The following is a 133209-nucleotide window of genomic DNA, read 5'->3' as shown; positions in this document are numbered from 1 at the left end:
TAACCTAATTAAAAACTAATTAAATCAAAAAATAAAAACTACTAATTTAAAAAATAATTAATAAAATTAAAATCTTTTTGAAATAATTTTTGAATAATCATAAAAGTAATAATTAAAGATATAATTATATAGAAATATGTATAATTTCGAGGGAAATAAAATACATACTAATTTGAACACTATTTTTTGAGATGATTTTCTAAAAAATTGTAAAACTTTGAAAACCGTACATATATATATATATATATATATATATATATGCATATTTCTTTCTGAAATAACAAAACTACTTAGAAAGTGATTAAAATACTTTTGGATTTTTTCACGATGATTATTTTAAAATGTTCGAAATGGAAGAAGCTGATAATTAATTCATGTTATGGAGGATCAAAATTGCGTGTCAACAAATATCATATTATTTTGTTATAGTCATTGACATATCTACTATTTTTTGTTGCTTCTCTTATTTCTTATACTTCTTTTTACTTTTACTTTTTTAACTCTTTTAGATTAACAAAAAATCTCTCGAGTCTACTAAAAACAACAAATCTATATTTGAGGTAAAAATAAAATCTACATACATTTTATTCACTCACTTTGTAGGATTATATAACTAAAAGTGATGTGAGATTTAATTTCACTACTTTTAACCTAAATGTCTCTAATTTCAACTTTCAAAAAATACAAAGCCCATCATCTATATCCATCTGCCTCCCAACAATAATAAATACTCCTCCCCTCCAACCTCCAACCCCTCCCATTTCATCTACAGTTTTAGCTCACAAAAATAATCTCAAAATAATTATTCATATCATTTTAGTACTTCAAGATTAAAATTAAAAATTATTTTTAATTATACCCAACATTAAAGGAGTAGTTCTTCTTTATATTGCTTAATTCTCAAAAATAAGTACTCCGTGATATTAAAAAAGGAATAAACTAACTAAGAGCCCGTTTGGATTGGCTTTAAGTTGGTCAACCAACTTAAAATTCCTTTTCAGCTTTTGGACGTGTTTGTCTAATGCTAACTTTAAGCCATAAAGTTCTTAAAGTCAGTCAAAAATGAAAAGTTAGGATTCCTAACTTTTTTTTTTTAAGTGCTTAAAGTCATTTTTTTTTTACCATGAAAATTACTTTTATATCCCTTATATTTTAACTAAATTTACAAACTACCCTTTTTATTTTTTTAACCCTAAAATTCACATAATTTTCCTCATTTAAGCACTTTTATCCAAACACTCAACTGCTTATTTATAAAAATAACTTTCAGCACTTTAAAGTTCTAAAAGCACTTTATACATAAAAGTTACTTTTTTTAAGCCCATCCAAACGGGCTCTAAGTAAAATAAAAAAGTTTAATAAGGTCGCATCGATCCACATGTTATATCGTAATTCTCTTCACCAAATTAAAATCAATCTTAATTTCATGAGTGCATATACTCAAATTTGGTCAATATCAGCTAACTACCGATTATTGTTTCAATTGAAAATATTTCTCATATGAAGACTGAAGACATCAGTATTATTAGTGTTAGAAATAGTAGCTGCAAATGCCAAGCTTTCATCTCACTTTATTACCATATTGTTTTGTTTAATTATCAGTTTGTCACCCACGTATAGAAACATGCTTCGTTAATTTAGAGCATATGTATTGTAAATAAAATTTATAGGTATATAATGTCTACGTGTTTTATGATTTACTCCTCAGAAGACATTATTGATAAAGTTAAACACCAAATTAAAATTATTTCTCTCGTTGTGAATAACTAATTAATATTTTTTCATCCATTTTTACTTATTCAATATTAAGTTGGCATACTCTTAAGCAGGGGTGGAGCCACGTTGTGGCTAGGGGATTAATCAGAACCCCCTTCGACGAAGAATTATACTATTTATACATGATTAAAATAATCTTTTATGTATAAATAGTAGATGTCGAACCCCATTCGGCTAGTTCGTGTGTCTACTTTTTCAGATTTTGAACTCTCTTATTGAAAATTCTCGCTCCGTCATTATTCTTAAGCAATAATAAATAAAATGATAATTTTACTACGTATCACTCTTTGCATAAGTATAAAAATCGAATTTTCCATAGATATATAGATTTGAACAAAAGGCAATCACCACACGAGCGGAGTAAAAGGAGTATTTATTTACTTTTAGGTTATGAGTTTCATTATTTTTTTTTACAAAAAAGGGCCTAAAATGCCTTTGGATTATTAAAAATGCCCCTCATCCATTTATTGGACCTAAAATGTCCTCGACATCCATCTTTAGGTTCAAAAATGACATTTTCTTTAACGGAAAAGGGCATTTTTGGCCTAATAGATGGATGAGGGACATTTTCGTATCATTTCTAATAGTTCGAAGGCATTTTAGGCCCTTTCAACAGAATTTTAATTAAATAATTTATATATTTTTTAAAACACGTGGCGGCCATCTATTGGTTACAATTTAAGTATTTAAAATTAATTATAAATCAAAATTTATTTAACAAAATTTTAATTAAATAATTTGAATATTTTTTTTAAACTCGTGATGGTCATCTATTGGTTACAATTTAATTATTTAAAATTAATTATAAATCAAAATTTATTTAACAGAATTTTAATTAAATAATTTGAATAATTTTTTTAAACACGTGGCGTCCATCTATTGGTTACAAATTAATAATTTAAAATTAATTATAAATTAAAATTTATTTAACTGAATTTTAATTAAATAATTTTTTTAAACACGTGGCGGCGATTTATTGGTTACAATCTAATTATTTTAAATTAATTATAAATCAAGATTTATTTAACAAAATTTTAATTAAATAATTTAAATAATTTTTTTAAACACGTGTCTACTATTTATTGATTACAATTTAATTATTTAAAATTAATTATAAATCAAAATTTATTTAACATAATTTTAATTATAGAAAAGGGCCTAAAATGCCCTTTTCATTAAAGAAAAGGTCATTTTTCGGACCTAAATATGAATGTCAAGAACATTTTAGGCCTAATAGATGGATGAGAGATATTTTTGTACCATTTTCAATAGTTTTAGGCCCTTTTTTTTTTTTAATGTCATAGTTGAAAAGCAAAAAAAAATGATGCCTAGTTTCTTGGGCCATTGACATCTCAAATTTCTGGGTTCCTTCTGTTTATTTTTTTTTTAATGTCATAGTGGAAAAGCAAAAAAAATGATGCCTAATTTGCTTGGGCCATTGACATCTCAAATTTCTGGGTTCCTTTGGGCCATTGACATATCAAATTACTGGTTCCACCTAAGATTTCCAGACTCTTGAAATTGACAGCCACTAGTTAGGCGACGAAAATATTCCTAGAGAACATACGTCTATTATTTAATTATGCATGCAATACAAGCCTATTTTTTTTAAAGGGAGCACACTATTATTTTACTGTATATGTTAGCAACTAATTGCTAGCTTCTACCAATTGTGGTATTGAATAATTCGATACATAATTAATTTATTTTTACTGAGATTTGAACCATGGTTCCATTAATTATCACGCACCTTTAGTTGATTTTTTATGTAATCACTGTTACTATTGTTATATAGTCAGAAACTTTCCGTCTGTCCTTGATAAAATATCACTTCGTTGTGCTGCTTTATGATGTCTCCACAGCTGGTTATCCATCTAATATGTTCACATTAAATAAATACTAAATATTCAAGCAACTGATTTCTTAAGGATCCTTTATTTTCCGAAACCTACTTCTTATTAATCATATTAGGCTTTGATTGTTATAGCTCTCCTAGTATATTATTTAATTTCAATGATAGATTTGTTCCCACAGATCTAGCTCTCTTGATGAAGCATTTTTTTTCCCCCAACTATAAGCAGCACGCGCACATGGAAATGTGAATCGCTGTAGGAATTTTCTATATAATTTCCCTCTTTATTGATATTAGAAAAAGGAAATTGGGATTGTGCTAAGTATACCTACCAGCCTATTCAATTAATTAAACAATATATTTACTTAATTGCCCTCTATGACTATGACCACCTCAACCCTCTCCCCCCCCCCCCCCCCCCCGCAAAATTCTGAAGCTTAATTAATTAAATTATGATCAAGATTTGTACACAAAGCCATGTTAATGATTTAAGGTGTCAAGTTCATTTGTCTTTTTCAGTGAGAAATAAAGTGATGTAACGTCCGAACTAAATTGAAAATGGTGAATTATATTTGGCCATATTTTCAATAGTTTGATCACTACTAAATGAGAAGTTTTTTACGTGTGTTAATCAACCGTAACATCCGAATGATTTAATAAGAAGAGCAACATAACATAGTGAGAAATCGCAATCTTCGATGGGGTAGTTAAGGGTTAGCAATTTAAATAAATATGTATAGGAAGGAATTGTGATATATAGTGGACCCCCTAATGCATGACTATTAAATTAATAAACCTGATTTTCAAGTGTGGATCATAATTTTTAAGTTTATAGATTTTAAATTTTAAGACATGACAATTTATTGGGTTTTGAGATAGATTATTTATACATAATAATAAGTGAAATTATTGATAGAAATACATTATAATATTGTAATTTGTATGTATCAAAATTATTGAATTCTGTCCAACTTATAAATTACAAGTATTTATTACCCATCTTCCCTGAGGATCATCCTCTTCTTCCAAATAGAAGAGTTTTTTGGTCTCCTCTGGGCTGTGACGTGATAGATTTTGACTACGTACAGCTTTTGTGACATTTCATGGACTTCCATAGCTTATGACACGAGCCATATATAAGTGCTGTGAATACTACATACCTGCTCTTCCTATGTCCTACAAATCTAACCAACTCACTGCTCTCCTTTACTCTGTGGATAAATACGTGTTAGAGACATGTAGATTTTCCATCAGTAGGCTGGCTAAAATATAATATAGATGGGGCTTTGGGAGAAAATTCAGGTATAAGCTCCTATGCCATTTGTTTGAGGAATGAAAGAGGGATTTACTGTATGCAGATGGCTAAATGTACGACAAAATAATATTATTACCAATAATGTATATATACAATTTTATTTCTATAGTTCTTACGTAAATATATTACAACTTATGGTTATGTTTATGAAATATACTGTTTTAGGAGCCAATTGGATCCCGACTACGTTGTATTTTTTAATTACTTTTTGTTTTTGGCTTATTAATTAAAAATAAAAACACGAAAAAGCTATGTTCTCCTATGTCGTTTGCAGACGCCGTGAAATTATCTTTCAACGTAACATATAGAAAAAACACGGCAGAACAAATTAAAGCATATCGCGACTTTAATTTCATCATTTGCATGTAGTGGCAGGCAAAACAAACCATTTTTCATCCCGTCGTTTTGAAATGGTTGCCAGCTTTTATATTTGTCAAGTTACTAACGGATTGAAAATTTTAATGAACGGTTATATTCTTAAGTAAGTTAATTTTGCAAATAATTTGGCATTATTAATTAAACAAACTCAACTTATTTTAGTACGTCTTAAATATTATTGTACGAGGGGTAAATTAACTTTTGGGCTCGATTTTAGGGTCCTTTTTTTAGGCCAATTACTAGGAGATGTTGTCAATTGGATCAATGTTTGAATGTATTTGGTTTGAAAAGTAACCGTTAGTGCTAATTTTAAACAAAGGCAATTACTAATCGCCTTAAGATATTTAATTTACCAAAAATATAAATGTTTGAAGTACTCGGAGAGTATTAAAAAACTGAGCACGTGGATTCGTGTCCGTGAATACATTGATCCGACGAGTTGTAGAAACAAAATTGTTATTACAAATTATAATAGGTGAGTGATGTTGAACTTTTGATCCCCGTGAAGATTTTTAAATTGTCAAAAAATTAATTTTGATTTTTGATTTTGTAAGTTTGCCTCACAGATAAGGGGGTGTTCAAAAATTGAAAGACCACCAATTTTCAAGGTGATTAGGTATAATTTTCTTGTTGGACTCTAATAATATCATATTACGAAGTAATTTTTGACTCTAACAGAACCGAAAAATCATTGTTGGACAAATTGAGCGTAAACAATATAAAACTAAAACTATTGGGTACTATAGATGATTTTGTTATTGTGCTTGTGCCAACCAAGATTAATCCAAAACCAACTCAGCAATATCATTGATCCATCGATTCAATTACTACCTAATATCTTTGTCTAACAATGAAATGATTCAGACTAGTTCCTTATCCTTTGGTCTTCAACAAATCATAATGAATTGATGGAAATTTGTAAGATACTCTTCCTTATCCAAAAGCTATTCCTTTTTACTGTACTTTTTTTTTTTGGGGCTATCTTTCCTTATTCATTCTTTCACAGTTGTGATCAGAAAACAAATGAAAAGGGAAAATGTAACTGCATCTCCCTTGCACACATGGGATTTGTTTTAGGAAGCCTTTTACTTTGATTTGAGAACTTTGCTTTATTCCAATCCGATCAACAGTAAAGTATTCCCTATGACCCCATTAAATTAAATTAAATGAAAGGTGATGCTCCCTTTGTATAACTTTAGTCTACTATATCTCATACAACTTTTATTTGGTTCCCACAACCTTTTTAGTTATAGGGTATCTATCACATTTAGCTAGTCATCTTTTTCTTCCAAGGCTAATGACAAGATTAATCCTTTGCTTAACTCCATTACAAGTTTTTAATTATGATCCTTCAGACATAACAAAATCGGGTTCCACTAATGTAAGTAAGAGTAGGATGTGTTAGCACTCTTGAAATTGACAGGCACTATCGATCGAGATTTAGTTTGAAAATCTTTTCTGTAATTATCATTAGCTAATATTGTTATAATATATTTAGGAACTTTTCTTCTTAATTAATTCCTTTACTTAATAATACCTTACTAATCTAGGTTGGTATCCTATATATCTAGTATGCTTTCCCAATAAATAAATACGTAATCATTTGCTTTCTGGAGGATCATCTTATATGTAAGCCTTTCGTATTGTTGAGGTTTGTTACTTTTCTAATTAAAAAATCAAGGGCAATCCATATTTTCCGTAAAACGACTTCTGTTTAGTCTTTTAAGGACCCATTATTCCTACTGATCTAGTATATTAGCTTTAAATTTTCTATTGAAATAGTTGTTTCTGTTGAACCTATGGGACTACTATTCGTGATTAACCAATTAGATTTTGTTGAGCGGCTGATTAGAGTTAGGTAGAAATTAGTTATGAAGGTATCTACGTATTATTTTATATATATATTAATCAATAAAGTTCAATTATCATATATATAAGTTATTTCACCTTTATACTCCATAAACTAATATACAAATTCTCTTATAAATTATACATATATTAATTAATTAATTAATTTAATAATTGTAAGACGGTTGAAGATGCACATGCCAGGCTGAATCTATTTAGGATCTTTTTAATTATTAATTTTTTAGTCTATATTGACGATAAGAAATATTGCAAGTGTGTTAGGGTCCACCATATAACATGATTCTACTCGTCTACAAGTGTGACCATCTCTACTCGGTTATGTATTATTATTGCAAATTTCTTTTTAAAAATGAGTTGCAACGAAATTTGGATCTTAGCTTCTTTGGCAATATGTTGAACGTACTGTTTAATCATGTCATTTGTTAATTAGCTTCAAACCTATTTAGATTCGTTGGTTAAAAATAGATGATAAGCATAGTTACCTGTACATTTGGATAAAGGGGACAATGATATTGAAATTGATAATATACAATTAATGTGTTTGGTATAAACACGTTGATAATCATTTTTATATTAAAATGATTGAAATTTCCTTTAAATTATTTACAAAAATATAAATTTAAAAGTATTATATAAAAAAGTTTAATTACGGAAATTAAATAAACAAATAACTAAAAGTTAAGGGCAGTGTGCAGTGTACTAATCCGAGGCCTTACGGGTTAAATCACAGCCAAATTTTCATGTGAAAGGTTTAAAAAAGTGATGGCATTAAATACATCTGCCTTTTCCTCTAAGAAAGTGATAACTAAATGGACCAGGGTGACACAAATTTGACAATAATTTCAAATCATTCAATAATGAAATGCTCTTTTAAGTGTGAGTTAATCAATATATTGGTATCTCATAAACTTGAAAAGCATCATAACATTGTGAAAAATCACAATCGTTGTACCTAAGAAGAAAGGCAAAAATGAATGAAGTGATAGAATACTAGTCAAAGGTTAAGGGGAACAAATATGTATAGATTTTTGGAGGACAAGAGGAAGCAATGGCTCCCACTATTGTTCCAAAATCAAATAATGTAATGGACCCCTATGGAAATTCATGGCCATGTAAACACTAGAGTTTTATCCTCTTCTTCCAAATTCTTTGCAAAGGGTTTTGTCTTGTCTCCTTTGGGTTGTAGATCTCCACTACAACTTGAAATTTTTTCATTGGTTTTTAATAGTTCCTAGTAGTATAAGGGTTGTCGAATATTGCTTCCTACTTCTGTCATACAAATCTAGCAAACTTACTGCTCTTGTGCTGCTTTATTTGGCTAAGTGGTATTCGTGTAAGACAAGTTATATTTTAAGCAAGCACTTAGATAGACATATAGTGTTTGTTGTGGTTTTGAAATCCAATGAGTTAGCTAAATTATATGAACTCGATCATCTATATGGTTTATGATTGAGACATATGATAATTAAGTGCTTCCTCTCAACAGTTTAAATTTTAAACTTTTAAATGTGATGATTACGCAATTCAATATGGTGTCTGAGAAGGCTAGAGGTCTTTAGTTTAAATCTTACCACCATCCAATAAGCAAACAATACTTCATATGTCTGGTTATACAAAAGAAGAATCAAGCCGGCCCACACGTAAGGGTGTATATAGGAGTAATAAATTAGCTAGTTAAATGTGCTCTCTCATAAGCTCATCCGGTCCCTCAGGTCAATCTTTGGAGTTAAAATAAAGGGAAAACTACGTAATTACACATACTTTACTATCATATTTACTATTATTACTTATATACTTTCAAAATATTACATATCTCACTACTACTTAAGAGTTTTCTACCATATATTAAGGAATATATACTTAGATACATGTATTTTTGCTACAAGATACACTAAAATAGGGAGAGAGGTGAGCGAGATGAGGAGGGAGGCGAACGAGATTCGTATGTATCTCAGATACATGTGAATCACACTAGATATATGTATTTATATGTATTTGGCATGATTTGCATGTATTTGAGATACCAGATACATGTGAGAATGTCGAGCAAGATGGGAGAGAGGCAAGTGAGGCGAGCGAGATTTGTTATGTATTCCATATAAATGCGAATTCACTTTGATACAATGTATCTAGAATATATTATACCTAATTTTGACCCATGTATCCAGAATATCTGGACGTATTTGGATGCATCGAACGCACAAAAATATGATAAAATACGTAATATTGCAAACTAGAATGTAACCAAGTAATTAGCTCCAAAACTAGTGAGATCTAAGCAACTTAATAAATTACTCTAGTGCAAGTTTCAATTTAATTAGTTAAGGTTGGAAAATCAGCTTAATTTTAGGTATATATGAAGAAACGTTGTGCAAAAATCTAGTTGACTTTTATTTACGTGCTTATCGACCACCACATGATTGTGGTACCCAAAATTGAACTTAAGCAATAGTACGAATGATTCAAGACAAAAAGTATACTCATATAATATTTAAAGGAATTACTAAATATTGTCAAACAACTAAATTTATTAAGGTCAAAGCGATCCACATGTTATGTCGTAATTCTCCACCAAAATCAAGCTTAATTTCATGAGTACATATATTCAAATTTGGTCCAGACCAGCTAGCTACCAATTATGGTTTTCCATTGAAAATATTGCTCATATGAAGACTAAAGACATTAGCGAAAGAAATAGTAGCTGCAAATTAATACCAAGTTTTCACCTCTTTTTATTACATATGGTTTTGTTTATCAGTTTGTCACCCATTCCTAGAAACATGCTTGGTTAATCTAGCTAGAGCATGTGTCTTGTACACAAAATTTATACGTATATAATGTCTACGTGTTATATGATTTACCCTTGAGAAGACATCATTGATAAATTTAAGTAACACCAAATTAACATCTTTCTCTAGTTGTGAATAACTAATCAATAGTATTTAATTATTCTTTTCGTACCCTTTGGTTTTTGCATCTTCTCTAAAGCTAATTAAAGAGGCTGATAGAAATTTTCGAATAAGTATAGTCTTTAATTTCTTACCCAAAAGTTCTCTTTTTTTTTTCTTTATTATTTTATCATTGTAGGTACCTTTTCTTCATCATTAATTCTTTCACAGTTGTGATCGATCGAAAAGAAAGGGAACATGTAATATGATCTCCCGTGCAAACACGAGATCTATTTTGATCAAAACTTTACTTTGATGAAATGAAAACTTTGCTTTATTCCAATCCGATCAAAAGCACGGCATCCCATTAAATGAAATGAAAGGGATATATGCCTATTTGTCAACTTTAATCTTCTATTCTCATACAACTTTTTACTTATAGGTTTTGTACCTATCTTTACTTAGGTAAGACATCTAGCTAGATAAAACTTTCAATAGATTAGAACAAAAGGCAATCACCACACGAGCGGAGAAAAAGGAGTACCACTTGTATTTATTTACTTTTAGTTTATAAGTTCCAATTTTTTTTAATGTCATAGTGGAAAAGCAAAAAAATGATGCCTACTTTGCTTAAGTCCATCACAAGTTATCAGTTTGGGCCATTCATATATCAAATTACTGGGTTCCACCTACAACGCTCTACGATATATTTTCATACTTTTGAAATTGACAGCCACTAGCTAGGCTAAGAATATATTCTTAGTAATATTTTTTATAATTGTGACTTCATTTTTATTAATATATATATATATATATATATATATATATATATATATATATATGAGTTAATACATGTTTGAAAGTTGAAATGGTGACAGTCATATTTAAAAGTTTAAGATGTTAGTCAGAGAGAATATATTTTTATTAATTTAATCATATATTCAATATGTTTCTTTGTGAAGGCCTAATTCTTTAAGAGAGCAAACTTTTTTTGAATTATATATATCTTTAACAACTTCATTGCACACTTTCACCAATCGTGATATTGAATAAGTTGACTTGCAATATTTTGTAACCATGATCCCACTGATTATAACCTACTTCACTGGCCATTGGACGCACCCTTAATAGATCTTTCATGTAATCATTGTTATTAATTAGTGTTATATATATTTAGAAACTTTGCGTCTATCGTTGATTAAACATCATTTCATTGTGACGTTGCTTTATGATGCCCCTATTAATCTAGGCTAGTTATTTATCTAATAATATGTTCACATTTAATAAATATTATTCAAGCAAGTGCTTTCTTAAGGATCCTCAGATTTATGCATTTTTATAATCGAAATGGTGTGATTTTCTAATAAATAAATGAAGTAATGAATCCCAATCCTTATTTTCCGAAACCGACGTCTGAATTATATATGTATAGATTTGCAATGATAGATTTGTTCCCACAGAGCCTAGCTCTCTTGATGAAGCAATTTTTTAAAAAAAATTATAAGCAGCGCATGGAAATGTGAATCTCTGGAGGAATTTTCTATATAATTTCCCTCTTTATTGATATTAAAAAAGAAGTTTGGGATTGTGTTAAGTATACCTACCAAATGATTCATTATTGTACAAATGCGACTATCATTAAAACCATCTATATAATAATAATAATAATAATTATCATTACTGAAGAATAAATTAAGTCCATTGGATTCAATTAATAAACAAAATCTATACTTAATTATCCTCCGTGACCACCTCAAACGAACCCCTTCAAGACTGATTCTTAATTAAATTAAGATCAACATTGTACACAAAGCCATATGTTAATGATTATAAGTTGTCCAATTAATAAGTTCATTTGTCTTTTTCCAGTGAGAAAGTGATGTTTTCCTGCGAACTAAGTTGACAAGAGTGAATTATTTTTTACCATATTTCCAATTATTGATCACTACTAATCAATAGGAGTATCCAAATAAATGATTAATTTAATTTTAAAAAAGCAACGTAACATATATTGAGAAATCGCCATCTTCAATGGGGGTAGTTATTAAGGGTCAGCAATTTAAAGGGCTCCCAATGAGGCAAGTCAAATAAATAAATGAAGCAATTGTGACTAATCACAAGTTAAGGGAACAGTGAGACAAGAAAGCAATGGCTCTCCATTACGGTTGTACAAACTCACAAAAAAACAAAATTAAGGTGATATTCTTAGTGGACCCTCTAATGCATGGCCATATATCACAAGGATTTTCAGGAGTGGATCTCAATTTTTTAAGTTCATAGATTCAGGATTCTAGGATATGATAATTTATTGGGTTTGAGATAGATTATTTATACGTGGACTCCTCAATACAAATACGTTATATGCACATATTAAAGCTGTGTTGAATTCTATCGGACCTATAAATTATAGTACTTGTTATTCATCCACCCTGAGGGTTCATCCTCTTCTTCCAAATAAAAGTGTGTTTTTTGTCCCCTTTGTGTTATAGATTTTGACTATGACTTTTGAGCCATCTAAGGTCGAGGGAGTTTATCCGAATCAGCTCCTTCGCTAGAAAATTATAATTTTTATATATGTGTAATTACTTTTTATTTATATATAATAGATGTTGAACTCTTTTTATTAGCTAAAAATTCAAATGTAGCACAAAATAATATAATTTAGCTAATATTTCTGAAATCTAAAGTTCAAACCAATAGGACCTCCAAATTTTTTACAACTACCTTTTGTCAATATTACCTAGCGCAACCTATAAACGTTGACTTATATTTACCTGCTTACTGACCAAATCAATTGGGCCAGATAGTGTATAACTAAATCAAGCCGATTTTTTTACTATTAGGTATGAATGGCCAATTATATATATATTTAAATTAAAGATTTCTTAGTGAAACAGTTAGTAAATGTTATGTCTCACCTCCACATGCAATTGCTTCATTATCTCGATCACTGCATAGTATGGGAAAACAAAATACTCCAGCTTCTATTTGCAACGACGACAGCCAGTATATATTTATCTTTCAACTATACAATACATGGCAAAAGCAACTTAATTCCGATTTGAATGCATTGCAACTGGCGAGGTAAATTTTGAATCTCCTAAATCATTTAGCCAACTTCTATAATTTTGTTTTTAGGAGATACTAAAAATAAAAATAATTTTTTTTATATATATAATGTAATTTTATAATCGAAGAGTTGGGTAAACATCCTCGCTCCCTCGTCCCTCCTAGATCCGCCCCTACTTGCATGTAGTGCGCAGGCAAAACAAACCATTTGTCGTTCCATCATTTTGAAATGGTGGTTAGCAGTCTTTATGTACAGTTAAATTCTTAAGTAAGTTAATGAATCGAGTAAATATAATTAAACAAACTCACCTATTTTTCTTTTTAATAACTAAAAGGTTCCATTCGGTATAAATTAGTACTACTAAAATATTACTGTTGTAGATGGGTAAATTCACTTTCCGGCCTGATTTACGTCCTTTTTTTTCCGCCTACCAGGAGATGTTGTCAATTGGTTTGAAAAGTAACCGTTAGTGCTAGTTTTTATTTTAAATTAATAAATGTAAGTACTAATCATCTTATTAATAGATCTAGTTTGCTGGTAAATAAATGTTTGAAGTACTACTCGAAGATTATTAAAGAATTGAACACGTGAATTTCTGTCAGACAAAACCTTTGATCGAATTACTTGTAGAAATAAAATTGTTATATATTTTGAAAGTAAATGAAGTTATTATAAAGGGCGGTGGTTAGGTGATTAGAGAATGGCTAATACTTCATGGTAGTCTCGTGCCACCAAATAATCACTTTACTTCATGTGATTTTTTTCCAAAAGCGACTCTACAAATTATACCCACCGGTATACCTATATACCCCACCAATCAAAATATTTCTCTTTATAGTGAATTTTAGTAGTTCAGTCAAAAAAATCTTTAGTGTATGAAATTTTTGCACTCTCTCGCACATGCTAGATATTTGAAATATAGCATGTAATAGAAACAAAAATAGTAGTGAACTGTAAATAATGGGTGGACCCCTCCCTTTTTTATGAAATACAAAAATCTTTTTTTTTTTTTTTAAAAAAAGACTTCAATTTAAAAAAAAAAGATATTTGAAATATAAACGATATAGTATAAGAATTCAATAACGAGTAAATCAAATATTCAAATGAATTTGATTCGGATAATATATATGAATTTTTTTGAGCTGATGAGTAGGTGATTTTAAATTTTTGATTCCATTGGTTCAAGTGCAAAACATTAAACCTATAATTTTGACTTTTGATCTTGAATATTTTTTCAAAGAGAAGTGTAGTAAAATTCAAGATCATCAATTTTCAAGGCCAATAGGTGTTATTTTCTTAATGGATTCTAGTGTCATATTAAGAAATAGTTTTTTAGCCTAAGTGATCTCAAAAAACAGCTTTTGTATCTTGAGCGTAAACAAAATAACACGAGAATCCAATATTAAGTAAATTTATAAGTGAAATGAATTTGACTCTATAACGTGTTATACTTTCGGCCTACCTCAATTCAAATACTAATAATTGTGATTTAGTTAAATTAGATGTCCATTTGTTAAAATATCTACCTATATTCCGCGTTGCAAACTAAGATATATATATATCCAAATTTTATAGAACAAACACTTCACACTGCAAGTGGGTCTCAAGTAATTTGAAATACATTTGCATATAATCAATTTGACATTTTTTCTTTCATTGGTTTTGTCCGTTACACACTTCTTCTGTTCACTTTATCTTGGATAGGAAGCAGATTTGGAAGGAAAAAAGAAAAAAAGGTTAGGCTTTATGCCTTTAATATTACATTTAGTCAACTATTTTATTTTCTTTATTCATCTTGAGGGATTTAAAGTAAGTGAATTCCTTTTTTTAACTTTACCCCTTACAGATAATACGAAGTTTCTATAGAGAGGAAAATCCACTACTTAGAATCTATCGCGTCAAGAATAGATATAATTCATTTATGTATACTTAGAAATACTTAGTGAAATTGTAAGTTTGTGATACATTTCCTTAATCAATAGTAGTTTTGTTTTTTATTCATTTGTCCCAATTTAGAATCCCATTTGTCCAAACTGTAAATAGAGATAACTTCAATAATAGAATGTTGAAAAAGGAACGAATTGTTACATTAACTTATTTTTCACTGGGAAATTAAAATAACATGATTTTTGGACAATTCAAATTTAAAATGAGTAACAAAAATATATTTAAACTATCTTCGTTTTTGAGTAATCTATTGAAAGTGTGAGAAACGCACGTAAACTATGACCATATTTTAAAATTAATTTTTCTTGATATTTTTTAAAGTCTTATCAAAAGGGTAATTACATAACTGAATAGTTTGGCTTTTCTAATGTAACTTCCTCTTTATTCAACTTAATAAAAATTACAAATTTCAACATATATATTCATCCGCCTCCCAACAAATATAAGTACTCCCCGCCCCATTTCAACTATGAAGTATGTAAATGTTCTTTTGTTTAACAAATAAAGTCAATATACTCTGCGGTGAATCTTAATTGCAGAGGATAAAAACAAAAAGGTTTTAAAATAAAAAAGAAAATTAATTCTTTTAAATATTTTTTTAAGAAAATAAAATTCCAAGTGGACTGCAAAATAGGTCCTCTTCAACAAGACAACATGCCGTTCCTCTTAAAAGCGGCTATGTTACGTTTCTTATTTATTGACCTCAATGCTACGTTTTACTTCTCCCACTAGCTACCTGTTTGTTACATAGTGTGGACTTAAATACTCCAATTTTCTAATTAAATTGTTTAGGTTTTAATAGAGTTAATATATAATATTTCATCTACATATTTGTACTGTAAAATATAATCTAGCAAAGCAAAAATATAAAATAATTTAAGAAAAATAAAAAGAGGAACCCAATGATCTGTGTACAGTAAATCATTTTTTCATATGTGCCAAATTAATTATTTAGCCATATTTTAGGCTGTTCCAAAAACTTATTTTCCTTCTACTCTTTCTTTTTCTTTTAATAAAAGTAAATCATTTTCCAAATGTTCACCATTTCAGATTCTTTTGGTATAGATAATAGGTAATTGCACACCAAAACTTAAGAATATAACAATTTTTTTTTTAAAAAAAGTCTCTGTTTGGAATTGAATTCAGACATGCTTTCATTTTCTTCCCATTTATATGTATCCTTGTAGTCGGGTTCTTTCCCGAATTCTGCGCATAGCGAAAGTTTTAATGCACCGAATTGTCCTTTTTATATATACCTTTGATAAATATATTTACAAAGAGGATATTTTGAGATTTGCTTTTATTCCAAATATAAAAATAACTTTATTTGCATATATCTTTTATTCACATACCATAATATTTAAGCATTTGAATAATCATACCTAAATCAACAATTTGAGGAAAGGTATTAAAGTTTTTCTTAAACAATTGGACAATGTTTAATTTAGAAGTTAGAAAGGATCAAGAAAAATAAAAATTTAAGAGGACTACTATTTTTAACTTATGAGTACTTTCTTTAATTGCTACTGTACCCCCAAATTTATAGAATGTAAAGTCTAACTAGTATCAATTAAATTGAAGGAGTAATTAAAATTATGCTGTCATTTCCATAATACAGTATATAGGGAGAAAAAGAGGTCTATTTCCAAAATCTTTAAAGTGGGACACCACTCGAGAAACTTGCTATAAATATCCTTAACTTTCTTTTAGATCCAAAAATCTCAACTTCTCCTTTTCCCCAATTTCACTTCTCTACCGTTCCCACACAGTCGCTTTTGCTCCATTTCGCCGTTTCTGCTAAACGAATACCGTTTATCGTTGTGATCGGTTATTCTTGCTCTCTTTTCCGATCGGGTACTTGAATTCACAATGGTCGATGTAGACCGGAGGATGACTGGGCTGAATCCGGCTCACTTAGCCGGACTCCGCCGTCTCTCTGCAAGAGCCGCCGCTTCTTCTCCTTCAACTCCGGTGCCTCCTCGGAATAGTCTCCTTTCGTTCTCCTCTCTAGCTGATAAAGTTATATCTCACCTCAAGAGCTCTAGTATCAAGGTCCAAGCCGGGTTGTCCGATGTGGAGTTCGCTAGAGCTGAAGCTGAGTTTGGGTTTGCTTTTCCACCTGACTTAAAAGCCGTTCTCTCCGCTGGTTTACCCATCGGACCCGGTTTTCCTGACTGGCGCTCTACTGGTCCGGCCCGGTTTCAGCTTCGCGCTTCTATTGACTTACCCATCGCTGCAATTTCATTTCATATAGCTCGTAATGCTCTGTGGTCTAAGTCATGGGGTCCTAGGCCATGTGACCCAGAAAGGGCAATTAAAATAGCAAGAAATGCACTCAAAAGAGCTCCACTTCTGATACCAATTTTCAACCATTGTTACATTCCTTGTAATCCTTGTTTAGCTGGTAACCCAATTTTCTACGTGGACGAGAATCGAATTTTCTGTTGCGGATTTGATCTATCCGACTTCTTTGATCGTGAATCATCTTTGTTCCAAAGTTCAGATCCTCAGATTCTCTCAAAGCAACGTTCTTTGAGCGAAAAATCAGCTGGTTCATCATCCACCTTCTCAAGGAGGAGCCTCGATACGTTCTCCGGTGGTCGGACGCCGCGTTGGGTGGAGTTCTGGAGCGATGCTGCCGTAGATCGAAGGCGGAGGAACTCAAATTCGTCCTCGTCATGTTCAACCTCACCGGAAAGGTACTTCGAAATGCCCAAGTCCAAAATGCCTAATTGGGTCGACGAGTACGTAGATAATATCGGGTCGGTTTTGAAAGAAGGCGGGTGGGCTGAATCGGATGTGAAGGAGATTGTACAAGTATCAGCATCTGGATTCTTCGAAGGTGAAATGATATTGTTGGATAATCAAGCGGTTTTGGATGCTCTCCTTGTGAAATCGGATCGGTTTTCGGATTCGCTCCGTAAAGCCGGGTGGAGCTCCGAAGAAGTTTCTTACGCACTTGGGTTTGATTATCGACCGGAAAAGGAAAAGAAACCGGCTAAGAAGCTGTCACCGGAGTTGGCGGAGAGAATCGGGAAATTGGCTGAGTCGGTAACCCGTTCACGGTCATCATCATAGAATCGGTTTACAGGCTACCGGCAAACATCGAGATTCCTTTTTTCATGTTTTTTTTTAGATTTTCGAAACCTCGGGTTTGGTACAATGCCTCTTTTTTGGGTACAATTGATATTCAGAGGCAAAAAAGAAAAAAAAAAGAAATACGCGTTGATGTATTATTAAAAAGTACAAAGAAATTGAAAGGTGGAAAAAATAGGAGAAAGTGTATTAAGTTCTCTGTTTTTCCGTATTGAAATATAAAGACTTGTTGGTAAAAATGTTCAATGTTAGACAGCTGCAAGTGTTCTGGTAAAAACTTATAATAATGTTGTACCCTTATTAATAATGTATAGTGGTAAGGATTAAGGTGGCACAGGTTTCGAATAGGGGGAATGCACGTGTGTGCCTTTCGGAGGAAAAAGAGACGTTGCTTAAGGGTCCCTCACGGAAACTTAACACTCTTTTGTCTCAAATTATTTATCGTGTAATTGTTCTTATCTCAAAACAGTCTTTAATAAGATTGTGTACATTTACCATCTTTAAAATAATACCCTCTTTATTTTATATTTAACTGAATTTCTAGAAATATTTTTATTATTTAAAATAATTTATTTATTTAAAGTTTAAGATAATTTTTTTAATTTTTTTTTCATGTTTATCCTTTTTCTGAATGAAATTTTGTAATTTCTAGAAGTTAAATTATACTACTTATAAAATTATACTATAATAAACGATTATTTTTATTATGATTTCACATTTAATCATCTTTACGAGGATATTAAACAAAAGAATAATTGAGGAAAATATAGTTTAAATTTTATATTTAAATACTTTTTTTAATATGTGTAATTTTTTTAGAAATTCAGCGAAAACATACAAAGATAATGAGGTCTCCATCGCTTAGATTTAGGTCGATAGGGAGAATATGTATTTTACTTGTTATTATTCGATGTTTATTTTATACTATTTATAATAACTAGTCCATTAAAAGTAAATCAGGAAATATGAAATAATTTGAGAGTAAGAACATAAGAATAAAATGAACGGCATGTGATAGGGGTTCGAGTTTTCAGCAGTAGGGGGTGGGGCGTGGGACAGTGTCATTGCTTTCGAGGTAAGCGATAGCCAGCCCACGGCGTCGTTTCTATAATTGTCAGTGTAATAAATGAGTATGCTCGTGCTGTTTGGCCAATTGTGAAGAGAAATATGTATATCTGTTTGGTTTTGGCAGGAAATTCAGTAAAGAAATTTCTGCTTTTATTTCAGTTTTTGGGGATGCGCAAAAGCCTATACATAAATTTGGAATTTCAAATAAGTAGATGTCAAACATCCCTCATTTGTTTTTGTAACTATACAAGTGTCGAGTTGGTGTAATGATGGTGCAATTGTTCGATGAGAATTAATTCAAGTACTGTCGCTATAAAAATTAATACGAGGGCTAAGATGTGGAATTTATCGATAGGGAGGAAGGAAATAGCAAGAGAAAGGGAATGAGTATTCTTTTGAGGATAGGCAGTGTCTTTTGAGTTTAGAGACCTGGGAAAGGGATAGATAGCAATGTGTACAATGCTACTTTATATTTTCCTACTTTGGAATTTGGGAAGGGTTTGTATGAATTGAATTGAATATAATAGGGGCGGAGGAAGGCTGACACTTGAAAAAAATCTCCTAGTTTGGCTTTTGAGAGACACAACAACAAGGTGCTACTTTGCTTTTGAAACCTTCAATTATTCCGGCTTTCTCTCTCCCCCTATTTCCCCCTTTCTTTCCCTTTTTTCTATTGATTTTGTTTTGTTTGCTTTCTTCATTCCTAGTTGTAGTGTTGGAAGGTCTCTCTTTGTTCCCACTCTTCGAATCAGCAAATACTTGTACTAAAATTAAATTTAATCTTGTCTACACTTTGTCTTTTTTTCACTTAACTCATTATACAAGTCAAAGTGATGAGATCTTGCTTGCTTGACTTTCACGGACTAATTAGTCAACTTGTCTTTTAATTAAATGGGATTATAGGAATTATGTCCCCCCACCATCTTTCCCAAGAGATTGGATATTGAATTAATAGTTTTTGCTCTATTGCATGTTGTTTGACAAACTTTTTTTGATATGCGTCATAAAATAAAATGACTTCTCTTAAATTTTAAAAGTCTATCAATTTATAAGGTAGATTGGATATGATGTGACATCTTTATGCTATTTTTTTTATCTTCCAACAACTATTTAAATATTATTGTCACCACTAAAATCTATTCATTTCTTTCTCCGTCCCCTTAGAGTTGCTCAATAATATTGGAAGTGAACCTAGAACAAAGTTAGTGACTCATTGACACATATATAGAGTAGAACTGACATTTTTGACTCCAGCAAGTTCAAATTTGCATTGGTATGATAATATTTCACATTTTATTACCAAAACAAGGTCCAAATTTAATTCCCTTCCGAATTTGCTTAATTTCCTATATAAATGTTCTTGATTGGCATTTACGGATGGTTAACCCTTCGTAGTTGCTCAACAAAATCAGTGTTGACTGTTTGATGTTTTGATGATCGGCAAAAAACTATAATTTGTTAAATAAATTTGAGTAACTGATTTAGAATCGAGATTGAAGTTATGAAGATTTAGTGGTTGCTCTTTTTTCCCCTTCCTTTGTGCAGTTGGGAGTGGTTTAGCAATAAGCAGAGACCATGTCAAAAAGAACTTTGCAAAAATTGATTTTGAAACTATGTAAAAAGAATTTGAATTTTCAAACTTTAAAAATTTAAAGACAATAATGTAAAGAGTATTTCAAGAAAGAAATGTAGAAGACAAGCAAATTCAGTTAAAAAAGGAGCTGCACATGAGTTGGCTTGTAAGATTGATATAATAGGACTAACCGTAGGCTAGAATGGATAGTTTATATATGTGGTTGTGGTGGGGGAAACACTAATGGTGCCTACTGGTAGGGACTTATTTCACGTTGTACATTTTGTACGATTTTGTTAGTATTTCTTCAAATTCAAAATGGTAAATTTGTGAAGGTAATGTATTTTATTACAGTTTCAGTGTAACACGATTTCATTTTTTTGTGTTTCTATCTTATTGAAGTTGGGCACCGTCTACCCGTTGGCTGTTTACCTTGGTACGTTTGCCTTGTAATGTCAAGATATTTAACAAAAAACAAAAGAAGAATAATTATATAGTACTGGTACTAGACAAAATAATTGTCTTTGTCAGCTGTTACGATCATATATATGATACATAGAGACAATAATTTGGTAGTGATAACAGTAAATTGGTATAATCTCGTTTCTATGCAAAAATATCTTTTATAAGACATTCCAATTAGAGGCTACAAAACATATTAATTTCCTTCATTTGTTGAGTTTTTGCTATACTTAGCAAGGTAAAAACAAATACTCGGTATTAAGTTAATTGTTGGGTAGACACATTTCTTAAGAAAAATATTGTAGGACACAAATTAAAAGTTATTTCGAACAACGAATCAATTGAACTTCAACTAATACACTTATTTTAAACTATGATTTTTTTTAAAACTTAATATGAACTAGCTATGTACTACCTTAATAAAGCTACTTAATATGACAAATTCTGATTTTGGTAAGAACATATTACAAGAGGATTTGTCTAAATTATCTTTTGGGAAATCAACAGTTTTAGTCCTTTTTAAATGTTGACTAATTTTGATTTTGATCCTTTCGTGATTTTTGATCTGGCACGTTTAGTCTTCAGTTAATTTATTTGTGCAATTTTATCCCTGAAACTATGAATTATCACAACTATAACGAATTATTAAGTACTAAACCATTCAATTGTCAATGTAGTATATTAAATTTGTTTATTTACTCCTTATTAAAAAGTATATTAATTCAAAATAGTATAAGAATCACATAGCTTCTACATCAAAATTCATCAATAACCTTAACCAAAAAAAAAAATTCATCAATAATTGAGAATCAAAGTACAATTATCCCTTAAAACTTTTATTTCTCTTTTTAAACATTTTACTTAATGAACACTCCTTTATTTGTAGCAGTAAAGATGAATTTGAAAAAACAACAACAATAAATGTTAATTATTTTTCTACAAAATCAAATATTTTCAAATAAATTGCTCTTGAACGGTCTCCTCTATGGGGGTCCGTCTCACTGGTTGAAGAAGGTTTTTGGAGCGAAATCTATTTTTATATGGTGGTAAAATGTGAAATGAGGTCAAGTCTTACTCTCGAAGCTTTAGTTGGCGCAATTCTTTTTGAAATCTGTCAAATGAGAGTAACCTCTCGTTTGGTCATATATTTTGAAGTTGAGATTTAAAAATTCACTTAAAAAAATTAAATATGAGAATTAGCTAGCTACGAATTTTGTTGGCAATTCGTAGCTAATCCGTCAATAAAATGCTTCTAACTAATTGAATTTTCTTATAGTCCATAGCTAAATAGAAGTAGCATAGTATTTTTTATCTTTACCTATGAAATTTTGTCCGTCATTTCTTCATTTTTTAGTAGTGATTTGAATTTTTGAAATTTGAAGTTGCGGTTGGATATGCATTTTACTAGGAAAAAATTTAAAGATTTGTGAGTGGACGCCCTAACCCCCAACCCTCCCACCCCCAAACGAGCCAGTTTATGGAAATTTGGAAATATTTGAAAATTAAATTTTCATATTGAAACAAATATTTAAGAATAAACTTTTAAAATGTGATCTAAATTGTATTGTGCAACGCAAGGTGATAGTCTAGATTGGACGGAATAAAACATAGTACCAATAGAAACTAGAAAAAGGATGATCAGGAAGGATGAAGGGTGAGAGGGACATGGCTTTTTGAAAAGTTTAAACATGACATCTTAAAATGTATAGCTAAGTGTTTCCTTTTTTTTTCTCCTCCAACATTTGTAGCTAAGCTTTGATAAAGGAAAGTAAGAGGTACTCAATGCTAAGCTGAACAAAATTCAAGGAACGGCTAATCCTCACCAAAGCATGAAGATTGTAGTACTTAGCTAGTAGGGGCCACTTTCCACTTTGAAGCATCCAATATTAGACATACTATATTATTGCATTTGGTACTTTATTATCAATCACACCATATAACGGCATTCTTTTAGGGAGCGCATTAAACATTTGCTAATAGTAGGCTTATCTCTACGTTTTCTCCCTTGAAATTACTGTTGTTTTATTTCAAGGTCATTCAAGATGTAATCATCATATATTTATTTTTTTACGCCTCGTTAAAAGTTTTACTTTCTTGCTTCTGACTCAAATTCACAATCTCATGATTAAAAGCGCAGGGTATTTATTATACGGACAATCAGGCCGTGAAGTCAAGGGTTTTATCAGAATTCCTTTCGAGAAAAAAATTATACTATTTATACATAATTAAAATTATTTTTGTGTATATATATTATAGATATCGAACCTCATTTAACTATTTTATTTATTTATTACAAATTTTAAATATGTTTTGCGAAAATTTTGACTCGCCACTCGAACAACACCTCCTTGTCAAATGTAATCATCATACAAGTTAATACAACCCCCTTTTTTTTTTTTTTCTAAATGTCTCGATAAGCTTTTGTTTTACAAGTGTCATCATCATTCATTCCTAGGGAAAATGGGCACTCTTTGTTTTCAGGAAGAATTATCTCTGCTGTCATTTTGTCACGACAAAAAATTAAAGTACTGATCATTTATTTGCTTCGAGAGGAAGCCTATGCCAAAAGGCTCCTCATAATCATTTCTTATATCATGTCATAAAAGAAAAAAAGGAGAAGTTAGATTATAACTTAGAAAAAATCCTCTAAACGATGAAAATTAATTACAATAGCTTTGGGAGTCATATATAATAATGTGAGGGCAGGTAATAACTATTTTGTACTTGACTAAATTTCAAATTGACTGGTCTTCTAGCCAAACAAAGGAATCCTTTCAAAGGATATAATTAAACGATGAAGAAAAAATCTAAGGAAATAAATGAAGAGCCAAGTGGGGTAGGAGCAGTTGGAGGGGGGTATTTTCACATGCAGATATATAGACCTGGTTGACCGTAAATGTGGATCCCTATTTACAATAATTGACTCAAATTATTATATTCACACAAAGTTTACCTCTACTGTTAAATAGAAATTTTAAGTAAAAGGTAATTTGAACCCACTAACTTTAATTTTTGAAAGTATTTAAGATATTTATATAGCATGAATTATATAATTGTTGTAGTATTTAATTTTTAATTACCCTTATCAGAAGAGAAATGTAAATTCAAATCGTAAGTATTACGACATTTGTCAAAATTCTTAGCTTTGCCAACTGTTAGGATATATGTGTCCTGTCTTATTTCCAAGGCACCAATTGAGATATCATTAATTATATTACATAAGTAAATATTTTTTAATTATATAATATATAGCAATATTGAATTTACTTGTTATTATTTAAGAAATATTTTTGGCAAATAATTAAAGTTACCAAATATTAGAAAAAAAATTAGTACTTGGGCCAAATTCTAGTATTTAATTTTTTTTAACAATTTAAAAATTATTCCAAATTTTTATATTTTATAAAAACACTATCATATATTAATCCAAACTAATATCTATCTGTCAACCAACTCAGTTAATATGTTTACTGAAAGAGAAAAAAAAAAGTTAGTTCTCTTTTTGTCTTGTTTGGGTTATAATTCATCATGAATCATTTTCTTAACATATTTGAATATGTGCTTAATGTATTACTCTTGCTAATATTGTTGTTGATTGTTAATAAATATGTTATAAGATTCTTTTTAACGTAACATCATTATAAAATTAGAATACAAACTAATAAATACTTTAAATATTTTTTAAAACTTATGAATAAAATCCTATTTCTTAAATCTATGATTAAACACATGATAAAATTTTTCTCAAAAATGACTTACAAAAAATATTTAAAATTTTATAAGCAAAATAGTAGCTAAGTTTAGGATGAATAAAGTTGGTAAATCTTTTATGAGGAGTAAATGGTGCAACGGTAACCAACCGAATCTGAAACGACCGTTGATTCAATCACATGTCGATTCACCGCCATAGGCTCGTGATCATCATGTGCCCCCTATGATGACGTGTCTCTCCCCTATTTAATTCTGGAGATACAATTAATGAACCTCAGCCTCATCAGTTGTTAATTAGTGTTTGCAGGTTTTCCTCTTTTGACCAGGGGAAGAAATTAGTGCGATAATTAAATAATTGTTATCACTACTGGTAGTAATTCGATTATATGATGGGCCTCGATCTATCTTCCTATTGTTTTTCTGGGATAAAATATGACGGTTAGGAGGGGGGGGGGGGGGGAATGGAGCATTAAATGAAATTTGTCTTGTTGTCTGAAGAAGCTGGCCTCAGTTTGTCTTCTGGTCCGTGAAATGTTGCAAAAATACTTACTTTTCTTACAAAGTTAGTTATGTTCATAGCTGAATAGTACAATACTAATTAAGGCCAAGTGACGCCATTTTCCCCAATTGCCATGTGAAGTTGTTGAAAGGTTAGGAACTTATCACTTCTCAGGTTTAACTAAAACAAAGAAAATCGAAATGATATTGTTTTTGGGTGTACGTAAGATCAATAAGACAAGACTACACACTAGGCGCGGTTAAACTCTTTTTTTGTTTGTAAATATAATTGGAATAAATGGCATAAATTTCTATAATACCATATTGGACGCAAATATATAATCTTAGGCATGAAATTTTTTTCTAAATATAATGTATAAGCAAAAAATATATATATGAAAATATAGATTAGAAAAATAAATATTGTATATCATGTGGAATTTTTTTTTAAAAAAATAAAACTATATTCCTATGGCAATAAGCTACAGCCTATATGGCCAATTTCTAAAAAGCTTATTTAGTTTGAAAAATGTTTTTTTTTTCAAAAGTGTTTATTCGAATAAAATATTGGAGAGTAGTAATTTGTGTTTTAGCCTATCAATATAAAAGATATTTTAATAATATTAGATCATCAATTTGTGTTTGACCAATATTTTAAAAATGTTTCTGAATTTCATTATTATTATTAGCCTCTAAAAAATGACGTTTGCTACTATTCAAACCCACTATTTATTTCTTAAAAAGTTTAATCAAACACTTCAACTTTTAAATAAATATATAATTCTATCGTTTAGAAGCTTGATCAAACAGACTATAACATTTTCGTTTGGCAAGTATTTCTTCAAATAGTCATATTTAGCTGTCATAAGTGTACCTTAACTCTATTGTCTGTCTAACTTTTTGTGTTTTTAGTGGCCTATGTCTTCATGTATGCATAATTCCCTACACTAAACTAAACAAAATGTCGAAAAGAGTTTGTTCATAGTTTAGCTTTCATTATTAAATTGTTTGCCTTTTATTTTCTATTGAATTCAAGTAACTAATAAGGTTTTGGTCATTTTCCATGTCTCAATTAACGATAGACAAATGCCAAAGAAGGCCTAATATGAAATTAATTCAGGTCAAGTGATTGACTTATTTAAACCTTTTTTATTTATTTATTTGTTTATTTATAAAATGTGGAGATTCGAGTAAAGAAAAGAGGGAAAAAGATATTATAGCATAAGTCGTTTAATCGTTGATACTTTGCTTTTTTTTTAGAATTCAGTTATATTGTATATTCATGTAGAAAATAGTGGGGCAATCGCTACATCATATGTGCAGGTTGCTACTTCTACTACAAGCAATTTCACTTTTGTAAGGATCACATTTCACACCTCGCATGTCGCTACTTATGAGATGAGGTATGTCGCTTTCATAAAGATCGCACTTTACAACTTTCTTAATGAATATATACCATGCGAATTAGAATTAATCGACAACATGTTAATATTCCGATGATTATGCCTGATAGAAGATATTACTATTGCTCAAACGTATCAACATTTAGAATTAATTTTTTCAGTGCTAACTTATGCACCTAATCTTTTTAATTAACATGATTAATCAAAATATATTAAAAGGCAAAAAAAATGATAAAAAATAATAACCGGGTTTCTACTGTCATTTTCCCCCTCTTAAAGAAACATACAGTCACCTCTTTTCGTAAATGAGGTGGCTTTTGAATATTTAAACATATGACTTAAATCAAAAAAATTATGGAGAAAAAATATAAATATGAATCCTGACTTGAGAGAGTGCCACATCATCGGGTTGAGGATTCTCTTTTATATATATATGCAAAGATTAATTAATCCGAGGAAGTGGGGAAGGAACGTTATATATTGTTAGGAACATTAGAGGTTTCAATTGACTTAGGTCTTCTTCATAAAGTTAATTAGGTATTCATCGCCTCCTGGATAGGAACATTTTCATTCGATGGTGAGTTGAATTATTTTTCGTAATACATAAAAAATTATATGAATTAAAAATTAAAAACGTTTCCGGTACTGACTAATAAGGCAACAACACTACTAAAACAATTAAATATTAGACAATAAATATGGTTTGGCAATAGGAAAAAGATGAGGGACAACAGATCAGAGCCCCAATTTTCTTGGACTTTTAGTATTGGGCCCAAAGGGCCAAAAAAAGTGCTGGTAACAACGTTTCGACTTTTGATGACTAGTTAACGTGACCATTCTGTTCGAAATTTGTTTCATATAAATAAATATTTTACTAAAGATTAACAATAACAAAAGCAACTTGAAGTGTGTTTAAATGAAATTTTTAAGTACAAGGATTAATAATAAAATTTAAATATTAGTTAGGATCTATGAAAATGACTTACTAATAGAAAAAAAAAATAATATCTGTCATATGGAACCTCCTATATATCTATCATATAAATTTGTGCTATTGGAGGTTGACCATCAATTTACCCTAGATCCTAATTTATATTGTCACCAGTTATGACATATTGTGATCATTAAAAAAGAAAGAAGGTATAAACAGTCTTGTATATTTTCCTTCATACCAAAAACACCCTATGTATTGTATGCACCTCAACTACTAACCTAAACATTGGAATTGAATTAACAATAATAAGTCCGGGGTGGGTGGTGGGTGAGGGGGGAATATAATTATTATTTTTATAAAAAAAATAGCAGTTAAATTTTAAAAGTTGAAGACTTGTTATTAGGAAAGTATATGAAACAAATTTATGAAGCTGGATACTGGACTATAATTGTATATACATAGAGAGCTCGTTTATTTTTAGCAGTGGTAGAATAATAAACAATGACCATGACTTTCCCGAGGTTTCTTTAGGAGAAAGCCAAAATATCTGTGTATTTGGTTGTTCGTTGGGTTCTATACAATTTTAATGATTGACAAAGTATCATGAAACATATTAGTCAACGTGGTTCATAGATATACTGTTTCAAAGAGCTGAATCCGTAGCAAGATCTCTAAAACAAGTGTGCAGAAATCAACGAATAGATAATGCTAACTTCGCGATAAAACTCAAGGAAACAAATATGTGATGAATTGAAGAGTTGGGAGTTTGTTGACAACACGAAAAAACTCAATGAACTTGATTTGAAGAACGAGTCTAAAGAGGCAAGGAATTTGAGTTGAAGAAGGAGTTTCACTTGAAGTAGAACTCTTCAAGTGAGTACTGAATTGAAGAGTTGGAGTTACAATAAAAAAGAATCAAGGAGTTTGATTTGAAGAAGAGTCGAAAGAGGCAAGGAGTTTGAATTGAAGAAGGAGTCTCACCTGGAGTAGAACTCTAATTGAAGAGAGTTCGAGTCAATGTGCAGTTTGAACTGAAGAATAACTCCATCAAGAGTTGTGCTTAAATAGAGGTAAGTTATCCGGAATATTTATGCACTTATAGAGCAAAAAAGGCAATTGAATAACCAGGTCTTATTACAGAGTTTATGTTCTAGAAATTTTTCTTTGTATTTGATTTTTGATGAATCCTTAGTTTCAGTGAGATATAAATTGAATTAGGATTTTAATTTCAAGTTGGGGAAACTCGGAGACTTAGGAACACATACCTTGGGATGTTTGTGTTGTTAGGAATTAGAGTTTATAATTTATTTGGTTACATAGGTTTGTAATCTTTTGTTGGAAGGCTCATTGTGGTTTAGTAAAGTTGGGAGTAAATCATATAGAGGTATAGGTTATGGTTTTTTCCACTTTGTTAGCGGGGGTCTTTGCACGTAAAAACAGTGTGTTCTTTACGTGTTGTTTTTACTTCATTGAAACATGTTAGGCGACATGTTTCACTCGTAGGCTAATTTAGCATTTAAAACCCTTAGGCACTGTTTCACTCGTAGGCTAAATTAACGTTAATCACTAGGTCATGTGGAATATCAATGATGCTTTGTTTATCAATGTTATAAAACCTACCGTATACAAAATTAGCTAGGCTTTAATTGCTCAATGTCTGATGTTTGCTATAAAATGCTGTATAATTTCTCCTTTATATCAGGTCAAGCTTTACGCTGCCCTCACTGCTTCGCGCTCTTCCTTCCTTCCAGCAGGAAATTTCATTGCCTTTACACGAAATGCTGCCTGCACAGTGCACATCATGAACAAACAGATTAAATGAATAATGCTAACGCCAATGCTTTGTGTAAAGCAGATCAGGGAAGATTTCTTGATGAATCTCACTTTATGTGAACCAAATTCGATAACATCTGATGGATGAAAACGTGTAGGGAAATTTGGGGACACCCGATATCTTCTGCCTTCACTACTACATAACGCAGAACAATGGTTATTTTTGTCTTTCATAAAGTGCGATATCTAATAGTGGAGTTGTATACAGGAACACATGGAACTTACTCTGTAACCCATGTACCATGTTCACTTCGTAAATCAGTTACAAAAAATGCTCCGTCTTTGCAGGATATCCGGACGTGCATTTCAGACACCTGAGATTAAAAAGAAATTTGACAATTCAATCAATATGCATTCACCAGCAGAATGTCCATGATACTTTGCTATAGAATCATATGACAATCACCTGTGGCAAAGGTACTACTATTGATTTTCCAAGAATGTTTGTGTGTGTGACAGACCTGAAACCAAAATTTCGTCAGTGGCTCTTACAATGAAACAATTTCACATTATAAATTCTCCCTTTATAGCCAAGTGACATTCATTTCCTGTATGTTTCGCAGTTTTGATAGTATGCACATGGATTGGATATGTTAATTAGAGGAGATTGATGGTGAGATATTTGCAATTGATGCACCATAATGCATTATTTTTGAATAATTATGCATACATGGAGAGCTAAGTAATAAGAGTTCAGATTAAGAAAGAGAAATCTCGTGTTAGCTTTAGACTCTGCCTTAAATCCTCATTTCCAATAAAATGACTTGAACCATTTAAATGTTGTAAATCTTTAGAAGTAGTGAACCATTTTGCTTATATAAACCAAACAATAACGAAAATTACTCTGCGCCAAAGACGCAACAGCCAGCTATGAACAATCTTAGATCCAATAAACCATAACCTAAAAGCATACCCGATAGTGCAAGGGATATCCTCATATCTGCTTAAAACAATAGCATCTAAAGCAGAAGTACCATTCCCCGGAGGTAACAGTAACCACCTGATAGATAAAAAGTAAGCATCAAAGTTACCAAGCAAACTAGAAAAACAGGATATACGTAAAAATGAAATTTGTAAATGTTATGCTTGTCAAACTCACTATGCATCAATAGCATGCTCTAAAGAATCATCATTTTCAAACCATTTTCTGAATTGATCATTTGCCTTCATCACCACAATACAGTAAATTATGCTACATACTTTCTCAGATAGCCTGCAATGTTGTATTCTGCCTTCAAGCTTGTCACTGAAAGAAAAAAAGCCGTGTGAAACGACGTAGTATATCAACATCCAAGGTATTTCTTTTGTCCCTGAAAAGATGAGGAAAAGCTCAACTACTAATTCCCTCCTCCTCTCCCCCCTACCCACACCAAACACCCACCCCCCTCCTATCCACCCCCACCAAAAAAAAAAGAAAGATTAATTTGAAGCTTTAAATATTTGGCTTTGCAATTTTACTTTCCAGCTATTGGCTGAACACATAAGGAATCCAAGATCATGTTTAAGAAATTGAAGCAAGAAAGGCTTTCATATGCCTACCCTTTGCCTCCTATAACCCAACTTAATATGAGAGGCATTCCCAAGTCAATAAATACTTTTGCACCAACTATTCCAGGATGTGGTATCCTATATTTGGTCAAAAACTGCTCAGACAAATTAGCTACTCATATTTCTAGAATAGACAAATTTCCATACTGATAATGGACCAAGTCCGATGCCAAGATAAGCCTTGTAAGCAGATGCCATGATTGCAGCCATTCTAGTCAGTCCGTGGATAACTCCATCTCGAAGTTTTCTAGCACATTCATATCTGTGGATAAGGGAAATCATAAAAGGATCAGCTAACTGCAGAAACAATAGTTGTTCAAATCAATCCATCTTCAGTTGAGGCATTTAAAGCAGGCTTTCTGGGCTGGTGGTAGGGTGAAGTTAAGATTTTAGCCAATTTCAAATGACTTTTCAATTATCATGAAGTTGCAACGTGTACTTGACCAACCACTATACAACACTTGAGCCAACAAATAATGAATTACCTCCTTAAAGATGAGATGATATCCACTGGGCTTCCCGACTCAGAACTTCGGGTCCATGCTTTGTCAAGTTCCAGTGCGAGTTGATAGCTATCCTGTAGTCGTATGAGAAAAAGTTTAGTGGTGTACACAACCTTTCAATAATATGTGTATTTGACAAAGACGATACACAGAGAACACTAGATGATCCAGTTTAAACTTCATGATTCTTACTCACATGAACAAATGTAACCCAATTTTTTTCCAAATATGTTATCCATATTTACAGAAACAATGTGAAGTACAGGTTGATGGAGACAAACATATAAATGTCTTGTTATGATAAAGGTCTAGATAAACTTTATAACATCGCAGAGGTATCTCCATAACCATTGACTAAGTTTGTACTTTTAGGTTCTCAACTTTTGCTTTACGCTAAAAATGTTTAGTTTCTGCATGTCAACTACACTCTCCCTAAACATGACCACATAAGAATTGTGGCCTGCATGATTTTATAGCCCTGCTTCTTAGTTCTTAACAAGAGGAAATTAAGGGATACAATCGACCAATAATGCCATATTAATTAAGTGAAGTCTCAAAGGCTAATATAAAGAGTGTACCTCTCTATGGCCATGCATCCCCCTTGACCCAAATTAGGCTGCATAGCATGGACAGAGTCCCCAAGCAATGTAACACGACCTCTTCCCCAATTAAAAGTTGGCGGTCTATCATAGATGTCACGACGAAGAATTCCAACTTCATCTGTGGCAACTAATAGGTCTATAACATTGTCGCACCATACCCCAAATATTTTAAGCATTTTTTCCTTCTTACCTGCAGATGAACGGATAAAATATTGAACAGACAGTGTAATGACCGGATGACTACAAATATTTCCCAACCTCTTGAGCATCATAGTGGCAATTTAAATTGTCATGATAACATACACATCTCATGCAGCGCTAACCCCCAAAAGTTTGTGATTCTTCTATCCAAACTGGTACTACTACAACGATATAATAAGACATGCCTTTCACCTACAAGTTAATAACAATTTCTGTGGTGAAGTAAGGACCTCACATATATAAGTAGATACAAACAATTGTGGTGGCATCATTCTCTGAAACTCTTCAGATATTAAGTAGATTCTGGACTTCAATTCAAAACTTTCCAACTCATAATTCATTGAATCTATCTTATTCGAATTTTGAGTTCTTCTTTACCTTATTGCAACATTATAATCAGGTCTCAACAATAAAAAATCCTCAAGAAACCCCTTAAGTTAAATTGACGTTACTTAATAAGTAAAGCATTCAAAAACGTCTTCTAGTAAGTTCGCCTATATCCTGAACTATAATAAATAGTTTTAAGCAGCCTAAAATTTTACCGTTTGGAGCATCCACACCACCAGCTGGTTCATTGAGAAATGCATACCACTGTATCTTGCCTACCCCCACATCTGAAGAAACAAAGTAATGCTTGTGGCCCAAAAAGACTCGGAACCTTGAGAAAAGAAATCTCCATTTAACCTTTAATATGAAAACATAGCGTGAGCATAAGGGGACCAGCAGAGATAAGGATATGAAGAGGGAAAAAACAATCCGATAAGTAATAATATCATACCCAACTATCTCAATATCAGCAGGAACAAAATCTGTAACTCCAGTATAGAAAGTGTAGCCAGAGTAAGTAGCTTCACTGGGTCCGAACAAATTAGTCCGTACCTATAATAAAACGCCAATGTTTGAGATCTTCTAAACTAAGTAGAATTAACCAACACTTTCACAGCACAATACAGAGTCATATTTCTTTTAACCTGGGCCAAAATCTCAAAGTAACATATGAACAAGTTACTCTATCTTTGTAATTAACCAAAGTAGAAGGAAATAGAATGAGACTGATTTTGAATACCTTAGACCTTATGCCATCAGCACCAACCAGAAGATCACCTGTATATCGTTGTCCATTCTCAAGAACCACAGTAACCTGATTTCACACAAACATGAGAAGCTATAATGAAAATTGATTAGTAAGACACAACAATTAGCTACTGTTGGCACTAATCGACACAATTTTAAATGAATCTAACATTCTTGATATGTTGAGAATAGCATATACCTTCTCTCCATCGTCCTCAAAGTCTACAACATTACTTCCATTCATAATTATATCCTCCCCAACAGCACGTGCAAGGATCTTTTGCAAAGTCATGCGGCTGATGACTCTTGTCCCACTGCTGGAGTGAACGTATCAAATTTGCAAAACCTGATATCCAATTATTGTCACTGTGTGCAATTCAAGAACTAAACAAACTCTTCTGCTCATATAATAAAGACACCCATTCATCAATCTGATTCAAGATAAAGACGGGTTGGACAACTATGAGTCAATAAATTTTTGACTAGATGAATTATTTTCCCTCTACTAATTTCAATATAATTTTTCAATTCATTAATTTCTTCAATTATCACAAGTAAAAACTTATTTATAATCGTTACCATTAAATAACACTAAGAGTCTCTCTACGGACAAGAATATAATTACAACAACATATCAATTTGGTCGGGGGAGGATGGTGTGATTAAATAATGTTTTTGTCTGTATCGATCAAGAATTGGTTTTCAATCAGTGGGGCTTCTGGGTCAAGTTTCGATGGTCCCGACTCCCGTCCGATCGCACGAAGCTGAAAGCTCCATTGTCTTTTTTTTTTTTTTTTGCCTTCACAGTCCCTACTTTACAGAGAAATTGAAATTGAGATGCCTAACTAAGAGAAGGGAAAAAGAGGCAGAAAGTTGAGGATGAAAAATAAAACGCAGAGGAGGGGTTTAATAAACGAGAATAATTAAGGGAAAAAGGGTAAAATAAAAAAGCCACTATTATATTTTTAGCGGATCAGGTGAAGTGCGTAGGTCATTAATAATTTAAATGATTTTTTTATTTCTTAAATTTTAGTTTTAAATAAGAAATTATTTAATACCAATAAATTTTATTGAAAAAATTAATTAAATAGGTTGAGTGACTTTATCAATAAAACATTTATAGTTGAATAACTTTCTAAGAAGAACCGATGAAAATTAGATCAAGTCATCCATGTGAGTCAATCCAGATTCATATTAATAAATAACTAATATATAATTATTATTTATTTATTTATTAATTAAAAGAAAGAGACACGACTATTTAAAAAGTTATGTCCTTTTAGAATTATAAAATGGAAAAGACACAACATATTTTTTCATCACAAAAACAGAAAGAAAAAGAACTGTCTTCCTTCTTCCTTTTCTAATTCCTCGATTCTTGTAAAGATTTTTTCTTCAAATATCGAACAAACTTCTACAATAGGTACGCAATTATAGCAGTGACATAGCCACATATAAGTCAGGGTGGCCAATTGGACACGGTTCGTCGAAAAATTATATTATGTATATAGAAAATTGTACGAAATATATAGAACAAAAAATATTTTTCATACATATATATTAGATCTTTGACATCCTTAGTGAAATTTCTGACTTCGTCACTGAATTATAAATTGTGGCTTTATATGATGTAATACGTCTTTGTATGTAATTACACTTTTTGACTAATAAAATAAATTCAATAATCTTGCAAATTGTGTGTTTGAATTAGATTCTTCGAATATGTATAATTGAGTGCCTTTTAAATTAAAAATCAAAATTTAAAATTGAATAAATTTCTATAAAAAGAGCTGTGAAGATATTATCTCAAAGAAAATTAAATACAGAAGTGAAAAAGCGAGACAAGCACTTAATTAGCACAAGGAAATGAGAGTGATGTGAATTTACCAGTTACCAGAAATACCATGAACCAAGCGACTAATCCTTTGACCAGTGATGCAAGCAGCATTCATGATGTCTTCAGCAACATCCATATCAATTGCTTCCAAAGCAGCCAATGCATTGCTCTGTAACTGAATTGGACTTCTATATTGCCCATCTCCTCTGATGGCACTTAAAAATCCTTCTCAAATACCAACATATCAAACTCCTTTTTCTTTGCTGCCAAAGCATAAACTAACCCTCCAATCCCACCTCCCGCCACAACTACTTTCAACTTCTTCTTCAAGTCACCATTGACCCCAGACCCGGCCCTACTCTTCTCTGTAGGAGCTTCATCTAGTCTACCTTTTACTCCTTTGGCCTTCTTGATATGTCCATTTTTCAAGCTCCTGCAAGGTAAAGAATGATACAACTCTTGCAGGAAAGTCCTTGGAAATCAGTAAAGGCAGCTGCTTTCTTGAAAAACCTGAACTGTATGAATACATCTCAGTTCAAGAAATGACTAGTTGGGTTTCTCTTCCAATGCATGATTCAGTGAAGAAAATTGTTAATTAGCCCAAAGTAAGTGAGGGTGTTGGTGGGACAAGAAAGTTGAATTTACTGCTAATTTATATCAACTGTTGTGATGGTAGAAATTTGTTTATTTGTTAATAGTAAATTAGTTTGTTTGATTCGTTTTTCTTTTGCATGGTTGTTAGCCATTGTATTTGTATTTTTCAACAACTTGAGCGTCTTAATTAAGAATATCGTACTTTATTGCTGCATGAAACGTACTCTTTTTGCTGATGAACCAGCTCATGTTACTTGGGCCCTATTTGTATCACTTGGGTTTCTCATCTCTCACTGCATTTATTTGTTACTTAGCTTTTTTCTTACCTTGTGGGTTCTACTAGTAGCCATTTTAATTACACGTTCGTTCGACTCATGTTGTTTCTATTTTAATTTATTAGATTTTTTTAAGCCATTCAAAAGTATACTTTTTGCTGATATTTTTTGACAATTGAAATATTATTTTATTTCCTAATAATACATGAATCGGAAACAGCCGTCCTACATTGGTAGGAGTCAGGTCTGCGTACACTCTACCCTCCCCAGACCCCACAGTGTGGGATTTCACTGGGTTGTTGTTGTTGTTGTTGTTCCTAATAATACATGAAAAGAAAGAATGTGTTAGTTGTAACAAAAAAGGAAGTAAAGAGGACAAATTATCTCATATATGGATGGAGTACGAAAATATTCCTCCAACTTTTGATAATATGCATATGGACATACTTACGTTATACTATACAGTTTGTGTGATTATCATAAATAAAAATAAATGATAATTCTCTTTAAAAATTATAGATATTCACTTTGAAGATCAACTATAGAAATTTATATTTCAAGATTTTAAAATTAATTATATATATTTTTATGTGGATAATGATGAAAGATTTGATTGAAAAATAATGTAAGTTAAGACTGAAAATTGTTCAAACACCCACCGTATTAGTGATTGAAGCATTTTTATTATGTGGATAATGATGAAAGATTTGATTGGAAAATAATGTAAGTTAAGACTAAAAATTGTTCAAACTCCCACCGTATAATTAGTGATTCAAGCATTTTTACGTGGATAATGATGAAAGATTTGATTGGAAAGTAATGTAAGTTAAAGATTAAAAAATGTCCAAACACCCACCATATTAGTAATTCAAGCATTTTAAATAAATATTTTCGACAAAAAATTAAAATTATTTAGTCAACACAACTTGAAAAATAACTTTGTGAATAAATATTATGTCTGTGCATAACAATTTTTTTTGTCACTAATTTTTTAATATCAAACGGGTAACTTTCTTTACCTCAGCCATACGAAACACTCCAATGTATCTATCATAAATTTGTGTAATTACAGGTTGACCATCAAATTACCATAGATTTTACTCATATTTCGATTCGACATACTAATTAAAAAATAATTATAACATGATTATTTTATCACATTATACTTATTAATTAATGTTTATTATTGGATTTTGAAAAGTCATATAGGAAATAAATAATTAATAATAAGAATAAAATATGAAAAATATTTATCATTTCTTGATATGTTAAAATTGATAAATAAAAATAAAATTTTCTTTTTAAATAATGAATGAGTAAAAAAAAAGGGAGAGTGAGTAATTTATAGGAGAATTTTCGCATATAGCCACTCAAAAGTATCTTAATTATACTCCATAGCTAGTTTGCTAATTATAATTCGTAGCTATAGTTATAGCAGCGTTTGTATAATTCATGCAGCACTTGTATACATTTGTATAATCCGCTATACAATATGCAGTTTTTGTATATCGTTTGTATATTTCACTATACAATTCATGCACAATATTTGTATAATTCGCTATATAATTTGTAGTATTTTTTGTATTTCGCATTACAATTCAATTCGTGCATAGCGTTTGTATAAATCGCGCGAATTATACAAAACTCAAATGTATAATCGCGCGAAATATACAAACTCAAACTATAATTACAGCTAGATATTTACTGCAAGCCATAATTAATTTAAACTATAGCAATATTAACTTAATATACATTTACTTATCCGCATCATTTTTCCTAATTTATATGGTCACCATATTGTTATCACAACCCCCTTCCAAAAAAAGAAAAGGTTTAAAAGAGTCCGCATCTATAAATATGTTGAGAAAGGACATATCGTTGGATTTGACTGTCGGTGTCACTTCCCTTATTACCTACAACTAGATATAGGAGTTCGTATTAGTTTTTTCCTGTCTTATTTTATGTGATAAAAATTAAATTTAGAGATTTAAATATTTTAAATTATTAATTATTATAATTTAATTTTTTATGTAATTTTTAATAATATATATTATTTTATTTATTTGAATTTATGTGATATAAATATAATTTCAAGAGTCAATCAATTTTTTTATATGTTTTGAATTTAGAGAGTCGTATTAGTTTTAATATTTTAAGTTATTAATTATTATAATTTATAATACATTTTACTAATTTTCAAATAATAAATATTACTCTCTTTGTCCCAATTTATGTGGCACAAATAAAATTTCAAGAGTAAACCAATTGTTTTTACATGTCTTTTAAATATTTTAATTTGTTAATTATCGTGATTTATAATATTTTTTACCTAATTTTTAAATATATAAAAAACTAAAAAAATAATATAAACTAATTAAAATGAAGAAATCACAGAAAATTGACCAAAGTGTCCTTAGATGCCAAAACAGATATGATTAAAGATTAAGTAATTAATATTAAGAGCAAAAGATTAAAAAAAATATGTTTTTTATGGAAATGTTAAAAATAATTAGCAAAAATAAAAATTTAATTTTAAAATAGTAGACAAATAAAAGTGAACAAGTATAAGAAAGTTGTGGGCAATCTACGCAAAGGGCAAACTAGTGAAGGACACAAAAATCTTTATGACAGCTACAATAATGTACTTCTTCAGCCTATAGTCTAATTTAGCACATTTTACCAAAATACTAATGGCAAACGATTTGTTATTCCCAATCCACAACAAAATACTTCAATAATGTACTTCTTCAGCCAATAGTCTATTTTACCACAATAGGTAGGCCATGTGGGAAAAGATATGTTTGTCATTCAAAATCCACAACAAAATACTTAAGCCCAGAGAAAGCCAAAAATGCACAAAAGTTAGTAAAAATGGACCAAAATGCCCTTGATTAACCTGGTGCCTGCTTTTGACACTTCAAAGTTCAAACTCCCTCGAGTAAAAAAATTATGCAGTTCTGATATGAAAAATGGAAAATTGGACATGTGGGAAAATTGAGCTGTTTGTGTAGTCTCGTAGAAGGAACTTGTATTTGGGGTGAGGACCGTCCTTCTGATGGGTATAGCAAATAGCCGGTCATATATATCTTGTATATTTTCCTTCGTACCAAAGACACCCCCCCATCTCAAGATATACAGCTCAACTGCTAACATAAACTTTGGGATTGGAGTATAACTATGATACAAGTCCCAGGGAGAGAAAAATTAAAATAGCAGCCAAATCTTAAAATTGAATTACGAAATATATAAAAGAAATTTATGATGTAGGATAATTGTATTTACTTTAATTATATAAAAGGCTTTAAAGGGATTGTATTTCAATGCTTTATGTGTACCTTCTTTTCCCTGGACATAAAAAAACAACACGTCGATTGTTTTTGACCTATTTTCTCGCTGATTATGCTTACATGTGGGTTATCTTTTTTTTTTTTTGTTTTTTCTTCACATTTGTGTGAGTTTGCTTTAACATTTATGGGTCCTTTAATTCGTTATTAATTTTGTTCATAAATTATTTTTATATTTAATGTTTTATATTTTAAATATTATCTGTTGATACATAAAAATTCTAATTAATGTATCTAAATTATCATATTTTTCAGAAATTTTTGTAAATTAAAAAAAAGATTAAAAAAATGATAATTAACACGAATTCCCCAAAAAATCTACTTTACTTTTTGGCAGGTCATGTTTCGAAATATTAATTACTAATTCATTAATTAATATTTAATCGTAAAACATAATAGAGAAGTGATTTGGTCGTCTCTACTTTTATCTATTTTAATTTATTTATTTTATTTTTATCCAATCTGTTATATATTTAAAATTACGTAAAAATATAATAATTAGCAATTTTAAATATTTAAAAAGATATATAAAAAATTCGATTAACAACAAAGGAAAGTAACATTTAAAATGACTAAAAAAATTATAAATCACAATAATTAACATATTATTTGAAATGTCACATAAATTGAGATAAAAAGAGTAATATATCTTATTTGAAAATGACATAAAGTATTATAAAGTCAACAACTTAGAATATTTAAAAGACAAAAAAAATTAATTGACTCTCAAACCTCTATCATGCCACATATATTGGGACAACAAGAGTAATATAGTATCATCTAAAAATGTATTATAAATCACAATAATCAATAATGAGTAACATATATTGGTCCTAATGTCTACATAGAGAGCAGCATATTTTTAGCACTGGTAGAGAGAAACAATGAACATGACTTTCTCCTGAGAAAGCCAAATAATCCGTGTATTTTTTTGCATGGTTTTTTGTTTATCAATCTTCTAAAACCTACAATATACAAAATGAGCTACGCTTAAATGTTGCTATAAAATGCTGTACATTTCCCGTTTATATCAGCTCAAGCCCTTCGCTGCCCCCACTGCTTTGCGCTCTTCCTTCCTTTCAGTAGTTTTTGGAGGAAATTTCATTGCCTTCACACGAAATGCTGCCTGCACAATATAAAGAAACAGATTTAAATGAATAATGCTAACGCCAACGCTTCGTGTAAAGCATATCATGGAAGGTTTGTTTGATGAATCTCACCTTATCAGAACCAAATTCGATAACATCTGATGGATGAAAACGTGTAGGGAAGTTTGGAGACACCTGGTATCTTCTGCCTTCATTACTACATAAACGCAGAACAATCGTTATTTTTTGTCCTTCATAAAGTGTGATATCTAATAGTAGAGTTGCATACAGAAACATATGGAGCTTACTCTGTAACCCAGGTGCCATGTTCACTTCGTAAATCAGTTACAAAAAATGCTCCGTCTTTGCAGGATATCCGGGCGTGCATTTCAGACACCTGAGATTAAAAAAGAAATTTGACCATCTAATCATGCATTCACCAGTAGAATGTCTGCTTAGCTATAGAATCATATGGCAATCACCTGTGGCAAAGGTACAACTATTGATTTTCCAGGAATGTTTGTATGTGAGACGGACCTGAAACCAAAAGGCCGTCAGTGGCTCTTACAATGAAACAATACAGCATAATACATTCTCCATTTACAGCCAAGTGACATTCATTTCCTGACTGCTTCGCAGTTTTGATAGTATGCACATGGATTGGATACAATGTTAATTAGATGAGATTGATGGTGGGATATTTGCAATTGATGCACCATAAAGCATGATCTTTGAATAATTATGCATATGTCGAGAGATTTGAGTAATAAGAGTTCACATAAACAAAGAGAAATCTCGCGTTAGCTTTAAGACTCTGCGCCTTAAATGTTCATTTCCAATAAAATGAATTGAACCAATTAAATGTTGTAAATCTTTAGAAGTAGAGAACCATTTTGCTCATATAATCAAAAACAATTACGAAGATTACTCTGTGCCGTAACAGCCAGCTATGAACAATCTTAAAATCAATAAGCCATAACCTAAAGCATACCCGATAGTGCAAGGGATATCCTCGTCTCTGCTTAAAACAATAGCTTCTAAAGCAGAAGTGCCATTCCCCGGAGGTAACAGTAACCACCTGAAAGATAAAAAGTAAGCACCAAATTTAGCAAGCAAACTAGCAAAACAGGAAATGCCGTAAAACTGAAATTTGTAAATATTATGCTCCTCAAACTCACTCTGCATCAGTAGCACGCTCTAAAGCATCATCATCTTCAAACCATTTTCTCAATTGGTCATTTGCCTTCATCACAACAATACAGTATATTAATACTCCCATAAAATTCATACTTGTAAATTATGTAACAATGGAAACCACAATTTTTTTATGTGCTCGTGTGCTGGGTGAATAATTCCTTATGCTACATACTTTCTCAGATAGCCTGCAATGTTGTATTCTGCCTTCAAGCTTGTCGCTGCAAGAAAAAGAAGGCCAAGTCAAACGACATAGTATATCAACTTCCAAGAATCCAATAAACTCATTATAGATTCAAATTCACATTCTGACACTTTCTTTCTTTTTCTTTTTTTGAGAAAGGATTCGCAGGATGGCACTTTGACTTCACGGTAACTAAGGTCTTCAAGGGTTTAGTGCCAGATACTGAAAAATACAGCAAATCAATTGCTAGACAATTGACAATGCCCTAACAATAGAAAGGGTCAATTTCTAATATTTCTTGTCTCCCCTGATAGGATGACGAGAAGTTCAACTTCCAGTAAAAGTTCTGACTAAACAGAATCAACAGAACAATCATGAACTATTGAACTGTAATGAAAGGCAGGGTTCACCGCAAGAAGCATCAGAAGCAAAAATAAATATTTGGCTTTACAATTTTACTCTCCAGCTATTGGTTGATCACATAAGGAAACCACGATCATGTTTAAAATATTGACGAAAGAAAAGGTTTGCATATTCCTACCCGTTGCCTCCTAGAACCCAGCTTAACATCAGAGGCATTCCCAAGTCGATAAACACTCTTCCACCAACTCTTCCAGGATGTGGTATCCTATATTTGGTCAAAAACTGCAAAAAATAACAGATATCCATATCTATAAGAAGAGATCTGCTAAATCAGACAAATTAGCTACTCATAAATTCAAGTATAAACAGATTTCCATACAGATAATGGACCAAGTCCGACGCCAAGATAAGCCTTGTAAGTAGATGCCATGATTGCAGCCATTCTAGCCAGTCCATGGATAACTCCAACTCGAAGTTTTCTAGCACTTTCATAGCTGTGGACAACGGAAATCATAAAAGGATCAGCTAACTGGCAGAAACAACAGCTGTTCAAATCAATCCATCTTCAGTTGAGGCATTTAAAGCAGACTTTCAGGGCTGGTGGTAGGGTGAAGTTAAAGACTTCAGCCAATTCCAATTGACTTTTCAATTATCATGAAGTTGCAACCTGTCCTCGACCAACCACTATACAGCACTTGAGCCGATAAATAATGGATTACCTCCTTAAAGATGAGATGATATCCACAGGGCTTCCTGACTCAGCACTTCGGCTCCATGCTTTGTCAAGTTCCAGCGCTAGTTGATAGCTATCCTGTAGTTGTAAAAGGAAAAGTTCAATGGCGTACACAACATAACAACACTGCGTGTATTTGACAAAGACGATACACAGAGATCACTAGTAGATCCAGTTTACAGTTCATGGTGCTTACTTACATGGACATATTCAACCCAATTTTTTCCAAATATGTTGCCCCAATATAACAACAGAAACAATGTAAAGTACAGGTAGATGAAGAGAAATATAGAAATGTCTTCTCATGATAAAGGTCTAGAAAAATTTCATAACATTCCAGAGGTATCCACATAACCATTGAGCAAGTTTACTTTTAGGTTCTCAACTTTTACTTTACACTAAAAACTTTTAGGCTCTCTCAACTATACTCTCCCTAAACATGTCTAAGAACTGTGGCCTACATGATTTTATCCTCAGTAGCCATGTTCTTAGTTCTTAGCAAGAAGGGACTAAGGGATACAATCGACCAATAAGGCCATATTAATTTAGTGAGAGCACAAAGGCTAATATAAAGAGTGTACCTCTATGGCCATGCACCCCCCTTGACCCAAATTAGGCTGCATAGCATGGACAGAGTCCCCAAGCAATGTAACATGACCTCTTCCCCAACTAAAAGTTGGCGGTCTATCATAGATATCACGACGAAGAATTGCATCTTCATCTGTGGCAACTAATAGGTCAATAACATTGTCGCACCATCCCCCAAAAATTTTAAGCAATCTTTCCTTTTTACCTGCAACATGGACAGAAAATATTTAACAACCAATGTAATGACAAAACGACTATAAATATTAACATGCCTTTCCCTCTATAATGGTTGCAGGCAAGGGAGGGGGACAAGAGCAAGAGAAGACTCAATTCTTCAAAACATATGGCAAAGAGTGAAAAAGGAATATTGGAGGTCTAATAGGTAAAAATCTAATGACCCTATTCTTCTTTACACTGACATAAGGGACTACAAAAAATGCTGTGCAAGTATTGATGTTACTTGAATCCTTACCAGTTTTGACTTTGTTTTTCACACTACACGATCAGATGTCCTCTCTAATAAATTATACGTTAACATCAATCTTTTAGTTTCATCTACAAGTTAATAAACAATTTCGGTGGTGAAGTAAGGACCTCACATCTATGAGTAGATACAATGAATTGTGGTGCATCATTCTCTAAAACTCCTCAGAAATTAAGTAGATGAGTTAGAGTGCAACTGCTTACAAAACTTTAGTTTCTACACGAATCAGCACTTTGAATCTATCTCATTCTAATCTTGAGTTCTTCTTTACCTTATTGCAACACTATAATCAGGTCTCAACAAGGAAAAATCCTTACGAAACCCCTTGGGTTAAATTGATGCTACTTAACAAGTCAAGCTTTCAAAAACGTCTTCTATATCCTGAACTATTATAAATAGTTTTAAGCGGGCTAAAACTTTTACCATTTGGAGCATCCACACCACCAGCTGGTTCATTGTGAAATGCATACCACTGCATCTTGCCTCCACCCACATCTGAAGAAACAAAGTACTGTTTGTGGCCCAAAAACACTCGGTACCTTCAGAAAAGAAATTTCAATTTAACCTCTACTATGAAAACATGGCGTGAGCATAATGGGATCAGCAGTGATAAGGACATGAAGAGGGAAAACACAATCCAATAAAAAAGAATATCATACCCAACTGTCTCAATATCAGCAGGAACAAAATCTGCAATTCCAGTATAACAAGTGTAGCCAGAGTAAGTAACTTCACTGGGTCCGAACAAATTAGTTCGTACCTACAATAAAACACCAATGTTTGAGATCTTCTAGACCAAATAGAATTAACCAACGAAGGCTCACTGTACAATACAGACTCATATGTTTTAACCTGGAGCACAATCTCAAAATAACATATGAACTAGTTACTCTATCCTTGTAATTAACCAAAGTAGCAATAATAGAAGGAAATAGAATAACACTAATTTTGAATACCTTAGACCTTATGCCATCAGCACCAACCAGAAGATCACCTGTATATCGTTGTCCATTCTCAAGAACCACGGTAACCTGATTTCACACAAACATGAGAAGCTATAATGAACATTGATGAATAACACACAACAATTGGCTACCGTTGACACTGATCGACACAATCTTAAATGAAACTAACAAAAGTTATAATCTTTCTTGATATTTTGAGAATAGCAGATACCTTCTCCCCATCATCCTCAAAGTCTACAACATTACTTTCATTCATAATTGTATCCTCCCCAACAGCACGTGCAAGGATTTGCTGCAAAGTCATGCGGCTGATGACTCTTGTCACAGGGAGTCCACGTTCCACTGCTGGAGTGAACGTATCAAACTTGCAATACCTGATACCCAACTATAGTCACTGTGTGCAGTTCAAGAGCTAAAGGAACTGTTCTAACAATAAAGCTGATCGTACAATAATGAGACCAATTTATCAATCTGATTGAAGGTAAAGATGGATCCTTTTCCGGAATAAGTTTGTCAACTATGCTCAACAAACTTTTGACTAAAATGAATTATTTTCCCTCTACTAATTTCAGTATAATTTTCTGAAAGACTAAATATTTCAAAATTTTCATTATCTTCTTTGATTATCCTAAGTAAAGCTTATGTATGATTGTTACTGTTAAATAACAGGAAGAGTTTCTCTTCAGACAAGCACTTAATTACAACAACTTATAAGTGTAATCACACAAGTGGGGTTTGGGGAGGATGGTGTGTTTGCAGACCTTATCCCTGACTTGTGATGTCGACTCAAGTAAAACATATCAGAGTAAACCATACACAGAGCAATCGGCTCAAGTAAAACATAACATAGCAGGTTTAGAAAGAAAATACGATAGTGAAAAAGTCCCACAAGCACCTAATTAGCACAAAGAAATCAGGGTGATGCGAATTTACCAGTTTCCAGAAATACCATCAACCAAGCCATTAATCCTTTGACCAGTGATGCAGCCAGCATTCATGATGTCTTCAGCAACATCCATATCAATTGCTTCCAAAGCAGCTAATGCATTGCTCTGTATCTGAATCGGACCTCTATATTGCCCCTCTCCTCTGATGGCACTTAAATCCCTCTCAAACACCAACACATCAAACCCCTTTTTCTTTGCTGCCAAAGCAAAAACTAATCCTCCAATCCCACCACCCGCCACAAGTACTTTCAACTTCTTCTGTGGAACCTTCAAGTCACCGTTAACCCCAGAGCCACTCTTCTCTGTATTAGTAACCGGAGCTTCAGCTAGTGTGGCTTTTACTCCTTTGACCTTCTTGATATGCCCATTTTCCAAGCTCCTGCGAGGTAAAGAATGATACAACTCTGCAGGAAAGTCCTTGGAAATCAATAAAGGCAGCTGCTTTCTTGAAAAAACTGAAGTGGAAGGATGAACTGAAGAGTAAAACACAGCTGAATACATGTTTTACTTGAACCCAGTTCAAGAAAAGACTTGGGTTCGTCTTCCAATGTATGATTCAGTGAAAAGAAGAAGTGAAGAAGATTTATGGGAAATTGTTAATTAGGCCAAAGGAAGTGGGAATTGTGGGACGTAGTGAGAGTGGTGGTGGGGCAAGGAAGATTGACAACCAAACAACTAATGAATGATTTTCAGGGAGATGATTTATGGAAATTTTTAATTAAGCCAAAGTTTGTTAGTGAGGCGTCTGAAAAAGGAAGTGAAAATTTGTGGGTGATAGTGAGGGGGGTGGTGGTGGGGCAGAGGAAGATTGAGAACCAATCCATGGTCCATGAAGCAGCACCAATGATGCAGATTCTATGGCCAGGTGGCTTGTCATTGTTGCTAAGCTGAGGCAGATGTTTGACAATTTTATTTTTTTGGTCACAAGGAAGTAGTTATATTAAGATAACGCCGGGAGGGGGGGGGGGGGGGGGGGGGGGGGGGGGCGGGCGGATGAGTTAGTTATTAGTTTGGGCCACAGGCTCTGGAATAAAATGTTTCTAATTTTAATTGTTTTATTAAAAATAGTTTCTATAATGTCTGTCTAATAAGCTTCATTCGCACACATTGAGGGAACTTCAAAAAATGTTGGAACATCAAAAACTTCCATCTGCAGTCCTTTCTTAGCCAAGGCATCAGCTACCCAATTTTGGTCCCTATACACATGCACCATCCTTGGATTGTTCGGTTTCCAAAATCGCATTTTCAAAAAGCAAGTGTCTATTAGTAAGCATATTGATGATTTCTGTTGAATCAGTGTTCACTATGGTTAGGGTGAGGTTCTTTTCTATGCTTAGCATTTTTTATTTTTTTTTAATGGGAACAGACCTTACACGAGGCTCCCACCTCTCGTGCGCGGCCAAGGGTTGAGCCGCTCACCCCCAAGCTGTATTATACATAAAAAAACAGAAAAATACACGGAGGGGGACATAGACCTAACCTCCAATCCTATGGTGGTTCATAAGCCGACCATCCTACTAAGGGCAGCCAACTCATCCCCGATACAAGCACATGAAAAGAAAACCTAGAAACTATGCACCTAAAGAAAATGACTCCTCTCGATACAAAGAAACTAGGAAAGCATAAATTAGAGAGACTCTCCCTTTACATAAAATAAAGGAAAAATCTAAATAAAAATGGGGATGAATCCTCATAAATGCTATATATACAACAAAATTAGCATAGACGATGAACATCAAATAACATGGCTAAGATATAACATGGAAAATCACAAACACTGCAATTGGGTGCTCAATTCAAGGATGCAACACTAAATAGTAGATCATGAAGGCTTTTTAATCCGTTTGGTCTTTCTCCGTCTGAAGCTGGGCAGACCGACTCTATCTAGCATATAGTAACCTCGAGTACCACGAGGTAGCTGCTGAAGGGTGGTGTAGTGGCCTGGAGTGGTAAGAGTGTGACTGTGCTTGGAGAGAGCATCCGCAGTGTAGTTTGCCTCCCTGTATACATGCCTGCAAGAAAAGCGAACAAATAATTTGGAAATACCAACAAGGTCCTGAGTTACCTGGTGAAGGCTCCACGGAGGTTTAGTCTGATGATTGATCCATTTAGTGAGCAACTCCGAGTCAACTTCTAAGATAACGTGCTGAAAACCCTGTTGAATGCACCATTTAAGCCCATAAACTGCCGCCTCTAGTTCAGCTTGATTGTTGGTTCCCTCCCCTAATGGTATGGCGTAGGCGAAGATGAATTTACCCATGTGATCTCTTACAATGCCACCCCCTCAATTGCCCCCGGATTACCCAACGCGCTGTCGTCAGTGTTCAGCTTGACGAAATCGAGTTGTGGCTTAATCCACGAGACTTGGGTGATCTTCATCTCATGAGTACACTTATCTATGTAGGAGATGGTGTGGCTCCAATTCGAGGGCCAATGGATATAGGGATACGCGACTCTAAGAAGATTTGAGATGTCCTTGAAAACTGCAAATTTCACTCTCGCCAAGCTAGAACTCTTCCCCCCGTATTTGCTCGCGCACCTATTCTTCCACAAATTCCAACATATAAATATTGGGGTGGAATGGAGGATAAGTTTGTGAGCTTCTGTGCGGTACTTGCGAAGCCACCAGCTCATAACAAGAGGTTTGAGGGGTGTGGCTTCATGCCTTATGCCTAGGGAATTTGAGAAGTAGTGCCAAATATTCCTAGCGAAATGGCCAGTGCTGAAAATGTGCTCTATGGTGTCCGGACCTGGACTGTGGCAGCAATAGCATGGTGTGGAACCATAGCCAAATGAAGTGATCTTTTCCTCTGTTGGCAGCTTGCCTCTAAAAGCCCTCCACAACAAAAAAGAGCATTTAAAGGGGATGTTTTTGTGCCAAGTGTAATGGTCGGAAAGTGTCTTGGTCCGGTGTTCCCTCACAAGCTGCCATGCCGAGGAACATGTGAAGTTCCCATTGGTATTCAGCTTCCAAATGGCCTGATCCGGTGTGTTTCCTTGCAGCTGAAGTGTGGAAGAAGTAATGAGAGGAACGAGTTGCGCTGGTGCCAACTGATTTAGCATATCGATGTTCCATTGGCCATCTATACGAAAATCAGCCACCCTCGCATTGTTTGCTCTTCCCAACTCCTGCCTATAGTTGGCTAAGGGTCCGATACCTAGCCAATCGTCCCACCAAAAACAGCACGAACCCGAGTGAAGCCTCCATTGAATGTGAGGTTCGGCAATATGTTTGTTGTGCATCATGTGTTTCCACACAAGCGACTGGCCAGTATGGAATTTTTTGATGATGGGATTCGCTCTTTGACAGTATTTGGCTCTAAGGAAATCACCCCACAATGTTGGTTTAGCTCTAAAGATCCACCATTACTTTAACTGGAGAGATTTGCACACATCTGTAGTTCTCCTCAACCCAATACCTCCTTCGTCATAAGGGTAACAAAGTTTCTTCCATGAAGCCCAATGGTATTTTTTCTTGTTATCCTTCCACCCCCAGAAAAAATCAGCGGTGACTCTCTCAATCTGTTTGAGAGTAGTACGGGGGGGAGTAATGGCCGAAAAAAGGTGAATTGGGAGCGACTGAAGTACGTATTTCACGAGTGTAGCTCTACCGCCGTAGCTGAGGATTTTGGAGTGCCACCCTCTAATTCTGTTGACAACCTTAGAGACCATGTCCGTGTAGTACATGACTCTCTGCCTGCCAATGTACAAAGGGCATCCTAAGTAGGTGATGGGACTATGCTTCTGAGTGAAACCCATAACCTGTTTCACCGTTTCCACATTGTCTTGGAGTGCATTGGGATGCATCATGAAGTGGCTCTTATTCTTGTTTATAAGCTGCCCTGATGTCTTTTCATACAGAGTCAAGGTCTTCATAATAATCTGGAGAATTTCCTTCCTTCCGGAGGAAAAGATAATAACATCATCCGCAAAACTCAAATGATTAATCTGTGGGCCTCTTTTCTCCATATGAAAACCATGGTAGAAGTGGTAATTATGAAGACTATTCAACATTCTGGACAGCACCTCCTCTCCCAAAATGAATAAAGCGGGAGAAAGAGGATCACCTTGTTTGAGCCCTTTGGTGGAGTGGAAAAAACCATGTCTAGCTCCATTAACGATAACGGAGTACCAATTGTTAGACATGATTCGCCAAATCATATCAATAAAGGTCTCACCGAAGCCCATCCTTCTCAGTACTAGACAAGTATAGGACCAGGAGACTCTATCATATGCTTTGGCCATGTCTAACTTGATAACCACGTTTTTGCCAATAACAGGCTTTCGGATATCGTGGATAATCTCCTGTGCTAGCATGATATTTTTGGAGATGCTTCTTCCTTTTACAAACCTGGACTGATTGAGAGAAATAAGACCGGGGAGAATTGGAGCAAGCCTGAGGCAAATGAGTTTTGATATGATCTTATTGGTGAAGTTACTGAGACTAATGGGTCTATAGTCAGAGAGTGTGTTGGGGTGATCTACCTTTGGGAGCAAGACCAAACAAGCATGAGAAAAGAACTTAGGCATAGCATACCCTCCGAAGAAAGAAGTAACCACTGCTAGTAGGTCCTCCGAAATAATCTCCCAGCAAGCTTGGAAGAATTTTCCATTCATACCGTTCGGACCAGCTGCAGAGTTAGGATTCATAGAGAAGACTACCTGTTTCAACTCTTCAATGGTAGGCGTGGCTTGAAGGCTTTCATTCTGAGCATCTGTGATCATTCTAGGAACGTAATTCAAGATGTTCTCCGGAATCCGAGATTCATCACTTGTGAATATTTTCTGAAAATGATCGCATGCTGCTCTAGCAATGTGTTCGTCGCCTTGAATACAATCCCCTTCTTCGTTGGTAACCTTGTGAATGAACAATCTCCTTCTCCTACCACGGACTAAAGCATGGAAATACTTGGTGTTAGCATCTCCATCCTTGAACCAATGTAGTTGAGTTTTTTGTTTGAGAATGTTCTCTTCAATTTTAAGAAATCTGATGTATTCGGCGTTGAGAGCATGCAATTGCATCCTGTTCTCTTCATTATTGGACACTAACATATTTTCTTCGGCACTTTTCACCAATTCTTCATATTTCTTAACCTTGGCAAAAATGTCGCCAAATTCCACTCGCGACCATTTGCTAAGGGTGGAGGAAAGCCTTTTCATTTTTTGGTGGAAGGACCACATTGGATTCCCAGTCAGGGGTCTGTCCCAACAGGACTCTACAGTTTCGAGAAAAGTAGGGTTATCCACCCAACAATTCAAGAATTTAAAATATTTAATAGCGGAATCCTGCCTAGCATTCATCTCTATTAGTAAAGGGTTATGGTCAGAACCAGTAGAGGGGAGATGGGTGACTGAAGTGTGAGGCATAGCGGCTAACCAATTATCGGACACTATAGCTCTATCGAGTCGCTTCCATATTCTTTTATGCATATCTCGTTGATTACACCAAGTGTAGTCTGAGCCATGATACCCCAAATCCGTTAGGCCACATGCTTCAATAACGCTTATAAATTCAAAGCTTTTTTGCATGTTGTAAGGGATTCCACCTAGTTTCTCAGTAATGGAGGTGATGACATTGAAGTCCCCAACTGTGCACCAAGGAAGGTTAGTGGAAGCGTGGTGCAGGAGCCTATCCCAAAGCGGTCTTCTAAGAGTATCTTTGCATTTTCCATAAACAAAAGTCGTGAGAAATGCATTTTGATGCTCTACGTGTTTTATCTCGCAAGTGACCTGTTGGTCGTCAACATCAATAACTTTACAATCAACATCTTGAGTCCAGAAGATCCAAATCTTGCCATTAGGATTGCAAACGGACTTATCCATACCAAGGTTGATTCTAAAGGTTTGGAGATGAGCATTGTTGGAAAAAGGTTCTAGGATGGAAATGATGGACGTTTGATGGATATGTTTGAGTGACTTTAGTCTGTCTATGACTCCTTTGGTATTGATACCTCTAGCATTCCAAACAATCTTTGGTATTGATACCTCTAGCATTCCAAACAATTGTGTTAATCATTGATGGGATCTAAGGTTGTGGAGCCTAGTGTTTGGTCTGCTAATAGGAGCATGAATAGTTGTAAATTTTGGATTGTGATAAATGCCTCTAGGTGATAGGCCTTGCTTATTAGCTAGCTGGTTCATCTCATCATTCGTGACCTTAGTAGTGGTCTTGAATAGTGCAGCTATACTATTAGACTGTTCATCAGTCTCTTCTTCATTCTCAAGTTCAACCTCACCTTGAAAGTCTTGGTCATATTCATCCTCCGAATGAATAACCCCATATTCATCATCACTATCAGGAGTTGAAGTTTGAGCGTCATTGTTAGTGCAAAGGATGTTGGTGGCATTTTCAGGTTGCGTAAAAGGAGCTGGCTGAATATTCAAAGGGGTAAGATTAAGAGGGTCTTCACAACTAAAATTAGGGCTCCTTATTGGTGTGCTTTGATCTAAGAGTACATATTGTGAGCAAGAGTTTGAAAACACCTCACCATTGTTATCTTTTCCACCTGTATCAGCAGTGGTTGGAGGGGTAGGGGTTGCATCTTCTTGCTTCTTTTCTTGTTTCTTCTTTCTAGTTCTCTTTTTCCGTAGTGTTTTAGAGGTAGCTTGCTGGTTATAGGGACTAGGACTAGCTGAGAATTCTATACCACTAATGGTTGCATTGTCTTTTTGTTTGGAGTTAGAATGTTGCACTTGGTGGGAACTAAGACTAGAGGTTTGATCACTTGAAGTAATGCTGAAACTGCAACCATAATGTTGGTCATTTTCAACATTTTCAGTGTGATCTACACCTTGACTGTTGTGCTGAAATGATATTAGTTTAGGGGCCACAACTTGCACACTCTTTTCCTTCAAAGTAAAAGCTGAAATAGGGCCAAAACCATGCAAATTTTGCTCCAAACCTGCAGCTGCAGGTCTTGATCCCTGCATCTGGGTAGCCTTATTGTGCACCCTATTTTCCTGGGAGTTTTGAGGCTGATAGGGGGCTGCAGTATTGGTCATTTTCTTGGTGGGAATAGGAGCATCTGCAGGTCTTTGTTTCTGCATCTGAGTGGCCCTATTGTGCACCCTATTTTCTTCCATAGTAGCAGCTGAAGTAGCATCCAGGACATGCATAGCTTCCCTCAAGCCAACAGTTGCAGAACCTCCCAAGACTTGCAGGTTCTGAGCAACCTGTTGAGTCATTTTTTGGCTCTGGTTTGCCCCTACATCTACACTCTTGAACTGCTGCTGCTCAGTTCTCAAAGAAGGACTTGAAAGCCTTCCAGAATCAACTGTGGTCTCACATCCAATGGTCACAGCAGGGGGCAGTTTGGAGGCCATTTTTTGAGCATCAACTGAATCTCTTTTATTAACATGCTGGGAAGAAGAATGCTGAATATGTGAAGTGGTAGCAGGAGCTCTAAAGTCATTCCTAGGGTCAACCATAAGGTTCTCATGCAAAACATGAGACACAACCCCCCCTCTGGATACCCCTTCCTACAGGTTAGTTGGCTTCTCCTGAATCCCACCATCCTCACCTCCGTTAACTACTTCAGCAGCAGCAGTTAAAACATTCAATACATTAAAACTACTAGGGGAGCCATGGGGGATTGGGAGCATTGAGTCAATACCTGGTTGATGCTCGTGCTGTCCATTTTGAATTGCATCAGTCATAGCAACAATATTACAATCAATACCTGTATTCATGGCTTGAGTGGGTTTATATACCTGTTGAGTGTTGCCTTGTATCGTTTGGGTGTTTTGCACAGTTTGAGTCTTACCTTTGAAGTTTCTTCGTTTTTGGGTTTCCCATTGGTTGTTTGAGATTTGATTCCTGTTTTGGTTGGTTGAGTCCTCCTGTGCTTTGCGACTTCCTTCCTGATTTGTGGTGGTGGTTTCTTCTAGTGGTACCTGTTGCCTGAAACTTATAGCATTAGTTAAGACAATAGGAGTAGAGATCATATATGTGTTTTTTGGCGACGCATCTTTCTTTGGCTCTTCTTCCTTGTCTTTGGCCTTGTTGCATTCTGTATCTCTTCTGCTGACGGGGCAAGCAAGAGGAGTATGACCTTGGTGTTTGCAGTAAGTACAGTAAATGGGGACATCTTCATATTCGATGTCCTGCCATCTTCCTTCTCCATTTGGATCATCATTTTCATCGAATCCAATCCATACACTTTGGATTCTAGGCTTGGTGATGTCCATTTGGACTTTTGCTTTTGCCACGCTCCCCCTCGTCTTTTGCATGAAGGCCATGTCCAAGTGCAACACTTGTCCCACGTCCGCAAGCAGGAGCGTAACAAATTCTTTATGGAAACAATGCAATGGGAGCTCCGGGAGTATGACCCACACAGGGAGAATGGGGGTTTCATAGTTTGGATCGAAAGTAGGGGTCCAAACTTGAAATCTCATAAAGACACCATCAATATACATTCGCTTGCTATCTAGTACAGTAGTTCTATCGTGTTCATTATCAAGGTCAATATATATATGTCTAGAATTAAAATGGGTAATCTTGACCTTGCCTCGAAGTTCAGTTTGACTAATGAACTTCTTTCGAATTACCTCCATCTTGGGCATTGGACTGTAGAACTTGCCTATGAGAGTATACTTACATGATTCAGCCATCTTAACCATGTAGTCTTCTCTCTTAAACATGATAGCTGGACAACCTTGTTTTGTCACCCTTTTTGGAGGTGTTAGGCCAATTCTGGTTGTATGCTCGGCTTGTTTAGCTCTTAGTCTTGTGGCCATGGATTGCTTTGCTATAGGGGGTGGAGGATGATTTGTGGTGGTGGGTTGGTTGTTAGGGGACTTAGTCTTAGGAGGTAGCGCACTGGGGTAAAGGACACTATCGGATTTTTAGAGTTTTTTGGGTCAAATTTTTGGAAATTGGATGAGATAGGGGGAAAGTCTGAAACGGGAGGGTGGTTGGTATGTTTAGGATTAGTGGAGGTGCTAGGATTGCCCAAGGTGGTGATACGATCAACCAAAACAGCTTCGGGCACGAAAAGACTGTTTTCGCCCCTAGTGACACAAGTTGGAATTTTAGAATTTGAGTTGGAGGTGCCTAAAAATTGTGTTGTTTGGTTTATTTCGTTCCTAAGAGTATGAGGGTTACTTTTACTTTGAGACTTATTTTGGGCGTTCACCGGAAAGATGGTTCCAGTGGTTTTTTCTTTAGGATCAAGACTAGAATCGACGTTTGAATTGTTGGAGGGATCTTTTTTGGAAAAATTTTGTTCTTGTGGGTTAGTTTGATGCTGGGGATTAAAATTCAATTCAAAAATATTTTTTCCGGTCGCCGGAGATCCGGCGCCACCACTGGTGTCAGTACTAGACAAATTGGAAACCCTAAAAGTCAAATTCGAATTGAAATGAGGCATACCTGATGGGGCTTTTTGCATTGGTGGACTCCCCTCATTGTGTTGAGCAGTTTGGCATTGCCAATTTTGAGTTTGGGGCTCCGCCGCTGCGCCGCCTCCGGCAGGTGGTGGTGCAACCCTAATTTCCAAATTCAAAGTGTTAGGAGTTGTGGATGATGGGGCTTTTTGGTTAATGGTGTTCCTTGTATGATCATCCACAAAACCCACTGACAATTTCGAGTTTTCACCATCACATGTGGCGGCGGCGCCACTGCCTGAAATCGCCTCACCGCCGGAATTATTCGAATTGATATTCGACAAGTTTGACTTAGAGGATGGTGGCGATTTTTGTATGATTGTACTCGTATTGAGCTCCTCTACAAGATGGCATTAGTCTGGAAGCTCGAATGTCGCCGGAACTCCGACGTCGGAATTCGACAGCGTAGCACCGGCGCCACCGTTGTCCAATGGAGTTGGGCTTTTAGTATGAGGGGCGACTCGAGGTGGGTTACAAAACCCAGGTGGTGCGCCATCTCGAATGTCGCCGTAAGATGTCCAAATCGCAGTCCGATTGGCTGGCGATTCGCCAGAATTTCCCTGAACAGTCGCAGCTTCGTTTCTCTTAATTGCCACGGTGAAATCACTTGAATTTCTGATATGTTGTAGATTAGATGTTTCTCTAACATCCCCAATTGGTGTTTTTTCAAAACAAATCACAGAATTTGAATTAAAATCGATTTCTCGATCAACGGTAGCATGTTCTTGGAGAAGATGAACAGTCATCGCGGCTGTTTTTTCAACATTCCCGGAGCTTCGAATGTCGGATTGAGACGATTCCTTTTGCGTTGGATTCGTCTCATCGATATCTACCACTCCATCTTTTGAAGGAAATTTTTAGAGGTCCGGAGGTGGATCCGGCTCCATAGCAGCCATAAGCTAAAAATCGTAATCTATATAGAAATGAAAGTTATGCGCTTTGAGAGAGAGAGAGCCTGTTTTGAGGGCCTGTTTGGTGAGAGGTGTTTTTTTTTGTGAATCCAATTATCCAGTTACCACTATGGTCCCTAATCACTCCTCTCAGCCCTCTTATTCCAGGATTTACTATAGTTGAGCCATCAATGTTCAGTTTATAGTTATCCATGGGTGGTGATTCCTACTTGACCTGGATCACTAATTTGGTGGTTCTTTTCTCTTCATGCCCTACCACCATTAGCCGGTATTTTGTGGCTCTACTAATGAAGTTGGTAGCACAGATCTTATCCTTCTTATTATTGAAAAGATTGTTGTTTCTGGTAAGCTGGATGTTCCACAAGCAAAAGGGGATCAGAGTTCCCCAAGGAGGAAGGGGGGGAAGGATTGAACTGTTTGGTGTGGATATTATTCCACAAGGTGGTTTAAGTTTTTTGAATTGATAGAGTTGAGGTCAAAAGATGGAGAGTTTTAGGAGTGTTGAAAAACTTCTGTCCAGAAGGCCAGTGTATTTCTACACTTGAAGAAGATGTGATTGGTATCCTCTCTAGGGTGATCACAGTAATGGCAGGATGGAGGGTTTTTTAGCCTTCTATTGTTAAGAGAAAAGGTGGTGGGGAGCCTATTGTGGTGGAAGAGCCAGAGGAAGGTTTTGATTTTGTTTGGAGTTCTGATTTTCCAAATCCAGTCAAGCTTCTTATCATTATAAATACACCTCTTCATGGCTTGGAGTGAGATGTGATTGTAGGCTGGTCTGGTGGAGAAGACTCCATTATGGGTGAGATTCCAAATAATGGAGTCAGATTGAGTACTGGTGGAGAGAAAGAGGAATTCTCTGATCATGTGTTCGATAATATCAGGGAGCTGGAGGGAGAGGCTGGCCAGATTTCAGAATCCATTTTGGTACAGGTCAAAAATCATGACATTTTCTTCCTGAGTCCGGAGAGGGCCATGGATCATGCTTCTGATAGAGCTGGAGAGTGGGAGCCATCTGTCATGAAAGAACTTTACCTTGTGGCCTGTGTAGACAGACTATCTAGTTACTTCTCTACATTCTATCCAACCATCTTGGATGTTCTTCCAGATTTTTGAGATGATTTTTTAGGGTCTGTTAGGAGAGTTGTGGGTGAGATATTTAGTATTAAGCATCTTACTACAAGTGTTGTTGGGATTTTTGAGGGTTTTCCAAGTTAGGCCTGCAAGAAGGGCTCTATTCTTGATCTCACTTTTGTGAAGGCCCAATCCTCATTCATCCTTACATTTGGTAATGGTATCCTAGTTTATGAGGTGGATTTTTCTTTTCTCAGCAGTGGTACCCCAGATGAAGTCCCTTTGGATCTTATTAATGGTGTTGGTAGTCCTAGTAAGGAGATTAATATACTGCATGACATGAGAGGGGATACTACTTAGGGTATCTTCGGCTAGGATAGTGTGGCCAACTATGTTTAGCATCTTTATTTTCCAACCTACAAGCCTACTATTTATGTTATCAATGATGTATTGAAAGTCACTTGAAGTAGGTCTTTTGTGAAAAATAGGAAATCCAAGGTATTTACCAAAATAATTGGTGTGTTGGATCTCGAGAAGATGAGAGCACATTATTTTATTAGTAGTGGTACAGTTATTGGAGAAAAGGATTCTAGATTTTCCAAAGTTGATTCTCTGGCTAGACAATGCATTAAAGTTAGTGAGGGTCCTATTAATGGTCATGTAGTTTTTCTGATCAGCCTTTGAGAAAAGGGAAAGGTCATCTGCAAAGAACGAGTGCGAAATGCTAGGACTACTGGTAGTAGTTTTAATGGGGATCCAATTCATTGAATTGACTTTCAGGTCAATGTTTCTAGAAAGTCTCTCCATCCAAAGGATAAACAAGTAGGGTGATATAGGGTCACCCTGTCTGATACCTCTAGAGGAGTTAAACCATTTAGACTTGCCTCCATTGATGAAGATGGAGATTGAGTTGGTGTAGACACATGACATGATGAGATTGGTTAGTTTATGAGGGAAATTGAAGAAGAGGAGAGTGTCCTTGATGTAGAACCATTTAATTTTGTCAAATGCCTTTTCCAAATCCACTTTAAGGATCATGTTAGGGTGGATTCCTTTCATTTTCCTGAAGTGGGAGATGTATTCCTGGATAATAATAGCATTGTCAGAAGTCCTTCTTTTAGAGAGAAAGTTGGATTGACTTGGGCCAATAATGGTGGAGAGGAAGGGTTGAATGCTATTGACAATAATTTTGGTGACAAGCTTGTAGATAGTGTTGCACAACTCAATAGGTCTAAAATTATTCAAGTTAGAGGCATTGTGACATTTAGGAATGAGGCATAAAAGAGTGGTGTTTATATTGGTAGGCATAGTGGAGTTGGCAAAGATTTCCTTGCAGAATTCTTTTGTTTTTCCTCCAACAATGTCCCAATATTTCTGGTAGAAAAGAGGATGGAGACCATCAGGGCCAGGGGCCTTAAGAGGCTTGAAGGATTTCAAAGCCAGCAGGACTTTAGAATCCCTCGGGGGGGTGTCAATAGCATCTCTCATGGTGTTGGACAGGCCATCTGAAGGGCTGTTAGGGATAGTGTTTTTGAGGGTGGAGAAGAGGTGGTAAGTTGTATACAAACTTGTGAAAAAGGAGGTGATGTGGAAATTGATAGATTTTTAATCCTCATAGGTATTGCCTATGTCATTTTTTAAGAAGGTGATTTTATTCCTCCTCTTTCTATTCAGGATTGAGGTATGGAAGAATTTGGTGTTAAAATCTCCCTCACTAAGCCAGTTGATTCTGGACTTAACCTTTCAAAGGTTCTCCTCAAATTTAAGAAGGTCTTCACAGTCCCTCAGGAGATCAGATTTCAGGTTCTAGAGGAAGCTGGAATGAGGGTAGTGGAGGGACTTCTGGATATCATCTATTCTAGCAAGAGTTCTTCTCATTTTTTGGAATATGTTTCCAAAAGTTAATTATTCCAAGTGATGGCCTCTTGTTGGAATAATGAGATGGCCTAGAGAAGGGTATCATATTGGGTAAAAGAGTCCTTGACAATACTGGTGAAAGGTGGGTGCTCACACCACATGGATTCCATTCTAAATGGTTTAGAAAGGGCATTTTTATAGCATTTTTTAGGCAAATGAGAAGGGGGAAATGGTCAGACTTGGTTCTAGGTAGATGGGTTACAGTGATTTCAGGGTATTTCTTTATCCAAGAGTCATTTGTCACACACCTATCTAATCTTTCAAGAATGAGTTATCCTCTATTCCTATACCTTTTATTGGTCCAAGTAAACTTACAACCTTTAAATCCTAGGTCGACAATTTTGCATCTATTAAGACAGTCTCAAAATAACCTAGCCCTAGTATGATTGATGTTAATCCAACCTAATTTTCTCTTGCTCTAAGGACTTTATTGAAGTCCCCTCCCATTAACCAGTCTTTATTATAGTTATCAGCTAAAGTACACAGTTCCTTCCAAAGTCTGGTTTTAGTGTAAAAATCTAGGGAGGCATAGATGGCATAGAAAAGGAAAGGTTGGGAATGAGGAAGTACCTTCACAAGGACATGAATTTCTTGGGGGATGATGGATATGTTATCCATTTTGATGAGCTCCTTTTTCCTTAATATGACAATCCAACCGGAGTGACCATCTGTAGATGACTGAATTTGGGAGTCAAATTTGAGCTCCTTGGTGAGGTGCTCATGCTCACTTATCTTGGTTTCCAAAATCACAACCAAGGATGGATTAGGATTTTTGACCATTATGTCACATTGTCTCCGGAAGCTGGAGCTATTTGCTCCCCTTGTGTTCCAAATTATGAAGTTCATCAAGTTTGACTGAGGTGTTGGTTGGTTCAACAAGCCCTTCCCCTTTTTCATCTAGGCTAGCTTGTCTATTTCCTTCAATGTGTTCAGAGCCACAATAGCTGGGATCTCTCATTTCTTAATTCTTAAGTTCAACATGCACAAGGCTAAGATTTTGGGGCTGAAGGCTATTATTGCTGTGTTGTTGGGTTCTTCAAATTCTTTGAGGAAGAGCTATTCTAAGACTACTGCTTTTGTGGTCTGTTCCCCGAATAGGGTTAGTAGTTACTCCAATTTTTGATTATTTTTTCTTAATGAGTCCAGTAATGAAGGTTCCTCCATTTCTATGAGTTTTCCCCTTGACTCTCCTGCTCCATCTTGATATACATTTTGGGGATGTTGCATTTGTTATTCCTGAGGCATCCAAGGGACAAAGGATAGGCTCAAGTTGCTGGAGAGATATGGGAAGGGCGGGAAGAAGGGGAGGTTCTGAAAGGTATGTACCATGAGAGCATTGAGCTCCTACATTGACAAAGTATTAGTGTTGCCCAGTAAGAGCGTCTGCCATAGCGTTTGCATCCAGATCTGGGTTCCCAGTCCCGTTATTACATGGTTCATTTTTTCTTTGATTATTTGGTCCAAGAATGCAAGGTCTCAGAGGATTAGCGCTACTGGTTGGCCCTTGATATTCATAGAGAGAGTTATGTATCGGTCTTGAAGCGCAACCTCCAACCACGAGTTCGGGAAGTGACTTGGTGGTAGGGTTGCAGTGATGAAGACTGGTTCCATCATTGGTGGGGTGGAGGATAATGTTGGTGGCTGGTTTTGCGCTATTTTTAGGAGAGTTTTTCTTCTCTGTATAGTGATTCTCAGAAACTATGAAGTGGTTGAGGGCATTACTAGAAGGAGTAAAGAGATGCGGAGTTGATGCGACGGCCATAGTCACATCGACAGAACTAGTGTGATGATTGTTTTCTCTAGAGTAGGAGATACTCTGAAAAGATGAGTTCGATAATTTTTCTTCAGTAAGATACTTGTTAGAGAGGATTTGGATTTTTTGGGGAAAGGGAGTAACAAAATTTTGGTTATTGGGCCCCTTTTCCTCCGAGGAATTAATGACCATGGGGGTTGTGGATTTAGCAAATCCGCTTTAGATTTTTCGGCTCCCCGTAATTAATTTGGTGGGAGCAACAGTATCAGTCATAATGACGAATTTATGGGGTAATTGGGCTGAAGACTTTGACCCACAATTATATAAAAGATTATTGTTTTTAGTTTTCTTTATTTCATTTATGGTATTGTTCCGGCCATCTCCACGTGATTGGCTGGAAGAGGCGGTGGCAGAGGGCTTACCTGATTTTGGATCAAATAAATTTACTTATTTTGGATAGGTCCTTCCGTGTCCATTGGTTGTGTCTTTTTGTTTCTCCAGTGCTCTTAATGTTTTTTACTTTTTGGAAAGGACACAATTTGCCAATCAATTTTCTTTAGATCTCGAATAGGCGTTGACGATTGGGAAGGTTTTGTAGGCAACGAATTTGAGTGCATACAACTCATTTGTGAATGGCCTAGTTTCCCAAAACCAATGCACATGATTTCCTCTTATTCGTATACTAGCTTTTGCTTGTGACGCTCAATTATTACCTCCGTTGTTAATGGTACCTCTAGTGGCACTTGTACGCAGATGCAAGCATATCGGTCTCTCAGAGCTGCTGAAGTGCAAGTGTCAATTTTTAGGAGTGCCCCTAGTTTCCTCCCCACTCTTTCCAATATTTGTTTGTCATAGAACTTGGTGGGAAGCTGTGGTAGTCTATCCCAGATCGCAGTATGGGTTAGTGTTTCGGTCTCTGATACAAAATTTGATTCCCATTTCTTGACGGAGAGAAAATGCCTTGCTATGAACCATGGGCCTCCATGGAGAGCAGTATGTAGGTATTCCACATTGTGGAATTTTGCTGCAAAATAGTCACTACCCAGATTAATGAGGATGAGTGCTTCAGATGGTTTCCAGATTTCCATTAACTTGGCTCTCAGATAGGTGTGCGGCATTCTCCGTCCAAATACCTTGATTATCACTGAGAAACCCCATGATTGATATATTCTTTGTTTGTCTTCTTCAGATAATACAATGGCATCCGTTGGGTCTTGTGACTCTTCGTCTACTATGTCCTCCTCTATCGGTGTAGGGTAGTCACAGTTTAGAGAACTAACTTTGTCGGTTTGTACATCCTTGAAGGATAATTGGTGACCCTTTTTGGTAGGTTTGGATTTGTCCGGTGGTTCCGATGGGTCTAGCGATTTCGAGGATGGTTGTCCTGTGGATTGATGGGTGAGCATGGCCATTTACTAGGAGAGGTTTGGTCTTCTAGAGAGAGAAAAAAAATACATAGATGTTTGACGCTTGTTCACTCATATATGTTGGATATTTATTTTCCTCTTTCTTTTATTGGTTCCTTTTTGGTACTTGACTATGCTTCTAGTCGTCATGCATCGTCTTCATTCTTACAATGTTTTAAAGTCATCAAGGGTATTTGATAGTTATATTAGTAATATAAGAATTAATTATGAGTAAATTTATGTGTTATTTTACGTAATAATTGATTATTTCACCTTATATCTTGCATAAAATAATATGTAGAATTCCTCATAACTTTATAGATTCTTTAATAACTCTTATATATATATATATATATATATATATATATATATATATATTAATTATGTAAAATTTTAAATTGCAAATTAAATATCATATTAATTTTATACCTAAATAATTAATCTCCTAATCAACTGCCAAACACCGTATCATCATTAATTCTTTGCTTCTTTGGTGATGTGAGCAACCCCTCTTATTGAAGTTTCAAAGATTAAGCCTCGAAAATGAAATTCTTTTCAGTAGCTAGTATTTTCTTCTTTAGTGGGCTATAGGCAGGAAAATTCAAATTATTAAGACAGGGGACTCCAAATATTCTAAAAATGAGGAAGCCCGGAGTTTGAACAACATAAGGATTGTTTGTTTTTAATTTAAAATGTCTAAATTTAAATATCAAGATGTTATAGTTAAATATAAATTTAAAATTTAAATAAAATAATTTAATATTGGTGGTGGTGGTGAGTGGTCCGATTGTTGGTGGTAATGGTTGAAGTTACACAGAAATTTAAATAATTCAAATCTATTCAGACATATTAAATAAAATCTTTAAAAAATAATCACACTTAATTGACTTCGGTTTTGTGGTTTTCTTCGTGGGGCAGTAATGGAACGAACAGAATATTACATATATAGAGAATAAATCTTTAGTGATTTTTCCCTTTACATGGGGTTTAGGATATTTTGCAATTGACTAACTAACAAAATCAATAAAGAACATTGGAAATAGATTACATGGCATACACTGCACAACGTAGTCCAGACCACAGCCAGAAAATAATTTGACAAAAAATAAGTTACTACATTTTTATCGGAAATTAAAGGAGGAGATTTTGAATTATTTTTGTTTCATAATTTTCTTCTCCCCTAAAAATATGAAAGAAGTTCTGAAGAGTGATTTATATTGTCATAAAATTTAACAGACAAACATATTATAACGTATAAAGGTTCAAAATATGATGCTTCTTTAAAACTCATATGAATTGTGATTGATATGAGAAGTAAAGTTGTGGATGTGAGGGTTGCGCAGATGGTTGAGACTGTCTTCCGTCCTTCACTTATAATGAATGATCGAATTTTTTTCCCTCCCCCAAAAAAGAAGAAATGAAATTGCGTATTCGTGCCATTTTGATGATATGTCTAGCAAACTTTCATTGATTTGTTATAAGACTAGGCGTGTTCATCCGAACCCGTTTAATTGTTGATCCTCTTGGACAACACTAGCGTACGTACACAATTTTCACTAGTCAAGGCTTTCTCTGGTCATAATAGTGTTAGTAAGTCCTTCAAACTCTGTCTTTATTAGGAAGCATTGTACCCCATATTTATCTACGAGTTTGGCCAATTAATATTTTTACCCAATAGAAAAATGAGAGAGATTTTGTTGGGGGAAACAGATATTGGTTCTGAATATTTTGATGGTTTTGTGGTAGAAAATTTGATCCAAGTCTTCATCAGCAATCATGTGGTGTGAAGCTAAAACGTCACTGTTTCCTTGCCAAGATATTTTTAGCAATGTCTTTTCTATGATCCAAGTCTTCATCCACTAGTTAAGAATATAGGCTTTCTTTCGCAGAAAATTGTGCAATTGAATAATATTCATCAAATAAATGTTTTAATTATTTCATATTTACTTGTTGGTTTATGGACCTGTAGAAGATAAAATCTGAAGTTTACGAATTTTATATTTTTCACAAAATTCATAAATTGTCTAAGTTATTAGATTCATAATTAAACATTCTATATATATTTAACGAAAGCTCTGAACACATGTTAGACTCTCTTAAATTTTAGTGAAAACTCTTAAATTGTGGTAGACTCCCCAAAGTCCTATAATTTCGTTTATTTGATAGCATGAAGTCCTTATAACAACAATTATATAATTCAAATCTTCGAATCGTTCGAGGTTTCCTTGAAATTTTGAAAGATATTAAGGATGTGTCTGATATAACGGAGGTCATTTTTAACAAAACAAAGTATTATTTTTATTTGTAATTGCTTGATGGATAGTAAATATATTTTTTGAAAAACAACTTATCAAATATTGAAAATAATACTATCAAGTTTCAAATTTAAAATTTATAAGCATTAAAGATTGATAATAAGTATCTAGATGTTAGTTAAAGACTAGCTAGTGATACAAGATTAAGAATCAGAGCAAATTCTGAAGAAAAATGACTTATGTAGCAAAGTGAGGGAGATCATTTCATCAGCGTGGTCGTGGTGCGGTGGTGAGACTGTTTCACCCTTAATTAAAGGTCTCGAGTTCGAGCCCTAGATATGAAAAAAATCATATTATATCATGTTGAGAGCATCATCCCCGAATAGGCCTTGCAATGCGCTATCTGAATTTAGTCAGGCTCCATGAAGACACCTGAAAACAAAAAAAAGAGAGGGAGATCATTTCTCCTTTCCCTTCTTTTAGTGGAAAATAATTTCCTTTTCTAGCAATTCCAATAAATACTTCCACAGTCTTAATACATAGATTAGACAGCTTGTGTGTGACAATTGAAAATCATAAAGTAACTTGCTACTTTATTTTAAATATTATTATTTCGAATTTAATTCATTTCTCTCTTTTTTCTAAAAGAAGAATTAACGGGTACCAAATTATCTACTGAGATTGTTTAATACTTCCCTATTAAATTTAGTACACTGGAATTAATTGTCCACTTGTACTATTTAGCTAGGATAAGATTTTGGATTAGAGGAGAGATGCATAAAATTGCTTTTACAACTACATAATTAAGCAAGATTTTATATTTCTATCAACTAATTAAAATTGTGGAACTATGAGTATCTCTCTTTACCTATATATTCTTAACAAAGAAAGGAGCTTCTCATGTGCAATGAACTTTCATTTTATTTTGTTTGTTTATGGGTCCCTTTTGTGTTTCAAACTTTTTGAATTATATATGTAGCCGTGCTATAATACTTTCTTTGTGTTCTTTTCATAAGATTAGATTAGTGTTTCCAATAAAACTTATCCCAACACTATAACCATAACTATCCCTGCCTTCATGCTTAGCTTATTCTAGAAAATGTACTATTATAATATTACTGGTCAAGTTATCTCAAATGTATTTTAATCCATTTCTTGAATACCTAATATCTTCAATGTATTTTAATTCATTTCTCGAGTACCTATTATTTCCTCTCTTATTTTTCGTAGCGCGTCTCCTCCAAAAGAAAACTCGTTATTTGTCCCAAGCTAAAAATTCGAATAGAAGGTAGAGTCTCATAAAATGGGAGATACTTAACCACATCTATTGAAGAAAGTACCATTAATTGTTTTGCAATGTTCACATACTTATAAGCTGCTTTAGCAACGTATGGTAGGACCTTAATTAGTCCTGCCTATTTGCTTTTAAAAACTCCTCTAGAATCATTCAATGTAGGGTATAATTGTCATCAAATATCATCCATTCTCACTTCCTATTTACAGGGGCCCCCACCTCAAAAACTGTTTAGGATAAAAGAAATAAAGAAGATAAAGACTTTAAATAAAGAGAATATTTATTAGGATGTGACTTTAATGTTTGGTGTGCAAAATTATTCGATACATGTGCTAATAAAAAATAACAAAATGAAATAATTAAACTGCGCCATTTTAAAAAAAAGAAGTTAAAAACGAAAACAAATGCATGGAATTAGGGGCAATGCTCCAAAAAGTATAATCCCTAATTTAAGCAACTCACTCACGTGGGAATGCCCATTTATTTTGGACAAACTTGTTTGTGCCAACTCTCACCCATTTCTTGGCTCTGTCGGTCTGAGTTTGAATCCAAATTTTCATTTAAAAAAATTTAAAATATATAAAAAAAAATTAAATATTTATTATATACATAAAGCATATTTTAATTACATATTAACAATGTAATTTGGCAGGACCAATCGTCAAACATCCCATAATCATTGAAATCCCCTGTAAATTAGAAAAACGAACCTGTTACTATAATCTATATTATTAAATTCTTGATTTTTTTTCACACTAGGTGGCCCTTCTCCCATTTGTTTATTCCTTTTCTGTTTTTTTCTCTTTCTCTCTGGGTATTAAATAATTGTTTGGGATGTCACTACCAATACCTTTTCTTCACACTCTGTAACCAAAGATTCACATTAATAAGCTGTGAGCACCACAACAGAAGTTGGTAAAAGCTGAACTCTTCTGCATTAGTAGTTAAAGGGGTAAGCTTTACCTTTAATCGACTTCTGCTAAAAGTTTTGAAACTTTTTGTGCTTTTTGCTTCTCCCCTATTTTTCTCATTCTTTTTCGGGGTTCTGCAACATGCACTTTTTTCCTTATTAACTTAGTGTAGTAGAGGTACATAAGTGGCAATAGGAATAACCAACTTTCTTGCTGATTGATGCTTTGTACCTCTTGTTCTGACCTTCTGCAGACGGAAGTTACTCTTAATTAAACGCCTTCTCTGTAAGCTTTTGTCCATTTATTATTATTACTATTACTTTTTAGGGGAAAAGGGAAGGGATTGCAAATTGAGAATCCATTTTTCACCAATAAAATTAAAGTTCACATGACTAGCTAACCAACTGAGCTACTAAAAAGCAGAATAAAAATTTGTTCAAGTGTCAATTTTCTTTTGAATCTACTAGTAATAAATTCGTTCCACTACTGACAATATTTGGCCATTTACTCCAAGGCTTCTCCTGACTTATGAAGAATGTGACCTCTAAATTACTTAATTGCCAAAATTGACCACAATTTCAAGATTTAAGTATCTTTATAGCTTTCATGAGATTTGTTCAAAACAAAATGTGGCCATACCTGGTTAGCATTTCTTAATTTTGGATGTATAGTGGTGGTGTGATAGTAAAAAGCCTAGTTTAGATTTATGGTCTCTAATTTCTTACCCAATTGGATAGGGTCATTGTTCCAAGATTTAACAAGGGAAGGAAGGATGTGGCTTGCATTTTCCCATTATTGAGAGTCATGAAGCAGAATTCTAGTTCGGGTTTATATACAAGCCCAGCAACACCAGAATATGGAGATAATAATGTCAGAGGATTTCAGAAAGGCTGGAGTTCCGAACGAGTCCCATTGCCGACTAACAGCGGCAGGAGGCATATTAGTACCACTGCATTGATGCCTTTCAATAGTGGAAGGACAGTGCCTTCAAAATGGGATGATGCTGAAAGGTGGATTACTAGCCCAGTGTCAAGTTATGGCGTTTGGAGAACTCCAAATGCACAAACCTACAGGCGCCCCAAGTCAAAAAGTGGACCGCTTGGGGCACCTGGCCGTATGTACTTACCGAACTATTCGCCCTCTGTGCCAATCTTAGAAGATGGAAGTATAAGTAACTTCATTGCAAATTCACCATTTACAACAGGTGTACTGGTCCCTGATGGTGTATCCATTCATTATGGTGCTGACGGAAACTCTGGTGGTCTATATGCTGAGAATAGTATGGCTCGAGCAACTAGTGCTCCTGGTCTGTCGGATTTGTTCAGTGAATCTTCAGTACCAAGCTCCCCAGGTATACATTTCTTCCCTTTTGCAGATAATTTGCCTGCTTTATACTGGTTATCATAGCAGATGTCTTCTGCATTAGCCTATGCATATGGAATTTACTCATTAATCATTATGAATTGTATGCAATTTGCGAAGAAAAAAAAGAGTTACACGAATCCGTTGTGTTACATAGTTATACTATGTGAAGGATTCAATTCCCTCACCAACTAGTGAAAGATAAGGTGCTCACACCGTGTTAGCTAACCTCGATGATAGTTATACTAAGATCTAAGCGTGAGGACTCTCTATCATATGAATCAACAATTATGTGCTATGACAGATGCAAAAGCAGTATGCAATTGTACAACTGATTTAGATGAATAATCATCTTGTTATTCTAGGATTGCAAGCAGTGTTAGATCATTTTAATCATGCTTCTTAACTACACTCGGTCCCTTCCTCATTTCCACCATTTGGTTGATGTTTGATAAGCATTATTAAGTTTACAAGCAAAAGGCCATTGTTCAGTTATAAAACGATATTGTGAAATCACCAACACGCGAGGTATTGGGAGAAAGATTTGTCTTTAGTAAAGTGTGTAATTCAATGGTATTGTGTTGTTGATGAATCCAATGGCCAGATGATGACAAGAAGGAACCAGATTCTGTTTCCTGTGCAGCTTCGAGGAGAGATATGGCAACACAAATGAGCCCTGACGGCAGTACACATGCTTCTCCCCAAGAAAGGACATCTTCAATCCCTCCTGGAGTGGAGCAGAGCAATCAGCATGATACTAAAGTCGAGATTAGAGACGTGCAGGTTGACAAAGGAGCCCTCATTTCAGGGCTATCTCGGAAAAGCCGGGTGAGGAAACCCAAGAAAGAATTACCAGATGTGAGTGAGTCTATTTCACCATGGGATGTTGCAGATGGAGCGAAGAGCATGTCAAAGTAAGCATGCATTTCAAGCTTGTTTTTGCTTCTCATAACCCTATCTTGTCCTTGAGTACAAATTTTCCACATTTTCAAGGGAACTGGTATATCCCTTTATGTGTATTTCTCCACAAGTTTGTAGAAATTATTTGGATGACGTAGCGAAATGAACAGCCGTAGGTGCATTGATCAAGGAGCAAAAAGACTATATATGTATTAACAGTTTCGTATTTCCTCAATTTGTGAAGGTTGCAAAGAGAGGAAGCAAGGATCGCTGCTTGGGAGAACTTGCAGAAGGCCAAAGCTGAAGCAGAAATCCAAAAGCTTGAGGTCTGTCCGCCATAAATATGCATATATATTTATCCAGACAATTGGTACTTGTCTAAAAGATAGGACAAGCATCGAAGGACTTAACTATTATTTGCATTTCAGATGAAACTAGAAAAGAGGAGGTCGGCATCCATGGATAAGATTCTGAACAAGCTTAGACATGCTCAGGTGAAGGCCCAAGATATGAGACGTGCAACTTCAGAAAGTCAGCCCCGTCAGTCTCAAAGGGATTCCAACAGACTCATTCCGTTTAGGGAGTATTTCAAGATTGCCTCATTTGGCAGTTGCTTTGTTTGCCGTACCCCTTAATGTGTGTACAGGCTTTGCTATTGGTGATCCAAGGAACATATAAATCATAGCTGACTGCTTTATTCAGTATTCAACCTACTTCTTGGCTATGTAGACAGACCTTGTCACCGGGTCTGGCGGAATTCTATACCTGCTGATATATCCACGACCATGGAATACGCAACTGGAATACATTCACCAAGACTGGTTTATGTCCGTTACTAAAAGACCAACATAATATATATTTCACTGGTCCAAACTACCTATAATCAAGAAAAGTTGGAAATCTTTTATTGCAAAATCCATCTGTCAAGTACTCCCAAGTCACAGTTCAAGTAAATTACTCTCCAAATCATTTTTGACTGGTTTCAACTTTGCAAATAGAATTATGCAATTTTTGACAGTAATCAGCTGTATTTAAAAAACTGCAATTTAATCCAACCAGTAGTTAATTGGGCAGGGGATGTGGGGGGGAAGCAAAAGCATTCTAAATTATTTACTTCCACAACCATGAATCCAGGCAACCACTACTCTCTCTTAGAATGGATATCCAAACAAATCAGCCAAGCAAATATAAAACATTACCCAATTGATTATGTTGCTTAACTACTACGTTTATACTAAGGGATATGAAAATACACTCGTTCTTTGTTTCTTTGATACTTCAATACAAAGGATTACACATGAAGTGAATTGAACAATCCATCAGCACTGCTCCTTCAGTTAAATTAAAGAAATATCAGTGCAGAGACAAATATAACATATCTATGTCATCACCCATTAGAAATTCAGACAGATTCTGATTTCCTGCAACATAGCTACTAGGGCGTTTATATCAAATCTGCTCTTGAAGGTCTCCTTCCACCCAGGCCAACTAGTAGGGCCTGTATCTCATATCTGCTCTTGAAGGTCTTCCCCCACCCAGGCCGTAACCCCACTGTCAGAACCAGAAAACATCCCATACGTAAAGGTTATTATCAGAATTTTCATCTATTCAGTTAAGGACTAACAAGAAACAGGCTGGTCATAAGGTTTAGGTTATTATATCAATGTGAAACAAACTTGGAAAAAAAACGAAAGGAAAGAGGTACAATGAACAGGGTGATTAGTTGTTTTTTGAGAATGGTAAATATGAAAAGGATAAAAGGCATCTCCTTTAGTTGAAATCATTGCACTGAAACGATAGGAAGATGCCGTAAACATGAGTGTGTTCTTTCATTCACATAAAAAGCATCACGTCGCATTGTCATGCTTAGCCCTTAGGTCAGTCAAAGAAGGAGAACAAATTTCCCCAACAAAATTATTGTCCAGGCAGAACACAGCTGAAAGACTCAGGAAGAAGGTCCAGTTATTGACCATTTTTCTGGCGGGGCAGGGGAGGATTGAAATTCAAGATCACCCAAAGAAAAAGTCAAGGTGGAAAAGAGAAATGCCTTTCCATGGCAATAATGTTAACAATATAAAAGCAATTCTATCATGGAGGTCAAAGTTAAGGACAAGATGACAGAAGTTTATTGAATGGCTAAGGTTCAAATACTTACATCATCATAATCTAGGCCCCCATACATCCTGCCATAGGAACGCATAGGACCACCGTATCCCCCATATGCTTCAGGAGCAGGAGGAGGAGGATCCATCATGTAATTATTACTTGGACCAGCATCATCAAGGGGAGTGGCAGAATCAATTGCAACCTGAAAAGCAAGGTAAAAACTAGGAATAAGACTCCTCGTAACATAACATGAAGACCACTGATATTAGTGAAGTCAAAAGGGTACCCCCCAAGCTGCTCTACTTTTAGGAGGGTAAAAGTTCAAACTCCCAAAACGCTAACTTCACATTCATGTATGTATTTTGGTTTGCAAAGCAAACAGTTACAACTTTATCATCTTCAGAACAACGTTCTAGTGACCGCATTGCAGTACATCCCTAAATGGCCAGGCCAGTTTCAACAGATTTAAGTTTTGCAAAAAACAGTTAACCTTCAAACAATCTTATAATGACCGCAGAACATCCTAGGCACCGGCCAGTGAGTTTTAAGATATCACCCCATCAAGTGACTCTAGAGTGGACAAGAATTTCCCCCACATCTGATCCTCAGACCATGGATTCTCCTCATTCATGGTCTCATTTCAAAATCTGATCAACTGATACTTCAAGGTCTATGGTTTTCATTGGGGGATGGAGATACAAAAGATAAAGAAGCTGGCTCTTGTAATCCCAACAAATACCTGATGTCCACATATCTCATGAGGCCTTCGAGAAACACGATCCGCAACACCATCGTCAGCAAATGTAACAAAACCGAACCCTCTGTGCCCTGGTCTTCTGGGATCCTACACCAGATAACCATTACCATCTTAACAGAATTCTACAATTTACTACGTTACTTAAGACGAGATCTGCTACCAAACAAGCAATAAAATAAGAGAATCTTTACCTTTGGAACATAGACATCTAAAACACGGCCAAATCTACCAAAATACTGGCGAAGATCTTCAGTTGTTGCCTCTTGAGGTAGTCGGCCAACAAAGATCTTCTGGCCCATGCCGCCACGAGATGGAAATCCTCCTCCACCTCCTCCTCCTCCTCCTAGTTTATTTAATTAAATTCTCTTAGTACAGAAATTGTGTTAAATAAGAGGCATGACTGATGTTGGTTATGCTTAGGATATATTTGTCATTATTTACTGTTCATTGTTGCTTACTTACTTCCATACATAGAACTAGGATGATCATATAAGGTTGGAGCACCAAGCGCAGCATATCTAGTGGTTGCACTAATATATGCATTATATGCACCATATCCTCCACCCTGAGACATCCGACTAACAGGTCTGAAATCTTCTTCCTAGAATCATTAGCAGAAAATGTAAATTTTTAATGAATCATCACAGAACATGTGAAATTCAGTGACATCTGGAATCACCCAGGAGATCCATCAAATATCAGTTAAGTATAACTTGCCTTGGGTGTTGCTCGGTCAACCACAATTGTGGAACCTCCCAGTTCGTGCGTGTCACTCATCAGATCATCAACTGATTCTGGGCAAAGAAACCAAAAGTGACTCAATTCAAAGGAAAATCATAACAAAACAGACTAGAAACTGCAGTCTGCAGAAGACATGATAAGCATGCATGTAGGAGACTGTCCTGCCTCTACCCAGGTGAAAAAATAAAAACAAGGTGATAAAAAACATGTAACTCAAAATACCTAGAATGTATAACTAGACTCCCAGTGGAACAGTACCGGGGAGTGGGGGTGTATACAAATTGACACAAAAAAGCTAGAGGACGAATCAAGGCTGAGATCAAATAAGAAATTCTGCTGATCTACAGTAGGAACTCTTCAAATGTCAAATTCATTTCTCATTATCCCATGATCAGGTTCAAAGTAATCACCCAGAAAGGCAATATACCAATAGTGGAATTAACGACAAATTGTTGATCCCCAGATTGAATTTTTTTTACCGTTGTTGGGTGATGAGTTAAACACCTGACCAGTGAGCTGTTTATTCCAAAATAAGAAAATGTGTTTCAATATCAAGAAAGTGAATTCTTAGAAGTAATGGATTAATGCATAAAGGTTAAAGATCTTCATATCGTTAACAATTAAAAGAATTTATACTGAATCAAGGTAAACTTATTGATCCAAATTCTAAGAATTAGCTGCACTACTTGAGCGCTTGTCAGAGCAGTTACATCCTAAATGCACTGCAGACAGATTCAGAGAAAATTATTGCATGTCCCGGCAGAGAGAAAGAAAACTATATATGCAATTACAACACTCCATGTTTTCCCTCCCTGAAATATAAAGTGTGTCTAAGCAAGTCTCTACATAAAACCATAGAAAGATGGATACATGAAATTTTCACAGACAGTTCCTATCAGATACAATTCCTGCCAAAAATGAAGTTCCTATATTTAGTCAAAAAACTGTTCCTAATAGCTAGATATTAAGCAGAGGAATAACTGAATGTGGCCAGAAAATACCTGGAAAAGGAGAAAAATAACTGCAAAAATCAAGGATGGGAAACATACCAGCATTTGCAAAAGTAATAAACCCAATTCCACGATGTCCCTTGGTAGATGGATCCTGCAGATTGGGTAAGAGTAATTAGTACTTCATGAATCCTATAATTTAGTGCCAGAACAAGACAGCACAAATATGTAATACTAATATCACAAAGAGAAAGGGGAACCTTTGGCATGTATAGATCTGTTATTTCACCAAACTTCTCAAAATAACTGCAAAAGAAAATCAAATAAGTTAAAATTCTAATAATGCACAACCAACCAGCAAGAAATAATCTTAATTAAGCAATCCTTCACAAATACCCTCTGAAAGTAGCTTCAGACACAGACGGAGGAATCCTAGCAACGAAAATCCGGGTCACTTTCTTTGCAGGAGCCCTCATCTCCTCCTGCCAAAAGAATTGAGTAGCATATATATTAGACCTCAACTAAGACATTTAGAGGCACAATGACTATAAAAATGAGCTTTCACTTGATAAAATGCAATTTTCATGTCCAACCAAATGAAGAAATCAATATAAACCATGCCAACCGTTCCATTCTATCAACTCAAGCCACTACAATATATTAATAGTCAGGCTAGATAGTAATGGCACAGCATTGGATGAAATACTAAAGTAACAAAGAAAGTTTTTTCATGAAGTATAAGAGCAGTGCACCTTTGGTGTCGCCACTTTCACTTCTAGCATTCTGTTTCCAAGAAAGTGTTCCTTAGACAATGCATTCTGCATCATACAAAATCCATAAGAATAGTGAGTCAAGTTCGCATCAAAACCACAAAGAACAAGGCCATAAAATGTAAGAAAGTTATACTTGAGAACAGTAAACAAACATGATTGCAACAATAACATGAAACCAAATTAAAACCAAAGTTACCTTAGCATCCTCAACTGTAGCAAATGTGACATAGCCAAATCCACGAGAACGACCAGTAGCACGTTCCTAGATGAAGATCAATACTCGTTAGTCTTCTTCAGTAAGATGTTAAGAAACTTAGCGCCAGAAAGAACATTAACGTTCAAAGAACTAAAATGCAAATATATTATAGGGAGAAGGCACAAGTACCCCCTTCAACTGTAGCAGAAATCCTAATGACAAACCTCAACTATAAATGGGTCTTATTACCCCGTGAATTATATTAAAGTGTAATAAACACAGCCTAAGACCTATATAAGCACTCACATGAGGGGAGTTGTTTTACCCTCGCCTCCACATCATCGTTATGTCGGCGCCATTTCAATAAATTGTCAAATCTAAAACAAAATATTTTCCAGATCATTTGATTCATTCTCCTTCATTACCCTCATCCATCTCATTTGATTCCTTCTCCTTCGTTACCATCACTACACCCACCACACCATCACTACACCCACCACATAAAGACTAAACCCGCTATTTCCACCATTAAACTCATAGCAATCACCATGAAAATTATAATCTACCATAATCCCTTCACCACCACCGGATTCAATATCTACTATCAAATTCATTTTTCTATCACCAAACATCAAAACACAGACCATATAATTTGTCACCCGCCTTCAAATCCATCACGAAATCACTCTAATCATCAATAACTCAAGTTATTCAACTTTAATTTTAAAATGTAAGGTCTCTTGCATCCAACTAAAGTTCGTGACCCAGCAAAAGAAGAAAAAAATAAGTCCCATAAAACTTGATCCAAAATCTCCATTGAAGAAACAACCCCAAAATTAAAACTCTAATCCGAGAAGAATTGGATGTTGGGATATTTTTATCTAGTTGAATTTGGGTTAAGAAAAACAATTTTGGGTTGAGAAACACAATTGTTTCTCACTCAAAAATTGTTTGGGCAAGATGAAGTAACGGCTGATTGAAGTGGCAAGAGAAGAGAAGGCGGGGTGTTATTACAATGGAGAACTAAAGCGGGTTGGGGGTGGGACTACGTTTTGTAACGATGGAGAGTTGAGAGGGGGGGAGTTGGGGTATGACTGGGATAATTGAGGAGGGGGAAGGTAATTAAAAAACCTATTATTTTTTTAAAAAAAGGGCTTTAATTTAAATTGTGTTTTTTATATGTTGCCTATTTAAATCCCTAATATGCAAAAAAAAATCTCATGTTAAGTGTTTGAGTAAAGAATGAAAAGGAAAAGAAAAATTCTCCCGATACTATACAAATTGATGAAAAACACCGAAAAAAATTCTCCAGCAATTTAAATATGTCGTGAAAAATTAATTGTATTTCTAAAAATGATAAAAATTGACTCTACTTCACAAAGAAAAAAAGAAAACTAATTAAAAAGATATCAAGTTAAGTTTTAATGTGTACTAATTAATTGTAAAAATGTCCAATTAAAAATGAACACGTGTTCATATTAATCAAATTTTAATACTTCATTTCCGTCTCTCTCATGCCTCTAAAAGAGAGAACACTCTCTATGCCATCTCAACACCAAAGGGTGTATTTATTATATTTTAAAATAAAAAAGGCAGTCTGGTGTACTAAAGTTCCCGCTCTGCGCAGGGTCCGGAGAAGGGCCCGACCACAAGGGTCTATTGTACGCAGTCTTAACTTGCATTTTTGCCAGAGGCTGTTTTCAAGACTTGAACCCGTGACCTCCTGATCACATGGCAGCAACTTTACTAGTTACTCCAAGAATCCCCTTCATTATACTTTAAAATAGTTAAGGTGTGTCATTGGGATTTCGCCTATAGTTAAGTGTGGTACTTACGCCTTCTTTCTATATTATAACTAATTAAACTAGACACATTTTTTAGGAAATTAGTAAAAGAGATCAATCTCCGAATACACTGTTGATTTTATATTTAAACTTGCTAGGAAAGCAATCAACGAAGTGATAGGGAAAACACACCAGAATAAAAGTACACAAGCATGAACATTTTGGACCATTCGAGGTGGCCCAGTGGTTTGGGCTTGGTACTTCCATGTTGGAGGTCTCAAGTTCAAAATCTCTTGTCAGCAAAAGTAAGGGGTTTGTCTTCCGGGTCGAGCTCGTCGCACCAGACTTCTTTAATGCTACCTCTCCTGTGTGGTTAGCGAACTATTGCATAGAAGCGGGGGTTTTACACTATGCACACCCAAAAGATAGCGGTTGAAGATTTCCTTTGTCATCAAAAAAAAACATGACCATTTTGGTACTCCCTCCGTCCCAATTTATGCGAATGTGTTTGATTGAGCACGAAATTTAAAAAACAAATAAAAAAAATTGGAACTTGTGTCCAAGATAAGCGATAGATTTTTGTGTCTATAAATCATATCATTAGGGGCAAAATCTGTAGTTTAAAGTTAAATTATTACTTAATATAGAAAAATGTCATTTCTAAAGAATGACTAGAAAGAAAATAGTGTGGCACAAATTGGAATGGAGTGTAAGTTAAGGCAATTAACCTATTATCATAAAGAAGAAAATGGACAATAAAGAATGCATTGGAGACGAACACAATCATGTAAAGTAGGAGCACTGAGCATACAAATGGTAGCATCTAGTCCTATATGACATTTTTGCTATTTGGTCCTTGAAGCACTTGGTATGTTGTTGTGGTCCTTGGAGCACTTGGTATGTTGGTGGTGGTCCTTGGAACACTATATTCCTTCAAAAATCCAGAAGGCCTTATGCAATTGTAAATATTGATACAAGCCCCTTCATGGGATGATGAATACATATGTTTACCTTATGAAGAAGGAACCCAATGCAATCTACTAGACACGATTTTGTTCTCAGACCCAATTCTCATGTGCCCACCACTGTAGTTTACAAGAAATAAGCCAATTTGGGACACGTTCTTGGTTGAATTCTAAAAGTGACATCTCTCAAGTGGACAGTGCTGCTAAATTTTTTAAGTAGTGGAAACAACAACCTTTTCCTAACAACAACTAGGACAAAGAGTTTGGGGGAATGGAAGTCCTTGTGTTTTTGTTTCACCATACATGATACAACAAGCTTTCCACCAGAAAATAAATATATAGCCTTGTGTAACACAGATTTGATATCTCCATTTCTGATATAAGTGCAATTCAACAAAAAAAAAGCATTTTCAACACTAAAAACAAGAGTACACCCAGTTAGTCCATTAAAGTCTTTGGAACTGCTGTATATCTGAAACAAATACATATCATAAAAGTCAAAGTAGCTGTTTAGACCGACCTTCATCACAATACAGTCCTCCAAGTCTCCGTATTTGATCATATATTCTCTTAAACCTTCTGTATCCACGTCCCATGGGATGCCTAAAACCTAAAATCGAGAAGTAATCACATTAACATGTAACTAAAGGCAACAACATGCAATGAAAATCAAAAATGGAAGTCAAAACTTACCACGAGCTTCCTCTCCGACATGGTATCGAAGACTTCTCTGATAAATTGATTAGCGGAGAGTGGAAATCGTTGGATATACACTCAACTCGCTCTCGCGATCTCACCACACCTCTCTCTATAAATGAATCGCTCACACACGACGATTCTTCCTGCACGTAACAGACACACACCTCTTTCTCACACACAAATATCATCGTCATCATCATATTTCATAACAAACTCACCGGTTTCTCTAGATCTTCCGATACCAAAAGAAATTAAAATCACAACGAGTGCTAAATTAGATTTACGCGCTCCACTGACCTTCGTGATTCCGATTAACAAAACCCTAACTCGCTCTCTCACTCCGCTCCGCTCCGCTCGCTCGCTCTTCCTCGCGCCGCTCAGCTCCTTCAAACCCCAAGCCACCGCTCCTATCTGTCCCGTGCGTTCTATAATCCCTTTAGGGCCCAGGCTCTCTTAAATGTATACCCAGCCGATGCCTAAGTTATTAAAATTGTAATTATAACCCCTCTGGAATTGCTATATAACCCTTCATGGAATTATTATTTTGTTTTTTATGACAAAGAAACCTGTAGCCGCTAACTTTTGGGTACGCACAGAGTAAAATTCTTGCTCGATTCGAAAGGCAAATCCTTTATTTTTTGCTAGTAAGGGATTTCAAACTTGAAACCTCCAACATGAAAGTCTCAAGCCCAACCTACTAAACCACTCGAAGGAAATCCTTCATGCATAACGCCTAATTTTCGTTTGATTATTCAAGGGAACATAATAAGGATAATTATGCCACATGGTCATTCTGCAAAAGTAATTATCAAAAAAAATTGTCATTTGCTAAATAGGCAGTGTATATTTCATATATAGTCAAGCTATATTCAGTTTTTGAATATATCATAATGTATAATCAGTGTATAACTCATGTATAAGTATTTTATATTGTATAGTCAATGTATACTTTTTATGACTTTTAGCAAGCTATACTATATAGACACGGTATATTTTCTATGATTTGGGCTATTTTTCTATGTAAATAAAATATGATTATATTTGTAGTAAACTATTTAGTTTATTAAATATATTTGAAATTGTTACAAAATAATACATACCAATTATGTTTTAGATATATAAACCTATATCATATATACATGAAAGATATATACACCTATACTATATATACAAGTTACTGGCACCTTACTATTAACGGGTGCCAGTAACCCCCGCCCTTGTTCTTCACATAAAGCCGTCCCTGACTCTAGTTGATCATTGAATTAAAAATCACCAAATCTTTTATAAAATTGTTTGAGTCCTTCCTATAGCCCTCCACTCACCACAAGTTGTTTGTTTTATATAAATACATGTAATTTCAATAGCGTACTCTACTATTACAGTCTAAAACATTACAAAAGAGTATAAGCAACATAATTATTACTCTTACTACTCAATACAACATTCGAACTTTACCTTTTGTTGATGAATAAGGAACGAAAAAAGAAGAAAAAAAAAAACTTGTTTTGGTCCTGTACAATCAATTAGTGTATTTATCCGTGCTTCGCGCGAAATTAAATATATTTTGAAATAATTGATGTCCCCATTTGACATTTTTCAATAAGCAGTGCATAAAAAGAAAATAATACAAATCAAGTCACGATCTTGATGTTGCCTATGCTTAGAAAATTGCTAAAAAGATATTTTCAAACTATAATTTCAGCTTAACATTGCCGATAAAAAGAAGAAAAAACATAAAAAGTTAATATGAAAAGTTTCAATAAATTGACTATCTAATTATCGTAGTTTCTTATCAAAATTCAATGAATTTTATAACAATAATATTAGTTCAACCAAAGTAACATTAAGTTTAATTGATTATAAATTACATGACAATTTTTTATGTATAAACGACTCAATCTACTTTCTTTGGACCAGATTTTGTGACATTTTTGCTTGAAAATGAGTCTCAAACATTTAAAGCTGCAATGTCTTCTTCTGATTCAGCATTTTGAAAAGAGGCAATCAATAGTGAGATTCAATCAATTTTAAATAACCATACATGGGAATTGGTTGATCTTCCTCCTAGAAATAAACCTTTAGGATCAAAATGGATATTTAAAAGGAAAATAAAAGCTGATGGCACTATTGATAAATATAAGGCAAGACTTGTGGTCAAAGGTTATAAACAAAAAGAAGGACTTGATTACTTTGACACATACTCGCCGGTAACAAGAATAACATCTATTCGGGTGTTAGTGGCACTTGCAACTGTATATGGTCTTGAAATTCACCAAATGGATGTTAAGACGGCTTTCTTAAATGGAGAATTGGATGAAGAAATTTACACGGAACAACCTAAGATTTTCGTAGTTCCAGGTAAAGAAAGAAAAGTGTGCAAACTTGTTAAGTCACTTTATGGACTTAAACAAGCACCTAAACAATGACATGCGAAATTTGATCAAACAATGGCAAATGGATTTAAGATTAATGAGTGTGACAAATGTGTTTACATTAAAAATACTCCAAATCATGAAGTCATTGTTTGTTTATATGTTGATGACATGTTGATAATGAGTAAAGACATTGCCGATGTAAATGCTACGAAGCGTATACTTGCTAGCAAATTTGACATGAAAGACTTAGGGGTTGGTGACTTAATCTTAGGAATTAGGATCCATAAAACTCCACAAGGTCTAGAATTATCACAGTCACATTATATTGAAACCATTCTTGATAAGTTCAAGTATTTAAAATTTAATGTTGCAAAAACTCCAATTGATGTAAGCTTTGCACTTCAAAAGAATAAAGGTAAAAGTGACTCACAGTTAGACTATGCACGAGTTTTAGAAAGTTTGATGTATATTATGAATTGTACACGACCAGATATAACATGTGCTATTAGCAAGTTGAGTTGATTCACGAATAATCCCAATCAAACTCATTGGATGGCAATGAAACGAGTCTTGGGGTAAACACACCCAAAACTATGTTTTGCATTATAATAAATATCCCGCAGTAGTTGAGGGATATAGTGATGCAAACTGGATCACCGGATCATCTGAAGTTAAATCCACAAGTGGATATATTTTCACCGTTGGTGGAGGAGCAGTGTTTTGGAAATCATCAAAACAGACATGCATCGCCCGCTTTACAATGAAGTTAGAATTTATAGCTTTAGACAAGGCTGGTGAAGAAGCTGAGTGGCTTTACATGGACATATGCTTAACAAATACTATAGGAGTATAGTAATGGACTTTGAGAAGTTCAAACTTCAAACAGCTGGCAATATATTATATTATTCTCACCCAATACCAGTCTTTTGTTTATTTTTTAAGTCTTCCACGCTACAAACTTGTGAAGGCACATGAAAAGGATTCTAAGAGTGAAATCGTGGAAATCCACTTGTGCACACTATCTAGACGATCTTTTCTATCCAGATCAAAACTATGTTGTTTATCTTTAAGACTAATCGGATTTGCCAAAATAGCTTGTACATGGGGAAGTCTGTTTAAATTAAAAAATTAGTCGTACAGTAGAGATTTAGATCTTTTCTTTCTTTAATTAATTCATAGGAAGGCACACAGTTGTACATGGGAAGGCACACACTCACTAATTAATTCATAATTATGCTGGTTCTATGCCAATCTTTTGATACTTTGCAACATTTTCAGTGGCATAAGAGTGATCAGATGATCCGAGCCTGGTAGCGTTAACATAATCCTGAGGACAATGAGCAGGTATGCCGGGGAGTAACAAGCCTACCACTCTCATGAATACAAGAAGTCCGCCTTCCTTATACTTCCCTCCGTTTACACATGGTAGAATACAGCTTCTAATTAGCTCCCAACCTGCATTTAGCATCTTTGGTATAAACAGTAAAACACCCAACCCATTCTTGTCTGGTTCTTCACCTAAAATCTGTCAGTATTCAAACACCATATATAATTAATCGTCACATAGATTAAAAAAAAGTAAAAATAAAGGAGAACAATTGTTTTTCCTATGCTTTTAGAAGAGAATTCAAGACTTAGAATGAGTTAGATCTTACTATATATATATATTATTTTTTATTATTATTAAAGTCGACTTAAAAGCAATTTGCTCAATGTTTTACCTTTGTATGCACCATGTTACATTAAAGGATGTCAAATGGGTAGGTTAAGTCACATTTGAATGAATTAACATAGGTTGTAATAAAAATTGAGTCGGGTTATGACCCAATATTTACGTGGATTGTCAAGATAGACTAAATTTGATCCACTTCTTCAGGAATAAATAAATAAAATTGAAAGTGTACTTACTTTTTCTCTGTAGAGGCTATTGTAATAGATGCAAGTTCCAAAGTGCTTGAACATGAAAGTAGAATTATCATATGGCAATCGTGGTACCATGTCATTGCTGTAGACAACCCTATAGTATGGAACCTCATGTTTTGTTAATTGCCCCTTCATATATTCAACAAATTTTTCATCTCCAACTCTTGGTTGCCCAAATGTATAAACACCCCCTAATCTTTTCAACAGCCAAGATTCCTCATGGAATGCCAATATTGCTGGAAATAAAATTGCAAGTGCTCCACCTAAGCTGTGACCAGTAACTACAAACCTTGCCTTTTCATTTTTCTCCAGGAGTTGTTTGAGTAATTTTCTTAGGAAATAATAGGCTGGAGATGGCTGATTATTATTATCAGTTGGTACAATATCTTTGGGCCATCCGAGGCTCTTTTGTAACCCGAGAGCTTTCATAAATCCGGCATGGACTTTGCCCATGCCGGGAATGTCATACCAAGAGAGATTAAAGTCGGAGATCCAATCATCAGAATTGAAGAATTCTGTTCCTCTAAATGCCACAACAATCAGCTCTGGGTCCACGTTTTTATCTTGAAGCACGAATGCTTGTGTTGTAGATTTCTCTTGATAATCTGTTAAAATTTAGAACAAAAAGATATGAAAAAATCGAAAGAAATGAAAAAAGAAGGGTAAAATCCCATCCGTTAATTTTTGAGATCCAAGTGTGAATTTTCAGGAGGAAAAAAAAGAAGATATTAGAAAAATAATTTCTTTCAACTTAAGTCATTTTTATTTTGTAAGATTATCTTAACTTTTAATTCATACCAATACATTTATGTAAGCAGAACTTATAGGTTTAAAATATGGCATAGAAATCGCTGTAACAACCATTTGATTTCCATACAGATAGAAAAAGATCACAAAGAGTATTGTTTATAATATGTTGACTAACTACAATCGCACTATTAGCATATACTGTTGATGATGATCTGTGCACGTGATTGATGCTTTAATTAGGTGTCGATGCATTATTTGGTCTCCTTGATATGGTCTTTGCCCTTTGGGCAATTTCGTGTGGAGATTTTTTTTCTGTCCTGCCCTGGGAAAGATCATTATTATCACATTTTAAAGGTGATTCGATCTATCAATTAATAGTGAAAAGTGTTAATTACTGAACAATCCTTACTATGACTCCTTTAAATTCAAAATTCATGATTCATTTTTTATCAAGGTAGAACGCAAGATTTATCTCAATGGTTGGGATCATGAATAGGATTATCCTATATAGATTAAAATGTTGGGTTAATTTATTTTTTTTACTTCAACTCGTCATTAAATTATTAGTATTCAAATACTTCCGACAGAGTATACTGGTGTGATATAGCAATAGTAAATCTGATTTTTCTATTACAAAAAAATAAAATAAAATAAAACTTTGAATCTTATATATATACCATTTCCAATTGTAGAATGAGTTTTATGTCACAACAAAAGAAAAATAAAAAGAAGGTAACTTTATTATATAATTTTCAATAATTGAGCACCAGCCTAAGATATAATGGCAATGTTTGCAAAAGCTTATACAAATTAATATCTTACCATTCCAGAAGTCAAAGGAGTCCACCAGATCCATCTGCATAATATTAAAAATCAAACAGATTTGAGCAAATCAAGATTTTCAATAACAAGTTTAAAATCTGAAAAAGTAGACATACGAATTAGCTTAAGAGTTCGACATCTATTATTTATAGATAAAAAATAACTTAATTATATATAAATAATATAATTTTTTGCCAAAAATAATTCGGACGAACCCATGTCACCGTGTGGCTCCGCCACTGGATCTGAGCACATCCTTTTAAGGGGAAAATAAATAAAAAAACAGATAAAATGGGTGCCTGAAAATAACTTTTTAAAAATTAAATAGAACTAGAAAAAACAAGTTCAATAAATATCATTTCACATTGATTATCTATTTCCACTCTTATAACAGCTCCCACCCCCAGCTCTCTCATAGTTTTTACATAGATCATATACAAATATTATTATATTTACGGGGAAAAAAAGTAAAAAACTAGGAATCATTTTCGTACCATCACGGTCATTGGTATAAGCTAGCTAGATAGTTTACCTTCCAGTGATCGTTGACGGTAGTTTCAATACATGCTTTGTTCTCGTAAGCTGCTTTTGCAGCCATCATGCTGATTGCCTCATCGTATCTTCTACGTCCTCCAACTTCTTCAACAACGTCAGTAAAATCCAGGTCAACTCTTTTATCCAAATTTCCAATAAATGACAAGTAGGACGCTGATTCCTTATCCGGTACTACAGCTTTACCTACAAATCATAAATATCCAGTTTCAATAAGAGATCTAAAAACGAAAAGTGTCACATAAATTGATAGTAAGTACCTGTTAAGGAGTTGAAAACAAGGCGGAAGAAGCCGCCATTGACGTTTTGAAGGTTAAGCCAGTACTCAATTGCATTGCCGAACCCTGCCAAAGGTTTTGCAGTTGCGAGTAAAACCTTCTGGACTAGAATGGAAATAAAAATAACCCATCTACGTGACAAAGGTTCCTTAGTCATTTCTTCGTCAGGGCAATCTACGAAATCTTTTTGTCCCATATTTTTATTACTGGAAAACAATATTCGTGCCAAATCTAATACACTACATTCTTCTGGCTTTAGAAGCATATAATTGCTGCAGAAAGACTTGTTGCAACTACTGCTCGCCATTCTGTAGATCGATCGATGATAACTTAACTAATAGAGTATTTTATTTATTGAAGAGATGTGCATTCCATAATGAAATATATGGATCAATTTATAACAGTACAAGTTAGAGGACTATAGTTGGAAACTTTGATTTCCAGACTCTTCATTATGTTTATGTGAAAGTGGAGAGCCACATGTGGGGTACAGAAGTTTATTAGCATGTGCAGGCCCTAGTTTTTTTCCTATTTAAATATTCGTCCCGTTAGAGACATAATTGGGTGATTGACAATAAAATAACTCTACAGACCTGACAAAATAATATACTCTAAGTTTAATAAATTATGATTTTAATATTTTGCAGAAAAACATGAGTTAAAAGTTCAAAATTATTCATATTCAATTAAGGTCATTCAGTGTAATTTCGTGATCATAATTTAACCTACTAAACTTGAAATCACTGTGTGTGTAATTAGTCCATCTAAACATGACTTGTTTGACACGCTCATGTTTCGGTAGTCTAATGACCCATTTATTAATATTTATTAATTCAGTCGAATCAAATTTGATTCGTTTAAATTTTACTCGGACCGTTCTTTTGATACTCAACCTTTATATTTGTTTTTTCTCCTCTATTTGAAACTATAAAGCTTAATTAGTAGGAAAAACTGAATATAGAAGTATTTTTTTTTTTTATTAATGAACTCTAAAAGAAAACACATAGACATGTCTAAACGTGTTACATGTGTGGTTTTTCTTTTAAAAAGAAAATTTCATTAGGTAAAGTCCAAAATCAAAAAGCTGATCTCCTCCAGCTGGTAGCAGTGGCACTTATAATTTGTTTTTGACTCGAAATCTTCAAGAGGGTCGGTTGATAATTGGAATTTGTGTAATTATTAGGATAGTAATTATTAGTTCAGTAATTATATAGTTTAGTAATTATGATGACTGTTTGTTTGCCACAGTATAATTATAATTGTTTTATTTAGTTGCACAAATATAATTATAAGATTATATTAAATTTTAAAAATAAAAATTAATTTTTTAAAATTATAATTTATATTATCCTAATAAGGATCTTTATAAATGATATTAAATTAAATATTAATTAATAAACATATGTTCTTAACTAATATTATAAAAAATAATTTATTTATATTGTTTAAATTAATATATTTTAAATAATTTAATCAAATAAACTAAAAGTATAAGATTTTTATGACATCATGAAATGTATACAACAATAACAACATACCCAATGAAATATCATAAAATGTATGTTTGACAAAAATGTTAATATTATAAATATAATGTCATAAAATTATTAAAACATTTGACAAAAAAATAATCTATCAAGTTTAACTAAAAAATAAATGTTTTGCAATGTGATTTATCAAGTCAATAGTACTAAAACAAATGAAATTGAAAATATGAAATAAATTCTAAATTCAAAACAAAAAAATTTAATATAATGCTCTTATATCCAATTTTAACACAACGTACATAAATATAATTTTAAAAATTAGAATACTAACAAAATTATTTTTAAAAGAAATAGAATAATAAATAAATAATATGAAAAATTGCATGGAATGAAAAAGTAAAGGTTGAGAATGAGAATGAAATGAAATATAAATAAAAAAAATAAAAAATATATATTTAAAAAATATTAGAATAATTGAAATATTTTTTTAAAAATAGTAGAAATAAAAAATAAATTAAAATGAAAAAATAGAAATATAAATAAAAATAATAATTAAAAAGCTTCATGTAATTACGTGATGTAATTACACCAATTCTTTACCCTCCCTTGGAAATTGAAGAGTGTAATTATTTTCTTTCAATTACACTCAATTCCTCTCTTACCAAGTAATTACTTGATCTTCTAAACATATCAAAAAATATAATTATACCTAATTATACTAAATTTCAATTACATTATGGCTTTTTAAATATGCTCTTAGTCGCACTTATTCTTTTAGTGGAAGTTATGAAACCAACACAATAATTTATATTAGACTAAAAAATTGTGATCTGCATGGACCTAATTTATAGATTTTTTGTACTGTGACGTTAACTACATAATTTAATTTTCTTTATCTAAAATAAGCTATATATGTGTATATATGATAGTAAATCATCTTATTAAGTGCGAAATGGATACATGATAAATATTATTAATATTGATAAATTTTAAATGGTGTTAATGAAATGATTTTAATTTTTTGCTTTAAAATAATTTTTTAAATTTGTTTGATAGTAAATCATCTCATTCATGTTTCTCAAAAACTCAATATGAGAAAGCTCATAATTTAAATATTTTTCTTCATCAAATGTTAATTCTTTACTCAAAATAGTGATAGAATTTACACAACTATAAGCGACATTCTAATAGCCTGAGCAACAAATTAAATCACAAAAGTTTTGATCTTTTTTTCTAAATTAAATTAATATTTTAGGGCAAACAATAAAGAAAATAAGAGGATGAATGTAAAGAAAATCTCCCATTGTATTAAAGTAATCATAATAGTCTTTTCTCTGGGGGATTGAGATCGAGGCATTTAAATGAAAATCTCAGGTGGGTCCCATTTTCCTATAACTCAAGCTATAATCACATTCTCTAACAATCAGAAGAAAAGAATTGTAGTGTTTAAAAGTACCGTTGATTCGCTGAAATGTTAGAGAAGAAGTAAAGAATAAAGAAATAAAATAAAGACAAATAATATCTTGAAAAAGTAAAAACAATATTTAACTTTTTCATCCTTCAATACAAAAAGTATTCGTATTGTACATCTACTAAACAAACAATGTCCAAACTATTAAAGCAGTAACGTAATTGATTAATCTAATCATTTAAATAGATTAATGCAAATTAGAATCGTTGAACCATTACAGACGACATATATAATATTGCTCCGCCAACCTGTTAGACTTTTGGCATACTTATATTTTAAATAAGAGTAATATTTAAAAGTCGAAGTTAATTCTAGCAAGTTGTTTCAGGTATTATTTTTTTTAGGATATTTTACTTAAATTCATAATGAAAAAAATCCAATTATAATTTATTTCAATTTTTTTGATAATTATCTGAATTCCTTCTTTTTTTTCAGATTTCTGATACATACGAATGACGCTGATACATCACGATTTGATATATAAGTCTTTTTCATGATACATCGCTAGTTGATACTAACCAAACATTGTTATATCAATAAAACTTATGAATCAGCTTATAACAACTAATATATCATGAACACAACAAAAATAGTAGTAAAACTTATATTTTACTGATACATTTTGTGTTTGGTTTGTATAAACTAGCGATGTATCATGAAAATGACTTATGTATCAAATCGCGATATATCAGCATCATTCCTATGTATCGGAAGAAGGATTTTTGAAATTTTTACAAATGATAACGAATAATTAAAAATATAAGAATATAAGGTGTATAATTTGATAATTTTTTTTTTTATTCGTTTAACTCTAGAAGCAAATACGTAAACATCATATGTGCAAACGTGTATAAATTTGTGATGGTTTTTTATTTTCATTATTAGAAAAATAAAAAGGGGTTATCTCCTCCTGATTTATTTGGATTATATTGATGTTAAATAAATAAAAAAAAATTCAAAGATACGATTTTCTATATAGCTCATTTATTAAAGAATGATAAAGTTTACATTGATGATTCATTAGATTAGTGCACTTCTTATAAGGCTTCGATAATTCTAGTTTTTTTAGTGTGAGTTAAGTTCAAAACAAAATTTTATATAGTATATATCAAAACATAACTTATTTCACCTAATGTTGAACTCCTAAATTGAATTTTGCCTACTCACCAAATATCCCAGCTCAAATATTGCATAGATCATGCTCTCGAAAAAAATCCACTAATTAATTGATCAGTATGATCACTATTAGTGATGGATTATCAAAAAATTATATTAATTACTATCTATTTAGCGATAGTTAAGCGATGAAAGTCAAAACTAATTTCACTATTTTTAATAGGCTGTAATATATTTGACAATATACTACACATACATTTGTTTTGTTTACGGTATAAAGTGATAATAGACTAATAGGCCAAGTAATATTATTTTGTATTTATATAGTTATAATAAGTTTTGTATGCTTTATACATTTTCCCAGTTGATAAGTTTTTTAACATCAATTCTATTAATACTATTAAATTTAAATAAATGTATCGCCATGCTATTAAGTATTTTATAAAAAACGTTAGTAAAAGCTATACTATACATACAATTGAACCACTAGAATACATTAGATCGAGCGACTCTCGATACATTACACATACAAATGAACCACTAAAGGGTATATACTGCAAATCCCAAAATATATTCCATTGAATAAAGTGAAATTTTAGCTTTGTTCATCAAAGTACACGGTTCAAATCAGTAAAATATCTACATTGGTGCAGGGAAAAAACTAATAGAAATTATAAAAGGCACACACTCGCTTAATTATGCCAATCTTTTGATACTTTGAGACGTTCTTAGTGATCCGAGCCAGGTAGCGTTAACATAATCCTGAGGACAATGAGCAGGTATGCCGGGGAGTAACAAGCCTACCATTCTCATGAATACAAGAAGCCCGCCTTCCATATACTTCCGCCCGCTTACACATGGTAGAATACAGCTTCTAATCAGCTCCCAACCTGCATTTAACATCTTTGGTATAAACAGTAAAACACCCAACCCATTCTTGTCTGGTTCTTCACCTAAAATCTGCCAATATTCAAACACCATATATAATTAATCGTCAAATAGATTAAAAAAAAAAAGTAAAAATAAAGGAGAACAATTGTTTTTCCTATGCTTTTAGAAGAGAATTAAAGACTTAGAATGAGTTAGATCTTACTATATATATATTTATTTATTTATTTTAATTATTAAAGTCGACTTAAAAGCAATTTGCTCAATGTTTTGCCTTGGTATGCACCATGTTACATTAAAGGATGTCAAATGGGTAGGTTAAGTCACATTTGAATGAATTAACATAGGTTGTAATAATAATTGGGTCGGGTTATGACCAATATTTACGTGGATTGTCAAGATAGACTAAATTTGATCCACTTCTTCGGGAATAAATAAATAAAATTGAAAGTGTACTTACTTTTTCTCTGTAGAGGCTATTGTAATAGATGCAAGTTCCAAAGTGCTTGAACATGAAAGTAGAATTATCATATGGCAATCGTGGTACCATGTCATTGCTGTAGACAACCCTATAGTATGGAACCTCATGTTTTGTTAATTGCCCCTTCATATATTCAATAAATTTTTCATCTCCAACTCTTGGTTGCCCAAATGTATAAACACCCCCTAATCTTTTCAACAGCCAAGATTCCTCATGGAATGCCAATATTGCTGGAAATAAAATTGCAAGTGCTCCACCTAAGCTGTGACCAGTAACTACAAACCTTGCCTTTTCATTTTTCTCCAGGAGCTGCTTGAGTAATTTTCTTAGGAAATAATAGGCTGGAGATGGCTGATTATTATTATCAGTTGGTACAATATCTTTGGGCCATCCGAGGCTCTTTTGTAACCCGAGAGCTTTCATAAATCCGGCATGGACTTTGCCCATGCCGGGAATGTCATACCAAGAGAGATTAAAGTCGGAGATCCAATCATCAGAATTGAAGAATTCTGTTCCTCTAAATGCCACAACAATCAGCTCTGGGTCCACGTTTTTATCTTGAAGCACGAATGCTTGTGTTGTAGATTTCTCTTGATAATCTGTTAAAATTTAGAACAAAAAGATGTGGAAAATTCGAAAGAAAGGAAAAAAGAAGGGTAAAATTCCATCCGTTAATTTTTGAGATCTAAACTTGTATTTTTTATTTTTTTTTAAAAAAGATAGATAGATAGGAAAATAACTTCTTTCACCTTAAGTCATTTTTTTTGTAATTATCCTTTAGTGAATTTTAATTCACTCCAATACAAATATTTGTGTTGCAGAACTTCTTAGTTTTAAAATATGGCATGAAAATGGGCATGACAGACATTTGATTCCCATACAGGTCGCGAAGAGATTGTTAGTAGTTGACTAACGACAACAATATGGACTATTACTTTATTATTACTATATTGTTGATGAAGATCATAATATTATTAGTAATTTAGTATATTGTTGATGATGATCATTGCACCAAATTGATGCTTTAATTAGGTGTCAGGGTCCCACAACTATTGTGAGTGGATTAAAATAATATGGTCTTGGCCCTTTCGGGAATCTCGAATTACTTAAAGACACACAATTTATTTTCTTATCAAGACGTAAGATTTATCTCAATGGAATTGGGATCATGAATAGAATAATCCTATTGGCTAAAACGTTGGGTTTAATGATTATTATTTTTATTTTGGCCTCAAACATCACGTGTCACGTCATTAAATTGTTATTGAAAGTATATTGGGGTGATATAGCAATACTAAACTGATTTTGGAAAAGAGCCTAAAATGTCTTTAAATTTCTTATCAAGACGTAAGATTTATCTCAATGGAATTGGGATCATGAATAGAATAATCCTATTGGCTAAAACGTTGGGTTTAATGATTATTATTTTTATTTTGGCCTCAAACATCACGTGTCACGTCATTAAATTGTTATTGAAAGTATATTGGGGTGATATAGCAATACTAAACTGATTTTGGAAAAGAGCCTAAAATGTCTTTAAATTTCTTATCAAGACGTAAGATTTATCTCAATGGAATTGGGATCATGAATAGAATAATCCTATTGGCTAAAACGTTGGGTTTAATGATTATTATTTTTATTTTGGCCTCAAACATCACGTGTCACGTCATTAAATTGTTATTGAAAGTATATTGGGGTGATATAGCAATACTAAACTGATTTTGGAAAAGAGCCTAAAATGTCTTTAAATTATTGAAAATAGTATAAAAATATCATTTTTGAATCTAAAGGTAAAAGACAAGGGCATTAATTTTTAAAATTTTATATGATAATCATCCACCTTTACCTTTAGTTTCAAAAATGACATTTTTTTTAACATAATTATAATTAAATAATTTAAATAATTTTTTTAAACACGTGACGGCCATCTATTGGTTACAATTTAATTATTTAAAATTAATTATAAATCAAAATTTCTTTAACATAAATTTTAATCACAGAAAAGAGCCTAAAATGCATTCGAACTATTAAAAATGGTACAAAAATATCTCCCATGCCCTTTTCCATTAAAGAAATGGTCATTTTTGGACGTAAATGTAGATGTCAAGGACATTTTATGCCCAATAAATAGATGATGGATATTTTTATATAATTTTTAATAATTTGAGGGCATTTTAATATAACTTGGATCTTGTTATACCATTTCCAATTGTAGAATATGCTACTACAAAATAAAAATAAAAAAGGTAATTATTATGTCTTACCATTCCAGAAGTCAAAGTATCCCACGAAATCCATCTGCATAAAATTTAAAGGCAAGATCTGTGAGGACATCCTTTTCATTACAAGGGGGGGAAAAAGAAGAAGAGAAAATGGGTGTATTAAAATATTTTTCAATTTTTTATATTTGTTTGAATAATATATATATATCATTTCATATTGATTATTTCTACCCCATCCTCATAGTTATTGCTTAGGTTATATATAAATATTTTTGAAATATTAATTTTCGCTTAAGTATCAGATCTAGATACCAACATTGTGGGATTTCATTGGATTGCTATTGTTGTATCAGGCTAAGTAATGATTGGAACTACGAAGGGTAAGATAAGACGAAACACATGGTCAAATCGTACGAGCACATATGCAGACATGTCAAAACGACGGCAGTGCATTGGAAAGCCTACGATATCCACCCTATATGAACCGCACCTGGCCAAGGATCGGAACACCTGGTGGAAAAATTAACAGCTAACATAGCAGTTATGAAACCGTCGAGCAGCAGAGTCGGACGTTACTCTTTACTCTTAAATGCCATTAATTACGCTATTTTTTATGAGGTATGAGGAATAATCATAGGCAATTCATTGTTAAAAATGGTCCCTATATATTTAAGCTATGATATCGCCACCTTGTAGGGACATATACACAAAGATCAAATCATACTCTAGTGAATACTACTTTTTTTTTAGCAATTTCATTGCTCGTCTCATAAGCTATTCGTCTCAGACTAGCTTATCCTAAAATATCTTTAAGCATGATATTGCTAGAATCGATCAACACATGCTATCTTAATATAATCCTTTATTTACTTATCATATTCAATTCATTATTTTGCTTACTTTTTAGCTAGCTATTATAATAGTTTTATCTGCCTAGGATCAAGATATCAAACACACAAGAAAAATAAGTTTAAAAAATCTACTTTTTTTTTTCCTTCAAAAAAACATTTTCATTCGTACCAAACACTCCCATTGTTATAAGCTAGCTAGGTAGTGTACCTTCCAGTGATCGTTGACGGTTGTTTCAATCCATGCTTTGTTCTCGTAAGCTGCCTTTGCAGCCATTATGCTGATTGCTTCATCGTATCTTCTACGTCCTCCAACTTCTTCAACAATGTTAGTAAAATCGAGCTCAACTCTTTTATCCAAATTTCCAATAAATGACAAGTAGGACGCTGATTCCTTATCTGGTACTACAGCTTTACCTACAAATCATAAATATCCCGTAGCTACTTCAATTAATACAAATAGAGAGGTCCAAAAAAACAAAAAAAAAAGTGTCACATAGATTGAGCCAGTACTTACCTCTTAAGGAGTTGAAAATAAGACGGAAGAAGCCTCCGTTGACGTTTTGGAGGTTAAGCCAATACTCAATTGCATTACCGAACCCTGCCAAAGGTTTAGCAGTTTTGATTAAAACCTTTTGGATCAGAATGGAAATAAAAAAAACCCATCGACGTGACAAAGGCTCCTTTGTCTTGTTCAATTCTTCATTAGGGCAGTCTACATCTACAAATTCTTTTTGTTCCATATTTTTACTGGAAAACAACATTCTTGCCAAATCTGATACACTACATTCTTCTGGCTTTAGTAGCATATAGTTGTTGCAGAAAGACTTGTTGCAACTACTGCTAGCCATTTTACAGATGAAGAAGGATAAGGAAAGGTTGTGTTTGAGGATTATATATAACTGGAATTCAAATTTCCATCTCAGTGGAAGGATAAGAGAAGGTTCATTTTGACTTTCCCTATTATGTTTATAATCAGAAAGTGGAGAGACATATGGGGTACTGGTTGGTATAGAAATTTATTTTCATAACTGGAATTAATTGTTTTTTCCTGATTAATCAATCCCTTAATTAAGAGTAATACGTGCTAATCAAATTTAATTATTATAGCAAGTTGTTTTAGGCACTAGTATTTTTTTATTCATTTAACTCTAGAAGCAAATACGTAATCATCAGCATGTGTATACAAGTGTGATGTTTTTTTATTTTCAGTAGAAAAATAAAAAGAGGTGATCTCCTCCTGATTTATTTGGACTGTCTTATTCTTTTTTTAAAATAAATAAATTGGGCTTAATAGCAAATTTTACCTAAATCGCATAGTGATTCTTCCTAATTACACTTTATCCCTATTTTTTAAAAAAATACCTGAAATCCTTTTTTTTTTGTCACTTCTGGATACATCACGTACGTGCTGAGTGATGTATCCGATCGATTCATCGTGTAAAGTGATATACCTGACGTCTTTGTACATCGCGTAAAGTGATGTACTGATGTATCCGATCTATACATCACCAATGATGTATCAAAGAATAAGAGAGAGTATGAATTTTTATAATTTTTTCAAATGATAGAAAATTTTAGAGAATATGGTAAAACAAGTTGTGTATTTAGGTAATTTTTATTACTTGAAAATTATAAAAGGAAGTTGGCATTTGATTATCTTTGATGTTAAACGAAGAAAAAAAATCCAAATATACGATTTTCTGTATGGTGTATTTGGTATCTGCAGTACAAAGTCTTACAAATGTATAGCTGTTTTGCATCGATTTTTTTCAAGTTATGGTGATACACTCAAGTTGGCGCATGACAGAATACAATCCCTTGGTATTTTGTATTATAAAAATCATCACTGGAACATTTAAATATGAGGTGTTATATACAACGGAATGTACTTGAACTATTGAAAATGGTACAAAATTGTCCCTCATCCGTCTATTGGGCCTAAAATGTTGACATTCACCTTTAAGTCCAAAAATGACCTTTTCTTTAACGGAAAAGGGCATTAGGGCATTTTTGTATTAATTCCAATAGTTCGAGGCATTTTAGGTCCTTTTTCGTAATTAAAATTCTGTTAAATAAATTTGATTTATAATTAATTTTAAATAATTAAATTATAACCAATAGAAGGCCGCCACATGTTTAAAAAAATTATTCAAATTATTTAATTAAAATTCTGTCAAATAAATTTTAAGTAATTTTAACAAAAAATTAATTATGGAAAAGGGCCTAAAATGACCCTTATGCCCTTTTTCGTTAAAGAAAATGTCATTTTTGGACCTAAAAGTGGATGTCAAGGATATTTTAGGCCCAATATATGGATAAAGAATATTTTTATACCATTTTTAATAGTTCGAGAATATTTTAGGTTCTTTTCCGATAATAATGTATTCAATATAATATTTACAAATAGAAAAAGGTAATGTGTAAAATCTACTTTGTGGTGGCATATACGAATCTAATGTTCCAGACTAATCGCTTTGGGGATAATAATTAATTTTATCGGCATTTATTTATTTATTTACTTTGTTCTTTTTTTTTTTATACTTTAAAACGAATTGGCAAGGTTTAAAAAGAGATTGGGAAGAAGTTACCGCAAATAGCCCGTGCAATATTGCATAGATCATGCCCTAAAAAAAGACCTACTCTTAATATCCGTCCATCCAATAACATTATCCAATTTATATTTTTATAAATAATCTACACACATGAGTGCACTGCGAAATAAAGCCCAAAACTTGATTAAGCACAATTGAATCTTTTGCAATATAGAAGAGTGTAACTCAGCTGGTTGACTTCGAGAGTTCAATTCTCAAGTAGTTCCTTTCCCATTTCCCTTACCTTGCTCACAATAAGTCCACTGCAAAAAAATAATTAAAAAAAAAGTCCACTGCAAAAAAATATATACATACGTTTGATGAATTATTAAGGATATCTATGGTTTAAATATGGCTTGGGCACTATTATATTGAAAGTGATTGTATTTCGTTGTGTCATAGTCATGAGGATTTCTATTGATTATTAATTTGACTTTGTGTTTGTAGAATTTTTCAACCTAAATTACACATATAAATGCATTAGATTGTTTATAGGATTGGTATGGCCACTTTTGTCACATAAATGAATTTGACATTTACTGGCATCTATTTCTAAACCCGTGAATTAAAAACAATATATTAAGTTAGAGTAATACTAGAGCTAGAATAACATTCTGTAAAAAAATTCTTTTTAATTCGAATGGATCTACTTTATTACCAATAGTGAAAAACAAACAATTAGATAGGGGACATACTAACCTCTAATTGGCTCTGTCAAGGTGGGTCAAAATTAATTTCTGTTGTCTTTAGATTTGATGTCAACTCTCATCTATTCGTTCCTAATCCTATTTAGCAATGATAATTAAATATTTTCTTATTAGCTTCTTTGAAGCAATGTCACACTAACACTAGTTTTTCATTTGACAATCTTCTTAAGTTCCTCCACAGCTTGTAGCATTCTCCGTGGAGTTATTGTTTCTTCATTCATACAGGAACTAAGTTAAAAGTTTAGAATCTGTTTCAGCAATTATCTTGGTCAGTCCTTTTGAGGCAATATAGTTAGAGCCCAAACAACATTAGCCTTGCTTTCAGCCCAATTGTTAGTATTAGGCCCAATAAATGATTAATAGGTAAGGATGGCCCAATTATTATTAGGTCCAATAAGCAATTAATTGGTAAAAAGTTTCTCACGCCCAGTGGGACTCGAACCCACAATCGCTTGATTAGAAGTCAAGCGCCTTATCCATTAGGCCATGGGCGCTGGTTAATAATCGGGTGCTTGGGAATCTAATATGATGGAAGACCAAGAGCTAGTTTGGATTTGGTCAAATCTATATGTTATGGAGGAGGTAGACTTCTTGGGGCATGTCATAGGCCAAATCAAGATGGAAGAGGCCAAGGTGTCTGCCATAAGGGAGTGGGAGTTACATTCCATGCCCTCGGAGAGTGCTTTGTCGTACTAGGTCACTGACATATCCTTTTTTGTCTTTATTTGCAGTCTGAGTTCCTTTCCACTGGTTCTTGAAAGCTCTCCCTCTCGCATCGGTTCTGCATTCCACCGTGCTCACGACCCATCTGGCTTGCCAGCGATAGTGGGAATTCTCCCGTTCGCTGGTCAAAGACTTGGTTGGATGCAGAATCTACTTAAGTTTTTGACTTCTGGAAGTGTTTGACAAATATAAAATAACTTAAAATAAGTTAAAAAACAAAAGTAGCTCACCCCACTACTTTTTATTTTTTGACTTAAAAGTCATTTAAGTTTGAATTTTTATTTTTGACTTAAAATCTACTTTTTTTTAAATCAATTCAAACGGGCTCTAAGTTTATGTAGGAACGCAACCGGTTTTTAAGTATTGGGAGATCCTTGGTTGAGACTTGAGAGCAATTGGATAGTTTTCCTCTAATATAATTTATATTTTGAAAAAATATAAACTATTTATGTTAATACAAAATCAAACTTTGTCATATTCAGTTGGATTTTTGGATTTTATTTTTTTAAAAAAATTGAACATCAAATTTGATACTTTGAATTTTTTAGATATCCGAAAATCCAAAATTTTCATACCTTTTATTTAGTCCTATTCATATATCCAATACTAATAGTAAATCTAAAGATCCAATAATACACCACATGTCATACATTAACTCCGTAAATTTCTTTTCTCCGAGATATAACAACGAGTATGAAAATAATAGATGATTTATGGTTGGTGGTAAAAAGGATGTATTGTGTTTGAATTAATGTCTTTTCTAATAAGCAGATCGTAAAAGCTCAAAAATCAGAAAAAAAAATGCTAAATATTTAAATTGATTAATTCAAACCCAAACTTAGAAAATCCAATCCAATCCAAATTTATTTGAATTATAATTTCTTCAATCAAAAAATAAAAAATTCAAACCAAAATTATGTCCGATCCGAATGGCTCAAACACCGGCCCCTAAGCCCCCTATTTGTACTCACTAATTTAAAGAGACTTTAAGTTGTACTTGGAGCTTAACACAAACTCCTATATAATAATAATAATTACATAATCCGTTAACCCTAATGTAATGTTCCTAAAATAAATTAATCTCTTATTACTAAAACGAAGTGATTATATATATACCTTAAATCTTAGCACTATATGTTAATAAAGTAAGAATATATTTGTAAAAGTGACTTATTTTTCCTTCAAAATTTTGTAAAGGTGACTCCTCCATTGTCGGTTTAGAGGGATCATGACGCTCTCCATACTCCTCCTTTATACTAATAAATATCATCAATCATTAGACAGTGTCATCCAACAAATATCAAATTTCATATTATATATATTGTCGTAACACCTTCGAATTTTCTAGATTAATCACATACATGCATATGGCATCCTTTCTTTATCATTTATTTAATTTATTTAGCTAGTGACACCAATAGTGATATGATTTCAATTTATTTGGTATTGAAGTGTAATTGTTGTTAATGATATTGAAACCAGCTATAGATTCTTCATTTCATCTAGATTGCTACATGTTTTAGAAGTTCTCTTTCGTGAGGGGAAAAATAAATAAAGGGAAAAAGTAAGTTATCTTTGGAACCACTTGCAGAACAATACTTTATTTATATGTTACTTACTATTGTATATATTATCTAACTTTGCTGATGAGAAATATTTAAATCTTTAGAGGATACGTCCTACCCAGTACAATTATTTGGAATATATAGACATTTTCCTATGACATAATATTAGATTGGTAGGGTATAGGGCTCATTGGCTAATTTGATGGTAGTACTGTACAAAAGAAATACTAATAATAAAATACTAAAACCAAGAACAATATGGGGTTGGTACTTTTTCCAATTCCAAATTGATCAGCTTATGAGGAAAATTGGGTTGATTTGTGTTACGTTGATTAAATTATTAACTGTCATCTTATAGAATTAGGATTTTATTTGTTGAAAATTTCGAGACTCCACTATATTAAATATGTTATTGTCGTTGATTAGTAGATATCAGAATAATTTACACTAAAATATAATAGAAGTTGTTGCTGAATCCAAAACAAAGTGCGCAGGTCCCATTCTGATTTCTGATTACCTTCCCTGCATTCATTCCTCTGAGCATATTTCTTTTGGTGAGATCCAAGCAATCTCAACATTTACAGGTCATTATTTAGCAAAATGTTTCAAATTAATTAATCACACATATGGCTATTTAGCTTTCACTTTATTGAACTAAAGAAATTCAATTATTTTTTGTAATGAAAATGTCACTCAACTTATTTAAATATCACCAAAGTCGTTAATCTAAATGGTCTCTCAATTTGCCTAGGTATCATATTAAGTAACTAATGGTTGCAACTGATGAAGGTAGACCAAAAATAAAGTCGAAACTCATATTGGGTTCTCTCAAATCTTTGATAAATTTATTGAATTTCTGAAAAAGTTTTCATCATATTCCTTCGGTTAATCTCAAGTCAAAGGAGAATTCCGCTTCACAACTTCTTACGTGTGATTTTAATTAGTGACTTTATGTAATATAGACTTAGACACAGTTGAGTGACCTTCTTATTGTTTAGTGACTTTAATTTTTCATACGAAAAATAGTTTGATAATTTTGATTAAATAAAATGTGAAACTGTTAGTGAAATTAGTCCTCCAATCTATTATAACTATTTAATCATTGGTTAACTAATGCAATTTTGTATAAACACCGAATATGAGTAAGTTTTGGAGTACTATAAAAAGATTGCTTCCTGTGGTGTTGTGTTCCATCAAGGCGCAAGCAGAATATTTCAGAAAAGCCGTAACTTGTAAGCGGAGTTTGGACCATCATTTTCATGATGTAAAAAATAGTCAGACAATCTGATAGTTACCAGGCAGTTAAATTTCCATATGTTTGGTTCAAAACAGGTCATTTTCTGAACTTGATAGGAGCAGAGGGTCGGTCCAACTAAGTTAACTTGTCAAAAACTTCCTAAATCGAGATCGACATGCGTGCCATGGAAGCATCATCATATTGCACTAACACAAATGTGTAGCAGATGATGCATGCTATCCTTTTGTCCTTTATGGTTTGAGAACCTACACCGCATTTGAAATTTATGAATCTGAACTTGCCATCATATCTATTATTCATTTTATTTATTATATATTTAAATAAATTTCGTAAATAGATACGGTGCTTAATGAAAAAAACAAAGATAATGGTAAAAACCATACTGAAAGAAGTATTATTTTTTGTGAGTTTTATATCTGAACTATTACATGTTTGCCTTTTCTATTTGAAGTATCACAAATTATTTATCAAAACATATTTTGTAGCTGACTAGAACAAAGTGTTTGAATATAATTACTCAGAGGTGTGTAACTACTTAATATTCCAATTTAATTAGCTGGTTCATTAATTTTCGAGGCATGTTGATAAATAGTTGATTATAATTTGAATAAAATATGCAAAAATCTAATGGTTCAAATAACAAATACACAAACAAGTAATATTTCATGTGTGTTTTTAACGATTGTCAAAAAAAAAAAAAAAAAAAACTCATTCTAATTTGTAGCTATGCCATGCCTCTAGCTCAGTGTCTCAATGTAGAAATTAGAAAAAGATGGCCTACTTTACAGGTAAGTTCATCTTTCTTGGCTACCCCATTTCTGAAACCAGACTTGTTATCCTTCTGACATATGTCATGTGTTGTGGGGTTACCCTTTGTGTTTTTTCAAGTTAATTTTTCTAAAGGCAAATCTATAGTTTTTCATCCCCAGGACCATACCTCTGTTTTAACTCTTAGTGATGGCTGGATTTTTTGGTTCATGCACCTTTACTCAAACGCATTCCCCTTTTATATTTACATAAGAATTATCTTGGCTATATTTATGAACTTTTCTTCCTCATTTAATCCTGACACTATGGCTCAAGCTTTTGTTACTGTGAAATTACCAGCAAATGCAACTGCTACTTATGTAGTAGTACTTAACACTTCTGCTATAAAGAAAATAAATAAATAAAATAAGCAGCGTGTTCTGTATCATTGAGTATTCTTTGGAATATAGTAAGGATTTAGGTAATATAAAAACATAGGAGTAGGTCATAACTTGTCATATATATGCACATATAGCACTGACAATTCCATGCTGTGCTCAAAGGAACACTTATCATAGTGGTATCCCCTGAATCCCTTTTAGCCCATCTTTGATTCTAATATTTGCTTTCCATTCCCCATATTTCTATATATCCCCCCTTTTTTTTCCTTTTATCTTACAAACAAATCATGGATTTACAAGATATTGCTCAGTCACTAGAACTTGGATTCCCCAGTAGCAATATTGAAATGATACCCTTGCAACCACCACTCCACAACTCTAATTACCTAATGACTTCTCCTCCATCTAATTTCTCATTCATGGGCAATCCGATTGAAGATCCTGCCGCGGTGCCAATTCTTTCATCGATCGATGAAATTATTGCATCTGCTCATGGTAATGGAAATGATTACTCATGTTTACAGAGGAGAAATTCTATGGAGGCCATGAGGGAGATGATTTTTCGTATCGCGGTGATGCAGCCGATTCACATTGATCCGGAATCAGTTAAACCTCCCAAGAGGAAAAATGTTAAGATATCGAAGGATCCACAGAGTGTGGCTGCGAGGCATCGGAGGGAACGAATAAGCGAAAGGATAAGGATTTTGCAAAGACTAGTCCCTGGAGGAACCAAAATGGATACAGCTTCAATGTTAGATGAGGCTGTACATTATGTTAAGTTTTTAAAGAAGCAACTTCAATCGTTAGAGCAAGCGGCGGTTAATAATAGGCCTATGGTTGCTGGATTTTTGACAGCAATGTCGTCGCCAGGGCCAATGAATTATAATTCAAGCTCTATCAGGGCATGCCAGCCTCATCCATCCATGAACTCTAGTGCACAAATGCTTAGTTAAAATAAAATGAAATAACATATCTACGCGGCGTCATGATCGTGCTAATTTATGAGTACTTTTTGTAAAGATTTGGCTAAATGGTGTGTGTTACTTTAATTTCCCCGTCATCCCTCAACCCCAACAAGGCTACTCTTATGTTTCTCTTGTGTTTGTACCGAATCTCAATTTGTGCGATGTTAACTTTTACGCAAGGACTATGCTAATTTTTTTTCTGTATCGTTCCAATTTTATTGGATGTCTCATAAAGGGACTAGGTTCATCTTGTGTTTGTAATTCCATGTCTTGCGCTAGAAGCAACGCAAATGGTAAGCAGACTTGGACATTTTTGATTTAATAGGTTTGGGTTCTTGCACTGTTGAGTAGATTTTTTGTGATTTTCTCAACGTGTGTTAAGAGACTGTGTGATAAGACTTTCCTGGCTTTCTTTTCCTAACAGTCATAAATGTATCTCCGTTTTAATTATGACTACACCTATTTTTCTATTTAAATTGCTAATCAATATTAACATCTCAGAATTTTCTTTTTTATTTCATAAATGGACATGCTAGATCATATATCTATACATGAATAAATAGATTGACCGGTGGATTCGCATCTGAGATCTTTCTACAGATAGTGGAGGTCTCTACCCCTATAGCCATGTTTTATTCAGAGGAATAAAATAAAAATAGTCTTTCGGAGAGATGGTTGAGTGGTTGATAGCCCCGGTCTTGAAAACCGGTATAATTTTGAGTTACAGCAACAAAAAAATATCCACATAAACAATGTTGTGTTATTGAGAGTAATTTTGACAGTATTAAGAGAATACATAAAGATCGCCTTTGATTATCAGGACTAAAAATGGGTCAAAATTTAGGGTGACAGAAATGCAATTTGCCTTGGTATCTAAATAATATTTTGTGTGTGTTTTATTCCAGAAATATTTGTCAGACAATCGACCCACAATAATTAGCTAGTTATATTATTAAATTAGAATTCCTTAGCAAGTTGCACATGAAATTACACATACAAAATGTCTGCCCCTTCCCAAAAAAAGAGTAAAGCAACAAGAACAACTAATGAGATCTTTACACCAACGAGGCATTTCGCTTTTCAGACCCACCTGTTTGCAACAAATTGGGGTGCTGTCTCACATATCTCCATCGACATCTTTTCTTTTTCCTTCTATTCTCCTTTTATATGTGCACGTATACAATAAGCTTTTTTTCTTCTATCAATTTTGTTGCTTCATATAGAGATCTTCATTTTAAGTCACACTATTATAAAACATGAAATTAGCTAGGAAATTTGTTAATCTCTAACTAAATCACCGCAAAAGAATTCTTAGCTAATTAATTTTTCTTATAATTTATCGTTAATTCATAATTGGATTTTTTTATTGTTTAGATATGCATTTTTGTTTGTAGCTAATTCCTTATATTCTAATGGTGTCTTTATAAACCCTTTAGTTTTTCTTTGGAAAAATAAATATTATTACCACAAAATATTAGAACTGTTATTTGTTATATGGTGTTATAAAAAATGTTTTTTGATTTAAGTAGTAGAGGTGGAAAGTATTGGTATATATTTATCACTGACAATGGAGTGGTGGTGTGATTATAGTGGTGTGTGACGGTGCTAGTTTTTTTGATGTGGTGGTGAATGCTGGTGATGGAGGCGGTTGGTAGTCAAGGTAAATAGCAACGGTGGTAGGTAGCGGTGTTGGTGGTGGTAATTGATAGTGATGATTGACAACCATTAATATGTGGTACAATGGTAGGCATCAGTGTTGGTGGTTGTAGCTTGTATTATGCAGTGACAATATTATAATAATGATAAAATTTATGTTGCATATTTCACGTGAATGTTTAAGTAACGACTCAAAATTCGTTGCAAGATAGGAATAGAATTCAAATTTATGCGTCAAAATTTCAACTTTCAAATTGAAACATTTCATATATAGAACACTACTAAAAAAAACACTAATTTTTCATCAGAATTTTTCACTGAAAAATGTTCAATGGCTATAGTACTACTCCCATAAATATCTTATAAGAAAAAAAAATATTTTCACGTAAAAAAATTAAAAAGTTTTCCAATATTTTCATAAGAATCTATTTATTACTATGAGTTTTTCCGATGAAAAGATTTCGTTAAAAATAACTGAAAAAATTATATTTTATAATTAACACAAACTTTTCGTTGATTGGAAAAAGTCTCTGTTTCCAGCTGTGGAAAACACACAGGGTTTTAGAAAAGTAAGTTTCCAAACTGTCGCACCTATGATCAATCGTCCAGCTTATTCTATAATTTATCAATTCAGAAGTTCAATACAATTTTTTATTTTTATTTTAACATAATAATTAATTTTGAAAATTCTAAATATATCAATAGAGTAATATTTAATAAATAGATATTATATCTTAATACACAAATAAAAATTAAATAGTCCAAAAAGGCCTTTCAATTAATAATTTTAAAAAAATAGATAAAAACAAACAAATAAATACAGATAATATGAGACGGAGAAAATAACATCAGTACTTCAAGGGGCAGGTATCAGAGTTTTTAACTTTAAGCATCGCAAGAAAATTAGATGGTCTAGTTTTTAGTAGTAACATCAAGTAGCACAAAATTAAAGAGCTAGGAAGCCTTACAACGAGAAAATGAATTTTTAATTTTATTTAAATACACAACGTATTTTATTATAATTTTTAATTTTTTTTTATTATTTAGAAAAATTATAAAAATCTCTTCCCTCTTTTATTCTTTGATACATCCTATATGTGATGTATAGAAAAGTTAGATAATACATCATCGTGGTATTAGAATGTCGAATACATTGTATCGATCGGATACATCACTACGTGATTTATCAGAATATATGTAATATATTCAAAAGTGACCAAAAAAAAAGGAATTTCGAATAATTTAAAAAAAAGTAGAAATAAAATGTAATTTGAAAGAATTACATTTAAGTAAAATTCACGTAAAAAAAAACAAACAAACTGTGAGCCCACAACATTAATTCACGGACGAAGAAAGTTGATAACCTAACCGCAAATGTAGCAGCAAATATTAATGGAGAAGAAGGAAACAGTAGATGCACTCTTACCAAGACAATGCAGCCTTAATTGATATATGGACCTACAAACAAGTACCACGTCTCTCTAGCTAGCTGTATTCCAATTACCAAAGACACATATTTCTAATTCATAGTAGCATCATTTTTTTGCATAGAGCAAATTAACCTCAGCAGTACTCATGGAGTCTCCAATATTTTTCTTTCTTGTCATCTTCTTATTCACTATCACCAAAAATACAGTTTTCATCGATGCACAAGTCGATGAATTTGGTTTAGAACAAGTGATGAGTGAAGATTTTGAGTTGCCAATGCGAATGTCCTCTTTATACGAAGATACAGAGGATGATGATGAGATCCAATTAGATGGAAATGGGAGATCTCTATTGTGGCACAGAATGTTCAAGTACTACATTTCGTATGGGGCATTGTCAGCCAACAGAATCCCCTGCCCACCGCGATCTGGCAGATCATATTACACGCACCATTGTTATCATGCTACAGGTCCAGCTCACCCATACACTAGAGGTTGCTCTGCTATCACTCGTTGCCGTAGATGAACAATTTTCAATTACCATATGTTCTTCCATTTATTTTTTATGATATCTATGTATTATAGTACCTTTATTTGTGTGATATAGCTTGGGAATTGGGAGCTAGATCTGCTACTTATCGACAAATGTTTGGTTTTCTCAGACGGAATTATTATGTCTTTGTTTTACCCAAAATTAGTATCAATGTAATCGCATTGTGTCTTTGTTTTACAGAGTTGTTTAATTTTGTTTAACAACGATTTTACTTCTGTTATAATTACATATAATACAGTGGTTTTTTTACTTCTGCAAAATGTGATCTGTACTTAATTACCAGCTACAAGTTAAAATACACTATATTATACTTGGTAATTAAATACTTCCTTGGTTTCATATTATTTTGTTCATGTTACTAAAAATATATGGACAAACAACATAAATTTAGCTAGTTTAGGGTTTAATTATGTGTCTTTTCTTGAGTTTTTAAAATTATCATTCGTCCATATACATGTATCTCAGATACATGAGTTTAAAATATGTGTAATTTATTTCAGATATGTTTTATCTAAATGGATTTGTCTCGTATTTGTATTTCAAAATTTATCTGATATCAAAAATACATGTATCTAATATCTTACTTAAAATCTGATAAAAAATTATTAATTAGTGAGATAATATATAATTATTTTAAATTATAGAGAGAATTAGTAAATATGATAGGATTGTTTGTTTAATTAGGTAGTTTTTTCAAAATATATATCCCAAATTATGATGCAGTAATTTCAGTAATAAAGCAAGAGGAAATGATAAGTGAAAGAATAGAGAACATGTAGCGGGCTGGCCCAAGAAGAGCTGAAAAAGATTAGATTGAGCCCGACCAATCTAGGCTCAAATCTCAACCTGGTCCAATATGAACAAGATACTTTAAAGCCCAACCAAACCACGCTGATCACCTGTAACCTGGTCAACTTGGACCCCAGTGGCGGTAACTTCAAGTCAAGTTCTGAGACGGAAGTCAAAATTATTGTGGGTCAACCTCTTATGTTTTACTTTGAAAGATAATCTAGTTATTTATTTTCTAGAAGAGAAATTGAAATATATTCAGAAATGATGACCAAAAAATAGGAGGAGGTGTTGAGTATGCACTTAAAAGTCTTGATCAAAATAATACAATTGATCAAAAAGTTAAAATAATAATATAAAAATAGGATAAGCATAAGAGATAGAGATACAGTTGCTGAATTGCTTACAGTATCGCTCTCTAGATCTTTAAGCAAAACAGTACTTGTTGATTTTTATTTTTTTTAATTTTCTATTTGATGTTCGAAATTTATATTTAAGCTTCGCCTAAATTCAAATTGGGTACTGCAGGACCCATTTAGGAGGGACACTCTCAATAGCACTTTTTCCATAATTAAAACTCAAATCTAAAATTTTTAATTAAAAATAAAACAATTTGATCAATTACTTTGGTCATGCCATTGATATTGCTAAAGAGGTATGCATGCCTTTTTAGTTGACGTTGACCCTTCCAGATTTGTCTTTTAAACTCTTTATCATAATAAAGGGCTACTAGTCAGTACAACGAACAATTGGGCTGAAAGTGCCCTCATATTGATCTTTAATTATATTCGTACCTTATTGACCGCTGGATTTGCAGTGTCAATCTAATGTAGCACACAATTAATCTAAGATAAAATCAACTTCTCTTAAAAATTTATCTCTAAAAATCTTTACGAAGGATTTGATTTTTTGTAGGAAGCACAATCAAACATGGCTCCCAGTCCATGTGCCTTCAACGTGGGGTCGCTAAGCACAATTTTTCATTAACTGACCCTTTTTGATGTATGTACATTTCTACGGAATATTTTCTTTCACACCCAAGATATATAATTAAACATCAATGATTTCATGGATATCAACCACATGCTAAAGCCTAATAAAAGCATTATAAGCTTTGTTTTCGATTTTTTTTATTAGAAAACATTTTCCTTACACATCTTGAATTCGTATATATTTGTACATGGTATACAAAAACAAGTCAAAAAATTCTGGTAAATATTAAGTTTTGAACCAATAATAAAAAAATTCTGATAAATATCAGTTCAAGAAAGGGACACAACACTAGGTAGATGGGGGTGAGGGATTTGAGGAGAAGAGACATCTGATCGGCATGATTTTCATGATGTAGAAGCAGTTTGTCTTTGAGACTGACGACTTATGCTGTCAGATTAGCATTTTCTTCTTTGAGTGCTTGCAATCGAGAAGAACCTGGTCCCTCTGATTATGCAGTGGCTAGCTGTGCCTTAAGCCTTACAATCTCACCATCTTTAGCACTTAAGAGTGCTTTCATATCTTCCAACTCACGCTTCAACTGCTCCTGCTCGGATAACAATTCAGACATCTTACTTGCCCAGTTTTTTCCTCAACACATTCACACTCAACCAAAGTGTTCATGAAAAATATTTGCTTGACAGTTCCTCTTACACCAGCATCAAGAGAAACTTTAAAATGGTTGAACACTTTAGTGAGAAAATATCCATACCCTATTCCATGTTTACCATCCTTGATAGAGACAATCTTATGCATATGCTTCAAAATAATGGCTGGTAAGTTGATAAACTCAAACTTGCTCAAGGCTTCCATGATAAACAAATTAGAGGCAAAAGCCACTGTTCTTTTTTGTGATATCGAAAGCATTACTTTGTTCACAAATTCAAAATATAGTTGATATGTTCCCTTGAGAAACTTCTTGGGAATGCCCGCTGTATTCAATTTTTGGAGTTTTCCACATTCTTGAACAAATTTGTTAGAGCATCCCATCCCTAAAACAGTACAGAATTACTTCAGTTTTTACATTCAATATTCTACCAAGCACAAATTCATCCAAACACACATATATTTCTCGAACATTGGTGTATAAACACCCATCATCTCTAAACTCACCATTATAATAGAAGTCACGAACCTATTATTCATGCAGCATAGAAATATAATTTCTGAACACGTGTGACCACTCTTGAATCTCCACATTATCAGCCAAATCGCGCATTCGTGGCTTATCTAGGATATTGGTGTCAAATATCTTTCTATTTAGAGCCTTTTGAGTTCTCAGAATTTTAACTATTTCTTCTTTGGACAATTTCTTCTCAGTCTTCATTCTTTTACTGCTTGAACCTGGTCCCTTTTTAGGTCCATGATCAAATGCAACAAACAATTCATTAGTATCTCCTTCTCCAGACTGCTCAAGAGATATATCTCTCTTTCTTTTGATTTGTTTCTTTTCATCCTTCACCTTCTCAGCTTTTATTTTCCTCTTCCTGCTTGCTGGTGTTTTTGCAGAACTTTTCTTTGTTCTGGGCTTTGTAGCCCTTTTACCTTTAGAATCAATCTTCTTTGAACTTCTTTCTACCTTTTTCTCACTTTTGTCTGACTCAGTTCCTTCATCATATTCTCCATTTGATACTTCAACAATTTCATCTTCCTCAAATATAACAGACTCATCAGGTGACAGATTTTGGAGTACATTTAACTCCAGAGTAGAGAAAATAATAGAAAAATCTTGTTCACTGGCTTGAATGGGGGAATCAAGAATAGGGTTCTCTGACATTTCATTCGTAAGAGGGTTTGGAGATAGAGCAGAAGACGATGGATTGTCAAAAGTTTCAGAAAATGTAGTAGGATTAATATCTTGAAGGATCTTCAGCATATCTTGAGTGGTCAAACTTGGATTAGACATCTTGAAAATAGATGACAAACACGAAAAAATATAGTTTTTGTGAGAGATGAGTGAATTTCTTAGGACAAGTTAGGGTTTGATTTAAAGAAAGTAAGGTTATATAAAATGAAGGAAAAGGTGTATCAGGTCCCTTCGAAAGAGTCACGATGTTTGAGGTGTATCAGGTCCAGTGTGGCCAAATATTTTTCCTCATACTTTCCTTATGTGCGAAGTTAGGACCATGTCCTCTGTTCTGTTTTGCCTTTTGTTTAAGATAATTTGAAAAAATAAATTAAGAGCTCTTCCAGATAGAACACTCCTCCTTCAGATTGTCATTCCTTCCACAATGGAGACACAAAAGATTATCAATATCGAGACATATTTAGTATGAGGATTGTAAGGAGGATTGATGTTCAGGCATCCTAATTCTCTTCCATCATTATGCTTTTGATTTGTCATATTTTCAAGCATCTTAGATGAAGTAGTCCATTTCAAGGATTTTCTCAGCTCTTCTTTGCATGAATGAAATCTCCTTCTAGTTGAGTATTTATTTCAAGAGCCATGGCTAACTTCACATCAGCTTCATTCAATTTTTCTTCAAGTTCCAGCTGTAAGTTATCAACATCACTTTTTCCTTTTAAGCACTTCTTGTTGAATTTTTGAAGCTCATGATTGAGCTTGGCATTATCAGCTATTAGCACTATAATCTTCTCCTCTAGATCAGATAACTTCAGTTCATCTTCATTCAACTTTTCTTCAAGCTCAACCTATTTATTCTTGACTTCAAGCTCAGCTTGTATACTTCTTGCTTTACTCTCGAAGCTTTCACTGCTTTTGTTTAAATTCTTGAGCTTTAGATAAAGCTTAACATTGCTACTTATTAGGACCATGATTTGCTCTTCCAGATCTGTGATTTGAGATATTAGAGCAAATTTTTCATCTTGAAAAATATCAATAGTGTTATTTATCATGTCCTTCTCATTTGTCAACTCAGTGACTGAGTCAATCAACACTGCTGCTAAGCTTCTTAATTTTTTAGCAGAGTAGATGTGCGAATTTTATATAAGATCAGCAAGTGTTACTTAAAACACCCTATCTAGAGACCTTTTCAAAGTTAGACAATCCTTCTTCAAATGATCATCACGATCACAATAAAGACACATTCAATTTTCAAATTTTCAATCATACTTTTTAATAGAATTGCTAGAGGAACTGATTCTAAGATTTTTTAGAGTTCTTCTACCATTGTTATTCTGATCAACAATGCTTTGAAAAATCTTTGGGTGATCAGTCCATTTTAGTGATTTACAATTTTTTTGTTAGGTCTAGATCCTTTTCAAGTTGTACATTTCTGTCAAGAATCATAGCCAACTTTCCTTCAGCATCACTAAGCTTTCCTTCTAGCTCAAGTTGTACATTACTGACTATACCTTTGCCACTAACACAATTTTGGTTCAACTTCTTAATATCAAGAGTAATATTTGTATTTTCTGCCACCAAAATCATTATCTGTTCTTTTGGATCTGATATTTATAAAACTAGAGACAAATTCTCATCTTGAGAAGTATCTCAACAATTAATGAATTTTTCCTTATTATTTGATAGCTCCATAATAGCAAGGCTTATCAATTTTTTTTATAGAATAAGTATGCAGGTTCTGTTTAAGATCAAGAAGTGTTACCTCTTCTTCAGCTTCTTCCTCAGCATCTGATTGAGCCATAAGAGCAATTATTGAACCAGAATCACTTCTGTCATCTTCCACTTCATATGTTTCTTTAAGAGCATCTCAGATTTATTTTGTAGAGGTACAGTTGGATAATTGAGAATACTCATCTGGCCCAAGACCACAGATAAGTATGCGTTTAACTTCTGCATTCTTTTCAAGTAATCTAAAGTCATCCGCTTCATATTCGCTTTTCTTCTTTCTTACATCATTTTCTTCACTGTCTCTCTTCATTGGATATTCAGGATCATTAGAAATTCTTTTCTAGAGTTCATAGTCTTTAGCTAGAATGAAAGCTTTCATTCTTGCTTTCCACACTAAGAAGTAATGTCCTTTGAATATTGGAAGTCTATTGATGTTCTGTTCTTTGGAGTATTTGAACGAATCATTCATCTTCTCAAGACTTTGTCTTGATGTTAACCAGATAGAGACAATCTGCTCTGATATCAATTGTTAGAATGAATGCTTCCACCAGAATAATAAGGACCGGATCCCTTATCAGAAATTAGTGCAGAAACTTAAAGAACAAAAATATAAAATACACACAAGATTTTTACGTGGAAACTACTTGCTCAAGGGAGAAAAATCACGATCTGTCCCACAAGATTTCAGCTCAAATCTTCACTAGAATAACTGAGCCAAAGATTCAGATTACAAGCTAGTGTAATCTAGGAATTGTATTCACAATCCCTCTCCACTCCATGTAACAATTTTGTTACAGACTTTGAAACAATAAATCTATTGCTTCCTAAATTAGGAATTATACTCACAATCCCTCTCCACTCCTTGTAACAACTCTGTTACAGACTTTGAAACAATAACTCTATTGCTTCCTAAATCACTAACCTCTTAGATAATTAAGAATTCAGGTGGTCTCCATAAGTAACTCTAGTTACTTTGACAAGATGAACAAATGAAATAAGAAATGAGAACTGATCTAACTTTTTTTACAGATTAGGAAGTAGACCTTACAAGATTAAGAACAAGAAATTACAATTCTAAAAACAAGAACAAAACACTGATAACTCTATCAAATCCTTGGATTTCTTGAAGAGCAAATTTCCAGTACTTGAGAGCATGAGCCTTAATGGATATTTCCTTTTTCAGATTTCGAAAGTTAAATGAAAAAATGTTGTAATTAATGTATATATCACTGATATACCATATGCTCGACGATTTGTATTAGTTAGACAACTGACCTTCTGCACAGGAATTCGGCCGCGTACATACAGATCTGTAGACTTGGCAGGATCTATTATGTATTATTTGTCTGCTGTCGTTATCAACTCGTTATCAGCAAGAAATCATCAAAGGGACCAGGTCCTTTACCTATTCCCTGAATTTGTCAAATCATCAAAACCAACTTCAAGAGCATTATCACTTCAACAGTAAGAGAATAAATAAGAATTGAATCCACTAAATTTGAATTCTGAATACGTCTCCATTTCAGCGTAGAAAGTACTTAATAAGTTGCAATCAAAAGGAGAACAATTGCTTAAATACTCGAATTTTGTTTTTGCACGTGTTTTTAAGGTAATTTTTAATTCATATGAGCGGTGTTTTTATCGTGTGCACCCAAAAGGTAGAGGCCGCTGGGTTCCCTTGTCACACACACAAAAAAAAGAGGTGATTTTTAAAGTTTTGAAGGCACTGTTGTTATTTGGGGGGAATTAATATATGGAACCAAAAATTAGGTGTTGTAAATTTAACATGTGATATGTGCGGAATGGAATTTAGTCAAATACAATTAAGATACATGCATGAACTCTACTCTTTTCACTCGAATTTGGATGCACTAAGCACCTTGAGAATTCAAAGGTAATAATTTAGTCTAATGTTCCATAGATGATTTTCGACTGTGTACGCAACGTTTAAATTTGTCTCTTTCCCCTAATATTATTCAACTTTAAAACTGATGTCCCGTCGCCCATCTTTTAATTTTTAATCATAATTAATATAGCTTGAATAGAAAATGAATATTGGATATATGATGGATACTAGAAGTAGGAATACGTAATTTTTGGTTTGTCCCAGAACAGTGAAAGCAGCTGTAGGTGCTAAACAGATAAAGTAGGTTCATCCTCCTTTAACTATGAAATAAAACACTCTCCTGTTCCCACATAAATATACTTGTTACATTTAAAAGATTTGCATGAGAAAGCTAAAATTTTGAGTGAATTACATATAAGTCACTCGGTTATAGCTAATTATCTACTAAAGTCACTAATATCTATTTTATATTAACAAAGTCACTCAAGTTATATTAGTTTTTCCACAGAGTCATTAAAGCCAGTATTGAACCGGCTGGGACAAGAACGGGGCTAGGTCCAAGGCCGGCTCTACCCTTTGAAATACAAGGCACTTGCTTTAGGCCTTCAAATTTTAGGGGGCTCATTTTTAAACAATTATAGAATTATTATAGGGTCTTTAAAAAATATTATGTAATGGTTATTTTAATTTGTTTGATTTACTTTTTTTCCTAGTCAATTTTAAAATGAATGTTTTGGTTTTTTCTATTTTTTAATTTTAACTTTTCACATAGTATGTTTAAGAAACCTCTAAACTATGTGTCATGTCAAAATCAGACAAATAATACTATTTATAGAAAAAATAAAAAAATTCATATAAAAATAAAGTAAAAACTTTGCATCTCAAAATAATTTTTTAAAAAATATATTAATAAATTTGCATCTTAAAAAACAAAAAAAAATAGACTTCCAATATTTTTTTTCAAAAATATAAGGCCTCTAAATTATTTTTGATTTTAGCCCACTAAAATGCTTGAGGCTCCCCCGAATAGGTCTTGGACGGTCCGAGATGTCCCAGTCCCAGTCCCTGGACAGTCTTGTTACTTACTATGGTCTATGAATAAGAAAAGAAAATTTTTCCCCAAAGACTAGAAAAGACATTTCTAAAGATTCTGTTCCTCGGGTCGTCTAAAGAAAAACAATTCGACGGGTAAAACAAAAGGCAAAGAAATCTGGTTTTATCCCCAACAGAATATATAACTAGTTTCCCTCATAATTGGTAAGCCATCAAAATGAGCCCTTTTTCATCCCCTGTGAGCCGCAAATGACCGGCAGCGCAAAATCAGGTGTTTTTGCCGGTGCGCCGCAAAGCTCACAATTCTTTCTTACGTCTTTGTCTTTTATTCAAGTTCACTAATTTCCTAAGAAAATTTTAAATATATGAAAAAGCTAAAAATAATTTTTTGAAACTTAACATCCACTATATAGGTATAAAAAATGATTTTATCTTTCATATATACAATTTTTTGAAGAAAGAGATCCAAATGACCCCTTGCATCCATTCTTATATTTTTTATTATATTTTATACAAGTAGTACAAATTAACTTACTATTAACGAATTAATTATATTTCTATCAAGATTTCAGTTAATGTGATAACATTTTCACGTTATTAGCAAAGTAGCTTGTTCAACCTTGGATTCTCGTGTGGGGAGTGTGGTAGTTATTCCGCATGAAACATGGCTGAGATATCGTGTGTCCATAAGAAACTTATTCATAATCTCAGTAACAAACCCCACCAAATTGGTATTTCCTTTCGACACTTTGGCACAGAATGGGTTGTTTCCCTTTCTTTTCATCAAGGACAGCATGTCCCAATTTCTTTTGTTTGATCAGACAAAATCATCTACTTCCTGCCTAAATTGTCCTTAACTTTTAACGTTTAACGTATCCCTACCACTTTATTTGATCGTAATAGATTGATAGGTTCCTCTTTTAATTTTTTCTTTCTTAGTAACTACCATATATTTCGTCAGAAAAAAATGAAATTTAACTATTTCATCTAAGACATTATCATTTTACATCCGGAAATTGTACAAGTTCAATACAAGTGTTAGACAATCTAAGTTATACGTACATTTGACTTTTACTTGAGCTTAAGTACTAATTTAATTGGTTTACAAATATGCTAAGAAATTGAGATTATAAGTGTGAAGTGTGAACTGGGAACTAAACTAAGTTGCATAATGTTGAACACGAGCAAATTAAACTATTTTTCGTTCACAAGTTGTACTATAATATATATTATTCACTTTGGGAAATCATGTGAAAAAAACTTTGACCAAACGTGATCAATCAACTGTGAACAAAATCTTGAACCTCTGTCAGTATGCATTTAGCAATTATACATAATTACAAATTATTAATTAGCAATGATTAGTGACTCCTTCGACGAGTTACCTTTTTAGGAAAATGATATTGAACATGCATTCATTTATTTTTCAAATTTAGGAATATTTTAGCAGGTTTAGGATGCTAAAACCATGAAACCCTTCTCTGTCTCTCTCTTTTAATTAATTTAAAAAGAGATGTTCAAATCAAATATATTATAATTATGCAATATAAACCAGAGATTAGAAGATGGTTATGCAATGAATATAATGCTGTCTGTTTCCAATAAGATATAAAATTGTCGGTTGGAAATGTAGGTGGGTCAATTTATGTTGGATATTGACTAGACATTTCATCCATTCACTCAAAGGCCCTGCCATTCCAAACCAAAGAATTTATATGTTTTGTTTCAACATTTAAAGTTTGTATATTGTCAACCTTTTTTACAAAATCGACAGGCTACTAATTTCACTATGCAATTACATTTTGCTAAATGCTAACTTTGCAGAAACCTTTTTTAATTTACAGGGTTAGTAGGAGCTAATCTTCTTATCCAAAGGTTAAATCTAACCACTTTAAACTCTTTTAATGAAACTCGCAGTGTTGATAGGGATGTTTAAATTGTGATTCTGAATGTTCATAATATGGGCTGCTCAAATAAATAATTACAAGTAGAGTAGCCATAACCAACACGTATAAAAGAAAAAGTTCCATTCACCTCAACAATCACGTGTTCTAATGTCTTTGAAGGATGATTTTACCAACCTTCACAATAATCCCAAATTTCTTTTAAGATTTAACCTGAAAGATCTTAGTTTTACTAACAGTGTAATTTTATTTACTAAAAATACAAAGGCTTGATTGAGTGGACGTTTCTAACAATAAAATGAACGGTATTAAATACCCAAATTAGGTAGAAATATTTTTTGCACAATCACGTGCTCATTTTATTTTAACTTAATTAATATTTTCTTTGTACAACTTGACTATTTATATATTAAAAAAAAAACTCAATACGCACATGTGTTCGTCACTACTTTTATAAACATTAATTTATTTAATATAGCCACCAAATATGAATTTTCAAAATTATAAGAAAAATAAAATTAGAAATCCCCAAACTCTATATAAGGAAGTCAGCTGTGTGAAACAGAGCTCAATTCGAGTTCTCTTCTTCCTTTCTCTCAACAGTAGAAACCTAAAATTACCAAATTTCATCTTAAACCAAAAAAAAATGGATTGGGTTAGAGGTGAAACAGTAGGTCATGGAAGCTTTGGCAAAGTCAGTTTTGCGATACAAAGAAGCCAGAGTACTCTGGTTTCTCCATCAATGGTGGTTAAGTCTTCTTCCGCTTCCTCCTCATCTACTCTGATGAACGAGAAGATAATCTTGAATGAACTTAAGGAATGCCCACAAATCATCAATTGCGTTGGTGACAGCTATACTTACGAAAATGGCGAAAAGCTGTACAATGTCTTATTGGAGTATGCTTCTGGAGGTGCTTTGTCGGATAAGTTAAAGAATTCCGGTGATCATAGGTTGCCGGAATTTGAAGTCAGGAAGTACGCCAAGGGGTTACTCAAAGGAATTCATTATATCCACAAGAATGGCTATGTTCACTGCGACATTAAGCTTCCGAACATTCTTTTAGGCGAAGATGATCAAGTCAAAATCGCTGATTTTGGGTTGGCAAAGAGGTCTGAATCAACGAAAGATGATAAATTGCGATGTGAATTGAGGGGTACTCCACTTTACATGTCACCAGAAATGGTGACTAGAGGCGAACAGGAAACTCCGGCTGATATCTGGGCACTTGGCTGTGTGGTAGCGGAAATGGCAACTGGTAATCCAGCGTGGAGATGTTCAGATATAGCTAAATTGTTGATGACAATTGGATTGGGTGATCAATTGCCTGAAATTCCTGAAAAATTATCGGAAGAAGGAAAAGATTTTCTAGAAAAATGCTTCGTGAAGGACCCGAAAAAGAGATGGACGGCTGAGATGCTTCTAAAACATCCATTTGTTGCTGATCAAGATGATACTGTTTCATTGAATGACGAAAGATGTTACAGTGAGACCCCCTCTACATCTCCTAAGTGCCCATTTGATTTTCCAGATTGGGTAACTAATGACTCTGCTGAATCCTCTGCAACATGTTCAATTACATCACTTCCCTCACCGGCTAACTTCAGCGATGGGTCATGGTCCACATCGCCAGCGGAAAGGATTTGGGAATTAGTATGTGAACGTAAACCTGAATCTGAATGGTCAACTGCTGATGGCTGGGTCAGCGTTAGATGATGTCAATCTTACAGTAAAAAGAAAAATTAGTCATAGATGAGTCTTAGATTCAGAATAGGCCAATTTGTTCAATTTTTTTGTACAGATAAATAGATACATGATTTTCTATATGACGACGATGGATTGAGATTCACCAAAATGTATAGTTAAAGAGTACTTTGTTTCTTAATTTGTTATTACCTCCTATAACAAAATCAATTGATTATCTTTTTACACCAAATTCTAGTTTTGTTCAGTTTGCCCTAGATAGTGAATATTTCTGTTCGGATAACTATGGGATACAACATTCACTATTCCTAATACTGCGTCCAAAGGCAATACTTTGCTGATATTGTGGCACGTTTTTGTTGCGACAGTATTATTACTGTCGGCTATTTGGGAAGTTAGTGGCTGTGCGCATTTTTAAAATTTCCGTGGCTGCCTCTGTTTCCATGCACTTTCCTATCAGTTTGGTTTTAGATTTTAGTATGTCAATGTGTCGTATTCCGACCCCTCCAACAAGTGTTCCAATTTTATAACATGTGATGTATGAGGGAGGCATTGTAGTTTAGTCAAAATTGAATCAAATACAAGGAATCATATATGTGCATGAATCCTAATTTTTTACACTATTTACTTGTTCTTACCTTTATCAGACTTGAGAATTGACCAACTTTTTACGTTTATCATGAGTTGATTAAGATAACCATTCATGTGCATATGCTTATCCATTGAAGTTGAACGCCACTTATTCGACGTAGTTCGGCAGTAAATGCTTTAATAATCCAATTGCCAATTAAAAGAACTTGCTTGGAGTACTTTTCAAGTATTTTGGATATTTTGGAAATACAAAACAAAATTCCTAATTATTACAACATGTTTTGGTAAATTCCTAGCTAGTTCAACAAAAAGAAACTTAGAGGGTGTTTGGATTGACTTCTTAAAAATAGCTTATAAGTTAAAAGTTAAAAGTCATAAGTTGGTCATATCTAATTTTTTATTTTTAGCTTATTAGTGTACTTTTTTGGTCTAAAAGTAGGTGATTAAAAATATTTTTTGTCTTTCTCAAATACCTTCAAATAAAAGTCAATAGCTACTTAAAATAAATAAATCCAAACACCCTCTTGGTATTGAGCTGTGGTGGGTTTTAGTCACAAAGGGATGGGAGCTCTTCGGAAGGAAGAAAAAAAGAATCAATTTTCTGAATAAAACCAATGTCAGGTGAAATGGAAGAGTACCTGAACATATACACGTTTCAGTGTATTATACATCTTATTTTTTAGTTTACTCGAAATGAATGGAACACTTTTAAATTTGAAAATAGTTAATTATAACTACTACACTTTTATTTGTCCATTTTGGACTTTGCATGTCCTTAAAAAATAATGATAAATATGAATAATTTATCAAAATATTTATATTAATTGATGTATAGTTTTAGGTATTATTTCTTGATATGTTAAAAGTGAGTAAATTTTTTTTATTTTTTTTGAAATATTAGATAAATAAAAGTGAAAAGAGGGCGTAACATGTTTAACGCCTAAGGATTAAGTTACAAAAAAATTATAACTGACAAATATGAATCATTTACCAAAATATTTATATAATTAATTGATTTATAGTTTTAGATATTACTTCTTGATATGTTAAAAGTGAATAATTTTTTTTATTTTTTTTTGAAATATTAGATAAATAAAAGTGAAAAGAGGGTGTAACATGTTTAACGCCTAAGGACGAAGTTACAAAAAAAATTATAACCGACAAATATTATGATGTATTTTAGATAACACGTCTTAAAGATATTTATATATCTCATAAATTTAGTATCGATTCAAACTACGTGGGAACAGAGAAGTAAGAAAGTTTAAAATAAGGCACGTACGTAGCACCTCCAGCGATCTAGGCGTTTTTAATTTGGCTAATACTGTGGTTTGGTAGCACGTGTTTTATTTTGAATGTAATAGCGTTCACATCAATTGGCTACTTGGAAAAGATCAAGCAAGGCCGTGCGCAATTTTGATGTTGGTTGGGGAAAAAAAAAATCAAACTCCCAAGACTTTCTAAGCACTTTCCATTCAGTTTACTCCTCATATTTGGTCTAATTTTATCTACTGCATGCCCTCTCTCCCCTATCCCAGATGTGCTTATTTTAACACATGGTATGTGAATGCGGCATGAAATTTAGTCAAAATGTTGAATGAAATATAAATATGAACACTGCTATAATTTGACTATTATTATTGTTATATACCTGTAAATGTCCAACTTTATAAGACTCTCTGGTGGGTTGGGGGTTTAATTGGGGGGTTGTCCAGTATGGTGTCTTTTAGATAGTCAATGGAGTACTTCGATTTTGAAACTCTTCAACAAGCATGTAATATTTGATATCTGATGATGAAGTCCAACATTGGTTTCAATTTGAAGGAACTATTTTTCCTGGTCAACAGCAGCCATAATCATCACATGATTTTATTAGGACATTAGATGAATGGTTGATCATCGATATTGTCTTCCTTTTAATTAAATAGGGATATTTTATAACTGATATTTCATATGCGTATTAAATTAATCTCCTCTGTGTTTGCACAGCAGGAGAGACTATAGGCTACTCACGCTAGTCCCAATAAATGTGGCATTTTTCGATTCCGATAGTTAATTTGAGTAATTTTTAATGTTAAATTTGATTAATTTTACTCAATATCTTAAAAAATATTCAAGAACAATAAGTTGCAATTTCCTCATGTTTATATGATAAACATCTAAATATATACGTCAAAATTTTACATAGTTTGAATTTTAGAAAGCGAAACGTGTACCATAAATTAAGACATAGGAATTATCTATCTTTAAGGTGTATTTTGAGTGATGTTTTTGACCTTAATATTATATGCATGAATAAATTTTTATTGCGTTTCTTCCCCACTTTTTTTCACTTTTCAAACATCATTTTCGTTATCATTCAAGGAATAGAAAGAATGAGGCCTAGTCTTTATCTTTACTCCCAGATTTAAAAATAAAGTGGATCTCCCATGTTTTAATTTTGGACCTAACTCATTCAGCAAAAAATTCCAGGTACAAGTACTTAAAAGATTGTGAATGAATCTGCTCATAAGTTATTCAATAACCCAAATATCTCTTTTAATAATTCTTTTTTGTTTGCCATAAAAAATTCCTGGGGGTAAGTAGAAGAGGGAAAAAGGATAAAGATCTCCATTAGCTCATACCTCAGTTGTGGTAGGAAGGAGTGTCATGGACTGATTAACCAAAAATAATTAACTACACCAACAATGAAATTTTCAAACAAATAACATCACTATACTTAAAAATTAATATTAATACTTCACTACATCAACAATGAAATTTTCCTTCAACGGGATGACTCAGTTGATTTGAAGGGTGGTCATCCACATGAGTAATCCAGAATTGATTCCCCTCAATGCCTTTTGAGTCGAGTGAATTATATTGGGTTAAAAAAACAATGAAATTTTCAGACAAATAACATCACTATACATAAAAAAAAATAATATTAAAACATATTAAGTGCACAACACAAGTTGTGACGGAGTAGTATTGAAAGCATTAAAATTGAGAAAGTCAAAGTAAGAAGGTATCCGCTTTGATTTAACGGAATAGAAAAAGGAATGGATAATGGAGGCTTTAAATTAGAAGAGGCAATATTTGATTGGACCATAATAGTGAAAACAGCTGTGTAGGTTCATGTTCCTTTAACTATGGCACAAAATACCCCCCTCTTCCCAATAATTACTATTTTTTAAAAAAATATAGCTGAATTTTATTAGTGGATGGGCCAAATCCTCATATATGTAGTAATTGTCTCAAAAAGGTGTTGTGCTTGGGAAGGGTTGCTACGAATTGAAGAAACTAAAAACAGGAAAAGGGAAAAACAGTCTATTTTTCTGTGGGCGACTTTGGTATGTCATGTGTATATACAAGTGTAGAGTGATCTCTTTTGCAACAGTTTGGAAATACACATGTCAGGCTTTGAAGACCCCAAATAAGGTAAGCTTGCAACTTCCAACTTGCACGTGACAACCACACCTTTTTTTGTTAACTAAATCTCAAAACTGCGAGCGATAAGATGCGTTCATTTAAACAGACACTGGTAGGTTGATTGATAGGATCATGCAAAATTTGAGGAGCAACATATGCCAACTTGTGTTTCTTGTTACACAGTTACAGTGCACTGCACTAATTAATTCTAATTTATTACTGCATCTCATCTTTTTCTTACAATCACTCATTTGACCACCGCCCCTGCCCCCCCTCCCCGTTTAAACAAATGGTTTCCTTTTTAGGTTTCAAATATTTTCATTTTTTGAGCCGAGGATCTTTATTATGAAAACACAATTTTGAGAGATAATACAGTGCACTGCACTAATTAATTCTAATTTATTACTGCATCTCATCTTTTTCTTACAATCACTCATTTGACCACCGCCCCTGCCCCCCCCCCCTCCCCGTTTAAACAAATGGTTTCCTTTTTAGGTTTCAAATATTTTCATTTTTTGAGCCGAGGATCTTTATTATGAAAACAATTTTGAGAGATAATGGTAATAACTGTGTACACTCTACTCTCTCGGATTCTATTTTATAAAATTTTACTGAGTATATTGTCGTTGGCTTTTTAGTCTTTATTTCTTTTCAGTTTTTTCGGATGGGTTAAACCAAAAAGTAAGGAAATCTGCTCCATACGCATGAGAATCAGACAGTATTCGTGTGTTATTGGTTAAGGCATACAATTTACGTATAACCCCAGTCACCGGCTTAGCGCAAAATCAGCTATTCCTGCCGGCGCGCGCCGCAAAGCAGATTCTTTCTAACCATTTCTTTTTCCTTTGGAATTTATATATACTATCATTGCACAAGCAAGTTAATTAAATAATTTAAAAAGTACTTAGCAATTAATTAATCCTTTTATGTTTTTTTAAAATATAATTTCATTTCAAGTTTATATCATTGTACTAGCAATGGGAAATAACTTAGTAGTCCTAGATACATGAACATGCTTCTAATCAGTTGGCATTTTCCCCTTAATTAATAATATTAGTAGGATTTAAAAAGATATATGTAGCTCCTAATCGGATTGGATTCCCATGTGGGGAGCGTGGTTGTACTAATTATTTCCGCATGAACCACGGCTCTGAATATAACGTGCCTCCATATTCCTAGTTTCAATAGCAACCCCCACCAAATTCTTCCTTTCCAATTGTTCTTTCTCTTCGGAGGCCGAAGTCAAAATTTTAATTTTATGAATTTTAAATTTTAGAATAATGATACTGTTAATAGTTGAGTTCTAAACCTAATATTTGTACATATATTTAATAAAGGGAAAATTAAGTTCATGACCCATAAAAGTAAAATAATGACAAATAAATACCCTTTTACAATTCATACCCGTCAAGGCATAAGATTCGCGAGCAAGATACCGTCGCAGTATTAATATACTGACATGATATCATTGAGGCTGCTTTAGTCCTTAATGATACCACCACAAAATATCCATATACTGTCATGGTATCATTGCTGTCTAAATCTTTCAGCTACATCTCCATGAAAACCATCATATACTGGCATGGTATCATTAAGGATCGTTTCATATAGTCATTAAGAATCGTTTCATACAAATGTTAAATGATACCATCGTAGTACATATATACTGTGATAATATCATAAAGGTTTTCCTAAGTCGTCGATATTACATGAATGATACTACCACAATGTATTCATATATTATAATGATATTGAAAATCCTTAATGAGACATTTTTAAAATCCTCAATGATATAATAACAATATATTGATATCTTATCGGTATCATATAGGATTGAGCTCTTTTTTTTAAGAAATAAAATTAAAACAGTTAAGAGAAAATTATTAAAATCAAAATCTTATTTATTAAAACTAAGTGATATTTCGTTAGTATGCTGATACCATATCGATATCATATAGAACTGACTTTAATCCTCTGTGATACTCTATTGATATATGATACCCTATCGGTATCATGTAAGGTGGACGCTGACATCAGCATAACGTCAGCGCACGAATTGAAAAATAATTAAAGAGGATACAAATGTAATTAGTTTGGCTGAAGGGATATATAAATGAATTATTTTAAAAAAGGATATGGAGTGATAAATAATTTATTTAAAGGGTCCATTTTGTGTAGTTTTCCCTTTAATAAACTTCTTAATATAAAGCCCCTTGCTTTTAACCAGAAGGTATCCTCATTATTTATCCTTATGGGCATAATTTTGACTGAATTTCAAGAATTCACCTCAATTTTGAAAAATAAAAATTATTTAAAAGATAAAGCAACTAAGATAAACAATTATAAAACTATCGGTTGCCTAATTCTTCACACACATATATATATATATATATATATATATGAATTTTGATTGGGTAAGGGGGTTGATTAAGTGGTTGACTCGATACTTTAACAATTCATTTATATTTCCATGAACCAAAAAGAAAGAGCTTCAAGGCATTTTTCGACATATAAAGTTTTCGTGTATGAAATTTCTCAGCAAGTGGTGAATTGTAATTGTTTCCGCCGTCAAAATGAAAGGCGATGACCGCTACTTTTTAGGAGTTAATCTTTAGTTTAAGATTAGACAAAACACAATTGCACTGCAGTAAATATTGTGGAAGTAACTGTATTAAAAGTATATTAGAGTCCACTGGAGCCTGAAGGAGTGCAATTTGCAATATTGAAATGGACTTGTAAATAGAAGTACTCTACTAGTAGTGGCCAGTAATTAAAATGAGTACTAACAAGATGGCACTAAAATAGAAAGGAATATGAATTGTGACTGAGTGGTGGCTAATTTTTGGGAGAAACCAAATAGTAGTGGCCAGTAATTAAAAAGAGTACTAACAAGATGGCACTAAAATAGAAAGGAATGTGAATTGTGACTGAGTGGTGGCTAATTTTTGTGAGAAACCAAATAGTAAGAGTAAAATATTATTTGTTCCGTTTTAATTTGTTTGATTTATTTTGATTTTACATGAATTTTTTTTTAAAAAAAATAATATTTGAATCTTACAGTCTTAAACATGTCATGTGAAAAATTAAAATTAAAAAATTATTAAAAAAAAAAGTTTTTTTTTAAACACACTAAAAACAAAAGTAGATCAAATAAATTTGATAAGGAGGAAGTACTATGTGGCTTTTGGACACAGCTACTAGCCATCGTTCATGTCACTACTGGCAGATTTGCCAAACATCAGCATCGCATTCTCGTGGAGATACAACTTTCAATTTTAGTACGTAAATGGAAAAGATCTTTGCTTCTTCTCTTCTAATTTTAAAAATAAGAATATCTAGCACACCTTAACAAACACATTCCTAAACCTCGTTTTAGTCAAATACTATAAGATATTTCCAGTATTAAGACTGATATAACAAATAACTACTAACCTTTTACTAGTTAATTTTTCAAACAGTCACTTAACAATTTTATATATATATTTTTTCTACTTCTGAGTTATATTACATTACTTGCAGGATTGATCCACATGGTTGCCGTAACCCAAATTCTTTCCTTGAATATCCTTATATCAACCACACCAATTGGATGTACACTCACACTTCGATAAGATTTAAGTCAAAAATATCATGATATTAAATTAACCCCTTTATATTGACTTGCTGACATAGACCAAGATTCATTGGACTGGGATTCTAAAATTGATTTAAACCGTTTGGCCAAATTACGAAGAATGATCTTTCTGCTATCACGTATCCTTTTTTTATTCTATTATTATTTCCACTCACACAACTTGTACTATTTATGATAAAACCAATAGGCGCATATATTCATTTAATTTAATACTTGTGGAAACATTAATACATCACAATATACAATTTGAAAGAAAAAAAAAGTAAAATAAAAGAAATTCCCCCCACGCTAACGCTATATATAGAAGTGCCGTGTGAAACAGAGTTCGATGTGAATTGCGGATATCTTTTTTTCCTTCTACAGAAAAAATCCCAAATTACCAAATTTCAGCTCAAGAAACTGATTTTTACAAAAAAATAATAGCCATGGATTGGGTAAGAGGTGAAGCAATAGGCCATGGAAGCTTCGGCAAAGTCAGTTTTGCAGTAACCAGAAAACAGAGCACTCAGGTTATGGTGGTCAAATCTTCTTCAGCTTCTCGCTCTGCTACTCTGATGAACGAGAAGCTAATTTTGGATGAGATTAAAGGTTGCCCACAAATCATCAATTGCCTTGGTGACAGCTATACCTACGAAAATGGCGAAAAATTGTACAATGTCTTACTGGAGTATGCCCCTGGAGGTGCTCTGTCGGAAAAGCTCAAGAATTCCGGTGATCGTAAGTTGCCGGAGATTGAAATCAGGAAATACGCCAAGGACTTATTGAAAGGGCTACACTATATCCACAAGTGTGGCTATATTCACTGCGATATTAAACCTCAGAACATTCTTCTTGGCGAAAACGGTCAAGTCAAAATCGCTGATTTTGGGTTGGCAAAGAGAGACGAATCAATAAAAGATGATAAATTAAGATGTGAATTGAGGGGTACCCCACTGTACATGCCGCCGGAAATGGTTACCGCAGGCGAACAGAGCACTCCCGCCGATATTTGGGCACTGGGGTGTGTGATTGCTGAGATGGCAGCAGGAGTTCCAGTTTGGGGATACTCAGATTTAACCGAACTATTGATGAAAATTGGAGTTGGTGATGAGTTGCCTGAATTTCCGACGAAGTTATCGGAAGAAGGAAAAGATTTTCTACAAAAATGCTTCGTGAAGAACCCAAAAAAGAGATGGACGGCTGAGATGCTTCTAAAACATCCCTTTGTTGCGGATCAAGGTGACACTGTTGCATTGAATGGCGAAAGATGCTACAGTGGCACCCCTTCAACATCTCCTAGGTGCCCATTTGATTTCCCAGATTGGGTATCTGATGACTCTGCTGAATCATCCGTAACAAGTCCAATTACATCTCTGCCCTCGCCGGCAATTCAAGAATTGCTGAATTTGAACGGCGGGTCATGGTCCACAACGCCGGCTGAAAGGCTGCGCGTACTGTTAAGTGGAGAGATCAGACCTGAATCTGACTGGTCGGTTGATGATGGTTGGGTCAGCGTTAGATGATGTCAAACATTTAATAATGTTTAGAGGAGCTTGAGAAACAGTCAGCTTTACAGAGTTCTGCAGATTTTTTTTCCTAGCAGCTCTGTTTTTTTTTATTAAGCTAATATCTTTTGTACATAAATGAAAGTTCATTGTATATAAAACAGAATGCAATTATGATATGAATTCTTCATGAAACAAGAGTGATTGGGGCTCACTGATGTTTACTTTGTTTCTTGATTACTAGTACTATTTTTGTACCAAAAGCATGGCATTGAAATAAAATAATTTTTTGGCTCACTTGTTAGTTTATATAAATTTTGATTTTTATCATAAAATTAACCTGTCTTGGAGCTCGTCATCCTTTTTTTACATTGGAGTAATAAAGTAGTCCATTCAAATTGTGAAAGTCAGGGAAGAAGGTCTGCGTTTTGTGATTAGCATGTTAACAAAAATGACTACTCCTTTTACTCGTTCATTATAGACTTTTGCACGCTCTTCAAAAATTATAATTAATATGTGTATTTTATAATATGATTTATCTTAATAGGGTCTAATTTTATATATTGCTTGGTAAGAGGGGAAGAAACTGAAACAGGGAAGAGGGGGGAAAGTGGAGTTCTGTGGGCGCTTATAGGCCTAACTAATGGGAAGTTATACTCCTTTTGAACAGTTTGTTTAGACCAGAAATAAGGTAAGCAGCACGTGATGGGCAAATCTTTGGTACATGAGAATTTATTGAATTAGTTGTTACGTTATTGAAAACGTCATTTTCTTAAGTTGATTTATGAGAATCCTCAGAACTGCAAAGGTCCCGAGGCAATATAGGCAGGTTGGGAAATCCCATACCTTTTTAGCCGCAAATCTTACATTTTATAAAAAAGAAAAGCAATAGGATTAATTAATTATATGTTGCCTTCATGCAATATTTGGGGAAGAACATGCCAACATGTGACTGCTACAATGCACTGGACAAATCCCATGATGTGATCTTTAATTACAGCTACTATATAGTATATCTCACACACTCACTTGCATGAGCACTGATCATGGCCTTTGTGCTGTGTCCCCACCCAACACAACCTATCATTTTCATCAATTTGTTTTGCACATTGACATTTCGCTTGTATGGTGCAAATTGGGAGTATTTATTTCAAATCTACCCTATATATGTCCATACATTAAATAGAGGTGGTACTAATCTTCTCAACTTTATATGTAGGTTAGCTTATACAATTGGGTTCCTCCTATATGATTGTGATTGAGAAAAAAATGAACTGGAGGTTGTACTAAACTTGTCAATTTTTTCAAATGCAATCAAATTTCTTAGACCAGACGAAATGGAACTTAACAAGTGTGTCAAGTAAACAAAAGGGCTATGACATAATGAGGGGGTATACCAGAAGGCTAGTAAAACTGGCTTTATACGCAACAAAATAAACGGATTCTCTTGTTATTGGTAAGCCAATTAACTGCCCAAGTATTTTGTGCCCATTAACAGAAATCACAGGCACGGCAAGATTTGCGCAAAAATCAGGTATTTTTCAGTTAAATAACAAGGCTACACACTAACTTTACCATAAACAAAAAGTGTTGCATAAAGCACTCCGCATTCACATAAGCTCCAAATAACAAGGCATTTCAAGGACAGTGATGGAAGAAGTTTATCTTAACACAAACATTAGTGGTTCATTCCATGACTCAAACCCATCATGACTTATAAATCATACAAATTTTTAACTTTATTGTTACTCAAAGCCTTTAGTACTTATGAAAATGATCACCAAAATTGTAGTTCCTAGTTACTAAGCATGGATTGGATATCCAGGTAGTAATTAGTAGGTAGTCAATTAGGTGACATTTGCTTTAGAATTTCGGTAAGCTAGTTGTTGGAGTTCATTTTTTTAAAAAAAAGAAATTATTATTTTTCAACTAAACATCCAGATTGAAAAATTCAATTTTCGAAAAACTACTCAAAAACATAAATTCTTTCTATTGTTAAAACTCAATAATTTTTTGAAGCAAACACCAAATAGTACTTTCACATGTTACAATAATAACAACATATACATAGCATAATCACATGAGTGGTTTGGAAATCGTGTGTTCATATACTTCATTAATAACTTGTATATACTATTTCCTCCGTCCACTATATTAAAAATTGATTTGACTACATGGCTAAGTGTACAATTATCAATTTACTCCTACAATTTAACTACATCCACATGTATATTACTTGAAATCAAGATAGTGAAACGTACTCTGCTTTCGAAATCACATGTTTTACGAATTTGTTAGCATGTTTTGGAGGTTTGAAACAACACCATCCTTCTCTTAAAAAAATAATAATTAGTACTACTAAAATACAAAAAATCAAATTTCGTATCCATATAAAAAAGAGATTACTAGTTTTTTTATACAATGAAATGAAATATAAAATTAATGATTAGCCAACCAATAGATATAGCTGTCGGTTGCTACATACTTCCTGCAAGATATATCACATACTTTAGATGTACAAATAAAAAATCTGTTTTGGTATGAATAATTCAATATAATGCTCTCCACTCCCCTTTCAAGCCACTACCTACCCCAAAATTTCAACATGGACAATTTTCTGCTTTTTTTACTTTTGGGATCAGTCAAATTCAATTTGCATTGAAATGGATAAAAAAAAGAAACAAAATAACACATATATGTAGTATTTAAGTGTGCAAGAGCACAGTAGTACCATGAAGAGTGCCACTAATGCTGCAATTTGCATCAATATAATAAAATACTACACAATAGTAATAAAATAGAAAGAATGCTAAAGCTTGTAATTAGTGTGCGAGAACAAATAGTAGTCAAAGATGCTGTGCCTTTTGGACTCAACTATTAGCCGCAATGCATGTAACAACAATTCAACCGTGATAGCAACTTTTCACCACTACTGTGTGGGTCTGATTTGAGATCTCTTTTGTTCTGTTTTGAAATTTTTTTGATTGGGATGTTTAAAATGTGATTGTGAGTAATAATTGAACGGAATATGGGAGGTGCTTATTTTTATGAAATAAAAATAATGAGTGGTAGAGTATCCATTTCGAAGATTTCCTAACCATCAGTCCATCACCATTCCTCAACTTTAAAATTTTGTATGTTAACAAAAAAGATCCTTTCTTGTCTTGTATATTTACAATAAAGATCTATTCCCACATTCTCAATCACGTATAGAAAAGAAAGAGAAAATGTCTGGCTAGCTAGCTAGTGGATATTTATAAAATTTACACAACGTTTAACTAGTTTTTAGAATTTCCATGTTTTTGAAAGGGTAAAATCTTTAGAATATTGAGTTTGGAAATTTCAAACAAACGCTAAGATTTTCGTGTTGTTGTAATCTGTACTAGCCATCATCTTTTGGGGGAAAAGAGTACTATTGAAGTATTCAAATTTGAGAGAGTCGAAGGATGATGGGATTTTCACCTTATCTAATTGCTTGGAAAGAGTGGAAGCAACCGAAAAAGGAAAGAAAAAAAAAAGTCCAGTTTCTGTGGGGCTGCTTTGAGTATAGTAAAAGAGAAAATTATAATAAATGTGTGTACATACTCCAATTCAAAAAGTTAATTTGGTCAGGCTTTCATGACTAGAAATAAGGTAGGTGGCACGTGACATGCCAATCTTTGTTAAATGAGATTGTTCTAGAAAGAGCCACTTTGTTTATTTATATGCCACAAGAATAGAAATTAAATTAAGAAAGCTTAGGTATCATGGGAATCATCAAAAATGCAAATTGCAAAGGAAAAGGTCCCGAGGCTATAGGCAAGTTGTTTTAGCCGCAAAACTCGTGCCTTGCCGTTTATAAAATAACCAGTAGGAAGGCAGAATCAATTATCTCTTGCCGTCATATATATTTTGGGGGGAAGAACATGCCAACATGTGATCGTTACAGTTCATATTTTTTTGGGTTATTTTAATTACACACTCGTATAGCTATAGTCACACTTTCATCAGTTCATGTACACAGACCCTTTCATTCTGTTGTGTTTGAGATTTGAAAATTTATAAGTTTTTATACGATTTTAAGTTCGTATATATAATTCAATTATGTTTAAGGAATATTTGAATGTATTTATGCTAAGATATACACTTTCCATAAGATTACTCAATGCAGTCAAATTTCTTTGTGTGTGTGTCACGAAAAGGAAGGGCAATAAGCATTGTTATGAGGGGTAAAGTAGAAGCTAGGAGATCTCTTTCAAATATTATTCTCTCCTTTTTGGCAAGCAATCAAAATGGGGGCTTTAGCCCTAGCATTCTGTGCCTATTAATACCTTTTGCCACCGCAATCACCGGCAAGCAAAGCTGTTGCTGCCTCTGCCGCAAAGCGGTGGAATATTGCTGACCTTTTTTTAAAAAAATAAAAACTTTCAACTACTTAATTATAATTCTATTCGTTTCAAAACAAGTGGTGTTTTTATCTTGAACACTCCTTGAAGAAAACTATCCACTTATAAAAGAAAAAAGTGTTTTAATATTTTATCCTTAAATTAATATCTTGAAAAAGAAGTCTCTATAATGATGTAACACTCTATGTATTAAAATAAGGTAACTTTCAAAGAAAAATAATACTTCTTCTTGATTATGTAAAATATCACTTATTTTGACATGAAACGAAGAGAGTAATATAAAATTTAAGAAAATATTTTAAAATTCACAGGTTACTTAATTGTTTCATTTTAGACGTATTACTGACTAGGAGGCCACAATTAAATTATGAACTTTGCTTGTTTGGTTACAGAACAGGTTATTTTGATATTTTCTCCGTTTCAAAATAATTGAATTTCTTAATCTCATGTGATTTCGATTACTAATATCTTGCAACCAGATAATCAAGTGAGGAATGAGAAAAGAACAAAAATGTTGGAGAGCATGGCAGAGTTGTGTCCATATGTGAAAGAGATTAATCATTTGATTTATTTCATTAACCTCAATAGTTTATATATACAAATACAAGAGTATAATTAGGCTATATTCTAACAATATAAAACATGGCTAGGATATCGTGTCCATACTCCATACATAACTTATTCCTAATTTAAATAACGAACTCTACCAAAACCAATTAATCTCCTTTCTATTGTTTGGTACGAGATGGATTATTTATTTTTTCTTTCCCTCGACGACAACCGATCAACAAACAATACAAATTTCCTTTTATTTTCTTTCTTATTGCCTCAAATTCTCCTCTACTTGTCCCATTCCGTAAAAAATGGCTTTATTTCAGTATCTTGCTTTTAGTTATCTCATGCCTCCAACAACCTGTCTACTCCAAACCAATTCAACTTAATGTTATTCAATTTATTTAATAAAGTACAAGTATGTGTTAATTAATTACCATGGTTAAGTAAAAAATAATAATACGTATGTAAATATATTTTAGGAGAACTTAAATAAATCCACTTGTTTAAGAGCTAATTACTTAAATACACTCTAGTTTGCAATATTACATATTTTTCTATATGTTTGTGCGTTCAGTAACGTTCAAATGCGCTCTAGATACATTATATCCAAGTGAATTCGCATGTATCTGCGATACATAACAAATCTCGTTTGCATCTCTCAGTCTCGCTCGCCACTCTCGCATGTATCTGGTATCTCAGATACATGTGAATTATGTCAAATACATACATATACATGTATCTAGTGTGATGCACATGTTTTTAAGATACATACGAATCTTAATTTGCTCGCCTCTCTCCCTTCCCAATTTGCTCGCCCCTCTCCCTATTTTAGTGTATCTGGTAGCAAAAATACATGTATCTGGTAGAAACTTTTAATTAGTGTTAATATTTTGAAAGTATAGATAATAATACTGCCTCCGTCCCATATTAGAGGGACACTTTCTATTTTGTACGGTGATTAAGAAATCATTAATAGATTGATTATCTTTTTTATTTTGCCCTTTGTTCATATTAATGCAATATACATAGAGTATAGAAATAACCAGTATTGAGAATTGTTCGCATTCAAAAGGTCATATTAATTATAGAAGTAAATAAGAAAAATTTAATTAATTCTATCTTAATTTAATCAGTGATCAAATAATATGAAACAGATAATTTTAGTAAGATGTTCATCTGGGACAGAAGGAGT

The 133209-nt window shown here is 33.4% G+C and overlaps 10 protein-coding genes, 1 long non-coding RNA gene, 2 other non-coding genes and 1 pseudogene across 18 annotated transcripts; 7 read left to right on the top strand and 7 right to left on the bottom strand.

Moving 5' to 3' along the window:
- Positions 1-16826: 16826 nt before the first annotated feature.
- On the top strand, positions 16827-18366 carry LOC129874484 (uncharacterized). Its single transcript, XM_055949773.1, has one exon. The coding sequence runs from the start codon at positions 16965-16967 to the stop codon at positions 18171-18173; it is 1209 nt and encodes a 402-aa protein (XP_055805748.1). The 5' UTR covers positions 16827-16964; the 3' UTR covers positions 18174-18366.
- Positions 18367-29393: 11027 nt separating this feature from the next.
- On the bottom strand, positions 29394-35982 carry LOC129874133 (zeaxanthin epoxidase, chloroplastic-like; annotated as a pseudogene).
- Positions 29741-30580, top strand: LOC129874134 (uncharacterized). 2 transcript variants are annotated; one of them, XR_008762840.1, is made up of 3 exons: positions 29741-29829; positions 29962-30090; positions 30237-30580. It is a non-coding gene; the product is annotated as an uncharacterized LOC129874134 (long non-coding RNA). The 2 variants fall into 2 exon arrangements; XR_008762841.1 differs by having other exon boundaries at positions 29761-29850.
- Positions 35983-40422: 4440 nt separating the features above from the next.
- Positions 40423-46942, bottom strand: LOC129872300 (zeaxanthin epoxidase, chloroplastic). The gene is made up of 16 exons (XM_055947237.1): positions 46184-46942; positions 45462-45624; positions 45242-45316; positions 44945-45045; positions 44709-44824; positions 43795-44006; positions 43200-43291; positions 42860-42974; positions 42659-42762; positions 42109-42154; positions 41918-41982; positions 41731-41817; positions 41222-41276; positions 41048-41136; positions 40872-40956; positions 40423-40777 (listed from the first exon to the last, which is right to left on the bottom strand). The coding sequence occupies exons 1-16, from the start codon at positions 46696-46698 to the stop codon at positions 40682-40684; spliced, it is 2016 nt and encodes a 671-aa protein (XP_055803212.1). The 5' UTR covers positions 46699-46942; the 3' UTR covers positions 40423-40681.
- Positions 46943-66954: 20012 nt separating this feature from the next.
- On the top strand, positions 66955-70070 carry LOC129873787 (uncharacterized). Of its 4 annotated transcripts, none has more exons than XM_055948964.1 (5): positions 66955-67140; positions 67837-68450; positions 69087-69375; positions 69606-69687; positions 69790-70070. In XM_055948964.1, the coding sequence occupies exons 2-5, from the start codon at positions 67904-67906 to the stop codon at positions 69994-69996; spliced, it is 1125 nt and encodes a 374-aa protein (XP_055804939.1). In that variant the 5' UTR covers positions 66955-67140; positions 67837-67903; the 3' UTR covers positions 69997-70070. The 4 variants fall into 4 exon arrangements, with proteins under 4 accessions (XP_055804939.1, XP_055804940.1, XP_055804937.1 ...); XM_055948965.1 differs by having other exon boundaries at positions 66956-67140; positions 69105-69375; XM_055948962.1 differs by having other exon boundaries at positions 66956-67140; positions 69066-69375.
- A 464-nt stretch (positions 70071-70534) lies between these two features.
- Positions 70535-78791, bottom strand: LOC129873789 (uncharacterized). Of its 2 annotated transcripts, none has more exons than XM_055948967.1 (14): positions 78630-78791; positions 78327-78475; positions 78154-78243; positions 74885-74950; positions 74668-74733; positions 74312-74397; positions 74176-74221; positions 74015-74069; positions 72938-73018; positions 72687-72821; positions 72416-72564; positions 72207-72311; positions 71517-71669; positions 70535-70912 (listed from the first exon to the last, which is right to left on the bottom strand). In XM_055948967.1, exons 2-14 carry the CDS (start codon positions 78345-78347, stop codon positions 70850-70852), a joined length of 1116 nt encoding a protein of 371 aa, XP_055804942.1. In that variant the 5' UTR covers positions 78348-78475; positions 78630-78791; the 3' UTR covers positions 70535-70849. The 2 variants fall into 2 exon arrangements, with proteins under 2 accessions (XP_055804942.1, XP_055804941.1); XM_055948966.1 differs by having other exon boundaries at positions 72416-72567; positions 78630-78790.
- Positions 78792-81835: 3044 nt separating this feature from the next.
- Positions 81836-85450, bottom strand: LOC129873786 (triacylglycerol lipase OBL1-like). Its single transcript, XM_055948961.1, has 5 exons — positions 85015-85450; positions 84735-84940; positions 84203-84236; positions 82616-83235; positions 81836-82232 (listed from the first exon to the last, which is right to left on the bottom strand). Exons 1-5 carry the CDS (start codon positions 85337-85339, stop codon positions 81939-81941), a joined length of 1479 nt encoding a protein of 492 aa, XP_055804936.1. The 5' UTR covers positions 85340-85450; the 3' UTR covers positions 81836-81938.
- Positions 85451-89697: 4247 nt separating this feature from the next.
- Positions 89698-94399, bottom strand: LOC129874008 (triacylglycerol lipase OBL1-like). Its single transcript, XM_055949221.1, has 5 exons — positions 94063-94399; positions 93757-93962; positions 92740-92773; positions 90455-91074; positions 89698-90066 (listed from the first exon to the last, which is right to left on the bottom strand). Exons 1-5 carry the CDS (start codon positions 94394-94396, stop codon positions 89803-89805), a joined length of 1458 nt encoding a protein of 485 aa, XP_055805196.1. The 5' UTR covers positions 94397-94399; the 3' UTR covers positions 89698-89802.
- Positions 94400-97267: 2868 nt separating this feature from the next.
- Positions 97268-97340, bottom strand: TRNAR-UCU (transfer RNA arginine (anticodon UCU)). The gene has a single exon. It is a non-coding gene; the product is annotated as a tRNA-Arg (tRNA).
- Positions 97341-101682: 4342 nt separating this feature from the next.
- LOC129874445 (transcription factor HEC1-like) lies at positions 101683-102808 on the top strand. Its single transcript, XM_055949731.1, has one exon. It carries the CDS (start codon positions 101828-101830, stop codon positions 102491-102493), a length of 666 nt encoding a protein of 221 aa, XP_055805706.1. The 5' UTR covers positions 101683-101827; the 3' UTR covers positions 102494-102808.
- LOC129875359 (U6 spliceosomal RNA) lies at positions 102639-102744 on the bottom strand. Its single transcript, XR_008763156.1, has one exon. It is a non-coding gene; the product is annotated as a U6 spliceosomal RNA (small nuclear RNA).
- A 2852-nt stretch (positions 102809-105660) lies between the features above and the next one.
- LOC129873672 (protein RALF-like 34) lies at positions 105661-106318 on the top strand. The gene has a single exon (XM_055948808.1). The coding sequence runs from the start codon at positions 105737-105739 to the stop codon at positions 106112-106114; it is 378 nt and encodes a 125-aa protein (XP_055804783.1). The 5' UTR covers positions 105661-105736; the 3' UTR covers positions 106115-106318.
- A 10502-nt stretch (positions 106319-116820) lies between these two features.
- LOC129873369 (mitogen-activated protein kinase kinase kinase 20-like) lies at positions 116821-118125 on the top strand. The gene has a single exon (XM_055948453.1). It carries the CDS (start codon positions 116902-116904, stop codon positions 117967-117969), a length of 1068 nt encoding a protein of 355 aa, XP_055804428.1. The 5' UTR covers positions 116821-116901; the 3' UTR covers positions 117970-118125.
- Positions 118126-125835: 7710 nt separating this feature from the next.
- On the top strand, positions 125836-127278 carry LOC129873386 (mitogen-activated protein kinase kinase kinase 20-like). Its single transcript, XM_055948469.1, has one exon. It carries the CDS (start codon positions 126019-126021, stop codon positions 127093-127095), a length of 1077 nt encoding a protein of 358 aa, XP_055804444.1. The 5' UTR covers positions 125836-126018; the 3' UTR covers positions 127096-127278.
- The last annotated feature ends 5931 nt before the right edge of the window (positions 127279-133209 follow it).

This window comes from Solanum dulcamara, chromosome 11 (genome assembly GCF_947179165.1).
Source record: "Solanum dulcamara chromosome 11, daSolDulc1.2, whole genome shotgun sequence".
NCBI lineage: Eukaryota > Viridiplantae > Streptophyta > Magnoliopsida > Solanales > Solanaceae > Solanum > Solanum dulcamara.
The sequence above is the reverse complement of the archived record's forward strand: the minus strand, read 5'-3'. Positions and strand labels throughout refer to the sequence as shown.

What these genes read in the sequence shown, in the direction of transcription:
- LOC129874008 (XM_055949221.1), bottom strand. Translation starts at nt 94,396, where the DNA reads ATGGCTAGCAGTAGTTGCAACAAGTCTTTCTGCAACAACTATATGCTA. An exon ending in TATTTTCAACTCCTTAAGAG is followed by an intron (nt 93,963 to 94,062) that starts GTAAGTACTGGC and finishes TATGATTTGTAG; the next exon opens with GTAAAGCTGTAGTACCAGAT. An exon ending in ATAGCCTCTACAGAGAAAAA is followed by an intron (nt 90,067 to 90,454) that starts GTAAGTACACTT and finishes GAATATTGGCAG; the next exon opens with ATTTTAGGTGAAGAACCAGA.
- LOC129872300 (XM_055947237.1), bottom strand. Translation starts at nt 46,698, where the DNA reads ATGTATTCAGCTGTGTTTTACTCTTCAGTTCATCCTTCCACTTCAGTT. An exon ending in TGGTGTGGATGCTCCAAATG is followed by an intron (nt 44,007 to 44,708) that starts GTAAAAGTTTTA and finishes TCCATGTTGCAG; the next exon opens with GTAAAAAGGAAAGATTGCTT. An exon ending in ATTGCAGGCTATCTGAGAAA is followed by an intron (nt 41,983 to 42,108) that starts GTATGTAGCATA and finishes GTTGTGATGAAG; the next exon opens with GCAAATGACCAATTGAGAAA.
- LOC129873786 (XM_055948961.1), bottom strand. Translation starts at nt 85,339, where the DNA reads ATGGCGAGCAGTAGTTGCAACAAGTCTTTCTGCAGCAATTATATGCTT. An exon ending in TGTTTTCAACTCCTTAACAG is followed by an intron (nt 84,941 to 85,014) that starts GTACTTACTATC and finishes TATGATTTGTAG; the next exon opens with GTAAAGCTGTAGTACCGGAT. An exon ending in ATAGCCTCTACAGAGAAAAA is followed by an intron (nt 82,233 to 82,615) that starts GTAAGTACACTT and finishes GAATACTGACAG; the next exon opens with ATTTTAGGTGAAGAACCAGA.
- LOC129873672 (XM_055948808.1), top strand. Translation starts at nt 105,737, where the DNA reads ATGGAGTCTCCAATATTTTTCTTTCTTGTCATCTTCTTATTCACTATC.
- LOC129873369 (XM_055948453.1), top strand. Translation starts at nt 116,902, where the DNA reads ATGGATTGGGTTAGAGGTGAAACAGTAGGTCATGGAAGCTTTGGCAAA.
- LOC129874445 (XM_055949731.1), top strand. Translation starts at nt 101,828, where the DNA reads ATGGATTTACAAGATATTGCTCAGTCACTAGAACTTGGATTCCCCAGT.
- LOC129874484 (XM_055949773.1), top strand. Translation starts at nt 16,965, where the DNA reads ATGGTCGATGTAGACCGGAGGATGACTGGGCTGAATCCGGCTCACTTA.
- LOC129873386 (XM_055948469.1), top strand. Translation starts at nt 126,019, where the DNA reads ATGGATTGGGTAAGAGGTGAAGCAATAGGCCATGGAAGCTTCGGCAAA.
- LOC129873787 (XM_055948962.1), top strand. Translation starts at nt 67,904, where the DNA reads ATGAAGCAGAATTCTAGTTCGGGTTTATATACAAGCCCAGCAACACCA. An exon ending in GGAGCGAAGAGCATGTCAAA is followed by an intron (nt 69,376 to 69,605) that starts GTAAGCATGCAT and finishes CAATTTGTGAAG; the next exon opens with GTTGCAAAGAGAGGAAGCAA. An exon ending in CAGAAATCCAAAAGCTTGAG is followed by an intron (nt 69,688 to 69,789) that starts GTCTGTCCGCCA and finishes TTTGCATTTCAG; the next exon opens with ATGAAACTAGAAAAGAGGAG.
- LOC129873789 (XM_055948966.1), bottom strand. Translation starts at nt 78,347, where the DNA reads ATGTCGGAGAGGAAGCTCGTG. An exon ending in TGTCGGAGAGGAAGCTCGTG is followed by an intron (nt 78,244 to 78,326) that starts GTAAGTTTTGAC and finishes TCTCGATTTTAG; the next exon opens with GTTTTAGGCATCCCATGGGA. An exon ending in CAGATCTATACATGCCAAAG is followed by an intron (nt 74,070 to 74,175) that starts GTTCCCCTTTCT and finishes CCCAATCTGCAG; the next exon opens with GATCCATCTACCAAGGGACA.